The sequence below is a fragment of the Coffea arabica genome, chromosome 10c, assembly GCF_036785885.1.
Source record: "Coffea arabica cultivar ET-39 chromosome 10c, Coffea Arabica ET-39 HiFi, whole genome shotgun sequence".
Lineage (NCBI taxonomy): Eukaryota > Viridiplantae > Streptophyta > Magnoliopsida > Gentianales > Rubiaceae > Coffea > Coffea arabica.
The window spans coordinates 12011987-12155809 of NC_092329.1; the positions used below are offsets into that span (position 1 = coordinate 12011987).

A 143823-nucleotide genomic window follows, 5' to 3' on the forward strand; every position below is an offset into this window, starting at 1 on the left:
TGCCTTTAGTTTCTCCATTGCAGTTGAAAGAATAGGTGACAGTCTTCATACAGCTAGTAATCCAGTTGATCCATTTTGTACAAAAGCCCATCTTCTGCATCATTGCTTGCAAAAAATGCCACTCCACCCTATCATAAGCTTTGGCCATATCTAACTTGATTGCCATATATTCTTCTTTTCCTTGTCTTTTGTTTTTGAGGCAGTGCATGTACTCATGAGTTAAGATCACAATGTCTAAGATTTGCCTATCTAGGATGAAAGCAGATTGAGTTTTGCTTATGCATTTGTCCAAGACAGATTTTAGTTTGTTGGCCAGGATTTTGGAAATGATTTTGTACATCACACTACAAAGGCTGATAGGTCTATAGCTTTCCAAACAGGTTGGGTTCAGGATTTTAGGAACAAGTAATATGACAGTATGATTAACAAATTTAAGCATGAAACCAGAACTAAAGAAGGATTGAATTGTTGGGATTAGATCAACCTTGATAGTGCTCCAAAACCTCTGAAAGAACAAAGAAGACATACCATCCTGTTCTGGAGCTTTTTCAGGATGCATGGAGAAAAGTGCAGATTGAATTTCACTCTCTTCTACAGGCTTAAAGTAGCATTCATCTCCTGAGTGATGGAATAGGAAATACCTTCTAGAATTTCTGACATATCACTACTTCTTCCACTGTTAAACAGGTCCCTAAAGAAATATGAGATTTCAAACACTAAATCATCCTTATTTTCTGTCCAAGAACCATCCTCCCTTTGTAGTTTCCTAATCCTATTGTTCGTTCTTCTCCCCTCGACATAGGCGTGGAAGTATTTAGTATTCTTATCTCCATCTCTAAGCCAGCTAATCCTGGCTTTCTGACTCCAGAAATTTTCTTCCTCTTTGTAGGCCTCTTTCAACTGATCTTTGAGTTCTGCAATTCTACCTTTTTTGTTTTCTGCACCTGAGTCTCTTACACTCTCCAATTCATTCTTCAAATAAAAAATTTTACTTTTAGAGTTTGCCTGGAAGGTATTTCTCCATTTCAGAAGTTCAATTCTGCAATTTTTTATCTTCTTTATGATTTTGAACATTTTAAATCCTTGTTCCTCCTTCTGCCAGGCTCTCTCAACCACCTGTTGAACCCCTTCCCTTTGAAACCATCTTTTATCAAAATAAAATTTTTTTTTCCTTTTTTATTTATCTGGAACTGTATCTAGCAAGAGCCTACTATGGTCAGAAGCATAAGTATCTATGTGCTGGCATCTTGCCTTACCAAAAGTTTGAAACCACTCAAAACTACACAAACATCTATCTAATCTTTGCCTTACCTCTCCTTCATTATCCCAGTGATTGCTCCATGTCGAAGGGTGCCCTTCAAATCTTATGTCTATTAAACTATTCTGGTCCATGAAGTCTTTAAAATCCTTAAAACTCCTTTCCTCTCTGACTACTCCACCCCATATTTCTTCGTTAGACAAAATATCATTGAAGTCCCCAGCAATCATGTATCTAGCTCCCCACAATCTTTTCCTATCACTCAGGACCCTCCACTGCTCCTTCCTGGTCTGAGGCTCACAACTAGCATACACACCAACAAACCACCAGTCCATCTGAGTATCATTGTCTTCTATTTAGCTTCAATGGTAAACACTGTTTTGTTCACCTCCAAAATATATGCATCCTCCTTTCATAATAGAGCTATTCCTCCTGCCTTGTTCATTGCTTCTACTACTGCACCAGTGTCAAATCTAAAGCCTTTAACCACTCTATCTATGACTTGTTTCCTATTCTTAGTCTCACTTAAAAATATCAGATTTGGAGAGGAGAGATTATTCACCTACCTCAGATGGGGAACTGTCAAGGGACTCCCCACTCTTTGGCAGTTACACACCAAGACTCTCATTTCCTTTGGGGGGTCCCATTAAGGAAGGACCCCACCTCCTCTCCAATCATCTCAGTTGGATCAAGTTCATCAATTGGTTTGGCCTTTTTCCATATCATTGTAACCTGGCTTACTTCCTCCATTTCTTCATCTCTGATCAGTGCCTTCCTTTTGCCAATACTCAAATGGTTATTTTCATTTCCATTTATTTCCTTCAAAGGCCTTCTAGTTTTAGTTGGAGACTTCAACTTCTAAATGTTCTTTTGGTTTGCTTCTCAATAGCTTCCTGTACCATTACATTCCTTTGGGGCTCTTCCTGTATCACTTCCTCCCCCTGCAGCTTTCTCATTCATTCTATTTTCTTGATCCTTCGCTCGAATAGCTGTTTCTCTGTCCTCCTCCATGTCTTCTACCTCATCTATAATTTGTTTCTCTTCTTCCTCCTATGCTTGTTGTGGGAGGTCTTGTTTTCCCTTATCTAGGTACAAGGGGCCATTACTGTACTCTTGTGCAGGTTCTCTAGCTTCCAGTCCATATGGTGAACCTCTTAGACCATGCTCAATTCTCATATCCTCCAACTCCTTCATAAGATCCTGATTGCCTTTTCTTTCTTTTCCTGTGATCTTAAGAGTTTCCAAGAAGTTTTCCTTCAGCTGTGTCCTGGTTCTCTTTTGCTCAATCATTTCTCCATTCTGGAATTTCCAGTATCTTTTGTCATTTGGCATGTCAGTCCTCACTGGTTTTTTCTATGGTGAATTTTTGTTATTTCCTACTCTCAACTAGGGCCCATACTGGTTCTCTGAAATGCTTCTTGATATGACTCTCTTATCTTTGCATGACCGTTCACTATGACCTACTATTCCACAACTATAACAGCAAAAGTCTGGGCATCTTTCATACTTAAAGGCTACCCATTTGATAGACCCTGCCAATTTCACCATTATTCCTCGGAGAAGGGGCTTTGACAAATCAGTTAAGGCTAAGATTTTCAAATGTCTACCCTCTTTACCCCCTGTCTGAGGAATTAGGACCTCTTTTGCTTCTTTGAACATAGCCCCAATCTTTCTACCTACCTCTTTGGTTAGCCAGTGTACTGGCAGGTTCCAGATCTGCCCCCATAGAGGTGCAGTCACAAAGGCTCCATAATTCTCTTCAATTCCTTCTGACCACCTGTTCAGCACTAACATTTGACTATCTATCATCCAAGGGTCTCCTTCTACAATTTTGTCTTTGTCGTCTGGATTAGGGATGTTGAATTGAAACAAGTTAGGCCCCAGTTCCATCACTGTCATTTTTCTAGGATACCCCCATGCTGCAACCACAAAGTTCTTAACCCCTGTGAAGTTCGCTACTTTGTCTCCTCCCTATTAGGCTACCTTCACATTCCCTCACTCCACTATGTAGATCTTCAAGCTCCAGCGTAGCTCCTGAGAGCTCATTTCCAGCAAGAGAGAATTTTTGCATCAGCTCAGTCAGGTCACCCTCCATTGATAGTACCAGTCTTTCTAGGCGGTATTTCCTTCTCCACACTCAGGAGAGTTTGAAGTTACTACAGGAAAGGGAGCAAGACACTACTACAAGAAAACTAATATATTCCTGCTAAAGTCAGGGAAAAAACTACTACAAGAACAGAACTAGCTCTTGTATAAAACATAAAAGTTGTAGCCCTTTGAGTTAGCTTTCCAATGTATCAAGAATCATCCAATTTAGAGCTCTGTATACTGATAAATGACCAAAATACCTTTGACTAGTCAGCGCTCTATTTCAGCTTTCGACCATGAAATTGCACTTCTGTGTTTTGACTTTTTGATAATGAAAATGACTGAACTGGACTTTGATGTCTTCATACCAAATGTAGATCTATCTCTTAGCTTCAAAATGGTATTAAAATCACCTCCATTCAATACTTGTATCTCAAGATATAGCCAAAATACCACAAGGTATCAAAGATGTCTTCACTTGCATTTCATCCTTTGAGTATTTTGCACCTCATGTCTTCTTTTTATCACTTCAAATCATCATCAATTATCCAATTATCTTCGAAATCACTCCAATTGATGATTGAATAATTAAATTTACAAAAACATGAAGTTTTTACAATTAAAATCCATAAAAATGTAATTTTTATCACTTAAACCACAAAATACATATTTTCACTAGAAAATTAGTTAATTAACTATAAAAATAAATAAAACACACCAAAACTAAAGAATAAAACACACACAAAAAACACGTAAAATATATACTTATCAGCGAGCTCTACAAGAAGTTAAAGGTTATGTTCAGTCACCATAAAACGCAGCTTTTAATTTACGTATACATTCATAGAACATTGAAAAGCCAAGGGGAGATTAAGTAGACTTCAACCATTACCAAGTTATTAAAAAACATGACGACTTTGTTTCTAATTTCAAAAACCTTGTTATCAATTCATTTGTCAAATCACATATCTTACAACTAATAATTAGCCGCCGTAACAGTTGAGAGGTTCAATATTGATCACCTAATAGAGAAAAATTTAGCAAAGCTAGCTAACTGTTGCCCAATAATAATTGAAATTGGCAATCTTGACTGGCGCCCCATTATGCATTTCCCATTGGAATTAACATCCAAATAACTACATTTAATATCACCACCATAGTTGGAAAATCACCGAAAATTCAATCTTTTTCAGCAGAATTTAACAAAAAACTAGAGAACTTTGAACATTCAGTTTACCAACACTTGATTAAATAGCTGGATGCTTTATTAGCCCCATTCCTCCAATACAAGTCCTAAAATAAAAACCCACTATGTGATTGTCAGACATTTAATTAATTGAAGCAAATCAAGCAAAAAAAAGTTGATATGTAATAATAAATAAGAGGAATTGAACATAATTTCTATGCCAACATGCTCAAACATGATCTTCAGGGAGTCAAAACATATTCGTTCTCGAGTTTATGTTACATATTAGTTCGGGGCTTTGAACTAGAAATGATAGACGTGCTTATAATAAGCAGACTACATATAATATAGGGATAATTTCAGAAACCTCCCCAGAGATTTGTGACAATATCATTTAGCATTCTTGAAATTTGAAAGATATCACTTGTCTCTCTTATTTTAAACTTTTTATAACATTATAAATCCATTTTAAAATATATTATTAGAAAAACTCATTTTTGGATAGAGAATTTGTAGTCAATCCAATATTGCCCTTTTCTTCTGCACCATTTTGTTTTCATAACAAATGTAGTTAATCCTTTAAACTTTTAAAAACTTCACAGATATGGTTTTGTAGTTAAGAATTATAGGATATTAACAAGATTGAAAAACATTTTAATAGTGTTCATGCCATTAGTTGGCGCTAGGGGTGGCAATTTTCGACACGACCTGAAAACACGACACGAACCTAACACGAAATTAATGGGTTTGGGTTGAGATTTCGGGAATTCGGGTCAGAATCGGGTTGAACCCGATGAACCCGAAAAGAAAACAGGTCAATTTCGGGTCAACCGTGGTGACCTGATATAATCCGATATGATCCGTTTACGAATTAAAAATAATTTAATAAATATAAAAATAATTTTATCTAACTAAACTAAGTTATTCTTTTTTTCAAAGGCATTAATTACTTAATCTTAAATGAATTTATTTAATTTGTGTGAAGTTGAAATTATTATATTTGGACAAATAATATATTATATTATTTTTTACTTTTATACTGTTTTAATTTATTTTATATTTTGTTTGGGATAAAACACTTTTACAGTGTTTAATTTATTTTAGATTTAGTTTGGAATTATTTATTCAAATTTTTATTACTTGATTATGTAATTAGTTTTGTGAGAAATTAATTTTATTAGAAATTACAGTGATAAATTAATAAATTAAAATTAAATTTCGGGTCGACCCGCCAACCCGTCAACCTGAAATTTTTGGGTTCGGATCAGTATACCTGACCCGTCACGGGTTGGCGGGTCGGGTTCGGGTCAACAAATTTTCTGACGGGTCTGGTCAGACCCGACCCGCCAACCTGATTTGGAACCGAATTGCCACCCCTAGTTGGCGCAATAAATATTAAATTTATAAATTCAAAAGCACTTTTTAGTAAAATAATAACTTCTTTTGATCTTTGAAAACATATCAAATGAGTTTGTAAACATAATTTAAATTTTTTCCAATTTTTCTAAAATTATAATAATTTGAAAAACTCCTCAAGTAGACTATGAACACTTTATAGTTAATAATATTTTTTTGGCTTGAAAACACCTTAAATGTGCTCTTAAAATAAATTATTTATACCTTAAAGCAACCACTGTTATATTGTATCCTGTAAAATTGCACATTCACTCAATTTGTCTATTGATTTCAAGCTTTTGTTAATATACTTTTAATTTTGAAAAAAAAGTAGGACAACAAAGGGCACTTTTGGAATGAAAACATCTTCTCTCTTCAAAAATGAGTTTGTTAATAATTTATTTTGAAATGGGCCGATAATGTCACAAAAATTAGAAAACAGGGAAGACAAGTGATTTTTTTCAAAATTCAAAAGTGCTAAGTGAAATTATCAGAAACCTCAAGAGAAGTTTCTAAAATTATTCCTATATTATATGCCTTGCAGTTTTCCTGCCGGTGGTTGAGTGCCCATATTTTTCCACTTTACTTTTGGTTGATTCCAAATATTTTCCAATATAGTGGAAATAATTTTTCTTTTGCATCATCTTCATTCATTCAGGATATTAAAGAAGGCCATTATTCTCTTTCTTAGTTTAATTTCAAGTGTAAATATGCAACCATTATACAGTCACATTCTCTCTAAGTGCTTTCCAAACGGAGGTATCTCATCAGCATATATACGATAATAAGTTATATAGTACAAGAGAGCATGCAATACATGTCAACGTCTCTTAACGTTTATAGTCACCAATCACTCTCTAAACCATCACTAACGGTAGTGGCAGTGGTGTCACCATCAAAGTTTCATCACCAACGGCGATGGCTCTCGTGTCACCACAGGTTTGTAGCCCCTCACCACTCATTTATGCCTCTGTCGGATTTCAACTTTGGTAGGTAAGTCTGTCTTATAGCAATTGTATCATTAATACATGCCAAGAAAAATGTGTCTGCTTAGAGTCCCACAATTCGATAGGAGAAATGTGCATAGAGTAGGTGGAAACATTTACTAATTTTCAAAATTTTTCTGCACTATATAGTACTAAGTTAAAGCCTCAAGCCAACTAACCAATGATTGTAATAGTTTGTAATTATCCGGGGCATTCACCAACCAAATAGTTAACTTACATGTCCAGGCTTATAATGCTACAAGATAATTAATTTTAAGGGAGATTAGTATAATTTTTGAAATTTGGAGGAAATAGTCAGGAATTTGTGAAATAGTTAGAAATCTCAAAGGGAGTTTATGAAATTATCTCTTTGTAATAAGGGTGATTAAAAGCCCCAAACTTCATCGTTTATTTTAGTGGCAGTTATTTTTATAAATAATGGCTGTGTATTAAAGGCAAGGGATGTAACTGAAATTGGTATTTGATAACTTAATGAAAGATTCACCCTTCCTGCTCAATTATCGCTCTCTTCATATCTCTCTTTCTTTTCCTCTTTTTCTTTCCATTTTCTTTTCCTTTTCTCTTTGTGTCTTCATTTCTGCACTTATTCTTCTTTATCTTCAATTCTAAGCTACTAAAATCTTCCTATTGATTCTAGTTATGACAATTGATATCAGAGCCGTCGAATCCTTGCCACACTAAGACTAATTTCACGGTGGAAAACCTAGATATCAGTCTTGTTAGACCCAAATCAGAATGGCCGGTCTGACTGTGAATCAGCCTTCTTTTCAAATTGAGTTGTAATGCAAAATCATTGCGGTAAAAAATCAGTCAAAATCGACTAAACCAGTGATTCGGTTTGACTAATTGACTCGATTCTCAAACTTTTTTTCTTGTTTTCTCCAAACATAATTTAAGTTATTGATAAGTATATATTTTACGTGTTTTTAGTGTGTTTTATTAGTTAGTTTTGGTGTGTTTTAACTACTAATTAACTAGGTTTTTGGTGAAAATATGCATTTTATGGTTTAAAGTGGTAAAAATTGCATTTCTATGGATTTTAATAGTGAAAACTTCATATTTTTTTAGGTTTAATGATTCAATCATTAAATGGTGTGAATTGAGAAAATAATTGGATGATTGATGATGGTTTAAAGTGATGAAAAGAGAATATGAAGTGCAAGAGAGGAAATGCAATCAAGAACAAAAGAGGCAAGTGAAAACAGCTTTGACACCTTATAGTATTTTGGCTATATCTTGAGATACACGCATTGAATTGAGGTGATTCTTCAACCATTTTGAAGCTATGAGATATATCTACATTTGGTATGAAGACATCAAAGCCCAATTCAGCCGTTTTTGTTGTCAAAAAGTCGAAATACAGAAGTACAACTCTGTTGTGGAAAGCTGAAATAAAGCTCTGACCACTTGGTGGTATTTTGACCATATCTCGGTCCACAGACCTCCAAATGAGATGATTCTTAAGGCATTGGAAAACTAACACAAAGGATTACAACTCTTATGTTTTACACAAGAGTTAGTTCGGCCTCCATCATTGAGAAAATATCGGTTGTCCTGCTTTCACATAACTTTTCTAACTCAATTCTAGCTATCAATTCTGGCTATATCTGATCAAGAAAAGTGTGGAAAGTTGGAAAGACAACTCATAGAAGTTTCAAGAGTCAAAAATGACAACTAAAAACAACTCATTTGGCTCTTGAATCCTCTATAAATAGAGGCCTTTAGAGAACATTTTCACATCTTTGGAAGGCTAGAGAAACTCCACAAAAATGTAGTCTTTACTAGTTTTTCTTAGTTTATTAGTTAGGTTAGTATAGTATAGAATAGTTTAGGTAGTTATGTGTGTTATCCACTCTTGTGTATTAGTTAGGCAAAGATGAAGAAGGAGATGAAGATGGAGGAGATGAACTCATGTGACAAGGGTTACATTTCTTTCCAAACTCTTTATCTTTTGTATTTGATTCTAAGTTTAGTTAATATACAAGTTTTGGATTAAAATCTATTATGTGTTTCTAAAGTTTATGCCTTGGATTTGATTGAACTTTCTATGATTGTTAGTGTTTATTATTTGGCTATTTGAAGCTATTATTTTGAGCAAGTTATTTAGTACTTTAGCTCTCTAAATCATGATTAACTTGGTACCATTAATTGTGATTATCTAAAGGTATTATTTTTTCAATAAAAATTGAGATTTAACACTAGTTCAAGAAGAGCTAAACCTAGGGAGTATACTCATAACAGTAGAGGTGCACCTTTGTGGCTTTAGTGATTCATTTCATATAATTTCATAGAAGAAATGAACTTATAGCTAATTTCATAACCACGAGAGTAGGTATGGATTAGTTATAAGTATAGTTGATTCACTACGAGAGTAGGTTTCATATGCATAAGAAAATTACGCCATAACTAGCCAAGATAGTAGTACTCAATGATCCAAAAATAGCACTTGCATAAGTAGTTAGGAATACCATAACCTAAGGAGTTTTCGTTTGTTAGTATCTGATAGGTTGCAATTTTATCATTTATTTTATTATTATTCCTTCTATTGCCTGACTTTATGTGGATTAATTGCGGGATTCTACTCACTTTTAGTATTTTGCATTTATTTCAGGGAGTAGAACGAAAATATAATAATAGGTGCTAATTTGGCAGGAAAAGAGTCCAGATGATAGAACTTGTCCTAGGGGCATTTTTGGAACAACAAAACGTGAGCCCTTGTTGGGCAAATTGGGCCGAAGTCTTCTTTTCGGCAATGAGCCGCTGCACATCAAAAGGGAGGCAGAGGATAAAAACAAAAATAGCAGCAGAGGACTAGGGGGATCTGGCTTTCTTCTTAGTTTTTCGTCTTTAGCTTAGCCTGAATTTTATTGACTTTTCCCTTGGACTTACTTTTTGGTTTTGGGGACTTATGAATGTTAGGACCCCTAAGCCATTCTTGGTTTTTGACTTTTCTTCATCTTTGAACTTTTAGTATTTACGTTTCTTTCTTTGTATGTCATTCGAAGTGAAACAGAGGGCTACCTCTTGTAACTTTGCTATCTTTTCTTGATTGGAGCAAATTGCATTTCCCAATTTTTGTGACAATGGCCGCGACTCTTGTTTCAACTTCCTGTGGACTTAGTTCATCATACATGAACTAATTTCACCACTCTAGTCAAGGAGCAACGGAGGCTCTGGTTCACCTAAAATTGTGAGATCGATTTAATTTAATCTTTTCCTTTTATTTATTGGTATTCACATATTTCTTGATTGTTATGCTTATGGTTATTTAATTAATTGATTATTTTGGATCCAGATAATTAATTGATTTGGTAATCTATTGTCAATTAGGGCATTAAATCCGTAATTGTTTAATTGCCTTGAAATAGTGACAACTGGCATGATTGAATTTGTGTCAGGGGGATATGCGGGCTAATCTGAAATAACCCTGGTAGTGCGTTATTTGGTTAGAATAGCGCTCCTCTAATACGTAAGGCAATTGGGGAATTAAATCTTACGAGCGTACCTAGGATTGTTTTTCAATTAGAGAAGTGATTAACGGACGTACCTTGATCATCGACACGGTAAGGAGGGGTTGACTGTCATCGCTTGTTTGGTAGTTATAACCTATTTATTGATAAATAATTGGGATTGCCTTCGCTTTGATGATCAATTAGGTGAACCATTGCTGAAGTTATTTCTTGGCTAGATTTTTAATTAATATTACCTTAATTTTAGTGAATTGCCATTTGACTTTTAGTTGCCTACTTCATTTTATTTTTAATTGTTTCCTTGTTTTAATTGATTTAGGCCTTTAATTATTGTTATTCTAAGTTCAGTGAATCGTGGTTTAATTTCTAGTTAGTTATTTATTTTTATTTTCTTATTTGAATTTATTTGATTGTCGTCGTTCCTATAAAATCACCCCCCTGTGATACTTTGGATTTCTTAAGAAACAAATATACCCAATCCCTGTGAATACGACCCTACTTGTCCTATCTACAAATTCATAATTATTTGACAAAAGAAATAACCATTCCATTCGGGTATATCAGATCAAGCAAACTCTTCGGGAACATGGTGAATCAAGTAACCCATTGCACACCTAGAGTCCCTACTCCAGTACTTGGAATTGGGTTTTGGTCATTTTAACTGGCAATTAGGTTTAATTTTATTATTGTACAGGCTTCGACATCCTGTCAGTATCTTGCATAAGTTTAGCATATTTTTGTTTCTTTTAATTCATTGATTGTCTAAATAATAAAGATGTTTTAGTAGTGCCAATAATTGTCCAATCTTTTTCGTGGGATCGACCCGATATATGTCATAAACTATTAATTTGACCTGTATACTTGCAGTCAAAACGAATATATTTCGGAATTAAACTTGTACTTATACTAAAAACCCGTCAGTTACCGAAATTAAAACTTTCATTTATTAATATAAATAAGAAAATGCAACTCACTTGTGTAAACACCAAAATCACTTGCTTCCCCAAATGATCTAAATCAAGAAGTTTTCATTCCTATCATCTTATCAATTTAGTATCAGTGATTCCAACTTGTATTTATTTGTTTTAATTTAATTTTTCCATTAGTTTTGGAGAATGGACATATTTTAGCCATGAAATTACATTTTTATATATAATTTTTAGGTGTCTGTTTGATTGTAAGTCTAATATGTTTGGAATATTTTATATAGTTGGTCGGCATAAACAAGAACTTAATTTCAATATTTTTGAAACTCATATAAATATAAAATAATTATGACATCATTCTGATATCAACGAATTTTTTAGAACGGTCTGACCGATCCGACCAATTGACCATTGATCTAATATTTTAGCTGAGTCATTATTCAGTCCGAGTTTAACAACATTGCCAGATATTGCTCTCTTGAGGAACAAATCAAGCAACAAGAAACTCGTCTCAAGAAGGGTTGGACTCAATGGCTGCATTTCAAGTGAGCTGCCAGCAGACTTTACAGCAGAATTTGCAGCAACAATTCCACGAAGAGTTGGAAGGAAACAATAGGTAGTTAGAAGCCATGATTAGGAACTTAGATCAGAAGTTCAATGCTTCCGTTAAGCTAATGTTGAAGGAGAATCATGGAGCTTGGTGGTTGGGACATAATCCTAGGTGTTGATTGGATGTACCATTTCAATCCAATTACCTTTGATTTCCATGAGTTAAGCATTGCTCTCAGCAATGAGAGGGAACTGGTACATTTGGCTTTATTAATTAACCAGTGATGGAGTTGGTGAAAGGAAGGACCTCAGGACATTTACACTGGACAAAAAAAGATGTCGTGCTTCCATGCAATTGGACAAGATAAATGTACGAGTTAGTGAAACTCTTGGAGAAGTCAAAGCTGTGTTGCAACAATTTTCCAAAGTATTTGAGACTCCACAAGGCTTGCCACTAGAGAGATCATTGGATCACCAAATTACACTCAAACTAGGAGCTAAGCCTTTCAAATTAAAACCATGCAGGTATCCTTATGCCCATAAAACTGAAATTGAGCAGCAAGTTGCTGAAATGTTAACCAATGGAATTATAACACATAGTGGTAGCGCTTATGCATCTCCTGTTTTGTTGGTTAAAAAGAAGGACAACACTTGGAGGTTGTATGTAGACTACAGGAAATTGAATGAAATGACTGTCAAGGACAGATTTCCTATTCCCAATATTGATGAGCTATTACATGAACTGCATGGCACAAAGTATCACTCTAAACAAGAACTTACAGTTGGATATCATCAATTGAGGGTTAAAGCTATAGATGTTCCCAAAGCAGCTTTTCAGACTCATCATGGATGCTTTGAATTCCTGGTGATGCCTTTTAGATTGACAAGTGCTCCAACTACTTTTCAAACTCGATTGAACCAAATCTTTCAGCCATACTTGAGGAAATTTGTATTATTCTTCTTTGACGATATTCTTGTTTATAGTCCCACCTTAGAAATGCATGTGCAGCACCTACAGATTGTACAAGGATTATTAGCAGAAAATCAGCTTTATTGTAAGCAGTCTAAATACACTTTTGCTCAGACTTCTATGGAGTATTTAGGACATATTATATTTGAAAAAGATTGATGGTTTAAAAGTAGAGTGCATTCTTTCTTAGAAACGTTCCAAAGACTGCGAAGGAGTTAATGGAACCCCAGGCTACTATAGAAGGTTTATCAAGGGATATGGAATCATATGTAACCATTGACTCAATTAGTCAAAAAATATGGCTTTGTTTGGGATTCTGATCCTCAATCAGCATTTGAGGCATTAAACCAGGCAATGACTGCAACCTCAGTTTTAAGCATGCCTAACTTTGAAATTCCACTTATAATAGAAACTGATGCCTATCGATTGGAAATTGGGCAGTCTTGATGCAAAAATGACAACCAATAGCTTTTCTCAGTAAAGCTTCATCACCTCAAAGCTTCCGTATATTAGTTTATGGAAAAGAGCCGCTTGATTCAGTAATGGCATTAACTAAGTGGAAACATCACTTGGATGGCGATCATTTTGTAATCAGGACAGATCATCAAGCTCTCAAATACTTGTTGGAACAACGGCTCACTCACTCACTACAACAGTTTAAGTGCCTGACACAAAAATGTTGGGATTAGATTATGAAATCCAGACAAAAAGGGGACCGACAATAGGGCAGCAGATGCTCTCTCTAAAAGGAGGTCCTGGAGAATATAGAGTCTGGATCATAAATTGGAACCCTATATGCCTCATCTTCAGCTCAACAATATGGATGAATAAGTTATGACAAAGTTATGAGGGAGATGTGTTTGCTCAGGATATCATTGCTCAACTTATGTTGGATCCAAACTCCAATCCTAGGTATTGTTTGGAGAATGGACTGCTTAAGTTCAAAAGTAGACTATATGTATGGACTACCAATGAGACCAGAATCAAATTAATCAAAGCTTTACATATCTCAACTGTAGGAGGACACTCTGGGCAAAAAGGATGCCTACATAAAGTCAATACACTCAAGCTTGGTCCCATTTAAAGTCAATACATAAATTCAATACACTGAAGCTTGGTCCCAAAAAGGATGCCTACATAATGTCAATACATAAAGTCAATTTATTGGCCTCACATGAAAAATGATGTGTCACAGTTCGTGAGAACTTGTGATGCTTGCCAAAGAAGGAAAAGTGAAAACATGCCTTATCCATGTCTACTGCAACCAACTCCTGTACTTACTCAAGCTTGGTCCCATTTAACAATGGATTTTATTGAACAATTGCCACTATCTATGGGTTTTGACACCAGATTAGTGGTGGTGGACCGTTTGACAAAATTCAGTCACTTCATTGCACTCACTCATCCTTTTACTACCAAACAAGTGGCTCGGTTGTTCATTGACAATATTTATAGACTTCATGACTTACCAGAAACATTAGGGATATGGTGTTTACTAGCAGATTCTGGCAGGAATTGATTAAGATGATAGGCACAGACCTTCATTATAGCTCTTCTTACCATCCTCAATCAGTGCCTTGAAAACTACCTAAGGTGCAAGTGCAATGAGCATCCTAGGCAGTGGAGTAATTGGATCCCTTTGGCAGAATTCTGGTATAACACCAAGTTCCATACTAGTTTGCAGCTCACTCCTTTTGAAGTATTATGTGGCTATCAACCAAATCATCTTCCTTTGGGGCCATTCCATGATGCTACAATACCTACTGCAACTGCTTTAGTATAGGACAGACTTCAAGTATTATCCAACATCAAGGAGAACTTGGTTAAGGCACAGAATCGAATGAAGTACTGTGCTGAGTAGCATAGGACTGAAAGAGAGTTTTTGGTTGGAGATTGGGTATTTCTCAAATTGTAGCCTTACAAACAGCAAACAGTGGCCATTAGGAAAAATTTAAAACTGTGAACCAAATATTATGGCCCATACTAGATCTTGAGGTTGGAAATGTTGCTTATAAGCTCAAACTTCCACCAGGACCACATATTCATCGAGTGTTTTCATGTTTCGTTACTAAAAAAGAAAATTGGGACTGATCATAGTATCATTTCTACGTTGCCCGAAATGGATACTTTTTGACCATTGCCTTTTGGAACTAGAGAAAGTGTTACAGAGGAGGCTTATTTTGAGAAACTCAAAGCCAGTTATTTAGTACCTAATAAAATAGAAACATCAGCCACCAGCCTTTTGGCCTAGTGGTCACCGCAAAGCACTTAAGTTTTGGTGGCCAAATTGTCATTATATGTGGGTGCTTTTAGTGACCTTTTCCGATGGTGTTTCTACTTCTATCAGCTCCCCCTCCTCCTAAATTAGGATAGATTAGATAATAATAATGATGCAGATTGGGCTGGTTCTGCCTCAGATCGAAGATCGACCACAGGATATTGTGTGTTTGTTGGTGGTAATTTAGTGTCGTGGAAGAGTAAAAAGCAAACAGTTGTATCCAGATCAAGTGCAGAATCTGAATACCGCGCTATGGCTCACACTGTGTGTGAATTGGTTTGGTTGAAGAGCATGTTACTTGAACTTGGGTTTGAGCATAAACAGCCTATGAATTTAGTGTGTGATAATCAGGCAGCTGTCCATATTGCGTCTAACCCAGTGTTTCATGAAAGGACAAAACATATTGAAGTTGATTGTCACTTCATTCGAGAGAAATTGCTTGACGGAGTCATCAAGACATCTCATGTACCGTCTGTAGATCAATTGGCTGATTTGTTTACCAAGAGTTTAGGGGGTTTTAGGGTAAAATACATTTGTGACAAGTTGGATGCTTATGATATATATGATCCAACTTGAGGGGGAGTGTTAGGAGAATATCAGTATTCTTGTAGATAATAAGTTAGTAAGGGTATTTTTGTAAATAGCTGGTTAGGTTTGTACTCCTATAAATACTAGTTGGTCACTCATAATACGGTGACTAGATGTTTTCCTCCCAAGATACCTGTTAACAATACTGATATAACCAGTACATTGGGGATTCTGAGTTTGCCTTTCTAGGTAATAGTCAATCAGAAAGAGTTTTTACAGAAATCATTATACATTAACTTTTGCTGCCATATCTGAGATTTCCAAGTTTTCTTTTTTTGTTCTCATTTCTTTTATAGCTGCTGGATGATTGATCATATTCACATTGTATTAATCCCGAACCATCTGAAGTTATGTTTTATTATCTTTAATACTGGGAGTGTTTGGATACAAAACTTATCCCAAATAATATTTCGTTTGCATCATAAACACATTTTCTAACCCACCTTTTTATATTCCCAATCACCTTTTTATTTCACATACATCACATCACAAAAAGTGCTACAGTAATTATTCCAAATAATATTTCAAATAATACCCTATCCAAACAAACCCATGTTACCACAAAAAAAAAATTTTTTTTGAACCATCAAGGGGGAAGATAAAGCTTCATAGGAAGATAAGAGTTTTATCAACCATCAATTTCCTACTTTTCAAGCTTGAGAAGAAGCTGTGTTCTAAGGGGAAGGGAATGCCAAGAACTTAAAATTATTATAATTGTCATTTTACATAGAGTAACCTGCCTTTTGTAATAAGAGTGATTACGAACCCTAAACTAGGTCGTTTACTTTAGTGGCAGTTATTTTTTCAAATAATCTATATATCTATATGTATTGCAGGGATGGTTTTTAGGATGGTTAAATCAGAATGCTTATAACTCCTCATTTTTTTATAGACTTTTGAATTTGTTTAATTGTTATATGTCCTTTCATGTTTTTTGAATTTAAAAGTAAAAAGTGGACCACTTATATAGGAATTTGATTTGAAATATATTAATGTGAGGGTAAATAAAGAGGAAAAATCACCAACCCTACTAAGAGTAAAAAAGTAAATAACAATATTTTACCCTTCAACTTAGTAATCCTAACTAAAAGGGCAAATTATATAGAAAACAACAAGAAAATAATATTCATTGGTCATGGATTTAAAATATCAATAATGGTACCATTTGTGAATTCTAAATTATGAAATCACTGAATAAAAAACAAAGTATTACTAGCCTAAAAAAACAAATTATGGATTTAAAGGGTTTGGGAGAATGGTGAAGGGAAAATAATAGGAAATTGGGGGGAGGGGGGCAATGATAGAAAGCTAGAGGCTAGCTGTAGGCGAGGGAAAGACAATAACAAGGTAAAGAGTGGTGGGAAAAGTCGAAAAAGAAAGGTGGACTATTACAAGATTGGACGGAGAGAGGAGAGAAGAAAGGATGGGATTGTGAGAATATGATAGGAAGGATGGCACCGTGGTAAGAGGTTTGAAAGTCATAGAAGGTAGCAGATAGCCAGCTAGCAAGTAAAAGATAGGAGAATAATTTCTAAAATTGAGGAAAATGAATTAGTTATAATTTATATTTTTAATGTTAAAAAGTTTGATGTATAGGTATAACATGATATATTGATAAATAAGTTTACAATTGCTCTATCATATAAATCGTTATATATTAAATTATTTCATTCAAATTGTTATCATATATCGACAAACAATAGGTTAACTAAATTTGGTTTCAACTTATTTAAAATATTAAAATTAAGAAAGTCCATTTTGTATCTACGAAATAAACTTTTTTTAACATGGTAGGTACACACTTCTTTGAATTTTTTTTTGTCTCTTCATATACTTTATCTTATACTATAATATATAAGTGTTGTTTTGAATTGAAATATAAATCTGTGCATAGCACGAGTCAGAATACTAGTGGCTACGTATTAAAGGCAAGAGATACAACAGAAATTGGTATCGGAAAACTGAATGAAAGATTCTGGGAAAGTTGGGGTAGGAGGAGTAATTAGGGATGAAATGGGAATCTGGAAAAGGGATTTTGCACAAACTTAGGAATAATTAGCAATGTCACTGCTGAGCTATGGGGCATAACCAGGGGTTGGAACTAGCATGGGAGCAAGGCATGAGGAAGATTGAGGTAGAAATAGATTCACTAACCAGTATTATGCTGATAAAGGAGGAGAATAGGGAGGGACCATATGCAAACTTGGTGAAGATTATTCTAGAGGGGCTGAAAGGAGATTGGGAGTGCAAGATAATCCATACATGGAGAGACCGAAATAGAGTAGCTGATTGTCTAGCTAAGCGCAATCTGGAACAGGACATGGGATTGACAATTTTGCAAGAACCACCGGACAGTCTGAGGAGTCCTTTACTTGAAAATATTATAGGGGTTGCTATCCCAAAGCTTGTAAAAAGCTAGTGGGCCTTAAGCCCTCCAACGCACCAAACAAAAATATATATATATTCTTCCCCTTGCTCAATTCTCTCTCTCTTTCACTCTTCCTATCTTTCTTTGTTTTTCTCTTTCTCTTTCTGTCTTCGTTCTGCACTCCTGCCTCTATATTCTTCTTCATCTTTAATTCTAAGCTGCTAAAATCTTCCTACCGGTTCAATTGTGATAGCAACTTGAAGACTCTTAAAACCCTTTTTTGGCCACTCAGCTGAGCCTAGTGATTAAGATCTATGTTATCAAATTGAGTTCAAATTTATATACCATTTGGTTTGTTATGACTCAACAAGGCTTGAATAATTTTTAAATAGCTCTTAATTAACATATATTTTATAAAGTGATAAAATTACATTAAAAATTAATAATAAATAAACAAATTCAATTTTGAATAGATCTTGATTTTATGGGAGATAAGATCTAATAGGCCAGGCTCCTCTTCACTGCATTGAAGAGAATTTTTCTCCATTACACCCCAATAAAATTAATTTCAAAATTATATTCAAAATCCAACACCATTCATAATATATTTTTACTATTATTCATATAATAGTAGAATTTTTCAGTTATGCCCCTATTATGACCCATGCAATTTTGAAAATTTTTCAATTGTGCCCCCATTATGTTGCATAGAAAAGTGTGTGAGTGTGTGTGTGTATAATTAGTTTTGTAACTTAATGAAAATGAAATGTTACAAAATTCAAAACAATGGCCTTCCACATCAATAAAATGAATTTTGTGAATTTTTCAGTAAAAGTAAAAATATAGAGTAATTGTGTTGCTTAGTAAAAATAAAGTAAACCTAATTTTTTTTCAAGAAAGTAGAGGTGACTTTTTAATAAAACAAGAAATTTTATATCCTTCCACCTTAGAAAACTATAGGTCTGTGGTTACTTTAAAAGGTTTTTCATATATTTTTTAAAGAAAATTATTGTGCTATTATGTAATTTTGTGTTATATTACTCATTAAACAGAAATTTTTATATCTGTTCAAAGCGACTACTTGGCATGTCCAATTGTTGCTCCAAAACCAATAAAAGAGTTCCATGTGATGTAATATAGTTTATGTGAATAATGTTGTTATGTACTACTTTTAGGAAAGACAAGGAAGAAATTTTGATATTATTTTTGCCCCCACTAACAATTATTTCTGGCTCCGCCAATGTTGAAGCCCCACGTTTAGGCCACTGATCAAGCTTACATCTCATGTTGCAGATATTCTAGATAGTTATGTCTATGCAAAAGTCCTTTAAGATTTGATCGTGATGTACATGGCCTGTAATATAAAGGCTTAAAGATGTACCATAAAATTTTTCCTTTGGATTAATGCAGTAAAGTATGCTATTCATCACGTATAAACCGCAAACAATGTGGTTCCTTGTTTAAAGAAGTACAAACAATATTCCCGTTTTTATACACTTCCTTTAGGAGGATAAAAAAATATATATTTGACATGTTAGATCCTGATCAAATTTTTGCTGATAATAGTAGCAGAATTAGAAAATTTAATTTGAGGGTGTGAAATGCATACACATATAAACTTTGGAGTCAATATAAAAATTTTTGAAAAGTTTCGAGGGACAAATAGCTTAATGCATATAGGTAATTTTGAAATTCTCAAACTTTTAAAAGAAAAAGCATGATTTTCTAGAAACTTGGGAGCAAATGGCTAAATATATATAGAATATTTTAAAAATTCTTAAACTTTTATAGAAGACAAAACATGAATTTCTAGAATTTATGAGATGGTGGCCCCTCCCTGCCCTAAGTTCTGCCTTGACTAAGAACATGCTGAAGATTTTTCAAAATTGAGAATCCGGCCATGGATTATTGAGGAGCCGGGGTTGGATTCTATGGAAATTGAAATCGATTTAATGTCCGGATTCAATCCAGAGAATTGTGAAAATTTTGTCGAAATCTGTCAAACTGGATCCATAAATGGATCCATTAGGATCGCGGTCGAATTCTTAGTAGCAATAAAAAAGTTTCAATTTTTTGTTTTGGCACATTTTTGTATTTTGGTGGTTAATTAACCTCCAAATGATGTCTAAATCACTGAAGTATGACTGAACACTTGCATTAGTATTGAAGAACTTTTTGACCAACATAATTCAAAGAAAATTACAAATTGGTTGAACAAAAGTAGCACACTTGATCACTTTACAATCGCTCTTTTATAAAAGGTCAAATAGAGAGTGGTTAGCTACAGAAAATCATTTTTCTACTATCTAGAATTATGTGCAAAAAAAATGCATCATATTTCAAATTTGTGTTTGTCTCATTTAGTGCAAAAGTAGAAGACAAACAAATTTCAAATAATCCTAAATGATATTTGTTTAAATTCTTTTGTACACGAATTCTGGACAAATAAAATATAAAGGAAAGTGATTTAGAATTACTATTTGAAGCCATCTTTGTATCTTAAACTTTGTTTTTGTTCAGCCATTTTGTTTGTTATATCCATAAAAGAACATTAACCCGGTGCAAATTTTTTTGTTTAGCAAACAGAAGAGATAACTTTGGCGTTAAGCTAACTCTTCTAAGAGAATTTTGTAGCGAGTTATTTGAGGCCAATTAATTTACGTTTCTCAAATTTTAATAATTCAGTCCTCTACTCGACAACGTTGGAATGAAGTCTAATCAATAAAACTCACCAAGGTCATTATTTTCTAACGCTGTCACCTCCAATTTGTATACTAACCATTTTATTTTGAGCCACGTGACGTTGGGTAATTCAACATAACTCCTCTTTTCTTCCTTATTGACTTGTATATGCAAAATTTACTTGATCTAAAAGGACAGATTAAGTAATTAACAAAATATCACTTTATTCTCATACATTTAATGAAGTAGTATTACAAATCAATCATTGCAATGCCGTGTGCATATATAGCACAAGAGTCATGCTAGTAGAAATTTAGAACAAATCCATGGATCATTTCAAAAACTGTGCCTCAAGTAAGTCAATGACTTTCTTGTCGACTTGGAATGCCTTGGCCAGAACATCTGCAGAAATGAGAGGATCTGATCCAAAGACTGCATTTGCAATAGTAATGACTCCTGGATTTTGGCTGCCAAAACCAGCAAATGCAACAGCATTCGTCTTCCCAACATTAAATTGGAAGTGAATCAGACCTTCAGGGAACACGAAAACATCTCCTGGATTCAACGTTTTTGTAAAGAGTTGATTTTTCATGTTATTTGGTGGATTTGAAGTGACAAACCCAACATTAAGAACGCCCTCTAACACGAATAGGACCTCGGTTGCACGAGGATGAGTATGGGGTGGGTTTAGCCCATAAGGAGCGAAATCGAGACGAGCTAGGGAAACTCCCAAAGTGTTGAGCCCAGCTAGATTGTTGACGTTCACAGCAGTAACATTAGAACCTTGTCGATTTGCTGTATTTCTAGGTATGTTCAGTCCCTGAAAGAAAAAATCATTGGCGTTCACGACCTTTGGGTCCTTACAAATCTTTCCGTTCACAAACACTGCATTAAAAAAACTAGCTGTTAATAATGTAATAATGAGACTAAACAAACCCACATTGATTTTTGCATGTCTTGTTAGGTATCATGCACGATGTTGTGAAAATAATAATAATAATAATAATAATAATAATAATAATAATAATAAAGCGAGAACTTATAGGTCAAAGCAAACATGATAGGATACGAAAATTGTCCTTAGAAAAAGAAATATGTTTTGCAACATGTTCTGATGGGTATAAGTAATTACCAGCGGTTTTGGGATCATTGATTGCAACACAAAAATCCTGCAAAGGGCTAGGATCAGAAGCGATAGCAAGGGATGAAAGTAGTGCCATTGTGGCTATGGTTATCAGGAATGGAGTTCCCATGGTAGTTGTGGATGAGATCTAGTATTTCTTACACTAACTCTTTGGTTGATGGTCTGAGGGATTTGGGCAAAGATTTGAAGGTATATATATAGGCATGTTTCAATTGACTAAGTCACCAAGTTTTTCACTATTACATTAAGAAAATCAGATTCCTTGACAACCAGGCCATCAGGTTAGGTTGGTGACTTTTTAAAAATGCAAGTTAGTCAGCAAAAGCGAACTTTCCCCAACAACTAGGCACATGCATTTATCTGCCTAAGTCTCTTATCTGAACCCTTTTTTTTTTTTTTTTTGCCTTTTTCTTGAATCTTTTTGCTTTGGGTAAATTACTTATTAGCCCCTATGATTTTACCTAAAATCAGATGACATCTCTAAGGTTTTAAAATAACCACATAGCCCCTGTGGCTTTATATAAAGTGGAAAATTGGTGGAATACATAATTAGTTATGGCATTTGTATCAAACGTGCCTTAAAAATGCATGTGATAAAATCTTAATATCCACGCAACCCTCTTACAATTTGTATAAGTATCCATTTTACCTTCTTATGATTTTTATATTTATTCAAGTAATCTCCTTATACTTTTATACAAGGTGGTTAAACCGTCAATTGATTTAGCATTTAAATAAGGGCACTATTGGTATTTTAACTAACGATGTTATGTAGGTTATTTTCTATCAAATTCCACTTTACACAAAATCATGGGGGAGTGAAGTGGATATTTTGAAACGTTAAAAAGGTCATGTGGCAATGGACGAAACCACGAGGGAGTTATATGTGTAATTTAACCTTTTTCTTTTCTCAATGTCATGCACCAACCAATCCGATCATTTCTCCATTACTAGCGCTTTACTGGAAAATGTTTCGACTTTCATTGGGCACTTTAGTTTCTTTTAATGAAATTGGTTTGGGCAGATGGTGTACGATCTAACAAGCATGGAATGTCTGGATTTGTTGCCACTCGACTTGTATTGTATGAGAGCATGTTGCTCCAAATTTATAAGCCTATATCTTCTTATGGCCAATATTCTAAGTATTCAATATCAGTTTTTCCTTTCCTGCTCCTACAAGGCAAAAAAAAAAAAGAAAAAAAAAAAAGAAAGAAAGAGCAAGAAAGGTATATACCAATTGGAACGGTCTCCTATCAGTGTTAATTTCTTGATTGAACTTTTACTTTGATGGTAAAAAGTTTGAAAAGGTCATGAAGCTATTCTTGAAATCCTTGTAATTCTGGATATAATGATTTTTTTTCTGTTGACCATCCTCCAACAGGTTCTAATGATATGCTTTGTTTGAATGTTCAGAGTACAGCTAATACTTCGAAATTCGTCCTTAATGCAAAAGAGTTAGCATGAGAAGCAGTCAGAAATTCAATCTTAATTATCCTTTTTAGATTGGATCCTCTGACTAAATATACTTAGCTTTGTCTGGATTGCATTTTTCTGGACTTTTTGTAAAAAAATTACTATAGTGATTTGATATATGTGAGGTGAAAAAATGATTAAAAAATGTATCCACAAAAAAATGGTTTTGAAAAATTGCAATCCAAACACAGCCTTAGTTGTATATGCAATAATGAATTAGAGCATTAATCTGATCCAAACTCAGAAAGGCTTTGTGATAAAACGTACTATCCCACGCCAGTGTCAAACCTTATTAATTGTTTCTAGAAGTTAAGAAGTTAATATTCATGCACTTCTGCCCGCCGTAAATCCAGAGAAATTTCGTGCCACGACTAATCAGGTCTTTTTAATATTTAATATTCAGTTGGTGGTGTTAGTTGATTAAAAAAGATATATGACCTAAATACCAACCGTTTAGGTGATCATTTGTCCTGGCCTGGGTTTTAAAAATATAGAAAGTAGTTAATTCCAACCGCGTTATTATTAAAAAAGCATTCACTTCCAGGCGGGCCAGAAGAACATCTTTGCCTCTTTCTTGAAAATGATATGTGTACTTACGTTAAGGATAAGAGATGCCCGAGAGTCTTTGCTGCTGGTTCAATGCAAACATGCTCAAACATGGCCTTCAGGGATTCAAAACATATTTGTACTCCAGTAACTAGAAATGACAGAAGTGCTTATAATTAGAAGGCTGCCTTGCAGTTTTTCTGCCTGTAGTTGATTGCCCATATTTTTCCATTTTATTTTTTGTTGATTCCAAATATTTTCGAATAAAATATATTGGAAATAATTTTTTTCACATTATGCTAATTCAATTAGGATGTTAAAGAATCCCATTATCTTTCTTAGTTTCATTTCAAGCGTAGAAAATATGCAACCATTATACAGTCACATACTCTCGAATTGCTTTCAAAATAGAGGTATCTCACCAGTAAATATACGTTAATAAGTTATATACAAAAGAGCATGCAATACATGTTAACGTCTTAACGTTTATAGTCTTTATAATTTGCCAACCACTCTATATAGGTCATCAGTTATTAGTAAAAGTTGGAGAAACTCTTGGTTCCATTTGTGGTAAAAAAAAATTGAAAGTATGTTGTTTATTTTACTTTTATAACAGTAGTTAAACTTGCTCAACTTCTATAATAATTTATAATGCCTTTTAAAAGTATGTTGTTTTCCTCCTTTTTTTTTCTTTTTTTTTTGTGGTAAAAATGTCAATAGTTCATGAATTCTCCTCTCATTTATTTCTTAAAAAGTTTGGGATTTTCCTTAATAATTTTTTGGGAACCAATACTAGTACTTTTTACAAGTATATAATATTTTTTGCTTTATATTAGAACTGTGGTAATTCTAAAATATTAATATGACCATAGCATCATGTATGATCCTAGATGATTCTAATTAATAAGGTGATGAATTATTTAACTGTATCAAATCAATAAAAAATACCTTCTAATATATATTGTATGTATATAGATCATGATAATAACTTCGAATCAATATAGTTGGCTATCATTTGTTTAAGTATTTTTTAAAAAATTTTTTGTGGTAAAGGAAAAGTGGCTATGGGAAAGGGAAGGATCCAATGGAGACACAAGGGAACAAAAAGAGGGAGAATCCACTTCGAACCTAGATTACTACACTAGGTAAGCAAATTCCGACACAAAATCCTGTTTTCTAACAAGTGTGTGCACAAGTAACTAAACTTAATGGAAGAGGCAATTTCAACAAAATTAATTAAATCAATGGGTAAAGTTGGGACTCAACTTGCAGAATCAACGTCGAATCAAAATTTCAAAATTTATTATACAACAAATTAGATGTCTCTTACTTACATTTTCAAGTATAATATAATCTAGCATTCAATAATTTATATACATAGAATGTTACAATTTACAATAAAACATATATGAATAGTAAAAGTGTTAATAAGTTATGACAAAAATAAGTTTCAATCAATTAGTAATATTAAAAAAATACAAAGTAAACAATTTTTTTAGCTAATCTATTTAAATGTATAATTTATTATCTAAAATTCACAATACAAGCAATATAAAATATTATTCTATTTATGATATGTTTCCAAGGAACTTAAGAAGTGAGTGTGTGTTTGTGTGTGTGAAAATACATTTATGTATGTGAAAAAAAAAATTTTGTGTGTTAAAATGTATGTGAAAAAGTTTATGTATTAAAATGTATTAATTAATTTGTTGGGTCATATTTGGGTCATGAATTTGAGATAACCCAATATGACCTAACCCAAAATCAACCAAATCTAAAGTTGGGCGGGTTATGTATAACTCATTTAAGTGAAAATCCAATATTAATCCACCCAAAACCTGCCCCACCCGTCCAATTGCCAAGTATAGTGGCTATAATTGCCCCAGTCAAAACAAAGCAGAGTATTATTTCCACATTGATTTTTCCTATGATTTTCATTGCACCTTAAGTTATATTAATATTTATAATGAAATACTGTACTATCCAAAAAATGGATATAAAATTCACAAACATGCCAAAGCATCATCTGAGTTTTAAATGCCAAAGCATCATAAGCTAAATGCAGGGGATTCACGTCCTCCGATGCAGTCATTACAAACTTACGCGTGACGGAGTCAAAACTTCATAATTAGAGGGAGCGAAATAATCACCTAAGCTAATAACATACAACTTAAGTTTTAATTCTTGTTATACAAAAGAAAAATTAGGCAAAAGCTATTCTTTGTGCTTGTTGATGGGAGTCAATATCACCAAAAATAAAATATCTACTCTTAATATCTACTTTTGAGTGCAATGGCGAGTAAGGTCATATCCATAGGGATTGGCTAATTTATTTTTTTGCAAAAACTACAAGCAACATGAGAGGGGGGAGATTTTTAGAAATTTAACTAAATAACTTAATTAAAAGTAAATAAAAATGCAACATTATAATAATACTAAATTAATAACATACAAACTTCTAGTTAACTAAATATTGAAGCAAGGATAAAAATCATATATTCATAAATAAATTAGTTATAGTTGTCAACAAACTCTAATAACCAGTCTTTCCTTACTTTCTCAATATATAATTACAACAGGTTCTATAGTTACTTTTTAAATCAAAAACCAACCCTAAACAAGCTATTAGGATTTGATCTTTCAAAATCATTAAGAATTAGAAAAGCCAATTCTAGCCAACTAACTCGCAGATTCGATTCATTTAGATTGGATTATATATTTTCATGACATATATTCGAAAGTTTCTGCTACAATCAAATTATATCACTAACCACAAATACTAAAACTATTAAAAACTACGGAATTGATATTTTAGATGTTGATAGATTATTCTCACAATTAAATGTTGACCAGATATTTAATCATGCAAAATAATTATCTCAAGAAAGCACATAGAATTTATAAATACCCATGAACTAATGAAACATTAAAAAAAAATCAAATTAGATCTCATTGTAGAACCAAAAGCCTTTATTATCCATCAACTAGACATGAAAGTAACAAGAGAAAAACATAGAAAAATGGGATTCACAAGAGAGTGAAAGAGATAGAGAGAGCCGCCCTCTAAAAAGAATGTTCTTACATCTGTCGCCTCTCTCTTTATATAAGACTCTCTCCCCAAAATTAATCCCCTACTAAAAACGAATCACTCTTATTTTATAATATTATACCTAACTAAAACCTCTTCTAAAAAGGAATAAGTAATAAATGTACAAGACTATTTGGTTACTATCTAAAAATAAAAGTTTCCTAAACAAAGTTGGATTCAAAGTCCACTGCTGATAAGGAAAAGAGTCGGCTTCAAGATTTCTTATCTAGCAATAAATAGAGCTAAAAACGAATCAAGTCAAGTTGAATATCTCATGTTGAACTCTATTCATTAAACTAAATCTCAAGTTCGCTCGATAATATTTGAGTTCCAAATCTATGTTTGTATTCGGCTCGTAAGCAAAATTCTAGTTTGATTTCGAGCTCAAGCTCTACTCATTTAACATAAATGAGCTATTCACAAACAATTAGGCCCATGTTCGCAAGCAATTAAGCCTAGAATTAGGGATTAGGAATACAATATTAACCATAAATTTTGTGAAATGACAATTAAGTCCATTTTGTGAACACTCGTTTAAATTCGTGAACGAGTTCGTGTTTGTTCAATTCGTGTAATTACTTATTGAATCAAAATATTTGTTCGAACTCACCTTATATAAAATTTAGAATGAGCCTTTATCTAACACAAATGAGTCTAAATGAGCCAAGCTAACTAACAGCTTGGTTCATTTAAACTCGTTTAATAGCTCTAGCAATAAAAACATCTTCCCAAATCTTGCAAATTTTGGATTTCGCAAATAAGCAAGCGTGCCCATACCAGAATTCTAGTAGTTTTCTAGAAAATTCTCCTTTTTAAACTCCTTTTAACCTAAAATGTCTGTAAACAACACAAAGCACAAAATATAAGCATTATCTATCAATTAACACTATATTTTGCCAAATTTATGATGAAACATTCACAAATAAAATGCATAATTATCTCTCTATCACTTAGTTTCAAAAGTCTTCACAATCTTAATGATTCAAGTGCTATTTTTCATTTTGCAAATAGGATAGTGGAAAATTTTTATATTTTTAGGTGGGGCAATATGAGAATAAAAGAAAATGTTGCAAAATTCAGGGGTAGAGTGTGAGATAAATTAAAAATAATAGAAACTTCTAACGCTAATTAATATCTAATTTTTTGAAAGTTAGAGAGAGGGGAGACAATTGGCAACCCTTACAACCATTTGACTCTGCCCTTGAGTGTTATGATTTTTTGGAAGTTGGATGCTCATATAGGACTTGTTCTCAATAATTTGATTATAAAAAGTAATTACAAAAAAAATAATCACAATCAGCGAAAATTATCCTTTAGGTGATTATGGATTTTAGCATTTTTATTATTAAAAAAATTGATAATCTGAATATAAAAGCAAACAAGAATATAAAAACTAATTATTTATAATCAGAATCCATAATCATTCAAAATAATCAGCGAATAGCAAGCCCATATTATAATAAAGACCGATATTGTATACACTTGATCAGGACGAAATGTTTATCTTCTACAATTTATGTTCAAGATTACAGGTGCTCTTTAAATGTAATTATTTCTAATAACTATTAGAACAAATATATGGAAGAAGCCTATTTTATTTTATTTTTGTGGTTGTCCCTTTTGCAATCGAGAAAACTTCTATCTTCACTTTATTTATTTATTTATTTATTTTGTAGGCACATATTAATAATATGATATCAGGATCCTAAGGTGAAAGGAAGTTTTCCATGGTTCCCAAACTACGTGAGAACACACTCAAATCTCTTCTTCTCTTTTCTTTTCCCGAAACTTAAACTTTTATTTTTATTTCGTTATTTATTTATTTACTCTTTTTTCTTCCTCTTCTCTCCAAAACTCCCAAACTAGGAGTAAGGGGGTATTATAAACAAGTCCAAGTGAAATTTCCTGAATGGGAAATGATCAAGCACCCCGTCATAATTTACAACTAGGTTACAAATACCAAATTTAGAAACCAGCTGCTACTTCGACTACAACATAAAACAGTCACCTTTTCTGTTTTCTGAGTTGATTATCCACTTTGTTCTGTTTAGAGGAGACAATGACTGATGTACTCGTCCCTTAGTTCTCTTTTTCATAGGCAATTAGATCCGAAAATCACGTAAGCCATTAATCCAATCGGCCCTACGAACATAGCAGCAGAGACATTAAAAAGTAATACAGTAATTATTCTAAATAATAGTTCAAATAAACTCATATCCAATCCAGACAATTGTTTCCGCACGACATCATATATCAGATTTGAGGCAAACTTTTCTACACAATTCCACACAATTACTAACCTGATTACCTTGTCCTCTGACAAAGGCAAAACTACAGCTACTTACTCTATAGTGAATTGTGTGGGCCTTCGCTAGCGTCGGAAATGTTAGTATACCTGATTCAATTGTGAGTGAAACTTAGTGGGGAAAGGCTCAGCAGGACCAGACAGATCAATAGAGAGCGAATCACTATCGAATCGGATGAATACACTACGCATTCATATAAATTTAAAATAAATCATATATAGTAGAAGACAAGATTTAAACTCTTGATCTCTCACTCTACAAAGGCTTAAAAGTCTCTCTTATGAGTGATTAGGGATGAGCAACTCCAAAATTTACTAAATTTGAAATAAATTTCGAAACTTGAATTCGGTTATTTATAATTTGATTGATAATTTAGAAATCCCAAAGTATAGATAATCGAATTAAGATTAAATATGGCCGTGGATTTTTTCAATTCGAAGATACAAGTATAAATTAATATAGGTTCTAGGAATTAAAGATCTTGGATTCAATTATCCTTTTTCCATCCCCATTTCTTAAATCTTAAATCTCACCCCTCCCATCCGTTGAAACATATATATATATATAGATGTATATGTAGATGTATCTATGTATATATATGTGTAGATGTATGTATGTGTTCATGTATATGTGTCGCTCCTCTATATATTACTTAACTCTCTCTCTCTCTCTCTCTCTCTCTCTCAACCATATTAGTCAGTGGCCACTATCCTTTCACTCTCTCATACCTCAATCAGACCTCTATCTCCTTACTTTTCACTCATCAAACACTGGGAGCATCATTTCTTACAGCAATTAGCATGAGAGGAGCTTCTAATAAACGTTTTGCCATTTGTGGGATTTGATTGTAATTTGACCAAAGTATAGGGCACATTTTGTAATTTGGTTAAATCTCAAGGAAAGTAGATGTAATTAACCTGTTTCAAAAGTACATCCTTAACAAATCGTAGATTTGATATCCAAACACCTTTTTATCTTAACATGTGAATCCAAAAAATTCCTATTGTTGGAGGTAGGATCCGACTCGTTGGCGTAATTGTCAAGTTGCAAGTGTTTGACTTGTTAATGTAAATTTATTGTGAAAATCATATGGTTTGTTTTGTTACAATAATTTGCAAAAAAAAAAAAAGAAATGAATATTGTTCATCTTGCAACATAAATACAATCACCAACTACCTTTTTATATCACATTCATCACATCACAAAGATTGCTACACTATTCTTTCAAATAATTTTTTTAAAACTAATCTCCTATCCAAATACATCCTATAGTGTTTAAGCTCTAAAAAGTCGAAACCTTTCATTTTTTTTTCTTTTTTTTCACCATAAAATAGCATTCATGTTTAGTTTAGAATAGTTCCAAAACTTTTGTTAAAGGTAATTACTACAAAATTCTTCTATGGATATGAGAATTTTATAAAATGCAAAAAAGAAACGTAGACGATAGAGTGGAGTATGTAAAATTTGAATAGGGCAATGTGTAGTTAACAAAGAAAATTTACAATATTGCAAGGAAGCAAATATGTTGCATTAAAAATATTAGTAAGTTTTAAGTTTATTATGTAAATTTCTAAAACCCCTAAATTGTAGTTCTATAAACGGTTAAATCCAAAACACTCCTTGTGGTAGTAGGTCATATATATTTTATTTATTCATTCTTTATAATTTTTCCTTTTCTTTATTCTGAAATGCCATCCTTTTCCTTTTTTATATATTTCTTTATGAATTAATGTTCTAAATACTGACAATATATACACTTTCACCATTGAATGTATACTGCATAATCTGAATTTGAATTAAAAATCTAAAATTTACATATATGTCATGCATCCAATCATTGTGTATATATACTATCAGTGTATATAAGATTAAATCTTTCTTTATTTCCTTTTCATTCTCTTCTTCTTCTTCCTCATCACTCCCGCCATCCGAGTTGTCATCTTTGCTATTGCTACAAACTCTACCTCTCACCACTCTCACCACCACTGTTGCAAGTTCCAGCCACCTTCCTCCTCTTCCCCTTGTCACCCTTCCTTTCTCTCTCTCCTTCTTCTTTTTTCTCGCCCAGCCACGACCTCGATTTCTCCTCCTCTTTTTCTCTCCTCCTTCTACCATCTTTTTCTTGATCTGCCTTCTCCTCCCTTTTTTTTATGGAAATGATAGGAAATATATTGATTTCAAAAACAAACTATACAAACTTGAGCAAAGACCTATCACGAACTTTACAATTATGTCGTTTGACACAGGAGACTTAGATATTCCTCATCTTGCACTAATGTAGTAGCATACTTGCTAATTCTTCTCCCGAATCTATTATACTGGTTTTCAACCAAGCTGAAAGAGCAGTTCATAAACAAAGCTTTGAGCATGTGAATGTCTTCCAATTGAGCAAAAAGTCTGATGTCTTGTGACTTGTGAGTTCGCAGCATTCGTAACAACTGAGCGGATGAAACTAGCAGATTAACATCTGGCCAAGGCATTTGTCTGATTTTGCACAATGATAATTTGAGCGCAGCAGTATAATCCAGTAAAACGTCACTTGTACTTCTGTCTTGCATGGCCCATGCAGTGTGCACATTGTTGTCTTTTGTTGCCACTATGTCAATGCCAACAATTTTGCTTTCCTTCAGCTGGCTCACCTCCACTTCAATTGTCATCTTGTTGTTGTGTATAATGTGACACGGTCCCTCTTCATCACTAGCTGATGTTTCCTGGCTGCTCACCCGCTTCTCTCTACTTGTCACTTCAGTGTACTCTATCCATTCTAGATGAGCTTTCTGTACAATGTCATAAGGATTCCTGCACTTGTTGTTAAAGACCTTCTCATTTCTCGCTTTCCACAATTGCCAGAGAATGTTCACAATGAGAGCTTGGTGCTAGTGACCTTCATTTCTGCTTGTTGCTTCCATTAGTCCACTCCACCATTTGTTGAAATTGCCTCTACTGTCAGCAATGCCATCCCACTACACTGGTGCGAACTTCCATACCTCCTTTGCTGGATTGCAAAAGAAAAACAAGTGTTCTATATATGGTTTCCTCTCCTGCGCCACATACTTGGCAAATTGGTTCCCCTATTCTAGTTCTGTAGTATATGAGCTCGTTCACTGGTAGAGCTTGGTTCAGACATTTCCAAAGAAAGGTCTTGTGTTTACCCTTAATGTCCATTCTCCACATTTTGCTCCAATCTTTCTCGTTCTGTCCATTAAAGCTGGTTTCCCCTTGCCCTCTAGCTACTCCCCTTCCAATATTAGTAGTTTTCTCCTCCCCTTCCAACATCTTGTAAGCTGACTTCACAGTGTAGTTTCCATTGTTGCTTGCTATCCAGTAACTGCTATCTGCCCTTCCTGCCACACTTATTGGGATTTTGAGGATTTCTTCAGCATCTTTGCCATTGAAAGTACTGAAAATCAGTGGTCTATTCCACTTGAAGTTTGTTATCAGTTCTTTCACTTTTTTTAGGCAGCAGCTTTGGGGTTTAGGAGTAGTAGGTGTCCCTCCTTTGTTATTTGGGAGCCAACGATCTTTCCAAATGTTGGTACTGCTACCATCCCCAATTTTCCTCTAAATTCCTTTCCCTACTTCATCTCTAACACTGGCCATACTCTTCCAAACCCATGAAGCAGTTGGGCTCACCTTACACTGGAATAATGATCTGTCTGGAAAGTACTTCGCTTTCATAATTTTGCTTAGCAATAAATTTGGGCATGTTACCATTCTCCAGAGTTGCTTGCCAAGGAGAGCTTTATTAAAATTTTACAGGTCCCTGAATCCCATTCCCCCTCTGCCTTTGTTCTTTGTAAGTTTTGACCAGGAACACCAATGCATCTTCTTTTTTCCCTTGTCTTCTCCCCACCAGTACCTTGCCATCATAGCACTAATATCTTTACAGAGTTTTCCTGGAAGTTTGAAACAGGACATGGCGTATGTAGGCAAGGCCATTGTGATGGCTTTCAGTAGCACTTTCTTCCCTTCATTGCTGAGCATTTTGTTTTTCCAGCTTGCCATCCTTTGTTGGCAATTATTTCTGATAAAACCAAACAACTGCTTCTTTGTCCTTGTAATGACCATAGGTAGTCCAAGATATTTACCTTCGTTTACCATTTGGACATTTCCTAACTTTTTGCACACAGCAACATTCTCCCCCTCCGGTGTGTTCTTACTGAAGAACATGAATGATTTGTCATAGTTTACCATCTAACCAAAGCCTTTTTCATATTTGGCTAGAATGTTCATGAGCTCCTCAGCTTGATCTGGGCTTGCTTTGCAAAAACTAAAGTATCATCAGCAAAGAACAAATGTGATATTGATGGGCCTCTTCTACTGATACTAATACCTGACATCAGTTTGCTTACCTCGGCTCTTTGCAGCAGGTTTGATAAGAGCAGATTAAAAACAAATAGGGGGACAGAGGATCCCCTTGTCTTATATCTCTCTTGGGAGTGACATAGCCTTTCTGATCACCATTAATCTTGAACGAGTATGAGACAGTTGATACGTATTTCCATATCTAGTTTATCCATCTCTCTGAGAATCCCATTTTCTGCATAATTGCACCTAAGAATTTCCACTCAACCCTATCATAGGCTTTTGCCATGTCAAGTTTTAATGCCATACACCTTACTGAACCTTGTCTTTTGTTTTTCAGATAATGGAGATATTCATGGGACACAATGACATTATCTAATATTTGTCTCCCTAGAACAAAAGCTGCCTGGTTCTTGCTTATACAACAGTCCAGAACATGTTTAAGTCTGTTGGCAAGCACTTTGGAAATGATTTTATACAACACATTGCAAAGACTTATGGGTCTGTACTGTTTAAGATTGATTGGCATCTCAACTTTGGGAATCAAAGAGACAACCGTGTGATTAAGAGACTTTAGCATGAAACCTGAGTGGAAAAAACTCTGGATAGCTGGAACAACATCAGACCTGATAACCCTCCAGAATTTTTGGAAAAATAGAGGTGTCATCCCATCAGGCCCAGGGGCTTTGTTGGGATTCATAGAAAAAAGTGCAGGCTTAATCTCAATCTCAGTGACAGTTCTAGTCAAATTTGTATTCATTTGATCAGAAATTGTGTTTGGTATTCCCCTCAGGATATCCTCAACGCCTTCAGTGCCCTGACTATCAAAGAGTTGTTGGTAGTAGCTAGCCACTTCCTCTCCTAGTTCCTTCTCACTTGAAGTCCATGATCCATCATCTCTTTGTACATTAACCATCCTATTCCTTTTCATTCTACCTTTGAGACTAGCATGGAAAAACTGTGAATTTTTGTCCCCCTCCTTCAACCAAGTAACTCTAGATTTTTGAGACCAGTACATTTCCTCATTAGAGTAAGCTCTCTTAAGTTGCGTCTTAAGGTCATCCATAGCTCCTCTGTGAAACTCAGTTGACTCTCTAAGCCTCTCCATGTCTGCCTTGATTCTGTTAATCTCTTTCCTAGAGTTATGTTGAAAACTATTTTTCCACTTCAGAAGAGCCACTCTACAATTAGAAATCTTTCTAGTGACTTGGTACATTCTTGATCTTCCACTTCTAATTTCCAAGCTTCCTCAATCACTTGTGTAATCCCTTCTTGCTGTATCCATTTTTTGTCAAAAATGAACTTTTTCCTTCTTTTGGCCTGTTTAGGTTCAGTATCAACCATAATCATACTATGATCTGAGCTGTAATTGTCGACATGTTTGCACCTTGTTTTGTCAAAAATCTGGAACCAGGTATGAGTACAAAGCATTCTATCCAGCCTTTGTTTAATTTCTCCTTCATTTTCCCAGTTATTACACCAAGTCCAAGGATTTCCATCAAAACCTATATCGATCAGCTCATTATCAGCAATGAATTGCTTAAAATCTCTAAAGGTCCACTCCTCTCTTCTTCTTTCTCCCCATTTCTCTTCATTGGACACTATATCATTAAAATCTCCTGCAACTATCCACCTTCGTCCCCATAGTCTTTTCCTTTCATTCAACACTTTCCACTGATTCTTCTTAGTTGTCGCATCACAACTTGCATATATACCAATCAGCCACCAGTTGGTATGTTGACTGTGGTCCACTATATGAGCCTCAATGGTGAACACTATCTTATGTATTTCTGTAATTTTCACTTCCTGTTTCCACAAAAGGGCCATCCTCCCAAACCTATTCATAGACTCTACAACCGCACTATGATCAAAATTCAACCTTTTCCTAACAGTCTCCATATACTTGTCCCTATTCTTAGTTTCACACAAGAAAACAACACTTGGGGAGAGGAGGTTGCAAGCCTTCCTCAGCTGGGAAATTGTCAAGGGGCTCCCTGCACCTTGGCAATTCCACACCAGCACTCTCATTGTCCACTTGGGAATCCATTAAGGCTGGTCCCCTTCCCACCTTCAGCAATCTCTAACCGTATTTCCAAGGACTGATCCATCTTATTCCTTTTTAAATTCAAGCACTCACCTTCAGCTTCTTCCATTTCAGTATCCTCTTGATACGATTTCCTCTTTCCTCTAGTCTCTATTTTACTGACATTTCCATCTGTTTCACCTAAAGGAGTCCTCTTCCTGCTCAGAGGCTTAAGTTGTCTTCTAATCCTAGTGTTCATCTTCTAGATAGCCACCTGTTTCCTCTCCTGTATCTCACTTTCTACCTGCAGCATTTCTTCCATCCCTACATCCCCCTCATCCACAGTTACAACATTTGTTGCCCCGCTTCTCCTCTCTCTCTCAATGTTATATTGATCTCCTGACCTCATATCCTGTCCTTCAGTGATGCTATTTGTCTCCTTGTCTTGTACCTCAACAGGTGCTGAAACTCGCGGATTTCTGCTTGTCCCCTCTAAACTATCCTACTGGCTCATTATACTTGGAATTGCTTGGGCCTCCCTTTCTTGTACTTCTATCACCTTGGTTGGCACCTCTTTTCTCATAACCCTTTGTTCATAGCCTCTCTTCATGCCATTCTCCAAACCCTGAGGGTCCTCACTTCCTCCTTTTCGCACCAGTTCCCCAACCTTAAAACCCTACAGCACCTCATCTTGTTTTCCTCTACTTATGGTCTGTTCAGCCTGTGGAATTCCTTTATTCCAGTTACCTCTTAGCCAGGGTCCGTATTGGTTATCTGATAGTCCTCTCCCTGTGGTAGAAGAAGTTTTACAATTTCTCTCACTATGTCCAACTATACCACACCCATAACAGAAGTTCGGGCAGTAGTCATACTTGAAACTAATCCATTTCCCTACTCCACTAAGCTTTACTACTGATCCTCTCACCAGTGGACGAGAAATATCTACGATCACCAACATCTTTAAGTGCCTCCCTTCCTTTCCTCCCGTTTGGGATATTATAACCTCCTTCACTTCTGGAAAAATGGATCCAATTTTCCACCCAACCTCTTTCGAGATCCGATGTATAGGAAGATTCCACACCTATATCCACGAAGAAGCCAACTTAAAAGCACCATTGTCCCCCTCTATCCCATTATACCACCTTCTGAGGATCAATATTTGGCTATCTACTATCCAAGGTCCTCCATTCAGAATCCTCTCTCTATCAGTAGGACTCGGAATGATAAACTGAAACAAGTTAGGTCCTAACTCCATAACAGTCAACCCACGAGGACAGTCCCAAGCCAGGCTTACAAAATTTTTCAACCACACAAAGTTAATCATCTTCTCCCCTATCACTCTTCCTACCAGACTCAACTGGCACTCCTGAATACCCGTGTTAGCATCTCCCAGTTCAAGAGCTGTACCTCCTAACTCTTGCTCAGAGAGTGCGAATCTCTGCATTATAGAAGCTAGATCCTCTGCCATCGACACTTTACCTTCCAGGAAAATACCAAACACAACTTTTGATTTTGAAAGCAAAGCTAACCAAGAGCTGATCCCACCAAGCAAGAGAAAAGTCTGACCTTTACTGACCAAAAAGGACTACTACTCCTAAGACTTACACAAGCAGAAAATAAGACCTACAGCCACCAGAGGAAAAAAACGAAGAAGAAATAAAAGACAAAAACATGATCGAACAAAGTTCAGCAAGGAGATGTTAACCCTTTACCTGTCAAAGCTAATAAGACGGTCGAGTGGAAAGACTCAGTTTTTTGTTGCACCCATGCAGGTATGAGCTCTGTTTTCGTTACCAGTATGCTCTTCATTTGTCAGCCATAAATGATGTTGGTAGTTAAGTGGTTTTAGACAAAAAGTGCAGATTTGTCGCCGGTCCCTACATAATCTGATTTTGTTGGTAGCAAGGCATTTGGGAATTCAATGTCTCGAGTATGTGAGCTTTTGAAAACTTTTGAAACTGTTTGACCTTTCAGACATAAACTCCCACACCCAGGAAAAAGAAAGCACAACTCCCAAGAGAGAGAAAGGAGACTCCCAAGAGAGAGACCATCTGCCTTCTCCTCCCTCTTTCCATCTTTTCCCGTTGCACCCCCCTTCCTCACGACTAGATATGGTGATCTAAAAGCGAAGAAGAGGGGAACAATAAGCAAAGGAGGAGAGAGTAAGGGAAAGGGGGATCAGGGAAGAGGAGGAGGAAGGGTAGGTGGCACGGGGAAGAGGAAAGTGGTGGTAGAGCATGCAAAATCCATCGCTCTACATTTTATTTTCCTATCAAAAGTTTACTCAAATTAGGACTGGAACATGGTTATGACAAACGCACGATAGATTTTTATACAATTGGAGTTTTTTATGCTAATTGAGAAAATCTAATTTTAAAATCATGTTTGTATGTGGTGCTAGTGCTATTGATTAGTGATGGAGATGGTGATGAAAATGGTAGTGATAGGTGGTAGACATGATGGCTTGGTGTTTAGAAAACGTTACTACTATCCGGTGTTGATGCAAGATAGAAGGAGAAACAAAAAAAAAAGGGGGGGGAGGGGGGAGGGGATGAACAATCACAAGAGTGAATTAAAAAAAAGTGATGAAAAAATGAAAAAATTACAAAGGGATAAAAAATTTATTAATTTGGATAAAAGATTGTGTTTTTTAGTTGCGTGCACGTCACTTGCAAGCAACTTAACTAGTAATAGGTTAATTTTCAGATCAGTTTGAATCACGATGGGGTTTTATGGGTCTTTTTGAAAAATAGGGAGGTTTCCCAAATTTTGACGATATCATAACGGGTTTTCTGAATTTTACCCTTGTATAAATCATAAAACCTTCATCATAATAGTATTTTTTTTTAAAAGAAAACCCTCAAAAAAAATCCATTGACGCGTATGCAAATACATGAACTTAATACTTACCCAAAAAAAAAAAAGTACATGAACTTAATATTATTTTTTCTTTTGCATGCGTAGTACATTTTTATATTTCTTGCTCTTCCTAATAATCTTCGAGAGGTCGTACCCACTTGATTAATTTATTCATTTGACGTTCTCTTCGTAATAAATCCCCTCCTTGGTTGTTTTAGCGCATGCTATTGTTGTTTTCGGAAGATCTGCTTTTTATTATAATGGGTGGGTGAGTTATTCCTGCAGAATGACGAACAAAGCACGTGGCATGTGCTAAACAAATTTTTCCGACTGCATTTGTAAGAACAGAATGCCTGAAGCTAATTATGAAGTGCCAAAGCCACTTAATTGTTAGATTTTTTTTTTATTTTCTTTAAGTAGACAAGGAGTGGTTGATGCCCAAAACATAGAGGTTCTAGATTCTAATCCTCCAATCTTTTTCTCGTTTCTTAAATTCCATTCTTCTCTTATTAGGAAAAAAAAAGGTACAAAATGAGAGGAATTTTTAAAAATAAAGAGAAGAAAACTTAAATTCAAAACCTCTAATATTTGGAACTGGATTTTGACTACTAAACTAAAACTTGCTCGACCACCACTTAATTGTTGGATATCTAGCTATGAAAGCACAAAATCTAATCTGGCCATTCTAAGTCTCTAACATGTTTTACCCACAATATAGACATCCATTAAATCCCTTCTTTTTCTTTCTTCTTCTTTCACACAGTTTCCATGCACATTCTTTCTAACACACCTTTCCGAAGCTAGCGTCTGGTTCTTCGCGGCTTCAACTAAACCATGTTTGTTAACAAATGTTAACTTAGTTAATAAAGATGAGCCACTTTCTCACAAAAGATCATATGTTAAATTCTATTGTCATCGATATTTAATCTTCTGGGGGCACATCTTGCCTATGACAGTGGCTGACTGAAGTCGAAACCATCTAAACTTTTTTCTTATTTTCTATCAAAAAACAAAAAAAAAGAAAAAAAGAAAAAGAAGACACACGCTAGACCATATTTTCCATCACTAACGGCAGTGATTTTGGTGTCATCATCAAACTTTTAAATTAACCTGGTTTGTAAACCCTCACCACCCACTTACTCTTTTGTCGGACTTCAACTTGGTACGTAAGTCATTGTCTTGTAGCTATTGCATCCTCGTTACATGCCAACAAAAAAAATTGACTACTTACAGTCCTACACTTCGATAGGAGAAATGTCCATAGAATAGATGGAAGCATTATTAATTTTCAAATTTTTCTTTACTATACACTAAGTTAAAACCACTAGACTAACTAATAATCGACGAAATAACCATGGATGTGCTGATTAGTTAATTTAGTGGCTAATTTATGATGAATAATTGTTTGATGATCAAAAGTCAATGCAAACAATAGTTTAACACTATTTAGCCTTTTTGCCCCTCCAATTTTTATGAAATACAAGATGCTCATTGAAAGATAAGTTAAGTAACTAATTTCCTCGGCATGCAATAGTTTGGGGGGAGAAAAAAGTAGCATGCAAGAGGCCCACGTCCCCTTTCCTTACCTACGTCCCGACAAAGTTAAATTAAAAAGGATCTCATCTTGCTAACTCCAAGTCGCCCATTACGAATGGTAATCTACCCATATTTTGGAGGAAATTGGCACCTAGGCTTCCGTGGTCGACTCGCAAAACTTGAGGTACCTTTCATGCTGATTGACAAAAACAAAAATGGGAATCTTATATAAACAATTCAATGATATATACAAGTTCAAGCAAAAAGATTCCCCTTAAGGGGAAAGATGAAGTTTGCCCTAAACCATATTTAGAAATACGCCGCGGTTCAGGTTTCACCATGACCAGTCTCGACTTACCAAAGCATATCGTACCCTCATACAACCCTCATACAAGTTGGGGAAGCAGTGTATGCACCGTATGCAGTTTGCTCTCTTTACTGGAGGAAAAAGCTTATAATTGTCCGTTGCTCGTCGTGACGGGCTGCAGGCTCATCTATTGCTGTCATGATCAGCAGCTGCACAAACAGCTTGAGTTTAGCACAAGCTGCCACACAATTTGCCAGCGCTGTCTTAGAAAAATCTTACAATCTGTACTGTCATCCGCTATCTGTACACCTTTTTGCAAGGTAGACATGGTTAGGGCAACTTCAGGTATTACTTGCTTGATTATAAACATAGGATTTTGCAAAATATGCAAAAGCAGCTAATGCAATAGCACTAAGTCCAGCAAGCAGGAAGTAAAAGTAATCAAGGTGTGCCTTATTTAAGTTGTCAGAGAACCAACTCTCATGTCCATGCCTGCTTGTGGCTTTCTGAAGTACAGAAATGAGAATGCTGCTTAGAAAGCTTCCTATGCCCAAGATACTGAGGTATAGAGCGAAACCAGTACTTTTCAGTCCACTAGGCACTTGATCATAGAAAAATTCTTGCATACCAACTATAGCAAATACTTCAGAAACTCCCAGAACTAAATATTGAGGTGTCAACCAAAACACACTCATAGGAATCGTAGCCTTTGGTTTATCATCCAATCCATATTCCTGAGCAGTTTGAAGGCGCTTTGTCTCGACTAGAGCAGCTATAACCATAGAAAGTAATGAGAGAAATATTCCAGTTCCAATCCGTTGCAGCAATGTTATACCTGAAGGTCTAGTGGTTATAGATCTTGCAATAGGAACCAAAATACGGTCATAGATTGCGATAAACACAACTATAGAAAGGCTGATGAAAGATTCTAGTGAAGCAGCTGGTACTTCAAAGCTTGGACCAATAGATCTGTCCATTGTAACTCCTTGCTTGGTAAACAATGTGGATGACTGTGCATATACAATTCCATACACCAAACATGTGGCCCAAATCGGAAATAGCCTCAGAATTGCCTTTGCCTCTTCAACCTCACCAATGCTACAAAGGTTTCTCTCTTCCTCTGGACCATCAGGTACAAGCAGTGCTTTGTTCAGAAACCTATAACGATTGCATTAAACAAAAAAAAATAACTTAAACATTTAAAGGAAGAGAATTTGGTTTCAGATTTCTGATCATAAACATCAACAATACACTGCATGAGGTTTGACAAGCAAGAAGTCAATCAAGCAAGTTCTCACAACATTTAAATTTCAACTGATTCATTATTTTATTAAGTGGAAATTATCTTACCCATGTTGCCATTACTAATCTTTTGAAACCAGGAGAACTTAACAAAATACATTAAGCATATCGAAAAAGTCATTAGAACTCAATAGCACCAAACTTCCAAGAAGCGAAAGATCAAGAAACTTTATCTCATGTAGCAGCATAGGTAAAGAAAATTTCTCGGTATTCAAAAGTAAAGAACAAGAATTTCTCACTTAAATTCTTGAGAACCTTGGCAAGGCAGAAAGCCCTGAGACTTTTCTTGCATTGATGATGCTGAAGAGGTGGTTATCCAATTCCTAGCTGCTTTCAGAAATACACGACCAATGCTCACAAAGGGGCTCATCTCAGCACTGTTCACCTGAAACCTGTAGGTAGTAGTCCCAAGCAAGAACAGGATTAATGCGAAACACATGATGAAGCAGGGAATTCCAAATCCAAGGCCCCAACTAAGGTTATCTTGAATATAGGTCAAAATCACCAATGCAACAGTGATAGCCCCACAGCTAGCAGAAAACAACCAGTTGAAAAACGAACTTTTAGCTTTGCTCTCTTTGGGATCTCGTCCATCAAATTGGTCAGCTCCAAAAGCTTGTACACAAGGCTTATGCCCTCCTTGGGCTACTGCTATTAGATACAATGCAAAAATGAAGAAGATAACTTGGAACTCGGAAGGAGAACATGTCGTAACTTTTGCTGCATTTTGACACTCAGATGACTTGACAGAGGTAAAAAATGTTGAAAGAGTCAAGAAGCCAAGTCCCTGTTATTCACAGCAATGCAAGGCTTAACAAATTGTAATAATAATGTAAGCTTTTTGTTGCAGGATTATTGACCACTTTAGTTGTCTAAGTAAAAAGTCTGGAACCAGGAGTGTAAGTTCTCTCCTGAACTATTATCTACTTCCTTTAGTAATAATTAACCACTGAATCTAATCTCATTCTCATAATTTAAACATAGCTAGGTCTCACTGTTGTGAAACATAAACTATTGTACTACCAGATGCAGAGGATTATTGTATCCAAAATATATTAAATTTTTAACAACAACTAAAGGAACTATAGACGAGCTAAAGCAAAGCAGTAGTAATCTATAATGATTTCTTTGTTCTTTTAAGCTTCTTTCTGGTATAATGATAGCTTCCTAGAACAAAGAGTAACTGATCCAGTGTTCCTATTTACTACCAACATGTTTATATTCTTGTGTGACAGCTTTCCCCATAAACATCGGAGGAAAGCTTAGGCATAAACTCACGCACCTTCTCTTTTAAGAGATTTGACTTTTAGCTTAATCCACAAATTAGTGGTCATCAAGAATACCAGCTAATTGCTCGTATAATTGCCGTATTTTGCTCAAGGAGCAAAACAAGATACAAAAGGAAAAAAAGAATGCAAACAAAGCAACAAGTATTGGATGGAGGATTCCTTAAATTCCACAAGAATAATCACAATTTCATTTTCTTTTCAGCCCTAACACTGAGCTCATGATATGAACTACATAGCAAGTTCATCGATGATCAAATCAAGCTTGACCAGTGGCTAGTTAACTAACTAATCGCACGGAGCTAGGATGAGATTTAGCATTGATCAACTTGTCTAGCTCAACTCATGATATCAAAACCTTAACAAACCTTGTCCTTTTTCATGGACGCATCTTGCCAACTTAATTTAGTATAACTTTTTCCTTTGTAAATCATTATTTAACCCAAAAAAAAAATTTCAACGCCTACTTGTCACTTTCCGGGCCTCTTCTAGATGGAGCTTCATTCACATATGGATAATATCAAATTATCAACAGACTAGTAACTAGTAAACAAAGACACCCTTAATTTAATTCAATTACAACTCTAGTATCGAAGTAGTACCAAAGGTAAAGCACAAAGTACAAGTAGTAATTACTGACCAGGATATAGAGCAAGGAAGAGATTAAAATGGTGCGATATCGACCGAGAAATGAGTCGGCCACAAAAGCACCCAAGAGCGGCAACATCTGCGCCGTGCCGGACCAAGCATTCACGCTCTCCGCCGCCGTAGCTGTGGACTGGCCGAGTGGCCCCGTCAAGTAACTGATCAAATTCACGCTTATTCCATAATAAACAAACCTCTCTGCCATCTCCACACCTGCAATAAAGACAACAAATCAAATTTGGGTGATCGATTTTTATTTTGCTTCAAATTTTACCAGCTCTGAATTTGAAAGTATAACGATGGTTTTGGCTTCCTACATATGATGAAAGATGCCGATTTCCAACGACCGGATTTGGACCGCTTGATAGGGCGGCCTTTATAGTCGACGTTTCCATCCACGACGTCGTCCAGTAACGCAGTTTCAATGGCGTCGGAAATGTTGGCCTCCGTGGCGGGAGATCCAGCCATGTTCCTAGCACCGTCACTTGCGGGTTACGTGGGAGAGATTTTGTTTTTTTTTTTTTTGGTTTTTAATCTACTGTTGGTCTTAATTATTTTCCTAAGAGAATTGCAATTTTGGTCCCTAATTTTTGGTTTGTGTGCTAAACTGGTCTTTAAAGTTTTGATCAAAATAAATCTAGTCCCCAAAGTTTCTTGTTGTAAACAAATTTTAGACAACTAATGTCAAATTCAATTTAAAATTAGTCAAAAGTTTCTTCCAAAAAAAAAAGTTAGTCAACAATTTTGACTTTACATTTTTAGTCCCCTAAGTTTCTTGTTTTAAACAAATTTAAGACAACTAACGTCAAATTCAATTTAATGTTAGTCAAAAGTTTCTTCCAAAAAAAAAAAGTTAGTCAAAATTTTTGACTTTACATTTTTTGTCCCCAAGGGGTTTTAAGATGAATTGAAATATGTGGTTCCTTAAGTTTCTAGTAGTCATAATTAGGGGTTTTAAGATGAATTGAAATATGTATTCCTAAATCCCCACAAAATCTTATGAAAACATATTATATGAAAATAAGTGTTTAATCTATTTGATGAATAAGTTACAATTGAATGATAATATAAGGGTAATATATAAAATAAATTTACTCAAAGAAAAGAAGATTCTAATTTTAATGTGGGATCATTTCAAAATCCTCCTTTGAGGTTTCTAATAATTTCACTAAGTACTCTTAAGCTTTGAAAATTATCATTTACTTCCCTACTTTTGACTTTTTGTAACATTACCAACTCATGTCAATATAAAATATTATAAAACTCATTTTTGGATAGAGAACATGTTTTCAATCCAAAAGTGTCCTTTGTTGTCCTACTTTTTTTCTCAAAATTAAAAGTATAGTAAGAAAAGCTTGAGACAAATTGAGTGAATGCGCAATTTTAGTGGAATACAATATAATGGTAGGTGCTTTACGGTCTAAATAATTTATTTTATTAACTACAAAGTGTTTACAGTCAACTTGAGGAGCTTTTCAAATTGTTAGAGTTTCTACAAACTAGAAAAAAATTTTAAAATTGTGTTCATAAACTCATTTGTTATGTTTTCAAAGATTGAAAGAAGTTACTCTTTTATCGAAAAAGTGTTTTTGAATTTCTAAATTTAATACTTATTGTGCCAACTATTGGCATGAAAAGTGTTAAAATGTTTTTAAATCTTGTTAACACCTACAATTCTTAACTACAAAACCATATCGAAGAAGTTTTTAAAAGTTTAAAGAATTAACTAGATTTGTTATAAAAACAAAAAAGGTGCACAAGAAAAGGGCAATATTGGTGACTGGTGAGTACATATTCTCCATCCAAAAATGAGTTTTTAATAATATATTTAAAATAGGTTTATAATATTTGAAAAAGTTGAAAATATGGGAGGCAAGTGATACTTTTTAAAGTTCAACGGTGCTAATTGATATTGTCACAAATCTCAAGGGAGGTTTCTGAAATTATACCTTTTAATGTAAAAGTTTATTATCATCACTATTACACAAATTCTTGCATGACTTGTTAGACATTGGTCTCAAATTGTTGCAGTTAGGGGTTGTAATAATAAAATGTAGCCAAGGTAAGTACCAATATGAAACAGCTTTAGGAACTTTTGAATTTTTTTTGGTTTATTGTTGTCTTCCTACCTATTAAAAATCTAACATTTCAATACTAAAGTTTTAAAATTTATTTTTAATTTTCTGTACCTTGATAATTATGGCTAATTCATATAATTTTACAAAATACTGACTTCATTTCAAATTCAATTTACAACCTAGTGAATACAAAAATAAAAAGGATCAACATAATATATTTTTACAGAATATATTCTTCATATTCTAAAGATATATTTAATTAAGTTTTTTAATTATCACTAAAAGTGAAAAATGATAGAACTTATAATTAGCTAATTATTTAATATTATACCAAATGTAAAACTAAATATGCAAAAGAAAGGAAGTATATGACAAATTAGTTGCATAAATAAATGCAATAAAAATAAAAAAGAAAAAATGTTTAATTGGAATTCCTATTGCCCATTCAAATAATTTTAGTCTAATTGGCATCTCACTTCATTCTAAAAATCTCAATATAACTATTTAAATTTTATGAGACTATAGTGACTCAAATTCCGAACATTAGGGATTGAAAGTGCAAAATCAAAGTTGTTGACTAACGTAATTAGACTTTAAGTGTTAGTCAATGTTGAATTTTCGCCATTGTCCTAAATATGCCTAATATCAAAAACTTTGGGGGACTAGAATTGTTTTGTCTAAAACATTGATTATTAGATTGACACATAGACTAAATATTAAGGACTAAAACTACAGTTTTATTTTCCTAGTAGTTGACTCATTAGAGTTACTGCTACATGTGCAACGAGTCAAGTTGAGTCGATTTTTGATCCAATCAAATCGAGTCGAATCTCAATTTAGTTTTATCAAACTCGAACTCGAGTTCGACTCAAATTCGAATAGAGTTCAAGGTTAAAAAATAAAATAATAATTTTTTTAACAAATAATAAAATATTATGAATATATATATAATTTTATTAATTAAATTATATATATATATATATATATATATATATATATATATATATATATATATAATCAAGTCGACTCACGCACTAACGAGTTAAGTATTTTTGGCCTCGAGTTCAAGCTCGATTTGGTCGGCTCGAGTTCAACTCGAGCTTTGGCTGGAGTTGCTCGCGAGGACTTCGATTCATTTGCAACCTAAATAGTTACACATTAAACGCACAATATTGTAAGTGTTTTTTTTAATCATGATTTAGCGTGTACTAATCCTAGTTAGTAAAAACTCGTATTATGCTCATATAATACATATTTATGTGTATAATTCAAAAAAATTGTCTTTCATACCTTTTAAAAATACTCCAAAAAATATTTGTATTTTTCAACTAATCTTATAAAACACGTAATAAAGTTTTGACGTATTATACTACATGAACTATTTGAGCAAGGATAATGCCAACTTTCCAAATTATATACAAAATAAGAATGACATATATCTATATATATATATATATATATATATATACATCTTGATTTTTATAGACACATACATACGAAAATAATAAGGTGATAAAATCTTAATAAATTTAACGTCTCATATATAAAAAGAAGAGTTAAAATTGGTGTAAATGTAGCATAATTTCTAAACACTATGTTACTTTTACGTGTATCTTTAATTCCATAACTTTCACATATACATGCACGATTCAAAGTATGAATTTAGAAATGTAATTTTGCTGAATTCGTATTTTTTGTGAGAAACATTTAATTATACTTTTGGAAAAAAAATTCGTATAATATGCATATGTATAATATCCCATATCATACCCGTCCTTTATTTTACTAACTATGCTATAACTTAGGTTAATGCACAGTTTTTTTTATTAGTCTTTGAACTTGGTAATTATAAATGATCCATGAAAAAGATAATAAAAGTATTCTTACCTTTTAATTATGATTTATTTTTGAAAATTAGTATATTTTGTTTTATCACGGATGAATCTTCTGACTATAGCAATGTTAGTGATGATGTAACAATTAAAATTTACCGACTAAAGTCACTCCATATAAATGAAAAATAAATTATATTAAGATCTAATGGACTAGGCTCCTTTCCATTGCCTTGGAAAAGAATTTCTCTCCATTACTCCCTAATAAAATTATATTAAAAAAAGCACCTTTTGCAATAAATTTCATCACATTTTTTAGTTACATATAAAATTTTGTGTGAAATTAACTGAGTTTTGCCCTCTAATTAATCATTACAAAATTTGTTATAATTTTAATTTATTTTTAACCGTTCAAATGTTTCATGTAAATTGAATGTCATTTGCAAAAGAATATCATTTTTTAAGTTGCTGATCTAAGATCAAAAGAAAAGTGATGACACAATTAGATTAATTTATAGAGTTATAAAATTTTAGATATAAATAAATGGAGAAAAGAATGGAAAGAAAACTAATGGTGGGGATCCTAACCCAGATCTAATGGGGCTCCAACTCAATCTTAAATTTGTATTAGTGCTTTTGGCACGCCCTAGGCGTGTGCTTATTTCGTAAAAATATATGATTATTTTTTCACATTAAATTATTACATATCATGGTAAACATATACTTGTTTATTTAAAACTTTTATAAACACTACTTTTTCTTTGTAAGAAGTTACTATATTTAAAATTGGATTAATCTTTCCTACACTGGCAGTATTGGATAAATAATAACTCTGCAAATTTTGAATTTGAAATTCAACTATTACACACATATCATGAATCAAATGGTGATAGTGTATACACTATCAGTATATCTAAAATTTACTCTTTCAAATTAGGATAGTGAAAATTAGGGAATGTGAATAGTGTGAAAATTTACTTTAAAAAGGTATTTTTGACATATAAGGTGATACAAAAAGTTTGCACTAACATCCTTCTGTCCTTCTATATATAGTAATATGAATATTATTTGAACTCAAAATTTTGATTTGAGTTTTGACGGTTTTAAAGTTCGACTCGATTACATTCCAATCCTACTTCTCTTCTTCTCTTTCTTGTTGCCTTCTCTATCTAATTCTCCCCAAACCTGCCTCTCCTTCTCATCAAATAGCCTCGAAGTAGATTGTTCTGGAAGAATTTCCTCCAAGTTACGGTTTCGATTTGTTACTTGTTAGATGGAAACTTGAGAGTTAAATAAGGAATCTCACGGTTAGCTGATTAATGTTTAAATTTGTTGATTTGAATCTTAAGGCAACTTTATTCTGTCAAAGTTTTTTTCAAAGTAACTCAAAACTGTCGCATAAAATCAGTGATAGATGGCAAAGGGGAAAAGTCCCGTTTTCTTACCAATGTCCGTCCATCATTTTGCCATCATGGTTTATATAAACACTTTCCACATAAATGTCTTAGGTCCTGTACTGTCGTCTCCTTTCTACCAAACCATTGAGCAGGACAGACATGGCAGGCAACTTCATATATTACTTCCTCCTCTGTTATAAACATAGGATTTTGCAAAATATAGGTAAGCAGTTAGTGCAATAGCACTAAGTCCGGCAAGGAGCCAGTAAAAGTAATCCAGGTGTCCTTTGTTCAAGTTGTCCGAGAACCAACTCTGATGTCCATGCCTGCTTGTGGCTTTGTCAATTACAGAAATGAGAAAGCTGCTCAGAAAGCTTCCTATCCCAAAGATACTGAGGTATAGAGCCAGACCTGTACTTTTCAATTGATTAGGCACTTGATCATAGAAAAATTCTTGCAAACCAACCATGGCAAGTGATTCAGATACTCCCAGAATTAAGTATTGAGGTATCATCCAGATCACACTCATAGGAATTGTAGCCTCTGGTTTATCAACCAACCCATACTCTTGAGCAGTTTCAAGACGCTTCATCTCAACCGCAGCAGCTATACACATAGAAACAGTTGACAGAAGTATTCCAATTCCAATTCGCTGCAGCATTGTTATACCTGAAGGTCTTGAGGTTATAGCCCTTGCAACAGGGACTAAGATTCGGTCGTATATAGGTATAAACACAACTATCGAAAGAGTGATAAAAGACTGCAGCGATGCAGCTGGTAGTTCAAAGCTTGGACTAATAGATCTGTCCATTGTAGCACCTTGCTTTGTAAACACAGTGGATGATTGCGCAAACACAATTCCATAGACCAAACATGTGGTCCATATCGGAAATAACCTCAGAACTGCCTTTGCCTCTTCAACCTCCCTGATACTACAACCGTTGCCACCTTCCTTTGAACCCTCAGGTGCTAGCAATGCTTTGTTCAGAAACCTATGACAATTTAACAAAAAACAACCAAAATGTTTAAAGGAAGAGATGTTGGATTTCAGGGTACTGATGGTGAAGATCAAACAGTAGAAGTCTTAATTTAACCACATTCTAAACAAGATACTGGCGATGAGGCATGATTTCCCAAGATTCAACTTTGAAGTGAAAACACCAATTACATTCAAATAAGTCCCTTAATTTGTTAAGTGGAAACTGACTTTATCCATGCTATATTTACCAATCCATTCAAGCCAGAAGCCAATAATGACACCCTTCAAGTCATATGGACTAAGTCATCAGAAGTCATTAACACCCTACTTACAAGGACCTAAAGATCAAGCAACTTTAGAGCATGCTAATGAAGGAAAGAACTTAAAGTCTCGGTAACTAAGAGTTTAGAACAAGATTGTTTCTCACTTGAACTCTTGTGAACCTTGGCAAGGCAGAAAGCCCTGAGACTCCCCTTCCATGGATAATGAAAAAGAAGTGATTCTCCAATTCCTAGCTGCTTTCAGAAATACCCGCCCGATTCTCACAAAAGGGCTTATCTCCTCACGAGTGACGCAAAATCGGTAGGTAAAAGTCCCAAGCAAGAACAAGATGAGTGCAAAAACCATTACAAGGCAGGGAATTCCAAATCCAAGGCCCCAGCTAAGGTTTTCTTGAATATAGGTCAAAACCACTAATGTGACTGTTATAGCCCCACACATACCGAAATACCACCAGTTGAAAAACGAGCTTTTGGCTTTGCACTCTTCAGGATCTTGTCCATCAAATTGGTCAGCTCCAAAAGCTTGTACACAAGGCTTATGCCCTCCTTCAGCTACTGCTATGATGTACAATGCAAAAAAGAAGAAGATAACTTGGAACTCAGAAGGAGAACAATTCATAGCATTTGCTGCATGTTGACAGTCAGATGTCTTGGAAGCGGTAAAAACTGTTGAAACGGTCAAGAAGCCAAGTCCCTGTGATTCAAAGTAGTGCAAGGCTCAACAAATTGTTGCAAAAATTCTGGAAGTATCCATGAAGAAATCCCTAACTACTCTGTTCTTCCTATTTTTACTTCCGGAATGGAAACATCAAGTAACGAGGCCTCAAACATGTAGAACATAAGCAGTCAAACTATCAAATTTGGCACATAATGTGATCGAAAAGAAACTAGAGTTTCAACAGGCAACAACAAAGAGAACTGTGGACAAGGCTTAAATGATGCTGTATATTCAATTTTAAGAAAATACATCTACAAAACGATATCTTTTTCTTTGTAGCTTGCACATGAATCCTGCTTCTTAGAACGAAGAGTCACTGTTTTGGTATCACTATTAACTAACTTCCCTCTGAATCACCAAAATCAAGCTTAGGCAGACATACATCCACCTTAGATTATGTTGTACAAGCATTGTTTTGCAAATGGCTTTTAACATAATTAAAGGCACTGTATTTAAGTCCTAAAACATGTCAACGTAGCTAAGATTGCCAAGAAGTGATTTTTAGCATTCTTTGACTTTTCTGCAGAAGAGTTTTTAAATTTTCAATGGCTATAGCAGGTGCAGGTTTTCCAGTAGGTTTTATGGATACACATAGGTATATTTATCAGTTAGTGCAGAAGAAAAAGATAGTAAATGCCGATATGCAATTGGGGAGTGCCTTTAAAATTTCAAAAAACAAGAAGTTAGAGTTTATATTCCAATACCTCCATATATAAAAGTTCACCAATATTACCAATTTATTTTGATGTTTCAATTTGCCATATTTGCTTATAGAGCAAAGCTAGACAAATAGCAACGGAAAAAAATAAAAGAAAAAAAGGAAAAAATTAAAGAAAAGCAACAAGTACAGAAGGCCTTTTATGAGGGTCCTTTGAAATCACAATATAAACCACACTTTTTTTTTGAATCTTTTAAGGGCAAACTTTTTACAGTAACATTAAGGCTATATTATCCGCCGAGATTGTAGACAACCAAATCAAGCTCTTCACCAGTGTAAGAGTTGTAAAAGTAAGATTGGTTCTTGGTGAATTGTTAATTGAGCCAAGGTCGAACAAGATTGGTTTAGAGCCCTTCCCCCTCTCCCAACACTCGCCATCCACCATCGTTACCCATCTCCTCTACTAATGCCTTATTTATTTATTTATTTATGTTTTTCTGACAACTGTAGATGTTTTAAAGTGTGTGGATAGTATTTTAACAAAAGTTTGCCTTTATGAAACATCAGCAAAACAGGGTGCCAAATAGACCCTTATTTGAGTGAGTGTCAAAGTAAATTTTTTTCCTAAAATAACTCAAATTAAATTAATTTTTCCTATACTGACAGAGTATCACGGTCAATATTGGATGAATGACAACTATGCAAAATTTAAATTTAAAATCCAACTTTTACACGTGTCATGAATTCAATGATGATAGTGTATACACTGTTAGTGTATATAAGATTTACTCAAATAAATTTCCACTCTGCGTTAGTCAAAGACAGAGTTCATTTTGGATAGGGTAAAAATTTATTTGGATGGTTAACATGTGCTGCGACATTATTATGGCCTTATTTTGAAAAGGATAAATTTGTGAATTAAAAATTTACTTTGACATCTCACTATATATAAAGCAGGAAAGAGGGATTTGGTGTAACTAAATTATGTCATTCAGTGTATTACCTAATCTACCCTTATTTCTAAAGATAATTACATCATTTCAACTATCTCGCCCCTACAACCACCCCACATCCTATTGAATTAACTACTACTTCTCTAACAAAAAACTACAACTTCACTAAAATACTAAAATAGTTTAGCTCTTTTAAACTGCTACTTTCCCACAAAAAGATAATTTGAATCTTTTTAATAATGTTTTATTAGTTGCACACTCGCATTGTGTCTGCCCAAGCACTAGTTAAAATAAGTGTTGTGGTAACATTATCACGGCTTTGGATAACTAGGGATGATGGACCTCTACAATTACCAGTCCCAGTACTATCGTGTAGTATAGACATTAGTATAATAAATGTAGACACTAGAACAATAAAAGCAGATACTAAGACAAATTTTCTTTTTCATTAAAATTTGTTATGTTTTTACAATTCAGTTGTGTTTAGGGCTACAAACAAATCCAGCCGCTCAATCGAGTTCGAGCTGGCTCGAGTCGAAATCGAACTCGAACTCGAGTTCAAAATATTAAACTCGTTAGCTCACAAGCCGGCTCGCGAGTTCGAGTATATATATATATATATATTTTTTTTTATTTTTTTAAATGTTAAGTGCATATATTTTTTTATTTTTTTAAGTATATATATTTTTTTATTTTTTTTAATTTTAATAGTAAATTACATATATATTCTTAATATTTTATTATTTATTAACAAAATATTATTTTATTTATTTTTTTAAAAATAAAATAATTTTTTTTAATTTTTTTTCGAGCTCGAGCTTGAAATTGTCAGCTCGTCGAGTTCGTGCTCGAGTTCGAATTCAATAAAATTAAGTCATGGCTCGGCTCGATTAGGTCAAAACTCGACTCGACTCGCCTCGTTTGCAGCCCTAGTTGTGTTAGTGTATACTTTTATTGTTCTAGTATCTATATTTACTTTGCTAATGTCTACACTGCACAATACCGTAGGGGCAAATAAGTGTTGTGGTGGCGTTATCACAGCCATGGGTAACTAGGGATGAGGGGTCTTTATAATTACCAATCGCAATGGCATCGCACAGTGTAGACTCTAGTAGGACTGTAAACGAATCGAGTCGAATCGAATTTTATTCTAATTGACTTGAGTCTCGACTTAATTTTATAAAACTCAAATTTAAACTCGAGTTCGATGAACTCTCAATGTAACAGCTTGAGTTCGAGCTCGACTCGACGAGTTTAAAAAAATAAAAAATAATTATTTTATTTTATAAAAATGAATAAAATAATAATTTTTCTTAACAAATAATAAAATATTAAAAATATATATGTAATTTTACTATTAAAATAAAAATAAATAAATAAATAAATCTATATATATATATATATATAATTAAACTAACTCGCAAGCTAATGAGTTGAGTATTTTTGAGTTCGAGTTCGACTTGGTCAGCTCGAGCCTTGATTCGAATTGCTTGCGAGCTGGTCGATTTGTTTGCAGCCCTAAACTTTAGCACAATATATGTAGACACCAGAATAATAAAAGTAGGCACTAATACAACGACATGTAAAAACACAAAAAATTTTAAGACACAAATTTCAACAAAAGAGAAAACTTATTGTGTTTTTACTTATTGTTGTGTTAGTATCTATATTTATTAGGGTTAAAAATAAAAAAGCCCTATGTGGTATACCCAATACACAGGAAAGCTCCCCATAATTTCAAAATGTACAAAACAATACCTCATGTTTAGAACTAAATTGTAAAACTGACAGAATCCAATAAACTTAACGAAATCCGATAAATAAAACAAAAAACTTAACGAAATCCGATAAACTTAATAGTAAACTTAATGGAATTCGATAAGTTTATCAGCCGAAACCGTCATTTTCGTTAAGTTTATCAGATTCCGTCAATTTTACAATTTAGTTCAAAATATGAGGTGTCATTTTATACGTTTTGAAACCATAAGGGGCTTTCCTGTGTATTAAATATACCATTGGGTATTTTTTTGTTTTTAACCCTATTTATTATTGTAATAATGTCTACATTTTCTCTGCTAAGGACTGCACCATACTGTGCAGTTGTCACCGGTAATTGTAGAGGCCCTTGATCCGGGTAACTAGTGTTCCCTATAGACAAATTTGTCTATTTCTACTCAAAACTCCACAAGCAAAAGTCCATACGGACAAATTTGTCGAGTTTGGCTCGGTAATTAAACTTCTACAGATGACTTGGCGAGTTGAATTTTATTCATTTTTGTGTTGATTAGTGCACAAAATACTCTTTTTGACCAAGCGTCTTATCAAAAGCACACAAATAATTTAAAGAGGCATGAAATAGGAAGTACAGAACTGTGCACACTTGGTATTAACAAGGCACCAATGGGTAAGCACAAAGTACAACTACTAACCATGATATATAGCAGAGAGGAAAGTATGATGGTGCGGTAACGACCCAGAAACGAGTCGGCGACAAATGCACCCAAAAGCGGCAAGAGCTGCGACGTACCGGACAAAGCATTGACGTTCTCGGCCGCCGTGGCAGTGGATTGGCCGAGAGGGCCTGTCAAGTAACTTATCAAATTCGAATTTATTCCGCAATAAGCAAACCTCTCAGCCATCTCTACACCTGCAGTGCAGGAAAATTATAGTAAAATCAGAAAAAAAAAAAAATGGGCCGGGATATATGTTGTTTGACTAGTTTTCCGTCTTTATACAGATGGTTATTTTACCTATGATGAAAGATGCGGATTTCCAGCGGCCGGATTTGGAACGGTTGACGGGGCGGCCTTTGTAGTCGACGTTTCCTTGGACGCCGTCGTCCAGTAATGTTGGAGCTTCAATGGCATCGGAAATGTTAGCGGCCGTGGCTGTAGAGGACACCATTGTCTGGTACAGCTGTGCTGAGCTCACTTGACCTTGGCCTTTATTGTTTGGTCAGTGGGATCATATATAAACCTTGTACGAGCTATGATATTGTGTCAGTAATATACTCCACCACGAAAATGACGATTTTGGATTTTTTTTTAATGTTTTCAAACCCAAACAGATGGGTGAACTTGTTGGATGAGATTCGCGATTCAATTGATTCAACCATCAAAGTTTTTTTTTTTTTTTAAATTATTGTGGGATTGAATAATTTGGATAATATTGAGATATGAAAAAAGAAGTGAAAATCGATTTAATAGTTCAATTTTTATTGATTTAATATATTCTTGATCAGATTTTGCTAACTCTTTTAGATTTTTCAACTTGTATATAGAATTGGACCAACGTCATGTTCGAGTCACAGTTTAACCGGATTGAACCTGCCAATTCGCTCTGAATATTTAAATGATAATTTTTTTTTTCAAGCAACGCCATTACCTTGTTTAAGCATGATACTTGTCTTCATGAATGGGTTAAATTTAAATGAAGTTAATAAGTATAGGAAAATTGTTTGCAGAGATCTACTTCGAATAAGTGGAGACGTTACAATATTCTATTCTTTCAGGGATGTACCAAGATCAATCTCTCAAGCCAAATAGCCTCTAATTGGACCTATCTGTCATTAGCATTCACCAACCAAACACGTGACTTGCATGTCTTGGGGTTTAATCATCCATAGATTTCTTTATTGTACAATAAGCTAGCAGTATATTAGTTTGGACATCTTTATCATACAATTGGAATCACTCCTATAAATAATTCGTTTTGAGCCAATGGAAGTATAATGAATTTTTTTTCTGACATGCACTGTTTGAATGGGATTGGGGGCAAGAACGATTGTTCATTTTTGAATGGTTAACACTGTTTAAATAACTTTTATAATAGAAGTGTGCTATCTTGTTACTGTTTATGTGGGATTAATGCATAATAATTACCTGTTTGTTGTGAGGTTTAACAAATAATTTGTAGAGTTATAAGTTGTTCATGAACCGTTGTATTGACAACCATTCTAAGTACAACCAGTTTGATCGTCATCTGGATAGTAATTTCTAGATGCACTTCTCACCCCATAAAAAAAGGAAAAATGAAAACTTTATAGAGGAGTTTCTAGATGCCTTTACTTAATTTTCTGGGCAGTGGACTGGGGACTATTGTCTGATTTTATTTTTTTTTTCGACACAGGGACATTCGGATCAATTCTTACGGGGTTCGACTAATCCCCTGCGGTCCGGGCCCGGCGTCCCAACCCGACCTTTACGGGACTATCGTCTGATTGTATAACATGCTTTCTCTAATTTGTACGTGCATCATCTTTCGTGGAAATTTTCCCTTACGGCCAGTTCACTGTGTCTAGAATTAATTACAGGTGGCAAGGGGCCCAAGTGCTAGCTCCTTACCCATGTTCGCAGGCCCAAGTATGAACATGGGCAATGCTTTTGTTAGAGTCAGCTTCTTTTCCATTTTAATTTTACATAAGCAGCCTACAGCTTCCATTTTTTTTTTTTTTACAAAAAAAAGAAAAAAAAGAGTAGCTAAAAAATAATTCAAATTTTTGGTTAGAGAAATTAAAAGCAATTAGATTATCCGGTCATATAAATGAACTCTTGTCTTTAAAAGTTTAAACCAACCACATAGGTCAATTGACAATCCCATCATATTAGTTACTAATTAGTTCCAAAGAGCACAAAAGTGTTGTTAATTAACTCTAGAGAGCAAGTCCGATACAGGACAGATGAATAGCAATGTTTTTAAACTCGGACCGATCAGCGAACCGGAGAGGGGTCCGGTTCGCAGTCTGACCAGTCCGACCGGCCGGTTCACCGGTTTTCTGGTTTTTTTTTTTTTTTTTTTCATTCTACACTTGAACTTGACACCTAATGTACAATTTAACATGGTTAGTGATAACTTAAGTTTTTAAAATACATTCACCAACATAACTAAATTTAAGTTGAGATAATAACAAATTTCCTAAAAGTTACACATAAAACTTGGAATGATAAACATAATTAAAATATCATAATTCACCACAAGTTTTCATAAATTCATTACAAATATGAATAGATACAATCCAAATATTCACCAATTATCACAAATAAAAACACAAAAATAAATAAAATAAATATTGAAATTCTTTTACAATTCTTAAAAAAGTCCATAAAAGAGTCTAACTCGTATTCAAAACAAATCATTTGAATAACAAATTTCCATCAATGGCATGATAAGCAACAACACCACCTTCACAATTTCATCAACTTAACTTGAAAAAATTAAAATTTTATTATAAAAATATAAATCTAATTGCTCAAACTAAAAAGAAATCAAAAAATTTTAAAAAACAAAGATACAACTAAACATATAAAAAATTAATTGGTACTAAACATGTGGTCCTGAGGTTACCATTTAGGAATTTTCCAAGACATACAAACATGCGGTCCATTTGGCACTTTTTTTTAAGCTTTTGTTTGACAACTTTCCCAAATCAACTTTAACATGTCTTTAATTTTGTTGCTTTAGTGAAACCTATAAAATTCAAGATGAATGAGCATTCAGTAGACTAATTAGTTTAGCATAGAAAAAGCAATAAAAACACAATAAATGGCATAGAAAAAATAGAACAATCATTGATACAAAATTTATTAATTTGATACTTCATCCATGTCTAATTTCTTTAATTTGATACTTCATCCAAAAAAATAGCTTCTCCAAATATGATTGGAAATTAATTAATGATTCATAATTTCATCCTTAATTAATCAAATAAAAATAAAACAAAAATTAGGGGAAACAGATGAAAATTGGAGAAAAAAAAGAAGAAAATGCAAAAAAAAAAATCGGCTAAAGATAATAATATAGAAAACAAAAACCTTGAAAAAGGAAAAATTAAACTTACCAAGATGATGGAAAACAGGAAAAACTCTTGAGTCTCAAATATCCTGTGAAAGTTGAAATTTCCAACTTGTCTACAATCTGCAAAAGATGATAGTGATAAAGGTGAAGGCTTGAGAAAATTTTGTTGTGGATATTTGGGTTTGAAAGGGTTAAGAAGAAAAAATTGAAAAAAAAAATTCAAGAGGAGAACTGGAGCTGTTGGCCGCCTAAAGCTGAGAAAGTGATAGATTGAGACTTGAAAGAAAAGTGTGTTGACTGTTTCTTTTTTAATGTTAGGGTTTGATTTTTTTAATTTATATTTTAGTCAAGTTAAGTAGAACTCTCAACAAACTAAGCTGTGGTCTAGTGGTGAAGAGTGCCTTATGGGAACAAAAAGACTGAGGTTCAAACTTCCGTAGCTACATTCTTGACATTTTGTTTGAAAATTAGAAAACCACGGGGTTACGGTTCGTGCGGTTTTTAGCAGTTCATACGATTCGACTGATTTCTAGTAGTTTTTCATTAACTTCCAGATTTAATACTGGACCGGACCGGTGATATGTCCGGTTCGCGATCCAACCGATTGAACCGGCCGATCCGGTCTAGTTCTGAAAACATTGATGAATAGATGAATATACAAGGTTGCCCAGGACATTCCCACGAGGACTTTCTTTATTTGGGTCGACCTTTTGCACATGCAAGTTTTCCTCTCCTATGTGAGAGTTGTATATGTTTGTGTCTATGTATATAGACAAACACACATACATATACATATATATATATATATTAAAATTTATAAAATAATCCAATATTCTATGTCATTGTAATCGATACAAACTTTTTTAGGGAAAGGAAAACCGCCGGGTTACGATTCATGCGGTTTTTAGCGCTTCATACGGTTCGACCGGTTTCTAGTGATTTTTCATTAACTTCCGGATTTAATACTGGATTGGACCGGTGGTATGTCCGATTCACAGTCCAACCGGTCGAACCGACCGATCCGGTCTGGTTCTAAAAACTTTGATGAATAGATGAATATACAAGGTTGCCCAAGACATTCTCATGAGGGCTTTCTTTATTTGGGTCGACCTTTTGCACATGCAAGTTTTCCTCTGCTATGTGAGAGTTGTATATGTTTGTGTCTATATCTCCTATGTGAGAGTTGTATATGTTTGTGTCTATATATATATATATATATATAAACACACACATATACATATACATGTACATATATATATATATTAAAATTTATAAAATAATCCAATATTCTATGTCATTGTAATTGATACAAACTTTTTTAGGGAAAGGAAAAAATGAAAAGCAAACAAATGAAAGATTGAATGTACATGTAGATAAAACTTTGAAAATAAGTAATTTTAGTTGATAATAGTTCTTTTTTTGAGTTTATAATATTGCATTCAAAATCTTGAATGTTAATTTTACCATTTAAAAATAAAAAATAGATGGTATTTATGCTATTTTTGAATTCTACTAGTTTTTCAGGCCCTGACGCCATGCGTTAGATAGCCTGGATTGGTCTTTTTGCTGCTGTGGTATATTTTTTTGTTAGTGTTGTGTGCGTGCGTGTGTGTGTGTTTGTGTTTTTTTTTTTTTTTTTCACATAGTTAACAGATGATTGGTTGGGTTGTACAATGTGAAGTATGACTGGGTATATATATATATATATATTTTTTTTTTTTTTTGGGAGGGGGGCTTTAGCTATCACTTCTTGCCTTCTTGGTACAAGCGTACGATGCGTGCGAAGGTAATATGAATTTACCTAACCCAATGATATAATGTGGAACGTATTAAGAAAAATATCATTTAAGAAAAATATCATTTAAATATATTATATAGTGTGCACCGAAATTTGCTTAAACCTGTGATATAATGTAAACTTTCTACACCAAAATTTAGCCCAGGAGACTGAGAGATTTGCATGTTTATGTTTAAAACTAAACCATAAATATCACATAGCAATAAAATGGGAACAATTTATAACAGCTATAGTGAGCTTTTGTTTCAAAAATGCTCATTCTGCTCAGATAGGGAAAGTGATAGCTTGGTTAAAAATGTAAGTAGATATGCTCTAGGCACATATGGTGATGAGGAATGGAACAATCCTTGGTGATCTAACACTTTTGTATAGCCTTTTAGGAGCCTTTGCTCACCAAATGTAAAGCTTTAAATCATTAATACAATTCCTACCGTTTCTGAAAAAAATATATATACATAACAGCTGTAGTGGGCTAGCATATACTATATTAATCTTGTACACAAAACTAAAGCAAAAGCAAACGGCAATTATAATAGTATAGCCAACCAATTCATTTAGGTTCAAAATAAACGCTAATGACTCCTGAGAATTTTTCTCAATCCATCCAGCGTAATTACACGAGCCTTTGGTGACGTTGAGTATGTAATCCAACTGAACTTTTGCATTCTCTCTGTATTCACAAACAAAAACATAAAATATCATTGACCAAATAATCTTTTGTTACAGTTTACAAAAAAAAAAAAAAAATTATCAGGAAGCATAAGTTAACAAGATTGGCTGTGAATCAATCAGTTGACCACAGAACAAGATGGAGGAAGTTAAGAATGTAGCAACTACTTAATGTCTCATAGCACAAGAATGTAGCAAACATGGACAGGGGGGGTGTCAAAGCAATTTCTTATGAGGGACATGTGGACTACTCTGGCATCCACTACAGACGAAAAAAGCTTTGAAAGAGCAAAGCATGCACATAATCCTGTAGAATTGAAAGAGCTGTGAGATGAACAGACATTCAAGCTGAATGTAGTACCTTGTCAAAATATGGCTGAAACTTGCCTCTGCAGAAATTAGATAGTGTCCACGTGGCATTTCGCAACAATGATAGTTTGCATGCTCATTTAGCTAAGCCAGCAAAGGACCTAGAGCTCCATGACCAGGAACAAGATCACGGCATTTTGGGGAATCACCAACCACATTTCACGGAGCCCATACAGCCTAATGTAGTTAAAAGAAAATTAAGGAATAAGAGATAAATAACAATTATATCATGCAACATTCAAAATCCAGAAAGCAATGCAAGGCATTGAACATGATTCCAAACACCAGAAGAGGAAATTTCTTTATCATCCGTCAAAGATGTACCTGTTCACGGGCATCATCGCTGGGAGAACTAAGAAGCTGTGCGAATATGGGAACATCACCATTGTCTATTACAACCTTAGCGTGCATAGATGTCCCGGAAGCAATGTTTGTGAGAGCCCAAGCTGCCTCAAACTACAAATTTGCAAAGGATGGAAAAAGATATTTATACGTAACACCAAACAAATATAATCTTCATTTTGTACGCAGGATGGGGAATAATGAGCTTGAAGCTAAAGTTGAGGAAATCCTCCGTAATAAGATAATGAACAAAACGAGGGACAACACCAGCTTGGATCACTTCCTGAATCGGCGGACTTTGTTCAGGTATCAGGATTAACAGCAATACCTATATATGCTATATCCCCTTTTGTATTGAGAAAGATTTTTCCATGAAGACCTGAGTGTACAAAGTGAAACCAACAGAGAAGTAATTAGGAAGTTCAGCTAGTTATCTATCAAAATTTGAACAAAGGAAAATGCCCTATAATAAATGTTCCGTATGGTCTCCCAGCAACACTATAGATACATTCCCATATTTCAATAGACAGACTTCCCACAAATATCAATAGCTAGATAGAGACAAAAAAGCATTCCAGAAAGGATGATACTATGAATGTAACTTGTACCTCATCTGAGGAGTTTGAGCGAAGCCACTATTGAGCTGAATAACACCCCACTTGGAAGTATCGAAGATACTGGAGATGAGTTTTACTTAAATTCTTAGATAATACAAGAAATTTGTTAGGAACCTTAAAACTAAGTAAACCGTAATTCTAGTGATCAAAATTGAAAAAAATTAGGCCAAACCCATGACTGAAGCTTTCTATTAAATCATATTGAAAAGAATAAAAAAAAACTGGAAATAAAATAAATAATCCAGACATAACAAAGGTCACGGTACAAATCAATTTCATCCCTAAACAATAAGACGGCTATTAAGTTTAATCAACTGTAGCTATGGTTGGGTTTCAAACTTGGCAAAATTTTTAGGACAAAAAACAGGCTAGGAAGGAAATAAGCTAAAGCCTCAAAAATTAACTTCACCTAGTGCCAGAAAAATATTTTTACCCACCTTCAAGCAGCTCTCATAAGAGAGGATTGGCAGAGGGTTTGGAAAAGTGTGTAGAGCAACTTAGAGAGAGCAGCAAGAAAAAGCAAAGCTATCCGGTTGATTCTTTCATGCGCGCCTTGAGAGTGTTCAACTGGAATGCGTCATCTCTCAGTAGGTGATTGAAAGGGCGGCGATGTGTAGGATGAAGCAGAGACGGAGAGATGGAGAAAACCGAGCAATTGTATCAGTGAACTTCGATGGTGAGAGAACAGGGCACAACTCAGTATAACGAAAAGAGAAAATTGCTGACCGAGAATGAGAGAAAATTGCTGACCGCCACTGGCCAGAGAAAGCTAAGAAGAAGAATGAGGAATTGAAGCGGTGCTCCCAAAACCAAGAACAGGCCAAGAATGAGAAAAAAAGCATGAGAGCCACGCGGATGAGAAGAAAGGAATGAGAGCCACGCAGACACACGGGAAATTCCAGCGCAGCCACTACCACCGAATGACAAAGGACCAAAACGCTCCTCAAAGCCACAAAAATATGACCAAAACACCCCTCAAAGCCACGAGAATCACGCGATAACCGGCTCATCCTGCACTATTCATTAGGCTTTGCACGCTTTATATACGTAAGATAAGATATATTTTCAAAATATTTTTATTTTAGTTCTTCATTTTATGTTTAGAAAAAAAAATATGTTCAAAATACTTTTGTTTTGGTTCTTCATTGTATGTTCAAAATATATTTGTACGCCCTATACTCATAAGGTGTGCCTCTTCCACTAATAAGAAATAGGTATGTCAATTGGTCGACTTTTACAATATACTTTGGTAGGATTTTATTTTAATTTGTCAAATCTAAATCCAGACCCTATAAGAGAGTGATGAGTCTAGGTAAGATTTGATTTTCTATAATTTAAACCAAAATTTAGATCCAGATCAGACTCTATTCAGATTCATGTATAAATAAATTATGTGTGTGTATATATATATATTAGTAAATTCATAAAATAATCTAATATTCTATATCATTTAGATGAAACTTTGAGAATAAATAGTTTTAGTTTATAATAGTTCTTTTTTGAGTCTATAATATTGCATTCAACATCTTGAATGTTAATTTTACTATTTGAAAATAAAATTTAAATGGCATTTATGTTATTTTTTAACTCTATATATTTTCAAAATATTTTTATTTTAGTTCTTATTGTATGTTCAAAAAAATATTCACAGGTACCAATTGGATACTCAAATTCATAAGGGTCTGAGTTTTAATTTACTTTTTCAAACCCACAAAGATCTGAGTATAAATCAGGATCTAGATCTGAGTTTGACTAAATTTAATGGGTCTAAATTTCGGTCAAAGATATCCAATTCAAACCTTATCCATTGATATATCTTATAAGCAGTGTTTTCAAACTCAAATCGGACTAATTGGTTCAACCGATTGAACCGAGAATTGGGAAGGATTCTGGTCCGAAAGTATATGAAAAACCGGCTATCCAAAGATTCGATAAAAAATGAGGTTTAACCGGTAGAAGCTGAAAAAACTGGTTCTTAAAAATCCTTTATCTTGTGTTTCTCCCAAAAAAAAAGAAACCTTCTTTTCTCCAAAATTTCAAGCCATTCAACATCTGGTAGGGAAGAGGCCAAGGTGGTGAAGTTGCTATCATTTTCAAATCTGAGCACCTAAACAATGCTTAAAAAGAAAAATAGAAGGAGAAGACGAAGAAAAAGAGAACATCCAGTGACATGGATCCAAACTAAATTAATAAAAAGAGCACATTCAGCGACATGGCACAGCTAGGCATGGCGAATCTGTACTTGATCTCATCTCATATTGAGTCAGCTAGTTGTTTTGACTTTTGCCTCCATGATTGTAGGTTGAGGCAATGGACGCTTGCGTTGTTGGTGATTCTGGATCATGCCCTTGCTCAACTGACAGAGTATGACAGCTTGAAGAAGTCCACAACTTGAGAATTAGAGATGAACGCTCAAAGTTTCATAGTACTTCACTTTTACCCCAAATGTTTTGGATAGTCATAATTTTTGCCATAACGTTCTCTATTATTTGTTTGCAACCTTAATTCGGTATCTGACTTCAAGTAAGTTATAAGGATTTAATTTGTGCGGCTTTATTATTTGTATTATTTGTAAACTCACCAAGTATATCAAGTCTAGAGATATTTATTTTGTACTATTTTATTTTTATATATCATTAAATACATTTATGGCATCATTATAATTTATGATATCAAAAACATATTTTTAATCCACCTTTTTATATTTCGAATCAATTTTTTATGTCATGTATATCATATCACAAAAAAATATTAATATAATATTCCCTTCATTCCATTAAAAGTGTCGTACTTTTCATTTTGAGATGTCCTAAAATATTTGTCATGTTGAAAAAGTTAATGCACATTTTAGTCTCTCTTTCTAATAGAGTTTTTCTTTCTAATCATATGCATGTTATTATTCAATTTGAATTTTAAATTTTGAGGATAAAATTAAAAAAAGAAATATAAATATTACAATCAAATTACTATTTTTAAAAGATTAAATGTTCTAAATATGACTAATTAATTAGAACGAAGAGAATAGTAATTATTTTAAATAATATTCTATCGAACTATTCACGTAGCAAATAAGTAATAACCATAATCACTAAAAAAAAAAAAAAATACGGATGTACTTTTAATTGACCAGAAACAAAAGCACGAAATGCAGAGCAGAGAGGAGGGGGTTGACCAAAAAGAGCGAAGTTGGGCCATTAGATGATGAATAATGCATTAATGATGGGGGCTGGAGCTTCTTCCGCCGCCGCCGCCCCTGCTGCTGCTGCTGCTATTTACTACAGTGAAGACATTAGGTATTCGTTCAACACCCTTGAGCCATTGAATCTCTTCAGCGGAAACAGCAAACAGGTGCTCTTTCTTTTTGCCCTTTATTGCTTTAGGAAATTAGTTTTTAGCTGAAATCTCTTTAGCAAATTAGATCGTCTTGTTCCAGATCATCTTCCATTTGGTGTGATAACATTATTATTAAATACTGGAGAAGGCTGTTGAAACCACCCCAGATGATCATGATGATGGTGATGGTGATGGTGATGATAGTCAAGTTAATAGAATCAGTGCCATTCCGGACGAACTTCTTTCCCACATCTTATCATTTCTACCAACAAGAGAATCAGCGGTTACCTCACTTTTGTCCACTCGATGGAGACACCTTTTTGCTTCACGCCCTGAGATCGATCTCGAATTCCATCCCGAACGTAACCATTCTGACCCTGAGATCGATCTCGAATTCCATCCTGAACCTGAACGTACCCATTCTGACGCTGATATCGATCTCGGATTCCATCCTGAACGTAACCGTAACCAAGCTGATAAGCTGTTTTCTGAGTTCGTAAATTTTGGCAATAGACTAATTTTGCTACGAAACAGGGCTCCATTAAGGAAATTTAAGCTCTCCCTTATGAGGGTTGTGGAAAGCTATCGTGGGGCACTCGATTCACTGATATCTGCTGCACTTTTGTGTCAACTTCAAGAACTCGAAATTTCTGTGGACAACCGGAGTAGTTATAGGGAACGATTATCACCGGAGGGAATATTCACCTGCAAAACACTGACTTCCTTGAGACTAGTGTGGCGCCGTGTGGATTTCAAAGTCCCCAGTCCAGTTTGTTTGCCTAATGTTAAGCTCTTGTGCTTGATAGGACCGATGTTTCAATTAGGAGATCATGATGATTCCCTGCAGAGGCTTATCCAGGGTTGTCCTTTGCTTCAAGAACTAGAGCTGCATTGTGCACTGGGGGATTTGGATCAAATTTTTGCTGAGGATGCATGTATGCAAATTGAAATTCGTGATATTTCTAGTCCTTTCCTGAAGAAAGTAGTGCTGCATTTAGATGGAGGTCTGGATACTAAGGTTGTAGTGGAGTCGAACAATCTTGAGAGTTTGGAATACCATTTCGTAGGTGCGGAGTATAAGATAAGCATAAATGCTCCAAATCTTAAATACCTTGGTTGTGGAGGCGACATAAATGGAGTAAGCTTTATTCAAGACCTGAATTCTCTTGTTAGTGCCAAAATTGGCTCCCTCCTTGAAATCCCTAATTCTGAGATTTTTTACAATCTTGTCAACCAGGTGAAAAGTGTGGAATCACTTACTCTAATACAGCCCAAGGTTCTAACGGTATGATTTTTGTTTTGAACTTTAATATTTCTCTCCGACTTTGAAAGCTTTTCCTTCCTTTTGAGTTGTCTTAAGAGTAATTGGACGATCATACTTCCAAGTTCGTACGTGAGTTTTGATTATTTTTCTCATGCACATGAAGGTCGATATTTCCAATTATGTGATGCCAACTTTCAGCAATTTGATCAGCCTGGAGTTCATTCTCCTCAATTACCATGCTGTTGAATCCTGGAAACTCATGCCAATCTTAATTAAAAGTGCCCCTCACCTCGAAAAGCTAGTCTTCGGTCGAAAGATGTTTCGCGCTGAGCGTGTGGAAAAAGAATTTGAGCTTCTATTTCCAGAATTCATGCCGAAATACTCCATTGAACATCTCAAGGAAATAGAATTCACAAAATTTGACGAGAAGCGCTATGAATTCAAGCTAGTTGAGTATCTTTTGCAAAATGGAAAAGCTTTGAAGAAGATGGTGCTACGTGGATCTTTGCAACCCTCTAGCTATGATAGAATAATGTCATACATGAGATGCTCAGAGGATTGTCAAATTGTGGTAGAAGAACGTGGTTCAGAGGAAATCTGGTGGATGCTAACAGTTGACTTATAAATGATATCTGTTTCAGTCATGCAGGGAAGTCGTGGGAAAATGAAGTAACAAAATCATCTGCTATGTACATTTGCTTTTTGATGTATGCATAAAGGATCAGAATTCCCTGTTGTTCATGTCTTTTGTTGCTTGAATTGATTTGTTCTTTTTACTACGAAGGAGTGGATTTGGGATGGGAATTTGCAGGAGTGGAGGTGTTCAGCTGATGCTTTTCATGCAAAAGTTAGATATGCATGCATATTATGATGATGTAGAAGTTGTCAGGTAAGTCAATGGAAGGGCTTCTACACCTCTCAAAAGATCACTGCGTGAATCGTACAATGAAGGAAAACAGATATGAAACTGCTAATCTTGCTAATTGACTAAAATGAACATCAAAAATTATATGGAAAACATTTCAATGATGGAAAGCAGCACGAGTAAAAACCATTATACCTATGCAATATTCAGAAACATGCCGCTACTAATATTGCAGCATGAACCAGTTTCAACCAGTGAATGTACATACAATACCCATATATCGATGCCTGAGTTCGTACTTACCGCTGTTTATTGGATGAAAAAGCACAGCTGAGAATAGACCTAAGAGATTAGCACGCTGCAACACAGATTACCAGCAATGTCTTGGACAAACCTACACAATGTAACAGCCTTTTAATTTCTATATATGCACCCATCTAGCAAACTAGGTGTGGTTTAGGCAAACTTCAGATACTACTTCCTCGATTATAAGCATAGGACCTTGCAAAATATACATAAGCAGCTAATGCAATAGCGCTAAGTCCGGCAAGCAGCCAGTAAAAGTAATCCAGGTGTGCCTTGTTCAAGTTGTCTGAGAACCAGCTCTCGTGTCCATGCCTGCTTGTGGCTTTCTCAATAACAGAGATGAGAAAGCTGCTTAGAAAACTTCCTATCCCTAAGATACTGAGGTATAGAGCCAGACCTGTGCTTTTCAATTGATTCGGCATTTGATCGTAGAAAAGTTCTTGCAAACCAACCATGGAAAGTGCTTCAGAAACTCCATAAATCAAATACTGAGGTATCAACCAGACCACACTCATGGGAATCGTAGCCTTTGGCTTATCAACCAAACCGTACTCTTGAGCAGTTTCAAGACGCTTCATCTCTACTAGAGCAGCTATGACCATTGAAAGAATCGAGGTAAATATCCCAGCTCCAATCCGTTGGAGCATAGTTATACCTGAAGGTTTTGTGGTTATAGCTCTTGCAGTAGGAACCAAAATACGATCATATATAGGGATAAACAGAATTATCGAAAGAGTGATAAATGATCGTAGTGAAGCGGCTGGTACTTCAAAGCTTGGACTGATAGATCTGTCCATTGTACCTCCTTGCTTGATAAACAAAGTGGATGACTGTGAAAATACAATCCCATATGTCAAACATGTTGCCCATATCGGAAATAGCCTGAGAATTGCCTTTGCATCCTCAACCTCGCTGATGCTACAAATGTTCCCATCTTCCTCTGAACCATCAGGTACTAGCAATGCTTTGTTCAGAAACCTACGTCGATTGCAATAAAAAAAAAAACTAAAACATTTAAAGGAAGAAAATTTGGTTTGAGATTTGTTATCATAAAGATCAAGGATACAGTTCAAGAAGTCAGTGAAGCATGATCTAGCAACATTATCCCATTCAAACAAGTTCATTAATTTGCAAAGTGGAAACAACCTTACACATTTTTCTATTTGCCAATCTTTGGAAAACACAAGAAATTAGCAACCAGATCGCAGGGGAGAGGAGGAAGGGAGGGGATGGGAGAGGAGGAAGGAGGAGGAGGGAGGAAGAAGAAGGAGGAGGGGGGAGGGTGGTGGCAACGGTGAAGGAGGGAGGGGTCGTGGCGGCAACGGATGGTGATGGATGAGGTGGTGAGTGGTTGTGATAAAAAAATTTTTAATAAAATTTTTAAAAATATTCCAATTAAATTTTAAATTTTAAAAACACCCCAAATACATTTACATTTACAGTGTCAAGTTTTTATATACATCGTTACAGAAAAAGTTTTTAACAATACTCCCCAAAAACACCAAACTCGTACGGCCAAGGACATGAAATTAAAGTCTTAGTTACTAAAAGCTTAGAATAGGTTGGTTTCTCACTTGAATTCTTGAGGACCTTGGTAAGGCACACAGCCCTGAGACTCCAGTTGCATGGATAATGTTGAAGAGGTGGCTCTCCAATTTCTAGCTGCATTCACAAATACTCGACCAATTCTCATAAAAGGGCTCTTCTCCTCACTATTGACGCTAAACCGGTAGGTGACAGTTCCGAGCAAGAACAAGATAAGTCCAAAACCCATTACAAGGCAGGGAATCGCAAATCCAAGGCTCCAACTTAAATTATCTTGAATGTAGGTTAAAATCACTAATGCGACCAAAATAGCCGAGCACATACCAAAATACCACCAGTTGAAAAACGAGCTTTTGGCTTTGCATTCTTCTGGATCTTGTCCATCAAATTGGTCGGCTCCAAAAGCTTGTACGCAAGGCTTATGCCCTCCTTGGGCCACAGCTATTAGATACAATGAAAAGAAGCAGAAAATGATTGGGAATTCAGAAGGTGAACATGTCACAGCGTTTTCTGCATTTTGACACCCAGATGAGTTGAAAGAGGGAAGAACTGTTGAAAGGGTCAAGAAGCCAAGTCCCTGTGATTCACAGCAATGCATGGCTTAAGAAATTGTTATCAAAAGAAAGTAAGGCATTGTTTGGACAGCAATTTTTCAATACGTTTTCCGTGAACACATTTTTCAATCATCTCTTTACCTCGCATATATCAAATTGCTACAGTAATTTTTCTACAAAAATTCAGAAAAATGAAATTCAAACAAGGCCTAAGTTTTTGTTTGAGTAATGGCCATTTCTCTTGATTAAGTCAAATATTTGAAACTGTAGCATGAAGTTCACTTCATAATTTTTCTGTTCTTCAGTTAGTTCTCCTTTCAATTGTTATCTTTTTTATCTTGAGATTTGAAGGATCATCGTCTTACATCAGAATTAAGCTCGTTTATTAATTCTACCACTAATATGGAATTATGTGGCTATATTTAACCCATGGACTTATTCTTATTCATAGTTGAAACATCAGCTAGGCTGAAAGATCTAGAGCATTATAACATCAAAACAAAATCAGAAGTTAAGGAACAGCATAAGGATCGTCAAAGAGGCTAAAACCATCGAATAGTTTCCGGTAGGAAAAATCTATTTATCCAAACTCTTCACTTTATCTTGTCATACTCGTGTTCTACTCTTCATTTTGCACTAGAATAATAGTATAGATAGCACTCCCATAGATGAGTGCGAGAAATAAAGGAGGAAATATGTTCACTTCTCCGAAAATGCTACAAATGGCTCCAATTGTTTAGCTTCTTTTGTTAGCTATTCTGTTTATGTTCATAATTGTTCAACAGATTACCCTTCTTTTTTCCCCTTTTTGAGCAAAAATCAACCTTTTATAAAATAGAGCAAGAAAGCTTACACATTGCAGCAATGAGCAGCCTTTACATCCTACTGTCACCCATACCTATATATACAAAGAACTACAAAAATCTACAAAACACCTATGTACTCGTGAGCAAAATACTTGTGTGTAATCCCCCAATCCTTGATGAAGCTCCAATTTACTCTTGACCTCGGAATTCCGCGCCAAGTAGCACCAACATATCTCACTTCAGTAACTATACTCCTTATAATACGTAATACCAAGGGGAGTAACGTAGGCTTGCTGGAACATCACCTTATTTAGTTATTTCTACTATAAGCATGGTAGTCAACAAGCTTATGCTTGACTACATTCACCTCCCCTTCTTGGATGTGCTTACTATTATCTAATTCAAACAAACCCTCTCCCTCATCTACCTCCTCTCCTCTCCACACACACACACACACACAACCCCCCCCCCCCAAAAAAAGAAAGAAAATACATCTGAGTTTTTAAAGAAATAGATGTCATAAAACCAAGCTTGAACCCCTCCAGTCCATTTGGCCCACATACCCATCAAACTAATGGTTAAAAAAAAAAAAAAAAAAACCGTAGTGGTGCCGAAAGACTTATTTTAACTCTAGCTTTGTCCTTCTCAAAATGCAGTGTACAAAATGCAAAAATGTCTAATTCTTTTATATAATATGTAATGTATTATATTATTAATTGATAGTTAGCATAAAGTGACTAATCTTAAGAAATCTAGTGTGGCCAATAAAATTTGTCAAACTAACCAAAGTTAGCTAGTGAATTCACTTATATATGTTTCCTTGAAAAGCAAAAATTAGAATTAGCATTTTCACTTATTTTATTGGCTAGCTGAATAACTAATGTTAGTGTTTCACGAAATCATATGCATAATTTGTGAGTATTAAATTGCAGTGTACGTATTTAATATCCAAAATAAGCTACATAATTACAAATCATCCAAGAGTGAGTTGATAAATCAATCAAATAAAAGAGTAGTAGTACAAGATAAATCAAATTTAGTAAAGAAAGAAATATTCTAAGTTTATTTTTCTTTATTCTTCTTTTCTCATAATTAGCTCTTTTCACTCTTAAACACATTCAACTAATTGGCTATCCCTTCCGTATTAGTCTCAATCTAATATGGTATTAGATGTCGTTTTAAGCAAGTATTATCTTCTTTCTTATTTTTTTCGATTTTGCTTCAATTGTTTCTCATTATACATGGATTTTGGTTAATTTAAAGTTTAGCGAGTACCCCTAATTATTTTATTTGAGGGGATGCAATACGTAAGTTTTGTCGTTTGAGGGGCACAAACTATTAAACTATAATTAAAGTAAGATACAATTAGTAATAATTTTAAACTACAAAAGAGGATTTTAAATATTTGCGGAGAACAATTGTCCACCGTAAAATGTTTATAGCTCCACGATTATAATTGGGAAAACTTTGCTGTGGCACGATATGACAGGTGCTGTCATGCTGTGACAACATATCAATTGACACGACGTACAGCATAGAAAATCCGAGCATCTTTTCAAGCTCATTAAGAGTTGAAAAATCGCATCCCAAATAAGAGTAAAGTAAAGAAGGCGCCTTCCAAAGATAGAGCACAAAGTATAACTATAGAGTTACTGTTAAACAGCAGTAGAAAGTTCAAGTTCAACTAACCATGATATACAGCAATGAAGAGATTATGACGGTCCAATATTGACCCAGAAACGACTCGGCGACGAATGCACCCAAGAGCGGCAGAAGCAGCGCTGTACCGGACAAAGCATTCACGTTCTCCGCTGCCGTAGCAGTGGACTGGCCGAGTGGCCCGGTCAAGTAACTGATCAAATTCGCACTTATTCCGTGATGAGCAAACCTCTCTGCCATCTCCACACCTGCATTAAAAACAAATAATTAACCTGCAGTATTTCATTTTATCATAGTACGGTGAGGATGTTAATCCTTTATGTTATGATGGTTACTTCACCTATGATGAAAGCTGCGGATTTCCAGCGGCCGGATTGGGACCGGTTGGCAGGGCGGCCTTTGTAGTCGACATTTCCTTCGACGACGACAATGTTGTTTGGTAACGTCGGAGTGTCGCTGGCGTCGGAAAGGTTGGCCTGCGGGGCTGTATAGATTGCCATGCGTGGAGTGGAGTAACTGTGCCGAACTCACCGAACTTTGGCTTCAGTTTCTACGTTGAAGCTTGTCAGGAACACTAGGTAAAGCGACGTAGCTTTGGGGAATGCGGAGTCGTTTTGAAGGCAGCTCAGACTTCTGGCACATACGGTGTCGTTGCACTTAAGAAGTTAGTTGGGAATTCTGTTGCAGTTTGTTATAGTTAGTTGCATGGTTAGTTGTCAGCTTCAGTCACGTTGCATGGAGGTGTAGGAAATTTCTATAAATAGCCAAGTATAGGAAAGGCTTGGCAGACAAGATTCATTACAGAAATATTCTCAATAAGATTTCCCTTACTTCCCTCATTTTCTCTCAATTCATGTTCTTCCCTTCCTATTTCCCTCTTATTATTTCTTCTTCTGAGAAATTATCAGGTTAAATCCTGACAAGTGGTAATCAGAGCCTTCAATCCTCGGTGCAACTTAACTGCAAATTCAAATGGCAGACGGTACCAGACTCAAGAATCTAGATGAACAGCTCCGGAAACTTGAGACTAGGGTTCAGATTCAAGTAGATTCCCTGCAAACGGAGTTACAAGACGCTCGAACGCACGTAGATACCAAAATGGACGAGCTCGACAAGAAAATTGACGCGTTAATGGCAGGAATGGAGACGAAGTTGACTTCATTTCTGCAGGCTCTCAACAGAGACAGAACAACAGCAACTGGTGATTCGCCTCCCCCAGAGAAGAATCCTCTACTGACCAATCCACATGCCAGATGCAGAGACTGGGGAGATCAGTCAGCAGCAGGCAAGGAGCGTAAGGTTACGATCCCAAGCTTACCTAAAGTAGAACTTCCTTTTTTTGAAGGGGACAGACCTCAGGAATGGATCAGGAAATGTGAGAAGTATTTTCTGGTTCATCAACTTCCTGAGGATCAGAAATTGGAAGTAGTGGAGATGTATTTGGTAGGGAAAGCCGAAATATGGTTTCAAGGAATTAAAAGGAGCAAGGGACGAACCTCTTGGGAAGGATTCTGTCAACTAGTCAACAGGAGATTTGGAGACAGAGAGAGGAGAGACGAAGTGGAGGAATTCAACAAGCTTCACCAAACCACTAGTGTCAAGGACTACCAAGAGAAATTTGAGGAACTGAGTTCCTTGATGTTAATCAGAGATCCTCACCTATCTGAATCCTACTTTGTTTCCAGCTTCATCAGCGGTATTAAGGAAGAGATCAAGCCTATGGTTAAAATGTTGAAACCTGCTACCTTACTTGAGGCCTTCGAGATTGCAGAATGGCAGGAACAGTTATTGGCATTCAATGGGAGGAATACCAGAAACTTTAGGACTTGGGAGCCTGGGGAAAGCTCCAAGTCCCACAGTGCTACCGTTGTAACCAAACCAGGGGGGAAAATTTCAGAACAAGTTGGCCAAAGGAAGTGGACTCCAGAGAGTACAAACCAGGAACATAGGAAGATCTCCCCTCAGGAGATCTTACGCAGGAAAAACAATCACCTGTGCTTCAAGTGTGGGGAGAGATTCAGCCCAGGTCACCAGTGCAAATACAGACACTTAAATTTCATTCTAGAAGAGGATGAGGAAACTGAATTTTTGGATGCCATTGGGGAGCAGGATGAGCAGACTGGCCATCCAGGGCAATCCGTGGATATATCTCTACATGCATTAACAGCCTCTATCAAGAGAAAAACCCTCAAATTGCAAGGGGTGTTGAAGGGACAAACGGTATCTATTCTGGTGGATACTGGTAGCACTAACAGTTTTCTGAATGCAGCTTTACTGGAGACCATGGAGCTAAGGACAGCTAGTATGACACCCTTAAAGGCAACCATTGCTGATGGAACCACTATTTCCAGTGAATTGTTCTGTCCACATGTAACCTGGAGTATCCAGGGGTACAACTTTAATTTTCCTTTGATAGTCATGGGACTGGGAACGTGGGATCTCATACTTGGAGTGGATTGGATGGTGCAGTACAGCCCTATCACTTTTGATTTCCAACAGCTGTTGATCAAGCTATCAGAAGAAGGGGGCGAGATGGTATTGGAAGGGGTAGCTGAGCAACCTTCAATGAAGCTTATCAGAGGTAAAGCAGTAAGGAAATTCATGCAGCAGAAGCACAGGACCAGGCCAACCGTCTGCTCTGTGTCTGAGGGAGGTAACTTGAATGGCGTAAGTCCACTTCCCAGTGAGATTTCTGAATTATTGCATGAGTTCTCAGATGTGTTTGTTGAGCCTACACAGTTACCACCAGAACGAGCACATGACCACACCATCCCACTGAAACCAGATGCCCAGCCTTTTAAACTCAGACCCTATAGGTACCCACATTCCCAGAAAACAGAGATCGAAAACCAAGTCTCAAACATGCTTCAAACTGGCATCATTAAGCCTAGTACCAGTCCATTCTCTTCCCCTGTCTTACTGGTCAAGAAGAAGGAAGGCACCTGGCGTTTCTGTGTAGACTATAGGTACCTAAATGACCTTACCATTAAAGACAGATATCCCATTCCAAACATTGAGGAGCTCTTAGATGAATTGTTTGGCTCCAAGTTTTTCAGTAAAATCGACCTCAGGTCAGGATATCACCAAATCAGAGTCAAAGCCTGTGACATTCATAAAACAGCTTTCCAAACACACCAAGGCCACTATGAATTCCTAGTGATGCCCTTTGGCCTGACTAATGCGCCTGCATCTTTCCAAGCTCTCATGAATGAAATTTTTCAGCCATATCTTAGAAAATTTATCCTTGTCTTCTTTGATGATATACTAGTCTATAGCCCGGATTTACAATCCCATGCTAACCATTTGAGAACCGTGTTAAGAATTTTGAAATCTCACCAGCTGTATGCCAAGATGTCTAAGTGTATGTTTGCTCAGCTGAGAGTGGAATACTTGGGCCATGTCATATCCTACAATGGGGTTGAGATGGATGCTGCGAAGGTGGAGTGCATTAGAGCATGGCCAGTACCTGCAACTGTGAAAGCCTTGAGAGGTTTTTTAGGCCTTACAGGTTATTACAGGAGGTTTGTACAAGGCTATGGGCAAATCTGCAAGCCTTTGACTGAGTTGTTGAGGAAAGACTCTTTTTGTTGGACTGAATCAGCTGCTGAAGCTTTCCAGAACCTTAAGGATATCATGAGCACTACTCCTGTGCTCAGGATGCCTGATTTTACTAAACCGTTCGTAGTAGAGACTGATGCCTGTAGTCGAGGCATTGGTGCCGTGTTAATGCAGGAGGGACAGCCTATAGCATATCTCAGTAAGGCTTTAAGTCCTAAGAATTTAGGACTGTCCATATACGAAAAGGAGCTGCTAGCAGTTGTGATGGCAGTGACGAAATGGAAACATTACTTGCTGGGGTACCACTTTGTTATTAAGACTGACCATCAGAGTCTGAGGTTTCTGCTAGAGCAAAGGTTGAACACTCCATTACAGCACAAGTGTTTGACAAAGCTCCTAGGCTTGGATTACGAAATTCAGTACAAAAAGGGGGCTGAAAACAAAGCTGCTGATGCATTGTCTAGGAAGGGGTTTCCAGAGGAAGACTCTTCAGGTGAAATTTGCGCCATCACTTGTGTCAAACCCCAATGGCTGACAGATGTATCTGAAAGTTATGAAGGTGACTCAGCATGTCAGGACAGAATTGCCCAATTACTGGTCGACCCCACTTCGGTTACTGATTATGAGTACGCAGATGGAGTTCTGAGGTTCAGGAAAAAGATTTATGTGGGGAGTCATGGTGATCTGAGGCATCAAGTCATTCAACAGCTACACTGTTCTGCAGTAGGGGGTCATTCTGGACAGTTGGGATGTTTTAAGAGGCTAGGTGCAGTTTTCTATTGGCCTCGGATGCGGAAGGATGTAGCTGACTTTGTCAAACAGTGCGATGTTTGCCAAAGGAACAAACATGAGAATGTTCCCTATCCTGGGTTGTTGCAGCCCCTACCAGTGCCTAACCAAGCGTGGTCTCAGATTAGTATGGATTTCATAGAGAGTTTACCTCTCTCTGAAGGTACCGACACTATACTGGTGGTGGTAGACAGGTTGACAAAATTGTCCCATTTCATTCCTCTTAAACACCCTTTCTCAGCAGTAGAGGTTGCCAAACTGTTCCTCACACACGTCTTCAGATTGCATGGGCTACCAGAGGTTATAGTTTCAGACCGAGACAAGCTTTTTACCAGCCTTTTCTGGCAGGAATTATTTCGACTAGTTGGTACTCGATTGAACTTCAGCTCAGCTTACCATCCACAAACAGATGGTCAGAGTGAGCGTGTCAACCAGTGTTTGGAAACATATCTGAGATGTATGACTAGTGACAGGCCTCAGAAGTGGAAATCCTGGCTACCTTTGGCTGAGTGGTGGTACAACACAAATTACCACACTAGCCTTCAAACGACCCCCTTTGAGGCCCTTTATGGTTATAAGCCTAATCATCTACCCTTGGGCTTCATTTCTGATACCATTGTCCCTGCAGCTAGTGACCTTGTCAGGGATAGGCAGGCTGTCTTACAGATTCTTCGCCAGAATTTGACGCAGGCGCAGCAACGCATGAAGTATTTTGCGGATAGAAAGAGGAGTGAACGAGCTCTGGAGGTTGGTGATATGGTCTACCTGAAGCTTCAACCTTATCGACAGCAGTCAGTAGAAGTGAGGCGTTCCTTGAAACTTGCCTCCAAGTACTATGGTCCCTTCCCTGTCATTGCTCGCATTGGGGAAGTAGCTTACCGACTGGAATTGCCACAGGGATCCCGAATTCATCCAGTGTTCCACATTTCGATGCTTAAAAAGAAGGTAGGAGGTTCTCAGGAGGTCATGCCTGCACTACCACTGGTTGGTCCTGATGATCAAATTCAGGTTGCTCCGGAAATGGTTCTCAAACGAAGGGCTATTCTGCGAAATCAATTACCTGTGTCACAGGTTCTGATCAAGTGGATTAACCTGGGGTTCGAGGAAGCCACCTGGGAGGATCTCGACTTCATCAAGAACCAGTTTCCAGAATTCCATCCTTGAGGACAAGAATGCGCTAAAGGGAAGGGTATTGTCAGGAACACTAGGTAAAGCGACGTAGCTTTGGGGAATGCGGAGTCGTTTTGAAGGCAGCTCAGACTTCTGGCACATACGGTGTCGTTGCACTTAAGAAGTTAGTTGGGAATTCTGTTGCAGTTTGTTATAGTTAGTTGCATGGTTAGTTGTCAGCTTCAGTCACGTTGCATGGAGGTGTAGGAAATTTCTATAAATAGCCAAGTATAGGAAAGGCTTGGCAGACAAGATTCATTACAGAAATATTCTCAATAAGATTTCCCTTACTTCCCTCATTTTCTCTCAATTCATGTTCTTCCCTTCCTATTTCCCTCTTATTATTTCTTCTTCTGAGAAATTATCAGGTTAAATCCTGACAAAGCTCTAATTGTTGGCTCGGACTGGGTTTATTATTGAGTAGGCTAAGATACACCTGCACGTTAACGAACAACGGTCAAATCTATCGGTATTTTGGTGGCAGTGGCACTAATTATTGGTTGGACTAATAACAGGAGATTGTTGTTTTTTTTTTCCTTGTCAAAATAATAACAGGAGATTCCACCGATGCTGTGGTGTTATACAGTAAGATTAAAATCATCGTTGAACGATGAAATAAGTGTTTTACACCCTTGAATTTTAATAATTTCAAATATTTAAAATGTAAACTGCTATCATCATCGTTGAGGGAATGGTTTCTCTAAAGAAATTATAGAATTTTCTTAATTTTTTTTTATACTAGTGATGGATCACGTTCTTCGGACGTGAACATGATGCTTTTAGATTTTTTTTAAAAAAAAAATTTAAAAATCAATTGTTTTGAAATAATAAATGTAATTGAGACAAAAACATGTGATATTTAATATTTCTATTTTTTTTTTCTAAACTCGGTTTGCCATAACCAACATAATTGCAGAAGCAATAAAAGCATTCTCTGTCCCAAAAGCACTTTTATTTTGTAATAGTATCAATATTTTTAATCTTTTATTTTTAACCCTCCTACATTTAAAAATTATATATAATCCTCTCATGGTTTGGGTTAATGTATTACCATTAGTTTTTTGTTAAAATTAATGGTCAATAGTAAAAAATCAAAATCAAATTAATAAATTGACAAATTTATCCTTTCATTACTTCTTTTTTCCTCCAAATATAAAAAAAAAAAGAAATTAAAAAAATAGATAACTAAGAACTAGAAAATACCATTAAAGATTTGGTTTAAAAACCTATAGTAATATTTGCAGTCAAAAAAATTTTCTATTTTTATTTATTTATTTTATATTTCCCTTCCATCTTTTTTGTTTCTTATTTCCTCTCCATCTTTTTGGCATTTGGAGAAAATTAAGATTTATAGGCCATAGTATAGATTTTCAAAATCATCTTTTTTCTTATAATAACAACAGAGAAAGGGAGGGAAAGAAGGAAAAGGAAAAAAGAAAAAAAGAAAGAAAGTAGTACAAGAGTGAATTTGTCAATTTATTAGTTTGATTTTGACTTTTTACTATTAATCGCTAGTTTTAACGGAAAAACTAATGATGATATTTGACCTAAGGAAGTTATCTAAGATTTTTAATTCATAGGAAGATTATCTAGTAGAGCACCAAATCACAGGGGATAAAAGATAATTTATCCAAAAGTAAATAACTAACTTGTTTTTGATATTATTGTACTATGGTTAGGATTTCAATCTTTTATGATGGTCACTTCACCTGTAATGAAATAAGCGGATTTCCAACGGCCAGATTTGGATCGGTTAACAGGGAGGCCTTTGTAGTCAACATTTGCTTGGGCGACGTCGTCTGGTAATGCTGGAGCTTCGATCGCGTCGGAAAGGTTGCCCTCTGTGGCTGTGGAGGCCCATATGTGAAGTAGAGCAACCGTGCTCAGCTAGCTAAGATCACTAGACTTGGGAACTTGGGTTTAGTTTCAAACGCGCAAGCTATTATTGTTGACGGTTGAAAATATTTAGGGATTATTTGAGAAACCTCCCTTGAGGTTTCTAACAGTCTCACTCCCTTCCCTTAAGATTTCAAAAATATCAGAGACCTCCCCTAATAGAATATTGGGTCTCAATTCTTACATCATCATGAGTGAAATGACTCAAATACCCACATAACTTAGCAAATAGTTTGCAATTATTTGGACAAATTTACTTAAGTTAATTATAAATATGATTAATGTAGTTGACGACAATTTAGAAGTGCAATATGGACCTATTCTTCCCTTTGCATTGCTAAATGTCTTCCTTCTCTTTGGTTACTCACATCTTCCTCTTCAGAACCTTCATATTATTCAAAAAATCTATAATTTGTGCAGCAAAAGTACCGCTTGTGTAGATTCCATTCACTCTCAAAAATTTTAATTCTCGCTTGGCGATTACATCAACAATACCTGTTTCTAATTGTAAATGATGTAGGTGAATTCCAAAATTCACCTCTATTGCTTCAACTGGCAATTTATGTGTGTGTTTGTTGCTACTACAATTGCATACTTCATTTGCTGCTATTACTTTTAACTCATCCAACACCAAGCACTTTAATTGCATAGAGGCTGATACACAGAGTCCTATCTTGCTGCTTCATTTTGCTCTTATAAATAGTTTGTCGAAATGGCCATTGCACGTAGATGTTAAAAATGACAAGCAGAAACAACCGTTGGTTTCCACGTGTCAAACTGAAGTTCAAACCTTCCTTGAGCCATTAGTTCCACTTACAATCCTGAACCTTCATTCTTGTTAAATTGTCCAAGTACTGTTCATAAGAAATTATCTCACTAATGCAAGACTTGAGGGCATTTGTGGTATCAGGCCATGTTCTCTCTCCAAACCTCAATTTTTTATTGTTTCTCTTTTTGAATTGGGTTGGATTTGATACTACCTATTCACTTTTAGGGGAAGTCTTTGATATTTAGAAAACCTTAGGAGAGGACAGTGAGACTGTTAGAAACCTTAAGGGAAGTTTTTGAAATTTTCCCAAATATTTATTGAGTAGGTAAGATACTCAGACATGGTAACGAGCAACGCTAAAATTTAGGGTAAAATACCCAAAAAAAAAAAACTCTTTGTGGGTTGTTGAATGTTCAATTTAATTCTTTCTGATTTGGAAACCTACACATAGTTCATTGTGATTTCGACTAAATTGAAAATTGGACGGAAGACATCCAATTTGATGATTGTGCATGAAATGTCAATATTGCCCCTACAATACATGAAATGCTTTCCGTTCAATTTTCAATTTAGTCAAAACTACCCGGAGCTATAGTGTAAATCTTCAAATCGTAAGGAATTAAATTGAACATTCGGCAAATCACAGTGAGTTCATTTAGATAGGGGCAATATTGAAATTTCATATACAACCATTAGATTGAATGCTTTTTGTCTAATTTTCAATTTAGTTGAAACCATAGAAAGTTATAGCGCAGATTTTTAAACCAGAGAGAGTTAAATTGAATAGTTGACAAATTACAGGGAGTATTTTGGTGGCAGCATTTCTAGTTTGGGAGCATCACGGAAGTTACAGACAATTTCTAGCCACTCATTCTAATTTGGGTGCCCGGACTAGTAGCTTGTCCGGGAGCAATCGTCTTGGTTATTTCACATTGTCTTCTCTTTGCCCTTTTCTTTTACATTTTACATGTTCCCAACTCTATAATTCTTTGCCCTGCCCATCTCTACTCTGCTCCAATTCCATTCTCCTTAATTAAGAGAAACTGGGAGTCAGGCAACAAAAAGGAGCAGATAGGTAGAATCTAGTGGAGGAAAAAAAAAAATTCTAGATCTTTGAATAATTAAGTATAATTAACCAACTACTCTTATCCAACTACTTTAAGAGTAGTTGGCTAGCAAGAAGAGTTTCAAGACTGTCCATAGGTGTAGGTCAATTGGTCAAATCTTTTGACCTGCATTCTTGTTAAGGATTTTCTGAAAATTTCACAAGTAGGTACAAAGATACTCGTTTGGTCCGGTAGCGGTTTAGTTTCTTCCGAATTCTCCATCGATCCCTTTGAAAAACTCTCTTTGGATATAGGTCAATGAATCGAATCTCTTGATCTGCATTCTTATCCAAGATTTTCTGAAGATTTCACTAGCAGGTGCAAAGACATTCGTTTGGTACGATAAAGGTTCAATCCCCTCTGAATTCTTCATTGACTCCCTTGGATCCATCACTTCCTCTTAATGTAAAGTAGAAATAGGTGTCAAATAAAATTTCTCATGTTTGGAAAAAATGAATAATTAAGTATAATCAAGGAGCTAAATTTGCTAAATTAATAAAACTGTCTTGATAAGCGTATGTGAGTGTGAAACTCACAGCATGTGGCATCCTATTGCTGTTCCTCAGGATAATGGTTAGCCTTAACAAACTAACACTTGACATCAATGAAAATTCTACAAAATGGTAAGAGATTTCCGCCATTTGATGGTAAAAGTCACGTCGATTGATATATTGAGGACTTGTAATTGAACACGGAACTCAATGACATCGATGGCATAGATTTTGAGGTGACACTGCCCCAATTGCACAATGGTACCGGTACAAGTTGCAATATTGCAGATCCTAAAGTAGAAGAAATGGAAAACAAAATATTAAGGAATAGCTTTGACTGAAAAAGGTAATTAACAGGCCTAATGATTAGACAACTTGTCAAGTTCAGTAGGAATGCATCGCAACTTAATGCATGACAACTTAATTGGGCCGAATCCATCCCACAAAGATTGTGGAGTGGTTCTGGTTTGAGGTTCTCACCCGTATTTCTAGTCACCAATTAACTGGATAATGTTGATTTGTAGACTCCACCTTAAATTGTACTTTGTATCAGAATTTCGATTACCTTTGAGTGTTAGTGATGGGATGAAGTTTTTTATCTTTTTTCTTTTGATAAAAACTATTGGGATGAATTTTCTAAAGCAATTGAGAGGAAATTAAGTTGATTTATCATGTAGTTAGTGATCGCATTAGAGGATGATTAAGAAAAGGTACAATTAGTTATCAGCAGAAAAGGAATGCAAAATTTTGTTATTTTGCAGAAGATAATTAGTGGTAGATATGCCTTGAAAAAAATCCAAGTTAACAAATACTGAAAAGAGATTATTAATTAGAAGAGAAACTTATTGAAACTGTTTCCACATTGTTATGCTTAATTTGTAACAAATGAAAGTGAGTAATCGGGATAATTTGAGTTTGTGGTCAATAGGATCTATTGTTTAATATGTTACGTTACTTGTTGCATTTATCTATTATATGGTAATTTGCGCTCATAATTCTGATTTGGAAAATAAAAGTAAATGGAGAACAAAATATGCCATTGAATGAGTAAGAACTTCTAAATTCTGTGACCTTGAAATGTGCAAAACACTTTATTCTTACAAAGTAACCCACAGAGTAATTTTTCTAAGTGAAATTTCAATAGACATATTGGTAAATTTAGTAATGTTGGAAGAAGTTCAATATCCCCACCATCCTGTGATACTAAGTAGGCTTTGACACAAGATTTGACGTCAGCCTCGTATAATACGCCAACAATCTCTCAGGGTCAGGAAGATTTTCTTTGATGATGGGCTCTTCCTTGAAATTCTTGACCCATGCGTGCAAGCTTGGTAAACGACTTGGTTCCAAAACCTTGATCCCCACCAACTGTTCCATGGGTTGAATCCAACAGGCAAACCAGGCAAATATCAAGTCCACCATATTGATCGAGTTGCCACCAAAAAACTTCTTGTCCCCAAGAGCTTGCTCTTCAATAATTTTCAGAAGGTCAAACATTTGTTCTGCTGCCTCTTTCTTGCCATCTCCTCCTCCCCAGAAGAGGGATCTAACAGCACTACGTCCCTAAATCATGATAATTTTTTCAAATCATCAGAAGTTAGTTAAGCTAATATTATTTTAAGTAAAAGATTAACATGATCCTTTTTTTTTTTAAATAAGAGCTTGCCCCAAAGCTATCCAATTCAATGTTTTCTACAATGTAATCCTATTCAAACCTGCTTGCTTGAAAAGCCAGAAGATAAAAGGCTATCTAGGAGTTTTGCGAGGATGAGATTACCTTGTCCGTTGCAAAATTTATCCAAAACCGAGCTACAGATCTCTCATAGGGATCTTTTGGCAGCAGTGGGTTATGGGGCCACACCTCTTCAATATATTCAAGGATTACAAGGGACTCAGAAATGGGTTTTCCAGCATGAACCAGCACGGGAACTTTCTCGTAAACTGGATTGTAACGTAACAGCAACTCACTCTTGTTAGCCAGGTCTTCTTCTATGTAATCATACTCGATGCCCTTCAATTTCAGTGCCCATATCACCCGATAAACAAAGGGGCTTGGCCAAAATCCATGAAGCTTCACTTCGTTGTCCATTTGATCTTCTAGGGGAATGGAGTGCCAGGCTTAATTTTTCTTTATAGGAGCAGTGATAGACTAATAATAATGCATTTCAATGTCAAGTTGTTTTTAATATTATAATAAATGATTGCTTTTCTTGCAATATTTCTAGTTTAGTCAGCAATGGCGGCCTAACATAGTCAACAAAGATGAGGGTAACGAAAAAGCCAAAAGATAATCTTTGTTTATACAGTCATTGGAAGGTTCCAAAGACCAATGTGTAAAGATGATTTGATTCCTTAGAGGGGCAATTCAAACAGTACTTTGAGGCAGACATGTAAAGCCATGTTTGTTCAATTGTCACAACTAGCAATGCCAAAATTGATTTCCACAGGTGAATGAGTCAATAAAGATGGTAAGATTGAGCTGCAAAAAGACAAAACAAGGTTCAATGACGAATCACGGACCAACAAAACCAAGGAAAAGGAAGGAAATTCAAACAATGCCCCTTTTGGGGCTCTTTAACCGCTATCAGACTCGCTGGTTATTGAGCATTAAAAATTTCAGCACAGTTTCAACTACCCCTCAAAAGTCTAACTCCATCCTGCAATCAAAGGGCAATTAGCAGCTCATCTTTGCCCTCTCCATTGTGAAGCCCAAACAACTGATAAAAGATTGCGAAAATCAATGAACCCTTAGAACAAGAAATGCTTCCGTGAAATTGCAAACATGTAGTACACCAACTCAAGTCAGTTAAAATTATATAGATTGGCAACCGCAGAGTGATGTGGTGCAGCAAAACAACCAGCCAGACCTTTCCTTCAGTTGCACTTGAAGTTTCACAGAGAAGAATTTCAATTCCAAACCAAAACTATTTTAACAACCTCAGAGGCGAGCTGCACTGCATTTGGGATGACAACTTAATTTTGACTGTAGCAATTCAACCTCTCAGATTTTTTGTCTACAAGTAACTTACCATTGATCCTGCTGGAGAGATTGACTCCCAATTTTTCCTGCAGTGTTCCTAATTTGTATCCCTTTTAGAAAACGCTAGCGAGAGTTCCTCAACTATAGACAAAGGATTGAGCAAAATACATGCAGGCAGTGAATGCTAACATGCAAAGTGCAGCAAGAAACCAATAAGAGTAATCCAAATGTGCGCGATTCAAGAAGTCTGCAAACCAACCGTCTTGATCCCCTCCACTTGTGGCTTTCTGAATGACAGAGATTAGAAAACTACTTAGGAAACTCCCTACTCCAAAGATACTGAGGTATAGAGACATACCTATACTTCTCAAGTCACCAGGAACCTGATCATAGAAAAACTCTCGTAAACCAACCATTGTAAATACTTCTACAATCCCAAACAACATATATTGAGGAGTCAACCAGAATACGCTCATTGGAACTGTAGCATCTGGCAAATGAACCAGCCCATATTCAAGAGCAGTTTCAAGACGTTACCTCTCAACTAAAGCAGCAATCACCATGTATACCACAGATAATAATAGGCCAAGCCCAATTCTTTGACTTGAAGCGCTTCTATACCCGAAGGTTTCGCAGTAATAACTCTGGCAACAAGGACCAAAACCCGGTCATAGATGGGAATGAAGATGACAACTGAAACGTTGATGAAAGATTGTAGTGCAGCAGACGGTGCTTCAAAACCTGAGCCAAGTGATCTGAATCCTTTCTTGGTGAGGTGAATGCTTGAACAAATATTACAGCATAAGACAAACATGTAAACCATATCAGAATCAGCCTGAAAATTGCTTTTGCATCTTCAAGCTCACTTGTCATGCAAACTTCCCCCTCATCCTTGGAACCATCAGGTGTGCAAGCAGTGCTTCGTTAAGAAACCTATACCAGAACTCAGATTCAGTGACCGTGCAAATGAAAATTTTAGTACTTTGCAGACAAAGAGCATCTCAACACTAGGATATTTAAGGAAAATTACTACTTCCCTTAGTGAACATTTAAGGAAAATTTCTCTCTCTCTCTCTCAACAAGACAACATCACCACGCTTCAGCAGAAAGGTCAATTTGAAACAAGAAAAAAGTCAAGTATGACTACAACTCAAAATAGACATATTGCTAGAGGGTCTTCCTCTATGTTTCAACTTCCAGATGTTCTCCTTCTGAGTTCTTGTTGTATGAGATCAAACAACTTTATCGAGAAAATTAACTGTAACATAATCAGGTGAAAAGTACTCATTGCAACTGCATAAATGGTAGGTAATAACCAGACATTTTAGCCTGCTTACTTGAATTGTTGAGAACCTTGATGAGACTGTGTTTCCCAAATTTGCTCTTCACTCGGAACTGAACTTCGCCAGTTCCTAGCAGCTTTAACAACCCCAGAACCAATTCCCACGAATGGGTTTTTCTCATCACTTTTGCTGCTAAATCTGTAGGTCGTAGTTTGCAGCAAGAAAATGGCTAGTGCAAATCCCATAACATGGATTTTGATAAATTTAAAGTTTAGCAAGTACCCCTAATTATTTTATTTGAGGGGATGCAATACGTAAGTTTTGTCGTTTGAGGGGCACAAACTATTAAACTATAATTAAAGTAAGATACAATTAGTAATAATTTTAAACTACAAAAGAGGATTTTAAATATTTGCGGAGAACAACTGTCCACCGTGAAATGTTTATAGCTCCACGATTATAATTGGAAAAACTTTGCTGTGGCACAATATGACAGGTGCTGTCAAGCTGTGATAACATATCAATTGACAAAACATACAGCATTGTAAATTCGAGTATCTTTTCAAGCACATTAAAAGTTAAAAAATCGCATCCCAAATAAAAGAAAAGTAAAGAAGGCGCCTTGCAAAGATAGAGCACAAAGTACAACTACGGAGTTACTGTTAAACGGCAGTAGAAAGTTCAAGTTCAACTAACCATGATATACAGCAATGAAGAGATTATGACGGTCCAATATCGACCCAGAAACGACTCGGCGACGAATGCACCCAAGAGCGGCAAAAGCAACGCTGTACCGAACCAAGCATTCACGTTCTCCTCTGCTGTAGCAGCGGACTGGCCGAGTGGGCCGGTCAAGTAACTGATCAAATTCGAACTTATTCCGTGATGAGCAAACCTCTCTGCCATCTCCATACCTGCATTAAAAACAAATAATTAACCTGCAGTATTTCATTTTATCATAGTACGGTGAGGATGTTAATACTTTATGATGGTTACTTCACCTATGATGAAAGCTTCAGATTTCCAGCCCCCGGATTTGGACCGGTTGGCAGGGCGGCCTTTGTAGTCAACATTTCCTTCGGCGACGACAATGTTGTTTGGTAACGTCGGAGTGTCGCTGGCGTCGGAAAGGTTGGCCTGCGGGGCTGTAGAGATTGCCATGCGTGGAGTGGAGTAGCTGTGCCGAACTCACTTGTCAAGTTCAGTAGGACTGCAATGTCAACTTAATTGGGCCGAGCGTTGTTGGGATGAAGTTTTTTCTTTTTTCTTTTGGTAAAAACTATTGGGATGAATTTCTAAAGCAATTGGGAGGAAATTAAGTTGATTTATCATGTAGTTAGTGAACACTTTAGAGGATGATTAAGAAAAGGTGCAATTAGTTATCAGCCGAAAGGGAATGTAAAATGTAGTAAATTTGCAGAAGATAATTAGTGGTAGATATGCCTTGAAATAAATCCAAGTTAACAAATATTGAAAAGAGATTATTAATTAGAAGAGAAGCTTTATGGAAACTGTTTCCACATTGTTATGCTTAATTTGTAACAAATGGCAGTGAGTAATTGGGATAATTTGAGTTTGTGGTCAATAGGATCTATTGTTTAATATGTTAGGTTACTTGTTGCATTTATCTATTATATGGTAATTTGCGCTCATAATTCTGATTTGGAAAATAAAAGTAAATGGAGAACAAAATATGCCATTGAATGAGTAAGATCGGTGAAGATTGTGATGCATAATTAAAAAGGTATTTGCTAATATATTAGCAAAATCCATTTAACATGGATTTAATTTATATGTGTTTCTAAATTATCCAGTGCCAATTTGTAAAAATCTAACCACTCTCATCTCTTTAGAATGAAGAAAAATATTCTGTAGTTCCCTAAAAACACCTAAAATTAAAATTTAAACATAAATTCGAGTAATTTTTTTTTCCTTACAGGGTAGGATTTAAAAAGTAGAGAACAAGAAGGGGGATTTGAATCCAAGACTTCTAAATTCTGCAACCTAAAGATGTGCAAAACACTTTATTCTTACAAAGTAACTCTGTGAACCACATAGAGTAATTTTTCTAAGTGAAATTTCAATAGACATATCGGTAAATTTAGTAATGTTGGAAGAAGTTCAACATCCCCACCAGCTAATAAGGTTACCATCCTGTGATACTAATTAGGATTTGACCTTATCCTCGTATAATGCTCCACCATTCTCTCAGAGTCAGGAAGATTTTCTTTGATGATGGGCTCTTCCTTGAAATTGTTGACCCATGCATGCAACCGTGGTAAACGACTCGGTTCCAAAACCTTGATCCCCACCACCTGTTCCGTCGTTTGAATCCAACAGGTAAACAAGGCAAATATCAAGTCCACCATATTGATCGAGTTGCCACCAAAAAACTTCTTGTCGCCGAGAGCTTGCTCTTCACTAATTTTCAGAAGGTCAAACATTTGTTCTGCTGCCTCTTTCTTGCCATCTTCCCCTTCCCAGAAGAAGGATAGAAGAGCACTACGTACCTAAACCATGATAATTTTTTTCTAATCATCAGTAGTTAGTTAAACTAATAGTATTATTTTAAGTAAAAGATTAACATGATCCTTTTTTTTTTGAAATAAGAGCTTACCCCAAAGCTATCCAATTCAATGTTTTCTACAATGTAATCCTATTAAAACCTGCTTGCTTGAAAAGCCAGAAGATAAAAGGCTATCTAGGAGTTTTGCGAAGATGAGATTACCTTGTCTGTTGCAAAATTTATCCAAAACCGTGCCACAGATCTCTCATAGGGATCTTTTGGCAGCAGTGGGTTATGGGGCCACACCTCCTCAATATATTCAAGGATTACAGGGGACTCAGAAATGGGTTTTCCAGCATGAACCAGCACGGGAACTTTCTTGTAAACTGGATTGTAACGTAACAGCAATTCACTCTTGTTAGGCAGGTCTTCTTCTATGTAATCATACTCGATGCCCTTCAATTTCAGTGCCCATATCACCCAATAAACATAGGGGCTTGACCAAAAGCCATGAAGCTTCACTTCTTTATCCATTTGATCTTCTAGGGGAATGGGGTGCCAGGCTTAGTTTTTCTTCTTTATAGGAGCAGTGATAGACTAATACTAATGCATTTAAAGGTCAAGCTGTTTCTAATATTATAATAAATGATTGCTTTTCTTGCAATATTTCTAATCCTGCCAGCCTTTTAATAGCTCAGTCAGCAATGGCGTCCTAACGCAGTCAACAAAGACGAGGGTAAAGAAAAAGCTCCTGCAAGCCCTCTTTTACGTCTTCACAGCCAAAAGATAATCTTTGTTTATACAGTCATTGAAAAGTTCTAAAGACAAATGTGTAAAGATGATTTGATTAAGCAGGTGAGGGGCAATTCAAACAGGACTTTGAAGCAGATATGTAAAGCCATATTTCTTCAATTATCACAATTAGCATGCCAAAATTGATTTCCACAGGTGAATGAGTCGATAAAAATGGTAAGATTGAGTTGCAAAAAGACAACAAGGCTGGTGGCCACCACCAATGTATTAAGACTTGGTGGGATGGGTGACAAGAGTTCAAACCTTGCCTTCCATCAATTTGCCACAATTAAATGTGACCTTACTTAAAAAAATATGCACTCGTCTAGTCCGGTGGTGGTTCAGTTCTCTCCGAGTTATTTCAGGACTTTTTCAGGCCCTCCCCTCCCCATAGTGTAGAAAACTATCGCATCGATAAAAAAAAAAAAAAGAGTTGCAAAAAGACAAAACAGGTCAATGACAAATCACGGACCAACAAAACCAAGAAAAAGGAAGGAAATTCAAACAATGCCCCTGCATTGGCCCACGTTTGGCCCATCTGTTTGCCTGATTCAATGATGTCTTAAAAGCAGATTTCAAGACAATGGATTTGAATTACAGGAAAACAATCTCTAACCTATAACTGTAACAGAGTGGAGAGGTCATCTTTGCCCTCTCCATTGTGAAGGCCAAACAACTGATAAAAGATTGCGAAAATCAATGAACCCGTAACACAAGAAATGCTTCTGTGAAATTGCAAACATGTAGTACACCAACTCAAGTCAGTTAAAATAAGATAGATTGGCAACCGCAGAGGAAAAGAAAGTCAAGAGAGGAAAACATTTAATGACACTAGCAGGACTTTTACAGTCAGAATGGAGCACAGCCAAAAGGGACAAGAAACCAAGTCCCTGTTATCAGTCCAAAGTAGTAACATCATTTACTATCATATACACAAGACAGAATGCTAAAAACACATAAACAAATCAAACAGCCATTGCAATTAGACAAAATACCTCAAAGAAAGTCAAGGGAGCTATCTTATCTATCAAAACTTTCTGGGTTCCGGACCAAAGCTCATTCCAGTAAAATGTGACAACATTTGACATAACGTCTATAAAACCAAAAAAATTCGAGAACGAAGGTTGATCTGCCCAGGCCAATTAAACTATGCTCTCAAAAATTAGATAGTAACAACAACATTAATCACAGTAAAACATAGTCAAATCTAGGAAGGAAAGGGGGTGGTGGGTATGCTATTTAGTAACCAAAATGTAGAGCAATGAAGCAAGAATGATAGTACGATATCAGCCCGGAAACGAGTCAGCAAGAAAGGCACCCAAAAGGGGCAAAAGCGACCCCATTCCAAACCAGGCGTTGACATTCTCGGCCGCGGTGGCGGTGGACTGGCCCAAGTGTCCGGTCAGGTAATTTTTTAAATCCGAATTTATCCAGTAATACGTAAATCTCCCAGACATCTCAACGCCTGTATTAAATTGATGAAATTAACATCAAATTTGCTAGTAGTAAAAGAATTGGGATTTGGGAGTTGAAACTTACATATGATAAATGAAGCGGGTTTCCATCCACCGGATTGGGATCGGTAGACTGGAGGACCCTTATAGTCGACTGAGCCATCAGCGACGTCGTTGAGCAGCAGAGTCGGCGTCGGCATCGGCAATATCTGTTCCGGTTGACATAGGCGATAGAGTTCAGTCATGTGGGGCTCTGACTCAGCCGGTCAGCTCAGCACACTTAGCTTGAAGTGCGGCGGCGCTCGTCCTCTGTGAGAGCATTAGGACGTAGTTATTAATAGTATTATTTTTTATTTATTTATTTATTTATTTTTTGTCAATACAGGAGTGTTCGGATCAATTCTTACGAAGTCCGACTAATCTCCTGTGACCCGACTAATAGTATTATTTTTTAAGTGAGATAAAATTTGCCTTATTATGGATCGTTGCATAAATTGAGTTTTAGCATTCAAATCCAACTTGAAATATTAATTTTGGCATATCAAGGATGCAGTCCAAATAATTTGATTTGACTTAACAAAAAAAATATAATTGAAAAATGTATCGAGGCAAACTTTTTTTTTTTTGGGGAAAACTAGCATTTCAATTTTTCTGCGACAAGCAACAATCCAAACAAGTCCTTAATTTTTTTGATAAGGTCAATAGTTGATATTTGAATTTGTGATATCTGTACTATTTTGAGAAAACATGCCTGTGGGCTGTGGAGAACCTAAGTGGAGTGGAAACTAATTGAGCTTTAATCCTGGTCAGAGTTTACTTGGTCAAACCTCTAAAAAGTAGCTGGAATGACTTAATGAGTTTGACCTTGAGTTATCGCTTACATCGGAGTAGTTAGAAAACTGGCAAACATATATAATTGGGTTTTTGAATGTATATCTTTTATTTTTTTATATTTATTGTTATGAAATGTTTTTTGTATCTCTTGTTTATAATTATTACATTAACCTCTGTTGAACCCGATATAGGTACAGACTTGATGGAGTTCATCTAAGCTGTCTCAAGATTAAGTTTCAAAATACAATTAGCTCAACCTCTAGAATTCGGCTCACACTTGAATGGATCCGATTTTCAAATGTCCAATGCCCAAATTATAGAGCTCAAAATTCAAGTAGTTTAGCCGGTGTCTAGCCCGAGCTATTTATGTCCATGTTTTGTGTCTTTTTATCTTCACTTTTGGACACAAATTATATGGCCTTGGAAAACTGCCTCCGAAAGAGGGGTACACAAAAAGGCCTTGGAAAGCTTTTGTGTGTGGAATATTTGGTTAAATTCATTTTGAAGCAGAATTCCTTGGAATTTGAGTAAAATTTAGAAATGAGTAATAGTTTATCTTTAGTAAGTACAGAAGTATGCAGTACCAAGTATCTCTGATGCTCCCTCCTAAACACAAAATCTCAACAGTAGTGACTCGCAATCAGTTATCTAGAACTAGTTAACTTATAAAATTCTCTCCTAAATTTGATGAAGATACTAAGAGGAGCCACAGAAGTCTAGATGCCTTATAACCTAGTACAGAAAATACCCCTCCTCTGTTGATAATTAAAAAAAAAATCCAAATTAGGGTATAATGTGATATCATGAAATCTGATTTAAAATTTAAAATTCTAATTCCCAATTTGACACCAAAGTTAGTAAACTATGGGATGAATATAATATAAAATATTATACATACATATATTATATGAATTTTTTCTCAAAAGTACGATAAAAGGTTCGGTATAAAAATAAGTATTTGATAGAATTAAGTATATAAGTTCGTGTATGAATAGTATGAACATATTTGAAAGTTATGGAACTAAAAATACGGATAAATTTGCCATAGTTTTCAAAGACAATGCTACATTTGTACCAATTTTAAATTTATCTTTATGTATGAGACATTAAATTTTTCTCATTAAATTTATGAAAATTTTATCACATTATTATCTAAAATATGCATGTATCTACATTTATTATGCTATACATCACTCTTATTTTGTACATAATTCAAAAGTATGTCATTATCCTTGCTCAAATTTTAAAATCTTTTGAAAAATTAAAGTATAATTGGTGAAGTACATATCATGAAATCACCTTTAAATTTTAAAGTGCCATTCTCAATTTGGCAACACATCTAACCGACCAACCACCCTTCCCATCCTGATCCCTGACTTCCAGCCTTCCACATGCCTCAACAACACACAGTCACACACCAGAATGGCTGTCACCTCAACCTGACTCATTCCAACATTCCGCACTGTAAAACAAAAGTCGCCACTGTCAGTCAATTCAACACATTTCATCTCTGTTCGCCCAAACAAAAAAGGGAATACAGGAAACAGAGACACGTTAACTATCAATGATGCCCTACTAATTAAGCACAGCTCCACAAGTCATCATCTATCATGTGGGGCTTGTGCAAGGCATTCTGTTCCTATTTCAACCTCAACGGCAACCTTAAGTGCCAGAACCACAAGAAACAGAGCAATCAAGAGAATCTGCTACCCATTCGAATCCCAGATGAATACGAAGACGTCCCACCACTTTCTTGTTGCAAGATGTTTTTAGCATCTTGGCTATTTGGTTCTAGTAATAACGCTAGTGCTTTTGTTAAGTATTTAATTCTAGCCCTTTTCTCCCCGTTGCTTCTTCCTTTGATTTGTGCCACGTTTCCGTTTCTTTGTGCTTTGGAGCTGTTCTTCCACCTCAGCCGCTGGAGGTGTTGGAGGAGGAGGAGGAAGAGCAGCCCGGCTGCTGAGGAGGGTTGCGCCGGAGATGGGAAGATCCGGGGGGAAGATGGAGGAAACGGAGAGAGGCTGTTGGAGCGGTATCTTGAAGATCAGCTGATGCTTGTTGCCAGATCTTTGTACGGGGACGATGATGATGACGAAGAGGAAGAGATTTTAGAGGCCGATGTAGAATATTTTGGTAGTAAAAGCCCTTCTACGTAATTTTTTCGGGGTGGGGGGGGGGGGAATTGGAATTAGTAAAAGTCTAAAACAGGTGATGGCATTTGTTCTGTTTTGCAGGACCATTTGGTTTCTTGACATGTAGTTTAACTTTACGTGTATATAAAGGTCAACATTACTTGACTTTTTTGCGTGGGACTGGATTCCTTAAAGGCATTTATGAAAGCAAATTTGAGGCTTTTTCATGCTTTTGAGTTGAGATGAAGTTTTCTACTTTGGGTTGTTTGTAATGTATATGAATGTAACTGAAGTTATAGAACATATATGGCAAGCTTTATTAAGTTACAATTGTGTTTGGGTTGTAAATTATTTGAAATATTTTTACTGTAACACTTTTTTGTGATGTAATGTATGTGAGATAAAAAGATAATTAAGAAAATAAAAAGATGTATTGAAAATTGTAATGGTGATATAAACAAATATACTTGGACAAATAATTTCCCGTCCAAACGCATAATTTTTCCTTTTGTGATTCTTAATTTTTGATTTTTTTTTGGTTTAAGAATCCACTAACTCGTGACGGTAATATCTTATTATATAATAAAATGTACGTAGGAGTTTGATGTTAATAAAAAGTGTTAACATTTTTCCTTTCCAAAAAACCCTTATAACATTTACTATTATTTATTTAAAAAATTTTCTATTGTTATATAATTATCACTACATAACTATCATTACACTTGTCAATTAGCTGATTAATTAATCTATTAATGAACATTGTATTCCTTCAAAAAATCTCTCTAACTAATTTTTTATTATTTATTTTTTAAAAATATACACACACAGTGTGTGTCCCACCCGTACCATAGCTGTCATAATTGTTATCATGGATTCATCCACCAACTTTTTCATTTTCACTTCACATATTATTCTTTTAGCTTAGCCTTTATCTAACCCCTGCTTTCTTCTTTGTATGGCTGTGTTTTTGACCTCCTCCAATTCTCCTACAACATGACCCTGAGCGTTACCCAGTGGAAACTACCTAGTTTGTGTGTCTCTCTGCTATTTCTCCACTTCTTTCATTATTCTTCACCCCAGAAAACCTGCCCAAGCTGTGGCTCTCTACAAATTCCATATCCATTAAGCACCAATCCTACCTGTGGTGATTCAGATTATCATGTACGTTGTGACCCAAACTCTCAGAAACTCTATTTTGATTCCCTCAACGGGAGCTCTTACCTTGTCCTCAGAGTTATGCCTTCTTTGCAACGCATGGTTTTGCAACCATCACCCTGGGTGCCTGGCACTTGCATCACTCAAGACATGCCAAGGAGTGAGGGATTCTGGTTGAACCAGACACTCCCTTTTAACCTAACTTCTTCTAATACTATATTCCTATTCAATTGTTCACCTCGTCTCATGGTCTCTCCTCTCAATTGCACTCCATCTAGTCTTTGCCACAGGTACCTGGAGAGCTCTGGACATGTTGATGAAGAACGTGCACCAAAGTGTGCAAGTGGTCCTAAACCATGCTGCACCTTTATTGCTGGTGGCATGCCATCAGCATACAAGATAAGGCTGCATAGTTCGGGCTGCCAAGCATTTAGAAGCATCCTTCACTTGGATGCTGAAAAACCTGCAAGTGAGTGGGAGGAGGGACTGGAACTACAATGGGCTCCCCCAGCTGAACCCCTCTGCAAATCCCAAGTTGACTGCACTGGGCCTTCGACATGTTCAACAGCTGGTAAATCTGGCAATCTTCGTTGTGTTTGCAATAAAGGATATTATTGGAATCATGGCTCAGCAACTTGCTTGACGAAGAACAAGAAGACCTCAAACTCTAGTCTCGCTCTGAAAGTTTCTCTTGGGATTTCTGCATTTTTAACTTTTGTTGTGGCACTAACTACGTTTACTTTGAGAAAGTCAGTCAGATTTTCTGGCCAGACGAAGCTTGCTAAAGCAAGAGAAGACATGTTGAAGCTTGAGAATGATGGAAAATCTGCAAGGATGTTCAGTTTCGAAGAGGTAATAAAAGCTACAAATGGTTTCTCTAAAAACAGGATTTTGGGGAGTGGTGGATTTGGAGAAGTTTATAAAGGTGAGCTTCAAGATGGAACTGTTGTTGCGATAAAATCAGCAAAGGTGGGCAACGTAAAAAGCACAGAGCAAGTCCTCAATGAACTACGCATACTTTCTCAAGTCAATCACAAGAACTTAGTAAAACTTTTAGGGTGTTGTGTTGAAGCTGAACAACCACTGATTATTTATGAGTACATTTCCAATGGAACCCTCCATGACCATCTGCATGGCAAATACTCCCATTCTCTGGACTGGAAAACAAGATTAAAAATTGCTTTAGGAACTGCTGAAGCATTGGCTTATCTGCACTCAGCAGCATATACTCCAATCTACCACAGAGACGTCAAGTCGACAAACATACTCTTAGATGATGACTTCAATTCTAAAGTGTCAGACTTTGGGCTATCAAGATTGGCTTGCCCAGGATTGAGTCACATATCCACTTGTGCCCAAGGAACATTAGGGTATTTAGATCCTGAGTATTACCGCAACTACCAGCTGACTGACAAAAGTGATGTTTATAGCTTTGGGGTTGTGCTCCTAGAAATTTTGACTTCAGCGAAAGCAATTGATTTTTCACGAGATGATGATGATGTAAATTTAGCCATTTATGTGAGTCAGAAAGCTAATAGTGGCCTCATCATGGAAGTTGTGGACAAAAAGTTGCTAGTAGAGAAACCTTCAGTAGAAATGATGTCTAGTATTAGGGCCTTCTCTGAGCTTGCTCTTGCCTGTTTAAAGGAAAAGAAGGTGGACAGACCAAGCATGACTCACATCGTTCAGGAACTTAAATACATCACTGAAATGGTAAATCAGGAAGAGGTTTGTACTAACATGAGTGTGTGAATATATCTTAGTATCTTTCGAAAGGAATGCAATAAAGTGCGAATATCCAGATAATCTGTGGATATGAGGAGAATAAAAAGGTATATGTATAGCTAGAAGACCATTTCAGTTTTCATGATTCAAGAAGTCTGTAAAGGGATTCTGCATATGGATACTAGTGGGATGCAAAGACATGAAAAAGATATGCTTTGGGATCAGATGCTTACTTTGAGTGGAAAGTAAGTATTGAATTGAAGGTCTTAGGTATGGAATAGTGGCTTGAGAGGTCTCAAATTTGCGGTTTTAGATCTGGTCCAAGGATCCGTCTTGGATCAATCAGATACAGCACCAGATCCTTGAACCCTTAATGTGTAGAATCAGATTCAGTCCCAAATTCTCCAAAATTCTCCTACCAATTGTAGAACCATTGGCAAATATCATGTGTAATTGTTGGTATTAATTGGATAAATCGAGTATGGAAATGTGGCCTAAAGAAGAATATATTTTGCTAGGCCATTAAGTTTATACAGGTGGTTTCCTTGGAGTCTTAAATTGGATAAAAGTACCATACCAAAAAACAAGCCATTTTGTAATCTTGAGTAATTTTTAAAATTTTATCTAGTAGTAGCTGACTTTTTCTTCACTTAATTCCTTCAGAGACCATTCAACTCTTTTAATGGACTCAGTCTCTAAAAGAACTTGTTCATAGAATTTGCGGGTCTTGAATAGGCATTCAGATGTATAATAATAGTCATTGTGAAAGTAGGTTTGGATCAATTTTGCAAAAATTTTTTGAAAAATAATCTAGTTTAGTTTTGGTAATAGAAGCCTTCCTTTCTTTAAGAAAATAATTTTGTAAATAGGAAGAGGTATTGGCTTGAATAGGGGTAGAAATATTTGTCTAATCACGTGTTTGTGGAGGTGTTTCTGATTAGAAAAACAAGAATTAATCTTCTATATATTGACAATGTATACACTTTCACCATTAAATATATAACACATAATTCAAATTTGAGTTTGATATCTAAATTTTACATATATATCGTGCATCCAACTGTGATAATATATGCACCTGTCAGTATATATAAGATTTACTAAAAATAAAAAGGTCGTAAAATGGGTAAGCTTAGGCTATTTGAGTGAGTGCTTGGACAAATATCTTTAGAGTAAAAGGCGTTGGGCTCGATGAGGGTGTAGTTCTTGGTGTAGTAGGCCTTGGACTTGCGGAGTTAGGATAGCTTAGCAATGGTCTGTTAGGCCTGCAATCAAGCTATCTTGCCATTACGTTTCTAAAATTCTTGAGTTGAGAAATTTGGCAAAGAATGCTCTTCTCCTTTGATGTATTCAATATCAAACTCAAAGCTGGATAATATAGCTTGCCATCTTGTAAAAATTTGTTTAGAAATTAAAATTTTAACATATTTTGTTGTCTTGCAATCAACTTGTTACAGAAAATTTTTATTTATTAAATCATCTTGAAATTTAGAAATGCATCAATTGATAAAATCTCTTCTTTAACAACAAAGTAAGTTTTCTGAACTCTAACCTAGACACCTGAGTGGCATCAAAGTAGTTGCCCTATTTGTTTGGAGTCGATTCTAGAATTATGCATATACTTATGATGATACCAAGTTAACATCAAATTAACACCAACTGAACTACACACATTTTATTCTTGTAAAGTATTAAACAGTGGGCTGAAACTTTGGACTATTTTTCATGGCAATTTCAAGCCACTAGAAAGGCTTCAGTCCAAAGTCCAGCCCATGCCAAACAAATAGCTACTTCAACCCAGACAAAAGCAAACCATTAATGATTAATCATTAGTTTCAATTGCACCATCTTTGTCAAACACTCCGCCTAGCCATTATATCAAAACAGCAACATACATGATAGTTACCCAATTGAACCAAATTTTTGGCGCAATGACCCTATTTTGTTAACCAACTACCTCTCTTGTAGTTGGCCACACATGTCTTCTTGAAATAGGAGTTTAAGAGTTCAAAACTTATCTTCTATTAAAAGTTGTCACTTAATGTGACTTCTTTTAGATTCATATGGATGCTTCTTGCACCCATATGATCCGATGGTGATTCAATTCTCGTCAATTCTTCGTAATTCTGTTAAGTCACTCCCTTAATATGTGTTAGAATAAAAATAAGAGTAGATGTAGACGATAGACAAAATAAAGAAAAAGGACCTATTTTGTTGGCCAGGACAATCTTACCTCCAAATTGTAACTTCGTCCCTTCCACCTTTAACTAAACACAAGAATATTACAAACAAGTTTTGATAGATCCCCAATCAGTCTCCTTTAGATCATTCACTAGTAACCTAAAGGATAGCAATGAGGAATGTGCCACCCACCCATTCACGTGCCCGTGCCCGAAATCTTAAGGTCATTAAACCTTGTAAATGAGAAACCAATCTCAATTGACTCCGAGCATTTCAAATCCTTTTGATCCCCCAGGCTACACCTACAAGACAGTTTGGTTCCAAACTATTTCATTTCAGAGCCACATAAACTAATACAGTATTCATATTTATTCTGTTTCAAGAAAACAAACAAGCATGACTTTCCAACCTGGTGGAACCCCCATTTGGCTCTGATACCAAAACCACTCTTGTATATTACTTTGCTTGATGGAAAAGGGCTTGCTGCAAAATTTGTAACATGTAATAGTAAGTCCTATAGTTCTTACTAATACATATTACAACTTTTGTATAATTCTATGAAATTTGCAAAAAATCCCATAACAGTCATCTTCTTTTTATTGAACTCCGTCGTAACTGTCTATAGAGTCCAAGGATTGGTCTAGTTGCTGTAGAATCTGTTTACGTTATCTGACAGATTCTTCTTTGTTGGTGATAGATGCCAATTTTGGTGCTGATAAAGTCTTTTGTTGCAGAAACTAGGATACTTGGTGATCTGCCTTTTTAATAGTTTTGGGGTTCCTTTCGAACCATGCTTGAATATGCTGCGATTGAATATAAGTTGTGGTGAAAGGTGACCACCATTTTGTGTAGCCTTATCTGACTAACAGAGGTGGTAAGGACTGGGTCTATATATTTGATGAACTCGAACTTCCATTAGAAGACCCAAACTACAGAGAAGACTGAGAACTAGCGTAAGGAGATTGGGATGTAAAGGTGATGCATGAGAAGACAGATTTTGCAAAGGACCAAACTCCTTCTAAACTCCTCCTATTAAATCTTATTTTGTTCTTTTTTCATTATTTTAAAATCTATTTCCTAAATCCATCTTTAAAGTTTCTCGCCTACAACCTTCACAAATTTCTTTTCTAGTGAAATAGTTCTTGATTTAATAAAAAGTAGAGGCATGTTCTTGATTGATAATATGTTTATTTTTTCTTATATTAAAATTATTTCTTAATGAATTCATCAGACGTGTTCCAATACAAAAAAGTCCTTTATCTTCGTAATGCTTGATTAAAGAGTTCCATCTTTTGTATACGTGACTTCATGAGATTCACTACCCTGTCACTAGTGTATATGAAAGTTTTTATCTTCTTCAACAGGCAATGGTTTCTTTTATAGCATCCATATTAAATCAAATGTCTTATAACTAGGAGTGGCAATTTTTGACACGACCTGAAAACACGACACGAACCTAACACGAAATTAATGGGTTTGGGTTGAGGTTTCGGGAATTCGGGTCAGAATCGGGTTGGACCCGATGAACCCGAAAAAAAAACAGGTCGATTTCGGGTCAACCCGTGGTGACCTGATATGACCTGTTTACTAATTAAAAAATAATTTAATAAACATAAAAATAATTCTATCTAACTAAACTAAGTTATTCTTTTTTTCAAAGGCATTAATTACTTAATCCTAAATGAATTTATTTAATTTGTGTGAAGTTGAAATTATTATATTTGGACAAATAATATATTATATTATTTTTTACTTTTATATTGTTTTAATTTATTTTATATTTTGTTTGGGATAAAACACTTTTATGGTGTTTAATTTATTTTAGATTTGGTTTGGAATTATTTATTTAAATTTTTATTACTTGATTATGTAATTAGTTTTGTGAGAAATTGATTTTATTAGAAATTACAGTGATAAATTAATAAATTAAAATTAAGTTTCGGGTCATTTCGAGTCGACCCGCCAACCTGAAATTTTCGGATTCGGGTCAGCATACCTGACCCGTCACGGGTTGGCGGGTCGGGTTCGGGTCAACAGATTTTCTGACGGGGGTGACCCGAACCCGACCCGCCGACCTGATTTGAACCCGAATTGCCACCCCTACTTATAACAATTTACCAATGTCTTATAACATTAAACCAGTACAATAAACAGCACAAGTTGACCAAAACAGGTATTTTTCCTTTTCCTTAACAGCTTCTCAGCTGCTTTCATTCTAGACTCGTTTATTCACAACACCATGTAGAACATTCAAAAGTTGAGGAACCTTATACATCCAAAAGTTGGCAATTTATTATAATTACCTTATACATAGTTCTCAAGTTCTTCTACTTCCTCATTCAATTCATCCCTAACGTGGTAACTTGAGGAACCTTTAATACTATGATCAACTTTAGCAATCTAATCAATAACTGATTGTAGTATTGGTCAATATCAGCTGCATAAAACGGTATAGCATCCAAATTTAAAAAAAAAAAAAAATTAAACTTGCCTTACTGACTCTCTTTATATTTTCCTCCACAAATGAGATTTTATCGATTTTGTTTGCAATGAAACATACTTGGGTGCGGTTAGCACTCAAAATGAAAATTCAACACCTTGTTTGATAGTACAACTGTGTGATGGTCTTCTTTTACTTCCAGAAGTTGTTAATTTTGAGGTAGCAGAATAAACATATCCTAAAGTTGCAATTTTCAAATAAAAAAATATTTTTAAAATTTTTTTCTTGCAGAGAAGAAATAAGACTTAAGAAGCGAAAAAGGGATAAGTGAATTAAAACTCAAGACCTCTACTTTGTGAACACTTTTGTAACAACTTACTTTACAAGTAATATCTGGCATAGGCATAGAAGATTGACTTTTTTTTATAATGAATGCCTTTGTTGCTTTTCTAAACATTGCAAGTAATGACTCTTTTAGATAGATTGCATGAAATGCGCACCTCTTTTTTTTCCCCTCGGATGCCACCATATTTTATTTGTCAATTCCGTAGATGTCATCATCATCCTCATCATCGATGACGTTAATATTCTGGTTTTTCATCATGTAAAGAGTTTAATGTTGCTTCCTTTTTTTTTATTGCTGCTCTTTCAGTCTTGTAAGCTCTTAAATGTACTTTTCTTATTTATATACTCACTCTGTCCCATTTTAATAGTCATGATTTATTTTCATATAATTTAAGAAAAATTAGTTAACTCTATTGAAAAAGTATGTAACCTATTATTTTTCTAAAATATTCTTACATTAATATTGAGTGGATGACTAATTACTATACCTTTACATTAATTACAACAACTATTGCATAGAAAGTAGCATCACTCAAGCCATGAATCCAAAAAATTAGTAGGCGTTTGGTTAGCACATTTGAATCAAATTCGAATTTGGGATCACTCATCTTGGGTTTGGAATAGAGTCAGCCATTTCAATACATCTGTTTGATTCAGTACTAGGAATGTATATCATTACTATAATCGATGTTTGGTTCGTTGGCTCTTTCGAAATGGGATATAAAAAATTTTCACTAATTAAATGTATTAGTATAATGTATTAATAAATTTAGTATAACTAATTAATAATTTCAATTAGTAAACATGTATAATTATTAGTATAATTGATAATATTAATTGTATTACATATACTAATATACATTGTATAACACATATAACTAATAATATCATTACTATAAGTTTGTAACTAATTAAATTAAATAATATATATAAATAAATATAATTATACTAATATAATATATAAATATAAATATATAATATATATAAATATTAATTATACTAACATATTATATAATTATAATATATATAAATAAATATAATTATACTAATATTATAATATAAATATGAATATAATTATATAATATTATACTAATATATTATATAATTATAATAGGGCTAATCCCTCATTCCGTCTGGTATCAGAGCCAGAAGGGGAAGTGGGGTGATGGCTATCTTTCTCTACTTATTATGATATTGCTAGTATAAGATCTACAAGTTTAGATCTAACTAATGAGATTGGTTAATTTGGTAATTACTATATTTGGAAATATATATTGTAATATTCTTAGCATTAATCTAAAAATATAGATCTGCGATGATGAGCATGGAACCTGTAATTACCAACCACCGATCTAGGCAGTAAAGCCATAGGATTTGGCAGTAAGTTCTGCAGAGATAATTCTTGTAGTCCGAGATTCAAGATGGTGAAGTGTTCAAAAGTACAGATTTATTTTTCTAGATCTATATACTAATTTCATTATAATTTGTTTGAAAGTATAGTCATTATTTTTAGTTAACTTGTCTCAAAAGTCTAGATCTAATCTTGCAAGATCCATATTGTCTTTGTTATAATTAGTTTATAAATATGGTTATCTTCCATAGATCCCAAAGGATTCTGTAGCAAAGGGAAGAGGATTATTTTATTTTATGGCTTCTTTTTATAGAACAAAGTCTAACCTTCTCAAATCCTCCCTAAATACCAAACTAATAGATGATCTACAAATCCGAATTGTTCGGATCGAGCAATCATTCAAAAGAAACTAGAAAACAAACCTCCTGAATTCCAAATCGACAAGTAAAAACTTAGATTTGAATTCTTTGCTAACTACAACCAATTTAAAAGAAAACAATTTATTGAGAAATATCAGGGAGAAGTCTGAAAAACATATAAGAAGACTTCTATGACTTCTTAAGGAAAACAAAGCAACATATCCAATTTTTTTGACCGGTATAAGTCCCAAACAGCCTAGATTTTCACACCAGAACTCATAGATCACAACGGATCTTCTGTCCCACACTCTGTGCCACTTTTTATTATATTGTTATTTCTCTTACATTACATCACATTTTAGTTCTTTTTTGTTTTCTTAAGATCCAATAACTATTAATTGAGTAAAATATAAATGCAGTAGCTTCAAGAAAGCAATATATAATAGAAAATTAAAAAATACAGCAGAAAATTCATAAAAAATCTCATTTTTTATGCATTTTAGTTTTTTGAGTTCGTTAAATCTTGAAGCTACTGCATTTATATTTTACTCAATTAATAGTTATTGGATCTTAAAAAAATAAAAAAGAACTAAAACGTGATGTTTATGTAGGAGAAATAGCAATATAATAAAAAGTGGAACAGAGAGTGGCACAGGATGTGAGACAAAAGATCCGTTGCGCTCATAGATCCACTCCAAACTAAGCCAAAACCCATAAATCTATCCATAGATCTATCTCAATCAACTCATCTACTAGAATCCTTTTATAAATTTTCAGTAGAATCCATAAATCTAACAAAATCAATCGATGTATCCATACCAGAATTTATAAACATACCAAATCCCCAAGAATCCTTGAAACACAAACTTATAAATCTACCAGATTCTCTAGTAGATCTATCAAACCTAGTAGAACTACCAAATCAAGAGTCTATCGATACTTCAAAACTTTTGGTATCCAGTCAACCAATAAACAATTTTGATAATACCACAAGTCTTGAAACAGAGAAAGATATAGAAGATTTCACAGTAAATGTCTTGCCAAAAACTCAACCTCTTGTCAAACCTGTAACTGTTAAAGATTTTAAAGCATAAATTGCTTCTATCAAACGGGAAGCTAAGATAATTGAGACTACAGCTTAGTCTGCCACTGAAGATCCCTAGGATTGATAGGTTGCGATTTTATCATTTATTTTATTATTAATTTCTCCTATTACCTGAGCCAATCTGGATTAATTGTGGGATTCTACTCACTTTTAGTATTTTACATATATTTCAGGGAGTAGAACGAAAATATAATAACAGGTGCTAATTTGGCAGAAAAAGAGTCCAGATGATAGAGCTTGTCCTAGGGGCATTTTTGGAACAACAAAACATGAGCCCTTGTTGGGCAAATTGGGCCGAAGTCTTCTTCTTCCTCTCCGGAAGGGGAGCCGCCGCACAGCAGGGAGCTGCTTCCTTTCCCTTGGGGGAGCCGCCGCACAAGGCAAGAGCAGCAGAGGACTGAAGACGGCTGGCTTTGTTTTGAGCTTTTCGTCCTGTAGCTAGTTTCAATTTTGACTTGGCTTAGCCTGGAATAGCCATTCTCACGTATGTGAGGAAAAAGTAGGATCAGCCTTGACTTTTCCCTTTGTAGCTTCTAGGTGCTTTCTTTTTCTTCTTTCCGTCGGATGAGCCAACAAGCAAGGACAGTCCATTGTACTCTGCAACTTTGCTGTGCTTTATTGTTTTGACCGGATTGAAGTTGGGCATTTCCTGAATTGATGGCCGCAGCTCTCTTTACAATTTCTGGTGGGTTTAGCTCATCAATTATGAACTAATTTTTCAACTCTAGTCAAGGAGCAACGAAGGCTCTGATTCGCCTAAGAATTGTGAGATCGTTTTAATTTAATCTTTTTCTTTTATTTATTAGTATCCGCATATTTCTTGGTTGCTATGTTTATGGTTATTTAATTAATTGATTGTCTTGGATCCAGATAATTAGTTGATTGGATAATCTATTGTCAATTAGGGCATTAAATCCGTAATTGTTTAATTGCTCTAAAATAGTGGCAACTGGCATGATTAGGTTTGTGTCAGGGGAATACGCGGGCTAATCTAAAATAACCCTGGTAGTGTGTTATTTGGTTAGAATAGGGCTCCTCTAATACGTAAGGCAATTGGGGAATTAAATTTTACGGGCGTACCTAGGATTATTTCTCAATTAGAGCAGTGATTAACGGGCGTACCTTAATCATCGACACAGTAAGGAGGGGTTGACTGTCTTCGCTTGTTTGGCAGTTATAACCTATTTATTGATAAATAATTGGAATTGCCTTTGCTTATCGATGATCAATTAGGTGAACCATTGCTGAAGTTATTCCTTGGCTAGATTCTTTGATTTTAGTAAATTGTTATTTAATTTCTAGTTGGCTATTTTATTTTTATTATTTTACTTTTAGTTGGATTGCTTAAATTGTCACCCCTGAGATAAAAACACCCCCTTTGTCACTGTGAATTTGAAAAGGAACAATTGCTCCCAGTCCCTGTGGATTCGACCCTGCTCACCACTATCTACAGAAATTAATTTTAGTTTGAGCAGGTATTTATTATTGCACAGGCTTCGACACCCTGACAATTTTTGGCGCCGCTGCCGGGGACTGGCGCTAGTTATTTGTTTCTTTTTAAGTTCATCTTGTTTTCATTTTTTTTTATATAGTTCATGGCTGCTAGCATTCCATATTTTGATGATAGACCGGACTTTGTTCCTGAATGGGGTTATGAGACTCATGTTTTTCCTAATGATCAATGGGCTGTTGCAAATTGTGGAACTTATTTTGACTCAGGTTATTCAACTGACACATGCCCCGCATTTCAAGACAATCTAAGTGCTCCAATTGATACTTTCGGAGATTTTCCACCCCAATATCAAATGCAGTATGACCCTTATTCAAACGGGTATGATCAAGGATGGTGGGATAATTCCAGTTTTGATTATGCGACCGGGCCAATGGATTTTCAACAGCAAGAGTCTCAACAACCATCGTCCCTGTCAGGGTACCAGCAGCAATACCAACCCCGACCACCTCGGCCCCCTCAATCTGGTTCATCTACGGAGGAGATGCTGAAACAAATGATGACAACCATGGCGCAAAATCAGCAAAGGACGGAGGCAGCTATTATGCAAAATCAGCAAAAGACGGACTCCGAAATGCAGGACATAAGGAATCAGATAGGTCAATTGGCCACCAGAATGAACCGTTTGGAGTCCCAGAACCAAGGAAAGCTGCCATCTCAACCGGAGTTGAATCCGAAGAACGGGAGCGCAATGATCCTAAGGAGTGGGAAAGAGGTTCAAGGGCCTGAGCCTGTGATCCCTAAGGACAAGGATGAGGAGATGCGAGAATGTCAAAATGAGAAATCTACAGATGCAGTTGAAAAAGAAGCCGAAAAGGAAGAAATAGAACCCCAACCGCAACCCATTGAAGTGAAAGAATCCAGTGAAGAATCATCAAATGTGGTGACACCACCTCCATTCCCTAACCCGCATTTTCTTAACTCTTATTCCATGATTTCTGTTAATGAGATTGATTTTGTTATACCGGAAGTTTTTGAGTCTCATGGCAGAAATAAGTTAAGAGTAGCTATGGTCAAATATCTTGAACCGTTGAGTGCTCTTGATGGAGGGGTGGAGGAAAAATTGAGATCACTGCTTGATTATTTGGCACCATCAACTAATCCATGGAAGACCGTAGCTCGTGTGCTCAAGGATTACTCCATCTATGAGGGTTACCAGGATCATATAGAGGATGAAACATTAAGACGAGCTACACGATTTTATCCTCCATGAACAAAACATGATAATGTCTAGCCAAAGACATTAAAGAAAGGCGCTCATTGGGAGGCAACCCAATTGTTTCTTTAAATTGATTGTTTTGATTTCGTGTGATAGTTTAAATATGTTTTCCTTGAATTTGACTGATTTTGGGTGTTAATTTTCGTTTTTACTGATTTGTAGGTGACCTCCAGGCATGACGCGCCCACGTGATGACGAGCAGGAAGCTTACGATCAGCAACTTCTGGGAGCTCTCTTGCTCTCTTGACGTGCCCGCGTCACGTTCGCGGGAAAGGTAAGGATTCAAAAAAAAAAAAAATTCTTTTAACCGTAGCTACCTCTTTTCTTTTTTGTTACAAAAGAAAAAAAATAAAAAAAACAAAATAAAAAAAATAAAAATAAAAAAAATTTTGAAAAAAATAAAAAAAAAAAAGAAAAAAAGAGGAAGTAATACGGAATCAAAAGGAAAAAATTTTTCTTTCTCCTTAACCGTAGCTAGTTCTTGACTTGTCAACGTAAAAACAAAAAAAAAAAATCCTTTCTTTTTCTTTCTTCTTTCTTTCTTTTCTTTCTTTCTTTCTTCTTCTTTCTTTCTTTCTTTCTTTCTTCTACTCTGTTCTCCTGCTGGTCCGTCGCTCCTGCTACACGCGCACCTCCAGCTCAGTGCCGCCCTCAGCCCTCTCTCCACCACCAGATCTGCCCCCACCGCTTGTCACTGCCGACGCGAGAGTGACGCTGCCGCACGCTGCCGGCTCCAACTGCACGGCTCTCCTCCATCTCCCTCCAGCTCCTCTGAGCTCTGTTGCTCACCCGGCGTCGACCACCACCACAAGCCGTCCCTCGCAGCAGCTTCCTCTTTCTGTCCGCTGCTTCTTCCTCTCGCTTGATTGGACCCATCGAGCGCCGCCGCTGCTGAAGCTTGCCAGCCGCCCCCTTCGCTGTCCGCGCGCCAAATTCCGTCACGCGACGCAGGCCACGGACAAGGCCCGCACGCCACTTCGCGAAGGCCCCGCTCATCTGAGTTCTGCCGCCCGCAGCTCCACCTCCGACCGCTGCTGTCCCCTTTCATTTGGTTGTCATCCAAGGTGGAGGTAATTGGAACTTGTCCCCCATTCTCTTAATAACTAATTGGTGCTGCCTGGGTTGCTCAATAGTTAATGTTGTTGACGATTGAAGTTTATTTTCTCAATTGGTGAATTCCACCAGTGGTACTGGTCGGACTATTTTCGTTTGGAATTGCTATTTCTTTTGGGTTGGGTGAAATTGTGCAATTAATTGGCCAACTGGAGCCATTTGTTGGGACTTTGGGTGAGCTGAAATATTGCACTTGTTTGTTAAATTGGGAGGCCTCTATACCATTTACATTGCTTATTCCAGTTCAGTGCATCTAGTTGAAATGCTGGGGTTCATTATTAGATTTGACTGAGAATCCTGTGGATACATTGTTTGTTGTGTGAATTGAGCTACATTATTTGGGGGATCTCACTAGTGTGGGTTAGTAGCCGTTGAACTTGTTTCATCCATTGTTTGGGTATTTTGGCTTCACTGGGTCACTTCTACTCTTTTGGCTGACTGTTGGAGGCTGGGCACTTGGAGTTACTCTGCTACTGTCGAATTTATGAGTTATTATTGATTGCATTGTTATTTCTTGGGGCTGTTGCTACAATTTCAGTTGATTGAGTTGTGCCAGTGGTACTAGTTGGAGTGTTTTCCCCCGAATGTGTTTACTCTAGCTGGTTAGATATTCGATCAAACTGCCAGGATCTTGTGGCTGTGTTGCTCTTGATAAACTTTAGGGTTGCTATTGCTAGATTTAGCATATTATTGGGGTATTCGTTAAAATTTTAGAGTGCATTTGTTGAGATTATGAATGGCCAAGTTTGCTTGTTGACTGACTGAATTAGGTAGTCCCTGTGCTTATTGACGTGACTTTGCTAGTTCCCAGTTATTGATAATAGTTTCTGGTTGTTGATTTTGGAGTGCAACTGTTGCTTTATTGACCATATTTGGGCTTGAGTGGCCCGTGTTTGCTTTTGCATTTGACTATTGAGTTGGGGAACACCAGTGACTATGGATTTGCATTTGTTGGTTGCTATCTTTGTTGGATATTCTGTCTTTTGTTATTTGGGGTGATAATTGGCGTCAATGGTGAGTGGCGCCACTTACAAGTACAGGTTCACAACGGAGATGAGCGAATGACGAATATCACCCGCCAAGTGGCAAGGATGTCTCAGAACTCGGCTTCCCTCCACTGTTCCCTCCTATCCCTTAGCTGTTCAACAGGGAAGTTTCATTGTTCTCTTCGTTTTCATTACTTTATTACCTCCATTGAGGACAATGTAGGATTTAGGTGGGGGGGAGCAGTTATGGTGCTAGTGTCTTTCATTCATTTTTTTTTTCTTTTTAGTGATTGGCTCGTAAGTGCATGCCAAGGTTTGATGTTGGATTATTACCTCTATTTCTACTATTGCCAATTTTAATAATAAAAGGGTATCAAGTTAATGTGGTTGAATCCAAAAACATCTCTTTGGTGAATATCGATGATTGTTTTACTCTTATAATTTTTGGTTAACTTTCCTAGGCATAGGGAATGATTATTGGCATTTTCATGTGAATTGGTCCGGTTATTAACTTTAGTTCTCCATGTTTGAAAATGAGGCTAGCTGATGCAAGTTTTCTTTTGGTTCTTGTGTTATATTGAGTTTTTGTGATTTTTAGCTATGAATAAACTTGACTGTACTCCGCTATTAGTTACTACTGAGTAACCGGGGATCTGCACCTAAAAGTGTTGATTCTCGCGTCAAAAGGTAGTAATTGCTATGAGTACGTGGTCACGTGGCGATAGAAGCTGAGTAACCGGGCTCCTTCATATGGCCAATGTTGGAGTTCGCGTCAAAAGGCTCAAATGGCTAGCGACTAAGTCTTTTGTTACTATTGAAAAAAAAAAAAAGAATCAAAAAAAAAAATAGAAAAACATGAAAAAAAAAGTGAAGGTTGTGTTAGTGTGTAATAAAAGTCAACTTGCCGAATTATGGATTTAATGTTGAGATTTTGGTTAATAGTTGGACCATTTGCTAATAAATGTTATGTGTTATTCCTTTTTCTTAGATTAGTTAACCTGAAATTGGAGAAATTTGTGGTTTAGAAGCTAACCGGAGTGATGTTTCTTGGATCTTGATCACCCATGCTTGATATATATTTTTCTTGGTATCTTGGCAATTTGTTGGATAGAGCAATAGCCATTGTCAAATATTAGTACTTGTTTGCTGTTCTCATGCTTGAGGACAAGCATGGTTTAGGTGTGGGGGAAATTGATAGGTTGCGATTTTATCATTTATTTTATTATTAATTTCTCCTATTACCTGAGCCAATCTGGATTAATTGTGGGATTCTACTCACTTTTAGTATTTTACATATATTTCAGGGAGTAGAACGAAAATATAATAACAGGTGCTAATTTGGCAGAAAAAGAGTCCAGATGATAGAGCTTGTCCTAGGGGCATTTTTGGAACAACAAAACATGAGCCCTTGTTGGGCAAATTGGGCCGAAGTCTTCTTCTTCCTCTCCGGAAGGGGAGCCGCCGCACAGCAGGGAGCTGCTTCCTTTCCCTTGGGGGAGCCGCCGCACAAGGCAAGAGCAGCAGAGGACTGAAGACGGCTGGCTTTGTTTTGAGCTTTTCGTCCTGTAGCTAGTTTCAATTTTGACTTGGCTTAGCCTGGAATAGCCATTCTCACGTATGTGAGGAAAAAGTAGGATCAGCCTTGACTTTTCCCTTTGTAGCTTCTAGGTGCTTTCTTTTTCTTCTTTCCGTCGGATGAGCCAACAAGCAAGGACAGTCCATTGTACTCTGCAACTTTGCTGTGCTTTATTGTTTTGACCGGATTGAAGTTGGGCATTTCCTGAATTGATGGCCGCAGCTCTCTTTACAATTTCTGGTGGGTTTAGCTCATCAATTATGAACTAATTTTTCAACTCTAGTCAAGGAGCAACGAAGGCTCTGATTCGCCTAAGAATTGTGAGATCGTTTTAATTTAATCTTTTTCTTTTATTTATTAGTATCCGCATATTTCTTGGTTGCTATGTTTATGGTTATTTAATTAATTGATTGTCTTGGATCCAGATAATTAGTTGATTGGATAATCTATTGTCAATTAGGGCATTAAATCCGTAATTGTTTAATTGCTCTAAAATAGTGGCAACTGGCATGATTAGGTTTGTGTCAGGGGAATACGCGGGCTAATCTAAAATAACCCTGGTAGTGTGTTATTTGGTTAGAATAGGGCTCCTCTAATACGTAAGGCAATTGGGGAATTAAATTCTACGGGCGTACCTAGGATTATTTCTCAATTAGAGCAGTGATTAACGGGCGTACCTTAATCATCGACACAGTAAGGAGGGGTTGACTGTTTTCGCTTGTTTGGCAGTTATAACCTATTTATTGATAAATAATTGGAATTGCCTTTGCTTATCGATGATCAATTAGGTGAACCATTGCTGAAGTTATTCCTTGGCTAGATTCTTTGATTTTAGTAAATTGTTATTTAATTTCTAGTTGGCTATTTTATTTTTATTATTTTACTTTTAGTTGGATTGCTTAAATTGTCACCCCTGAGATAAAAACACCCCCTTTGTCACTGTGAATTTGAAAAGGAACAATTGCTCCCAGTCCCTGTGGATTCGACCCTGCTCACCACTATCTACAGAAATTAATTTTAGTTTGAGCAGGTATTTATTATTGCACAGGCTTCTAACCAAATTCTTGAAAAACAACAACTTCAGAGATTCTTGGGATGCCTAAACTATGTCTCAGATTTCATTCCAAATCTCAGCAACATAGCAAAACTTTTATATGACAGACTAAAACTACTCCACCCTTGTGGACGAATATTCATATAGAAACAGTTAGAAAAATTAAAACCTAAGTCAAATCTATTTCTTGTCTAACTCTTCCAAAAATCATAGAAAAAAATGTTTCTGATTTAGGTTATGGTGTTATTTTTAAACAAATAAAAAATAATAAGGAACAAATAATTGTTCTTGCTTCTAAATATTGGAACAATTTTCAACAAAACTATTTGACTATTAAAAAAAAAGTCTTAGCAATAGTTTTATGCATTAAAAAATTTTAGACTGAATTACTAAATCAGAAGTTTTTACTTCGACTTGGTTGTAAGTTAGCCAAAGATGTTTTACAAAGAGATGTTAAAAATCTTGCTTCTAAATAAATTTTTGCAAGATGACAAGTAATTTTATTAATTTTTTATTTTGACATCAAATATATTAAAGGATCTTCAAACTCTATTCCTGATTATCTAACTAGTGAATTCTTGCAGGGAATATAAGATGCATAGAAAGAAAAAATAACAAGAAAAATCTTTAGACAAACCAGGGCCATCTTCTCAAACAACTAAACAAGGCTCTTCAAGGTCATCCAATTCATCCCAAACAGAAAAGAAATTCTCTTCAAACTTACCTTCAAATAGATTTCAAATCCTCTCCTCACCCCAACCTATATCCATAACTACCCCTAAAACATGGATTGATATAGCCAAAGAGGAAAATGAAAAAAAAGCATACTTTGATCGTCTCAAACAATGGGTTGAATCACTAGAATGTCAGTCTGAACCAATAGGATACCCTGTTTGATGTACACAAAGTCATGTCAAAACAATCCTAATCCAAAGCACTAAACCCAAACCACTCACTATCCGTGAGTCCAAAATTCTAACTAATTCTGAACTAAAATCAAACAAAATCTCTAGTCAATATGTCAAATCTAGCACCTATGGTCCAAATAGAGCTCGATTATTGGCATGATGATCCAAATATATTAGTCCGGACCATTCTCTCAAATACCCACAACTTCATATCTCAAACTCTTACTAAAACATTAGAATATTACAAACTTATTCTTACAGATTCAAAATCTTTGATTCTCAAACCCCACGAAATAGAAGTAAAAGACATAAATGAAAAGCCAATCGAAAAATTCATCAACACCCATTCGAGTGCCCAGATATTAAAAGTAATCAAATCATCAAAATGGAAATAAACTTAAGTAAACCTAAACTTTTTACCACCATTTTTAATCCTTTAGAATATACTTATTGGGACTACAAGGTAGTATGGTTCCATATCTTCTCCTTCCAAAATGAACATTTTTATCTCTTCTATTTTTTTGAAAATAAAAAGTATAATTTTTCATCTTGGTTTGTAACATGGTGGAAGGCACTTGGACCCAACTTGAAAAAAGCTTTCTCCAGATATGAAACAAAGTTACAAACTATTTAAAGAAAGGTTTGAACCTCCAAACAATTATATCTTAAATATCCTATATTTCTTCTCCATATTCTCGGTAGCATGGGTCTACCAATGAAAGTATGAATACATATAACAAACTCAACTTCTACCATTACTAGTTCGGCAACGATATTCAAAATGGCGGATTGCATTCAATAGAGATTATATTCAACCTTCAAACATCCAGACCTGGTTCCAAAAGAATTCTTGAACAATAAAACCTGGAGACAGTTAAACAAGTCAATTTCTGTAACAAAAGTCCATATATGTAGCCAAATTGGCATTAATCACCGACAAAAAAAGGAATATGTTAAACAATTCAAAGAAATACTTTACAACTAGATCAATTTGAAAAAAAAATTTAAAAGCAGAAAGGACCTCAAGCCCTGAAGGAAATTTCGACGAATATGAAGGACAACAAAATGAGAATGATTGCTATGAAATCTTTTTACAAATTTCATAAAATCACAACTAAATTGGTTCAACAAGGATAAAATCCAAAAAAGATCAGCAAAAACTTATTCTCACTGTAGCACTGGAAGTCACTGTACGAAGACACACTGTACACTGTAGCGTGCACTATAGTGGTACTGTACACTATAACAAATAGTAAAAATCACTATAATGGGTACTGTAGCAACTTGAAAAATTTGCTATAAATACTCCTCAATTCCAACACAAACACACACCACTCCTAGTACGATTTCTTCAGCTCAACTTTTCTCTCTAAATTGAAGAATTCTCTCTTCCTTCTCTCTATAATATAAACTAGTTTTTTAAGATACAACTTTAGGAGCAAACTTTGATCAAGAATCAAGTAAATTTCTCAAATTTTGTAAGTCTTCTTACAAACTTTATATTCAATAATATTCTATTGAATGGTCGACTAAACCGCCTTATATTCATATTTATTTTATTTATTCTATTTATACTAACAATGCACGGTTGTTTATATTGCCTAAATTAACATACTAACTTGTTTTTACATATTTTGTTTATATATTCTTCTTATGTCTGGTTCTACCGCCTAATCTAATAAACTAACTAGTGGCGGTTCGACTGTGACCCACTTACTAATCTTTATTGTTTATGTTGTTTACTTTTCTGTGGAATTCCATTTGGAATAATATTGGTCTTGTATATTCTTCCCCTCTCACGTTCTTGAGATATGTTTGGAATCCTATCAGAACATTTGGAGGTAGAATGTTTTTTTGAAGACCAAACCATTGCTACCAATGATTGAACCAAATTGAAAATTCTCTACTACAACTTTCTTTAAATGTAAAAAATTATGAATGATTGAATAGTCTATACAAAAAAAGCATGATACCATGCAATTTTATAATCTTGATAAGTGAATCCATCTGGAATGAATCTGATTGAGAAGGATTTTCTTGAATAAAGAGAAACCAGAACCAACCCAAGTATAAAGCAAACATATAAAACTTACAGAAAATCAGAGTAATCTTTGAAGCGGAAGCTTCTTGAAGCCAAATCAACTTTGAATCTTTATTGATCTCGTTGAATAGAAGTACATACAAGGAAATTTAAAAACTGAGAAAGAAGGGGTTTACAAAGAGATTTTTAAGATGACTTAAAACTTGATGCCCTCCTTCTATTTTTGAATCATATTTTTAGAGTCTTCTATCTTTGAATTTCATCTTCATATGATTGCGGACTCTTTCATTTGAATTTCATTTGCCGACACCTTATTTTCTTCTTATTGGTGGCCTTTGAGATTCTTATTCTTATGTTGAATTTGACATCTTGAAATTGGCCGACATCTTTATCAAAAGTCTATCGGGTCTTGAGAACAAGGACCACCGAAAAGACCAAAAGTAGATTCCGATGATGACCCAGCTGACTCATCTTTTTTGTCTTCTTCTTTTTTGTCTTGATTTTGCAAATAATTCAAATATTCTTAGAGCATCTCCGGATTTTGTATCATCTTCTTCATTAAGAAATCATTACCAATTGTTTCTGATGCTGAGCTGCTTGTTTTTTTTACTTTATTTTGTGGAGTTGTTGGGGTATTAACTTCTTTGTAGTCTGCTGATTTGGATTTATCCACTTGAGCTTTTCTCCCGTTTCTAAAAATTTTAAAACATTCTTTTGATCGCAGAACTCTTGATTGAATCCTATCCACCATTTGATCTTGAATTCTATGACTAATGACATTGGAAGTGGTTTTTCTAGTTCTTGATAAACTGTGAAACTCCAGCAAAAAATCCATGGTACTTTGAATTTCATGTAGAATAATATTGGTTTTGTATATTTTTTCCCCCTTGCTTTTTTCAGATTTGTTTGAAATCCTATCAGAACATTTGAAGGTAGAATTTCTTTTTGAGGACCAAACCATTGCCACCAATGATTGAACCAATTGGAAATTTTCTACTACAGCTTTCATTAAATGTAAAAAATCATGAATGATTGAATGGTCTATACAAAAAAGCATGATACCATGCCATTTTGTAATCCTGATAAGTAAATCTATCTGGAATGAATCTGACTGAGAAGGATTTTCTTGAATAAAGAAAAGCCAGAACCAACCTAGGTATAAAGCAAGCACATAAAACTTACAAAAAATCAGAGTAATCTTTGAAGTGGAAGCTTCTTAAAGCCAAATCAACTTTGAATCTTTATTAATCACGTTGAATAGAAGTGCGTACAAGAAAATTTAAAAACTGAGAAAGAAGGGGTTTACAAAGAGATTTTTAAGATGACTTAAAACTCGATGCCCTCCTTCTATTTTTGAATCATATTTATAGAGTCTTCTATCTTTGAATTTCATCTTCATTTGATTGTCGACTCTTTCATTTGAATTTCATTTGCCGACACCTTATCTTCTTCTGATTGGTAGCTTTTGAGATTCTTATACTTATGTTGAATTTGACATCTTGAAATTGGCCGACATATTTATCAAAAGTCTGTCATGTCTTGAGTACAAGGACCACCGAAAGGATCAAAAGTAGATCCGATGATGACTCAGCAGACTTATTTTTTTTGTCTTCTTCTTTTTTGTCTTGATTTTACAAATAAATCAAATATTTTTCGAGCATCTCCGGATTTTGCATCATTTTCTTCATTAAGAAATCATTTGCAATTGTTTCTGATGCTGAGCTGCTTGTTTTTTCTTTTTCTTTATTCTGTAGAGTTGTTGGGGTAATAACTTCTTTTATAGTCTGCTGATTTGGATTTATCCATTTGAGATTTTCTCCCGTTTCTAGAAATTTTAAAACATTCTTTTGATCGCAGAACTCTTGATTGAATCCTATCCACCATTTGATTTTGAATTCTCTGACTAATGACATTGGAAGTGGTTTTCCTAATTCTTGATGAATTTTGAAACTCCAACAAAAAATTCATGGTACTTTGAATTCCATGTGGAATAATATTGGTCTTGTATATTTTTTCCCCCTCACTTTTTTGAAATATGTTTGGAATCCCATCAGAACATTTGGAGGTAGAATTTCTTTTTGAGAACCAAACCATTGCCACCAATGATTGAACCAAATTGGGAATTCTCTACTACAGCTTTCTTTAAATGTAAAAAATCATGAATGATTGAATGGTCTATACAAAAAAACACAATATCATGCCATTTTGTAATCTTGATAAGTGAATGCATGTGGAATGAATCTGATTGAGAAGGATTTTCTTGAATAAAGAGAAACCAGAACCAACCCAAGTATAAAGTAAGCATATAAAATTTACAGAAAATCAAAGTAATCTTTGAAGCGGAAGCTTCTTGAAGCCAAATCAACTTTGAATCTTTATTGATCTCGTTGAATAGAAGTGCAGGCAAGGAAATTTAAAAACTGAGAAAGAAGGGTTTTACAAAGAGATTTTTAAGATGACTTAAAACTCGATGCCCTCCTTCTATTTTTGAATCATATTTTTAGAGTCTTCTATCTTTGAATTTCGTCTTCATTTGATTGCGGACTCTTGCATTTGAATTTCATTTGCCGACACCTTATTTTCTTCTAATTGGTGGCCTTTGAGATTCTTATTCTTATGTTGAATTTGACATCTTTAAATTGGCCGACATCTTTATCAAAAGTCTATCGGGTCTTGAGCACAAAGACCACCGAAAAGATCAAAAGTAGATCCGATGAAGACCCAGCTGACTTATCTTTTTTGTTTTCTTCTTTTTTATTTTGATTTTGCCAATAATTCAAATATTCTTTGAGCATCTCCGGATTTTGCATCATCTTCTTCATTAAGAAATCATTAGCAATTGTTTCTGATGCTGAGCTGCTTGTTTTTTTTTTCTTTATTTTGTGGAGTTGTTGGGGTATTAACTTCTTTGTAGTCTGCTGATTTGGATTTATCCACTTGAACTTTTCTCCCGTTTCTAAAAATTTTAAAACATTCTTTTGATCGTAGAACTCTTGATTGAATCCTATCCACCATTTGATCTTGAATTCTCTGACTAATGATATTGGAAGTGGTTTTTCTAATTCTTGATAAACTTTGAAGCTCCAGTAAAAAATCCATTGTACTTTGAATTTCGTTTGAAATAATATTGGTCCTGTATATTTTTTCCCCCTCGCTTTTTTCAGATTTGTTTGAAATCCCATCAGAACATTTGAAGGTAGATTTTCTTTTTGAGAACCATACCATTGCCACCAATGATTGAACTAATTGGAAATTTTCTACTACAATTTTCATTAAATGTAAAATATCATGAATGATTGAATGGTCTATACAAAAAAACATGATACCATACCATTTTGTAATCCTGATAAGTGAATCTATCTGGAATAAATCTGACGGAGAAGGATTTTCTTGAATAAAGAGAAACCAGAACCAACGTAGGTATAAAGCAAGCACATAAAACTTACAAAAAATCAGAGTAATCTTTGAAGTGGAAGCTTCTTAAAGCCAAATCAACTTTGAATCTTTATTAATCGCGTTGAATAGAAGAGCGTATAAGAAAATTTAAAAACTGAGAAAGAAGGGGTTTACAAAGAGATTTTTAAGATGATTTAAAACTCGATGCCCTCCTTCTATTTTTGAATCATATTTATAGAGTTTTCTATCTTTGAATTTCATCTTCATTTGATTGTCGACTCTTTCATTTGAATTTCATTTGCCGACACCTTATCTTCTTCTGATTGGTAGCTTTTGAGATTCTTATGCTTATGTTGAATTTGACATCTTGAAATTGGCCGACATCTTTATCAAAAGTCTGTCAGGTTTTGAGTACAAGGACCACCAAAAAGATCAAAAGTAGATCCGATGATGACTCAGCAGACTCATTTTTTGTCTTCTTCTTTTTTGTCTTGATTTTACAAATAAATCAAATATTTTTTGAGCATCTCCGGATTTTGCATCATTTTCTTCATTAAGAAATCATTTGCAATTGTTTCTGATGCTGAGCTGCTTGTTTTTTCTTTTTCTTTATTCTGTAGAGTTGTTGGGGTATTAACTCCTTTTATAGTCTGCTGATTTGGATTTATCCATTTGAGATTTTTTCCCGTTTCTAAAAATCTTAAAATATTCTTTTGATCGCAGAACTCTTGATTGAATTCTATCCACCATTTGATCTTGAATTTTTTGACTAATGACATTGGAAGTGGTTTTCCTAGTTCTTGATGAACTTTGAAACTCCAACAAAAAATTCATGGTACTTTGATTTTCATGTGGAATAATATTGGTCTTGTATATTTTTCCCCCCTCGCTTTTTTGAGATATGTTTGGAATCCCATCAGAACATTTGGAGGTAGAATTTCTTTTTGAGAACCAAACCATTGCTACCAATGATTGAACCAAATTGGGAGTTCTCTACTGCAGTTTTCTTTAAATGTAAAAAATCATGAATGATTGAATAATCTATACAAAAAAGCACGATATCATGCCATTTAGTAATCTTGATAAGTGAATCCATGTGGAATGAATATGATTGAGAAGGATTTTCTTGAATAAAGAGAAACCAGAACCAACCCAAATTTAAAGAAAGCATATAAAACTTACAAAAAATCAGAATAATCTTTGAAGCAGAAGCTTCTCGAAGCCAAATCAACTTTGAATCCTTATTGATCTCGTTGAATAGAAGTGCATACAAAAAAATTTAAAAACTGAGAAAAAAGAGGTCCTCAAAAAGAAGTGCATACAAGGAAATCATTGGTGGCAATGGTTTGGTTCTCAAAAAGAAATTTTACCTCCAAATATTTTGATGGGATTCCAAAATATCTGAAAAAAGTGTGAGGGGAAGAATATACAAGACCAATATTATTTCACATGGAATTCAAAGTACCATGAATTTTTTGCTAGAGTTTCAAAGTTCATAAAAAATTAGAAAAACCACTTTCAATGTCATTACTCAGATAATTCAAGATCAAATAGTGGATAGGATTCAATCAAGAGTTCTGCGATCAAAAGAATGTTTTAAGATTTTTAGAAACGGAAGAAAAGTTCAAATGGATAAATTCAAATCAGCAGACTACAAAAAGAGTTAATACCCCAACAACTCCACAGAATAAAGAAAAAGAAAAAACAAGCAGCTCAGCATCAGAAACAATTGCAAATGATTTCTTAATGAAGAAAATGATGCAAAATCCGGAGATGCTCAAAGAATATTTGAATTATTTGCAAATTCAAGACAAAAAAGATGAGTCAGTTGGGTCATCATCGGAATCTACTTTTGATATTTTTGGTGGTTTTTATGCTCAAGACCCGACAGCCTTTTGATAAATGTTGGGGTATCAGACCAATTATTTGAAAAGGAAACGACCAACAATTTAATAGAAAACAATATCTAGCATGAACGATGAACAACACACAAGAATTAACGTGATTCGACTTAATCACCAAGCCTACATCCACGAAGAGAAAAACTTGTTCTTACTATGAGAAAAACATCACAAGATTACAACTTGATTCCCAAGCCCCAACTCTTGTATAACCCTCTCACCCACTAAGAACTCTCTCACTCCTTTCTTGTGTATATTTGAAGTATGTCAATCTACCTATTTATAGAGAACATTACTGCCAAAAAATCAAATAACAATTGGAAACCAATACTATTTCCTAAACTCATATAGAGTAGAAAATAGTATCTAGCTAAATAGGAATTTACTTGACTACTACTTCAAGTAACTAAATCCAATTAGGAAACTAGTTACTTCTGTGAGAACCCGTAAAACCCTAATCATTTTCCTAGGATTTTAGTTCCCTTAATTGCATAATTTTTGCATTTCTGGCTTAGAAATATTATCTGGGTGGATTTTATGAGCAGTTATAGTTTTTAGATGATTTTTCTAGCATTGGTGAGTTTTTAGAAAATTAAGAATATATATTGAACGTGGGACCCACTAGTGCGAAAAGTTCGAAAAAATTCGGCCAATTAGGTTAAATTCCGGATACTGTGTAAAATTTATCGGTTGTTAATAGATAAGTAGAGTGTGTGAAATGATTGATGTGAGAGAAGAAAGAAAGGATAGGAATGCATTTAATGAGGTGACAAGTGTCACATTCTCATTGGTTGGACTTTAAGAATTACTATTCACTTTCTTGACTTTTTTGACCAAAGGATTAAATATCTCAAAAATTCACAAAATTCACCATTTTCATCTCCTTGGTGGCCGGCTCTCTAAGCTCAAGAAGGAAGGAAATTTCTTCAACTTTCAAGCTTCCATATGCTTCAATCTTCCACAAACAAAAGGTTAGATTAGATTTCACTCCATAAAAACCTTTCTTCTAGTGCTAATAAGTGTATTAGTGAAGTTGATTTGAAGAGCTAAGGTGTCCATAATCCCTATCTCTCTTGATTTCTTGGTAAGTGATGCTTGAACACCCTACTACATCTAATGATGCTTATGTTTGGCTTAGAAGTGGCTAAAGTGGTGGATTATATGATTTATTTCTTGGTTTGGCTTGATTTGGTGAAGTTTTTAATTTTATGATGAATTTTCTGGATTAATATGAAATGGATGTTGTAGCCATCTTTGATGATTGGCAATGGACTATAATGACTCTAGTAGGTGTGAATTGTGGATAAATGCAACCAATTTTGGATTTGAAGTGAATTGTGAAAAGTTAGGGTTCATAATCCCCTAATTCTGTCCGGTTTTAGATCATAGGGTTAGATGCCGAATTGGACTTTGTTTAAAACATGAAAGTTGTATGTATTGATGTGTTTGAGGTGCCTGCAAAATTTCAGGTCATTTGGATTAGTGTAGAGTGAGTTATGTCGGAATTACTGTAGCTGTTCTGCTTTGGTCAGAATGCGAAAACTGCGTTGGTATTTGGCTATTTTGACTGGAATTGGTTTGGATTTTGAAGTTGGTGTCTTCTGATGAAATGTAGCTGGATGTCTTAGCTAACATATACCTTTGGAATTTCAGCATTTGGACTTGTATAGACTGAGTTATAGTAATTACAGTTTTGTGTGATTTGCAAACTTGTTTTGGGAATTCTGGTATAGTATTTTGCATATTTGACCTAGTTGTGTTAGGAACTGGATTGAGTGACCTTCTACATTGTTGTAGCTCTGTTTCTTGGCTTCCAAATGGTGGGTCTTACACCCCCATCCGATAATTGTAGTGAGAGTTGTGCCATTACCGCATAATAAGGGCAAAACAGTTTTTCTATTCGGCGCCAAGACTAATGCTATTTCTAATTTCTGGTTTGCTATCATGCTTATTTATGCATATGAAACCCTATTGGGGTTGTGTTCAGCATTATTTTGTGACTCGCTATCGAGTCTCATTGCATTTGTTTACGTGTTCTAGGGCGTGACGGTGGTTCACGACAGTCTCCTGACGGAAGTGCATGAAATAGCACTTAATTGATTAGTGAGTATACTACTCACTTATATGTTATTATGTGGCTTTGCTAAATGTATATGTGATGCTTTGAAGGCTTACTTGGATATTGGAATTGATTAAGGTGAGGGTGTACTTGACCGCCCTCACCCCTTTTGATAGTATCACTGATTGTCCACTGTTTCACTGTCTTACTGAACTTGATATATGAGTTATTGCATTCCATTTTATGGAAACTGATTTGGTGTTGTTTGGATGATGTCCAACGACCTTACTGTATTACTGAGCTCAACCCCGTTTGGTAGTCAATTGGATCGAGCCGGCGAGGGCTTGGTCGTGAAGATTGAATTGCCACGGGGACTGTACTGGGGAACCTTGTGGTATTGAGACCCTTGGTTCCGGTATACTAGAGTATTACCAAAATGACTGAATGGAGTGCGGGCCCGGTTGGGGTATGATGGGTGGAAGGATTTGGAAGTAAAGGGTGGTCTACGGTTTGGTACTTTTAACATTGACGGAGAGTCAATGAGGTTGGATCAAGATTGCAAGCATGGAAATGGGCTCTTGAGAGCCGACCGTATCCTTTTACCGTTTTGCTTCATTGCTTATTTGTGTACTTTAAGTGATTGGATATGCTATATGCTATTGGTTGCTCATGTAGTAGTATACCACTGGGCTTTAGCTCATTCCGTGATATTTGTTTTCCTTACAGGGATATAACTACTTTTGAGAATGGATTGGATAGTCAATTGCCAAGTTGAGCATGTAAATGTCTTTTGTATAGCTCACGAAATGAAACCCTATTGTGTATCGGGTTCATTTCCTTTTGATAGGCAAACCGAATATGTATTCCCATGATGAATGGTTTTGGCATGCCGTTTTGGCTTGTAAATGTTGAATTGATGTATATATATATATATGTTTGGTTGATGTTTGGATGAATTTCGGAGTGACACGACTTTCAAAAGGAAAAAGAAAAAAAATTGGCGAGGATGAACAGTGTTGAATCCGGCCAGGAATCCGGCCAGAAACTGGCCGGATTGAAGGCCGGATTGCTTGGAAAAAAAAAAAGAAATCCGGCCAGTTGCTCTCTGGCCGGAATCTTGGCCGGATTGACGGCCGGATTGAGTGGAAGTTTGAAAAAAAAATTGGATTGCTCTCGGCCTTGTATCCGGCCGGAAATCCGGCCAGATTCCGGCCGGATTCTGACGTGTCTGCTACTGTTCATTTCGGCTTCGATTTTCATTTTTTTTTTATTTTGTGATTCTGACTTGTTTGTGCGCAATGGTATGTACCGGAACGTAATAGATCGACGTGAACTAATCCGTAGTCCTGGCGAGAGTTGGGCAGGCAGTCCGCTAACCCCTTTGGTTCGCCTTTGGGGAAAGTGGGGCTGTTACAACTTCCACACAAAACAGGAATTTTACCTAAAAGAAATTAAACCAATTTCCTAACAAATCTCCACCTTGGCGAAAATTTCTTTTAGCAAACACAACAAACCATCCAAAAAAATAACAATTTTGTCTTTTCTCACCAAGTACCTTGGTGCCTAACTACACACCCGAATCAATACGGTCTTGTTTTCAATTGATTCAATCGGCAAATGAATGTGTGTAGCTAACCGAGTCCAACATCTAGTTGACTCGCGAGAGGGGCCTCAATTCACCCTCTCCCATAATAGGATTTTTCCTCTCACTACCATTTGTAATTTGAGAGCACTCTTGGATCCCCTTCCGCTCCCAATCCATTGAGGTATTCAAATGGTACAGATTACCATATTTCTTCCCCATCAACAAGACCGTCTCGCCATGTGTGATTTTCATGACCCCACCTGCAGCTGAAAAATGGTAACCCTCGGAGTCTAATTGGCTCAAAGAAATTAGATTCCTACGTAGTTTTGGGACATAAGCCACACCACCCAAAGAACGAATCTCTCCATTCAACATTTTGATTTTCACCACTCCAACACCTTTGACTTGACAAGTAGATCCATCACCCAATAACATAAAATCTGCCTTCTTTCTTTGGAGAGTATCAAAATAATCTAACTTGGAGCAAACATGTGAAACACATCCAAAATCTAAAATCCAAGCATCACGAGAAGAAGTATTATTACCTTTGAAAATTGTGAGAATATCTCCACCCGATGCATATCCAACAACATTATCATAGTCATTCTCATCATTTTTCTTTCGATGAGGGCAATATCTTTTGATATGGCCAAATTCATGACAACCAAAACACTGAATTCCACCCTTTCTCTTGACCTTTGACCCACCTGCCTTAGATTCACCGTCAAATTGTTTTCCTCTTTTATTCTCACATCGAGCAATTAAAGCAGCTTCTTGTGTCACATCTTGGTTTGCCTTTTTTTGTTTTTCATGATCCAACAAAGAAGATTGCACATTCTCGAATTTTAAAGTGTCCTTCCCATACAACAGGGTAGTCACGACACTTTCGTAAGAATCAGAGACTGAGGTAAGAAGTAAAAGGGCCTTATCTTCTTTCTCAATATCTACGCCAACCTTTTGGAGTTGATCCAAAATTCCGTTGAACGTATTCATGTGATCCATGAGACTGCCACCCTCCACCATCTTTAGTGCATAGAGTTGCCGCTTTAGATGCAACTTATTGGATAAGTTTTTAGCCAGATAAAGCTTTTCCAATTTTTTCCAGAGGTCTGCTGCAGAATCTTCCTCATCTATCACATTATTTATGATGTTGTCCGTCACATAGAGTCGAATCGTGCTCGCACACCTTGCGTCCAACTCCTCAAACTCATCATCATTCATCCTCTCTGGCTTCTTGTTCTTTCCATTCAACGCTTTTGCCAAACCTTGTTGAACTAGAACATCCTTCACTCTTCTTTGCCAAAGAGTGAAACTTGTAGTTCCATTAAACGGTTGAATTGGAAACTGTATAGTTCCAAACCCCATGGTATACCACCACCCACTCAATTTTAAATAATTAACCAAAACCCCAACGGATCTTTGATACCACTTGTTGGGGTATCAGGCCAATTATTTGAAAAGGAAAAGACCAACAATTTAATAGAAAACAATATCTAGCATGAACGATGAACAACACATAAGAATTAACGTGGTTCAGTTTAATCACCAAGCCTACATCCACGGAGAGAAAAACTTGTTCTTACTACGAGAAAAATACCACAAGATTACAACTTGATTCCCAAGCCCCAACTCTTGTATAACCCTCTCACCCACTAAGAATTCTCTCACTCATTTCTTGTGTATCTTTGTAGTATGTCAATCTATCTATTTATAGAGAATATTACTGCTAAAAAACCAAATAACAATTGGAAATCAACACTATTTCCTAAACTCATATAGAGTAGAAAATAGTATCTAACTAAATAGGAATTTATTTGACTACTACTTTAAGTAACTAAATTCAATTAGAAAACTAGTTACTTCCACACAAAACAGGAATTTTACCTAAAAGAAATTAAGTCAATTTCCTAACAATAAAGATGTCGGCCAATTTCAAGATATCAAATTCAACGTAAGGATAAGAATCTCAAAAGCCACTAATCAGAAGAAGATAATGTGTCGGCAAATGAAATTCAAATGAAAGAGTCGACAATCAAATGAAGATGAAATTCAAAAATAGAAGACTCTATAAATATGATTCAAAAATAGAAGGAGGGCATCGAGTTTTAAGTCATCTTAAAAATCTCTTTGTAAACCCCTTATTTCTCAGTTTTTAAATTTCCTTGTACGCACTTCTATTCAACGAGATCAATAAAGATTCAAAGTTGATTTGGCTTCAAGAAGCTTCCACTTCAAAGATTACTCTGATTTTCTGTAAGTTTTATATGCTTGCTTTATACCTGGTTTGGTTCCGGTTTCTCTTTATTCAAGAAAATCCTTCTCAGTTAGATTCATTCCAGATGGATTCACTTATCAAGATTACAAAATGACATGGTATCGTGTTTTTTTGCATAGACCATTCAATCATTCATGATTTTTTACATTTAAAGAAAGCTGTAGTCTAGAATTCCCAATTTGGTTCAATCATTGGTGGCAATGGTTTGGTTTTTAAAAAGAAATTCTACCTCCAAATGTTCTGATGGGATTTCAAACATATCTCAAAAAAGTGAGGGGGAAAAAATAGACAAAACCAATATTATTTCACATGAAATTCAAAGTACCATGAATTTTTCTATTGGAGTATCAAAGTTCATCAAGAACTAGAAAAATCATTTCCACTGTCATTAGTCAGAGAATTCAAGATCAAATGGTGGATAGGATTCAATCAAGAGTTCTGCGATCAAAAAAATGTTTTAAGATTTTTAGAAACGGGAGAAAAACTCAATTTGATAAATCCAAATCAGCATACTACAAAAGGAGTTAATACCCCAACAATTCCACAGAATAAAAAAAAAAAGAAAAAACAAGCAGCTCAGCATCAGAAACAATTGCAAATAATTTCTTTATGAAGAAGATGATGCAAAATCCGGAGTTGCTCAAAGAATATTTGAATTATTTGCAAAATCAAGACAAAAAAGAAGATGACAAAAAAGATGAGTCAGTTGGGTCATCATCGAAATTTACTTTTGATTCTATCGGTGGTCCTTGTGCTCAAGACCCGACAGACTTTTGATAAAGATGTCGGTCAATTTCAAGATGTCAAATTCAACATAAGGATAAGAATCTCAAAAGCCAACAATCAGAAGAAGATAAGATGTCGACAAATGAAATTCAAATGAAAGAGTCGACAATCAAATGGAGATGAAATTCAAAGATAAAAGACTCTATAAATATGATTTAAAAATAGAAGGAGGGCATCGAGTTTTAAATCATCTTAAAAATCTCTTTGTAAACCCCTTCTTTCTCAGTTTTAAAATTTCCTTGTATGCACTTCTATTCTATGAAATCAATAAAGATTTAAAGTTGATTTGGCTTCAAGAAGCTTCCACTTCAAAGATTACTCTGATTTTCTATAAGTTTTATATGCTTGCTTTATACTTGGGTTGGTTCTGGTTTCTCTTTATTCAAGAAAATCCTTCTCAGTCAGATTCATTCCAAATGGATTCACTTATCAAGATTACAAAATGGCATGGTATCATTTTTTTTTGTATAGATCATTCAATTATTCATAGTTTTTTACATTTAAAGAAAGCTGTAGTAGAGAATTTCCAATTTAGTTCAATCATTAGTGGCAATGGTTTGGTCTTCTAAAAGAAATTCTACCTCCAAATATTCTGATGGGATTCCAAACATACCTCAAAAAAGCGAGGGGGGAAGAATATACAAGACCAATATTATTCCATATGAAATTCAAAGTACCATGGATTTTTTGCTGGAGTTTCAAAGTTCATCAAAAACTAGAAAAACCACTTCCAATGTCATTAGTTAGAGAATTCAAGATCAAATGGTGAATAGGATTCAATCAAGAGTTCTGCGATCAAAAGAATATTTTAAAATTTTTAGAAACGGGAGAAAAACTCAAATGGATAAATTAAAATCAGCAGACTACAAAAGGAGTTAATACCCCAACAACTCCACAGAATAAAGAAAAAGAAAAAACAAGTAGCTCAGCATCAGAAACAATTGCAAATAATTTCTTAATGAAGAAGATGATGCAAAATCCGGAGATACTCAAAGAATATTTGAATTATTTGCAAAATCTAGACAAAAAGAAGAAGACAAAAAAGATGAGTCAGTTGGGTCATCATCGGAATCTACTTTTGATCATTTCGATGGTCCTTGTGTTCAAAATCCGACAGATTTTTGATAAAGATGTCGTCCAATTTCAAGATGTCAAATTCAACGTAAGGATAAGAATCTCAAAAGCCACTAATCAGAAGAAGATAAGGTGTCGGCAAATGAAATTCAAATGAAAGAGTTCGCAATCAAATGAAGATGAAATTCAAAAATAGAAGACTCTATAAATATGATTCAAAAATAGAAGGAGGGTATCGAGTTTTAAGTTATCTTAAAAATCTCTTTGTAAACCCCTTCTTTCTCAGTTTTTAAATTTCTTTGTACGCATTTCTATTCAATGAGATCAATAAAGATTTAAAATTGATTTCGCTTCAAGAAGCTTCCACTTCAAAGATTACTCTGATTTTGGATTTAATTGTGAAGACAAAGGCCTGTAATATATTCTATAGATTATAGCAAAATTCTTTGTATATTTCTCAAATTCATCACCTTGTAAATGAATATCTAATATGACTGAATTCAAAACATGTGGATCTGTTAAATCTACTGAAAAGTTTGGAGCACAATTAGAGTAAATTAGTCCATTACATACATTTGTTTGAATCATAGATAAAAGTGAAGTTTTATATATTTTGAGTCTCGTATCTCTTAAAGCTAAGTATATAGGCACATCAACTCCTGAATGGAATAAAGGTTTTACTGCAACTTGAATTAATCCAATATGAATATATATATATATCCTTTACTAAGATATTTTTGAATTGTATTATGATTCAGTAATGGAATTGATTGAAATTCTTCTTGGATAGATATTGTCTCTTCATGAGTTTTAACTGATAAAGCTGTTTCGAAATCTAAAGGGCCTATTCTATAAATATGTTCTATTTTTTCTTCTGGAATAGTCCAATCTGAATTATTTACGGGCATATGATATTCATGACTTTATACTATATTAGCTTGTTTTGAACTAGATCCTATTTTTAACTGTCTAAGGAATGCTAAGGAATGCGGCCATGTTTTAATATCTTGCTTAATTTTTTATCTTATGAGGAACAATCGAGTCTAAGCGTGGAACATCCTTTCCCGGACTTACCAACCGTCTTACAAAACTGCAAAGTCTTACCAATGCTAAGATAAAATCTTAAAGGAGATATTTAAACATGAATGCATGACATTAAACTCCTTTTGAGAATGTTGAAGTTAATCTTGATTCATTTGTATAGGTCTTACCTTTGTTGAAATACTCTTTTCCTCAAAATTAGGTTCATAAGGAAGGTGGACAGTGTGATATTTTCTTACCCAAAATGAATTTGAAATTTCTACACAAACCATTTCTTGAATTCTTGCTTGTAGATTCTGAATTTTTTGTTGAATTCTGACTTCTGGAGTTGTTTATCTATTCTTTTGTAAACAATTCTTTTTTCAAGAAATTGATTTGGCTGTATTTAAGGGATAAATAATTCAGTATTTTTTGGACTGTTAGTCTGGAGAAGGATAAAAGAGCATTTTGACCATATTTTTGGGGTATGATCCCCTCATCAGTGATTAAGTATGGAATAAGTTTGATGACAAAGGTTGTACCAAATATGATGTTGTTGGTTAGGTCTTTTGCTAGAGGAATGTCTCTTTAATCGATACATATGAAAACTGGATTTGGACATTTGAACTAGATATTTAGTTGGGAACCATTGGGTCCTCTAAGACTTTCTTTTATTTTTCAAGAAATATTGTTGGAATAAACCCTTTTTTAATATAACTAAAATCAGCTCCTGTATCAAATAAAATTTCTATTTCTGCAATGTAATTATTACTGATAACCAGTAATAAGATAGACTTCAGTGGCAGACTGAGCTGTAGTCTCAATTGTCTTAGCTTGCTGTTTGAGAGAAATAATTTTTGCTTGAAGATCTTTAACAGTTATAAGTTTGACAAGGGGTTGAATTTTTGCCAAAACATTTACTGTGGGATCTTCTATGTCCTTTTCTGTTTCAAGACTAGTGTTATTGTCAGAATTGTTTATTAGTTGACTAGATACCGGAAGTTTTGAAGTATTGATAGACTTTTGATTTGGTAGTTCTACCAGGTTTGATAGATCTACTGGAGAATATAGTAGCTCTATAAAATTGTATTTCAGGAATTCTTGTAAATCTGGAAGGTTAATAAATTCTGGTGTGGATACATAGATTGATTTTGTTGGATCTATGGATTCTACTGAGTATTCTAACAAATGAGTTGATTGAGATATATCTATAGATAGATTTATGGATTTTGACTTAGTTTGGACTGGATCTATGAGTTTTGGTGTGAAAACTTAGGTTGTTTGAGACTCATACCAGTCAAAGAATTGCACATGTTGCCTTATTTTTCTTACGAAATCATAGAAGTCTTCTTATATGTTTTTCCGAGTTTCTCCCTGATATTTCTCAAAAAATTATTTTCTTTTATACTGATTGTAGTTTGCAAAGAATTCATATCTAAGTTTTTGCATGTCGATTTGGAATTCATGAGGTTTGTTTTTAAGTTTCTTTTGAATGAAAATTGATTACTCGATCCAAACAATTCCGGTTTCCAGATCATTTACTGGTTGGGTGTTTAGAGAGGATTTGAGAAGGTTAGACTTTGTTCTATAAAAAGAAATCATAAAATAAAATAAAATAAAGCAGATTAAACCTGTTAAATGACAGTAATCCTCTTTCCTTTGGTACAAAATCCTTCGAGATCTATGGAGGATAACTATATTTCTAGACTGATTATAACAAAGATAGTACGAATCTTAAAATGTTAGATCTGGACTTTTGAAACAAGTTAACTATAAATAACGACTATATTTTCAAACAAATTATAATAAAGTTAGTATATGGATCTAGAAAAATAAATTATTCTTTTGAACAGTTCACCGTTTTGGATTTATAATCACAGAAATCTCAACATTCCTACACGACTTACTGCCAAATCTCATGGTTTTACTACTTGGACCGAAGGTTGGCAATCACAGGTTCTATACTCATCATCACAGATCTATATTTTTAGATTAGTACTAACAACATTATAATAAATGCATTTGAAAATATACCAAGTTAGCCAGTTCAATTAGTTAGATCCAAACTCGTAGATCTTGTACTAACAATATCATAATAAGTAAAGAAAGATAGCCATCAACCTATTTCCTCCTCTGACTGTGATAATATAGTTATATAATACACATATATATAAATATCAATTATACTAATATATTATATAATTATAATATATATAATACATAAAATATAATTATAAATATATTTTAATTATAATTGTAATATATTAGCATATACACAAAATATAATTATAATTGTGAGACCCCGGTTAGTCCTTAATTTTGATATTATGTGAATTAAAGAACATTAGCGTCATTTTTGCTGCAAAATGTGGTTTTAGGGTTAGTGGTAATCCTTTAACTGTTATTTTGTTCTAAATATTTAGAAACTCCTAATTTGGGTTATTGCTAAAACCCTAGTTTTCGTATTAATCACAAGTTCATGCTGGAGTTAGTATTAGGCATACTAATGTATGTTTTTGTATAGGTAAGTATAGGATTTGATTTATTTTACAAAGGTTAAGTAGGTTTAAAAAGCTAAAAATCCTAAACTAGTAAAACCTCTAGTGCTCTAATAAATTAGAAACCCTAAGTTGGGTTTAAAACCTCTAATTTTGCTAATATAAAAAAGGTTGTTGTTTAGTTGCTTATATGTAGGATAGGTATGATTAAGAAGGGACGGTTAAAATAGGAGGGTGATTAGTGAAGCGATTAAGCGGAATTAAGCGTTTTAAACTAGATTAAGTATGTATCCTATGGAGTTAATTGAAAGACTTCTATATGTTTGTGGGCAAGAGAGTAAGAAAGATAAAGTGAAGTTGTAAGGGCTAAGAAGCAAAATGCAAGCTTTTGTGTGATTGGTTGAGGTGAAAATATCTTTCATGGGCTTTGACTTATATTGTATCATAGGAAATACAAGATAAACATAAGTCATTAAGCAAACAAACATCAAAGGGAGAGAGAGAGAGAGAGGGCCGAGAGCCTTGAGCAAGAAAGGAGAGAGATTTCTTCCAAATTCATCTACTTCTAGCCATTCATCTTGATCTTGGAACTTAGGGAAACAGCCTTGGCACTTGATTGTTGTGATTCCATCGCTTGCAAAGCTTGGTTGGAGGTAAAACATCTCACTTGAAAGTTAAATTTTGGTGATTGAAGTCTTGAACCCATGAAAGTGATGTTCTTGTTGTGGTTGTGAACTCTTATGGTATACATGGTAATGGTAATTGTAGAGTAGTTTAATGGTTTATTTTGGTGGTATTTTGTTGCAAGAATTTTGGCTAAAGCTAGGAGAAGTTAGGGTTCCTTGCTTCATGATTCCTTAAGTTGGTTTGGTTGGTTATTTGGCTTGCCAATGGAATTTTGGTGTGATAATTTCACTTGTATGGTTGATTCTTAGTAAAATCCAATTTGGTCATGAAACCCTAGTTTAAAGAGAGTTAGGTTGGCTTAGCTAGGGCTTAAATAGTTAGGGCTTGATTGGTATATGGATAGACAAAGTTAGTTAGGGCTTGTAAGGTTAGAGCATAGAATATGGTTAGTATTGGCTAGGTTTTGAGGTTAAGTTGAGAAAGGAATTTCGGGTTTCTTATAAAACAATTGGGAGATGGTATATGTGTGTTGTATTGGTGTGGAAATGGTTAGAAAACTTGCATGCGATGCTTGCATTTGGACCACGCATTTGCGCCACGGAAATTAACTACCCAGAAAAGAACAAAAAAAAAAAAACAGGACAGTGCGATCCTGCAGCTTTGGTTCCATTTTTCATTGGGATTCGTGTTGACTCAGCTTTTGGCCAAAACACAAAAGTTATAGCCTTATAACTGAGCTTTCTAACACCTTTAGAATTTCTTGATTTGGATCTACGAGTCCTGAATTATGGTCGTTCAAACAGGGGCTATCCGACAACCTGAATATAAACTGCTGGGACTGTTTCGTGCATTTTTGTTCTAGTTCCATTGAGATCAGAGTTGAAGGGCCTTCATGAAAGTTGTAGAGCTTTGGGTGATCTGTCTAACTGCTAAATTTCAAAGCGTTTGGACCTTGGAAGCATACAAAACGATCCAAACACTCTAAATTGTTTGAATTGCCTAAGATAGTTTTTGGTGGCTATAGTTTTTGTCTATTTTGATTACGAAGAGGTCTATTTTAGCTCTTAATGTCTTCATGAAAGTTGTGACTCGTTCTCTTAGCTTTCGAAATGGTGTCTTATACACCTTAATCCGATATTTATAGCCTAACTTATGGTCAAAACGGTTTGGGGTGGCAAATCTGCTGTTTATATTTTCGACGGCCGTTTCCGTTTCCATTCGGCATTTCCGCGCGCATGTGTGTCCGTTTTGCCAATTTGCTTGATGTATACATTTTAGTAGCCGTTTGTGAAATAATGTACAACCTTTTATTACAGACGGTAGTAGGCTAGGCGAAGCCAGTGGGACCTACTAGCTGTCGCACGCGACGTGATTTTCGCACTTTTGCTATACTTGTTCTTTACATAAGTATCCGGGCTGTTTCTATGTATAATTCGCTTATGTACTTTGATGTGGATGAAAGGGTACTTAGGCGAAAGTGTACTTTATTACACTCGAGTTAAACCCTAATTTGCATCTGTATTTGTACATAACATGTGTATATGAATTGTTTTGGGACCGAACCCTTTGAGCTTGTAGCTCGGGGTGACTTTTGTGAATTATGAAATATGATGAGTTTGGGGTCCGATCTCAAGACCTAGACGGACTATTCGAGCCGGCCGGGGTTTAGTCGAAGTCAGTCCAACCTAGCCTTGAGGTCATCACGTTTGTGAACCAAGTTCGATTTCGTTTTGATTGCTCGAGCCATTTTGTGCGGTTGACTGGCCAGTGAGGGTGATAAGGGGTACGGTAAGAGTACAAGTGGAGTTCTACGGACCCTTGTTTGTGATCGATGGAGTGTCGACAGGAGGTCACATATAGCAAATAACTTGGTTTTGAAGCTAACATGTATCCTTAATTTGTACTGTTATTTCTTTTGCTTTTGACTTGGCATCTTTATCACGTAATTGTTCGTCTTGAGGTGCCATTTACGTTTTTACCCCTGTTTACTTACTAAACTTATAACTTACCCATTTCCCTTTATTTTCCTTAACAGGGGCCGACGCGGGAGACTCTCTGGCACTGTCACTAGTATAACTAGGTTTAGTTTATAATAGCCAGATAATTAAGATGGTTCTTCTTGTTATAGTGATCCGTGTAAGGATCCTTCTTCGAGTCTACTTTCTGATTTTGTTTATTATCATAAGATGAAGTAGTGGTCTAGATATCTACTTTTGAGGGTGTAACTAGAACTCTTTTGCTAATGTATATATTGTGAATAGCACTCTTTCGATTCATATAGCTTATATTGTTTTGTGTTTTCGAGTCCTGGCCCGAGCTAGACAGACGGTCCACTAAGCCCTTTGGTATGCCTTTGGGTGCCGTGGGGTCGTCACAGGTGGTATCAAAGCGCTTAAATTAGAGGATTTGAACAATTGGGACATACGTGATAAGCAGTAGGAATATGTGTATCTATTTAAGTTGAATGGTATGTTTTAAGCTGAAATGCCGACGAACTGACCAAATAATGTTTTGTAGGTATGGAGACCGTGGAACCTAGTGGATCAGGACCAGGGCCGAGACCTCCTAGTGCAGGAGGCCCGGTGAATCAGGTGCTACGCCGGCGTGTGCTCCGATTTCAGAGGAGGCCTGGGGGTCGTATTCGCTGTATTCCCCTTTTGGTCGGCTGAACCGGCCATATGAGTGCCGACAGACGTTCGGCTACCTAGATGAGGTCGTATGGCGGTGGACGACGAGCGACGTCGCCTGGAGAAGGCGTACGATCGCTTGATTAGACAGCTGGAAGAGACCAGAGAGGTGCCCCACGGGCAGGCTATGCACATTAGGGATTGGAGCAGGGCCTCAGAGATGAGAAAGAGAGGACAGACGCTTTTCGTTGTCAGCTCCACGACACACCAGCACCTCTTCACTATGAAGGGGCAGCTGATGGAACGGGCCCGGGGGATCATTGTGGCGACCCCACTTCCCCCTGAGGCGAACCAAAGGGTTGGCGGGCCGTCTGCCCAGCTCTCGCCAGGACTCACGCAAGCATTCTAACCCAAATCTTTTCGAAAAATATCCTAATCTATTACAAAACAATTTTTCCCGAATAAGATCTTCCTTAAATCCACATTAACTTCAGAGATAGCAGTGATAAATTAGCCAGTCGAGGCTCTTAAACGTCTCACGTGCTATGTACCAAAGTATAAAGTCGTACCAAACCGGATAGATAAACACATAAATCCATAATACAAACTTACAAGCCAAGCAATCGAATTAGGGTTTACACATTTTCCAGCTTCAAGTGGCAATCCAAAAGAAAAGTACATTATCTCCAAATAACGCATTACAGCCCACAAAATAAGTTATAGTATTCAAATACAATCCAAAAGGAAAACATAAGTAAGCATCCAGCTTTCAGTTTCCAGAACCTGTTAAGGAAAACAATAAACGTGGGGTGAGCTAAAGTTCAGTGGTGCCCCAAAACATGCAATCACGTAATAACAAACAGCGGTTAATGACATAGCAAATTCAAACAGTTAGGAAAGCGGATAACAGCACAAGGTAGGATACATGGGCTCTCAGGAGCCATTTTCCTCGCTTGATCACCATTTATCGTAGTTGACCCTCCGTCAACTCTCACTACTTATAATCCATGTAGATCCACTCATTTTAATCCTAACCCGTCACCGTTCATACCCTTGTCCCGGGCCCGCTCGCCGACTAAGGACGCAGTATACTCGAGATATACCCGTAGATGATTGGTCGAGGGATTCACCCAACGACATTATTGTAGTTAGATTCATGCGTCGAGAGATTCACCCAACAACGTAACTACATTTAGATTCATGGTAGTTGGATTCAGAAGTCGAGAGATTCACCCAATGACGCAACTACATTTAGATTCATGGTAGTTGGATTCAGAAGTCGAGGGATTCACCCAACGACGCAACTACATTTAGAATCAAAGATTCAGGAGAAAAATATTTTTGCACAAGTCACCACTCGAACGGCTAGTGCGATAAAGTACACACAGCTCATTTCGATGGATCAAAAACCAGTTTTGCAAATTATCACATATCGAGTCAAGAAAGTACTTTAAACAGGTAAGCATAGAACAGGCAGGGACACTCACCAAGAGTGGAGTTCAGATATCAAGTTGGAAATCGAATTCCGCGTCCTCGCAATATCCTAAAAACCAAAATTTGAAACTATAAGTTTCTACTCAGTTTTTAAGCTTATAGACATCGAGGTATATCTAATATACTACTAATCTACTTTTCCTTAGAAGAATCAAGAGTCCCTTAGGTTAAAACTTGACAAAAGTAGAAGAAATGTTTCTTATAGATTTCCTTAAAATACTTTTCCTTATAAAAGGGTAACTACTATTATTTTCTCGAAATAAGTCGACAAACCTCTTAATATCCACGTTAGGAAGTTACTTTGAACATTTCTTTAAAGCTATGGTTTTTGCAAAAATTATTACTAAAACTATTTTACCTAAAAATAAGATTTCTTGCCGAGCAAGTTCCTATGCTTTTAACTAAAATTATTAAAACTCGTATTTTGGCCCTTTTCCTATAGTTAACTAGCCAAGGACAATTCTTAGAGAAAAGAAAAGGAGTAAAACAAGGCTAGAGTTTTAGAAACTAGGAAAATCATTTTCCAAAGGTAATAAGGCTAGTTTGAGCTAAAGGAAATTATCGGGTTGGAAAGTTTTAGGCAAAACACTAGATATTGAATTTTTATAATTTAATACTAGTTGGAAAATATTTTTGATTAATTTGATCACAGTTACTCGAGTTCGCAAGGTAGAAACGACTTTCACAGCTCTGCTTCCGTTTTGAAATCATATTATGGATCAAATATAGCAAAATCACATAGCAAATCACTAGGGTTTTGTCAATCATTAGCCCTAGATTTCAACAAATGCATTTCTGATAAAAATAAAATGAATGACCAAGGCTTCATCAATCATTAGCACTTGGTTTCAGCAAGCTCAGCTTAAACAAATAAAAATAACAGCAAGGCCTCCAAGAAATTCTAGCAATTAAATTTCATCACCCAGTAATACTTATAAAATCATTCAAATGGCCAAGGAATTCATCAATCATTAGCCTTTGACAACACCAATTACTTCCAACCACAATTCAATTAAGAATTTAAACCACAAGTAAGCTAAAAGTTCGATCCAAACCCAATTTCAGTTTCACGAAGAAACAGGACATTCATACATTTCTTATAAAACTCCAAAACAACATATTCCAGGCATTTTCATCCATCATGTTTCAACGAAAAAAAAATTTAAAAGCCAAGCTAAGATTCCAACTCACCCCTCGGCTACCACAAAAGAAATTCCAGCATGTATAAACCAGCATTTTCTGGTTCCATCTTCAATTTATCAAATATTTCATTGCTAAACAACTTACACAACTTAATACTTACAACTCCTCTGTATTTCGAAATCATTATATTCCAAGGAAAAATAAAATAAATTTCCAGAAACCAATTAAACTTCCAAAACAAACTGAAATCTCTGGTTCCAACTTGCGGCTTCCAAAGTTTTCCAGCAACTAATATACTTTAGATTAAATTTTTCCTTGGTTTAAACATGGTGTTAGATACTCAAATTCAGCATTTAACACTTAGCTAGCTAGTAAAAATTTCCACTTCAAAACTAGATTCATTCAGCAACTAAAATTATCCAGAAAAATCTAGAAATTTTGTCCATCAGCCACGGATGAACATGCATGAAGAGATGTTCTGTTTTCATTTTATTTTCTAGGTTAAAACATGCTTTTAAACTCTCAACTCTCTCATGCAATTACTTAGTTAGAAAATAAACATTTTCAGTTCAGAAATCGAGTTCAAACAACAACCATGAACATCAAAATTTTTTAAAATTTTCCTGCTTGACTCGGATGAACATGCTTGGCAGATTACACTTTGATTTCATTTTCTTTTCTTTTCTGGTTTAAAGTAACTAATTAGCTGCATGCAGAGCTTAATTAACTTGTGATCAGCTATATAATTATGGTTGTAAACTCAAACAATAAAATTGAACCAAGTCAGGCTGCAATAAACAAGTTAAGCTCTCGGCAGCTCCAAAACATGCACATAACCGAACTTCTTTTCTTAAAACTCCCATCCGGCTGCCTATCATCGACATGCAAGTTCTTAGATAATTTAAATTTCTTGTTTTTGATTAGTTAAACACCTAATCAAACTCAAATTGTCGCAGGAAGTCAGAAATAAAACTACAATTTCAAGCCAGCTCCTCGGCAGCAACATTTTAACCGAACAGAAATTTTTCTAATGGTTTGATTTCAACATCCGTCTGCACAATCCTTACATGCAAGCTCAGATATAGCTTCCTCTACTAGAATTCAACCTAATTAGTCCAGAAATTACCTCAGATATCAGCTAGGCATACACACGAAAATTTTCAGAAATTTCTTCCCTTGCTCTCGGCTTCAAGTGCAGTCGGTTGGTCCTGGTTCCTAAGTTGCGGCTGGAATTGGTTGCAGCTGGTGGATTTGAATTCGGTTGGTTGGAGTTGGTGGAGATGAAGGTGCAGAATGGTGAAGTTTCACTGAAAATCTTCTCCCTGGTTTCACTCCAGCTCACTGCAGAACCAAAAAAATTCTGGCAGCTCACGTTCCCTCCTCCCTTGCTCTCGGATGCTCTCGGTCTAAGGCAGAGGAAGAGGTGAGATGTGGTTGAGTAGAGGAATTGCAGTGGTTTCGGTGGAGTTGTGCAGAGAAGGAAATGAGATTTGTGAAGGCGATATCTTGGTATTAAGAAAGAAATGGTTTGCGGTTTTGTTTGTGCAGAGAAGGAATCGGAATTGCGGTTTGTGTTTGTGATATGAAATGTGAAATAGAGCAAATGGTATTGTGGTGCCGTGGTTTACGAGAAAGGATTGCGTATAAGAATTGATTGCGTATCGAATTGGTAATAGCTGCGGTGATTAGACTTGTGGTCAGAAGTTTCGTTTGGTTTGCATGGAAATGTAAGGGCGTTTTGGTCTTTTCACTTTGCTCCCTAACCTCAACTTAATTTCTCAATTCCAACTTAATTCTAAAAATTATCCCCAAGTGTGATTTGAACGCCTAATTATACCCTAATATACCTAAACCATATTTATCGAATAATTCTCGATTAAACTTGAATATTAAGGTTCCTAGTAATTCTTATATTATTTAGCGATTAAATTAGTTCTTATAATTTCCAATTATTATTTCTCAAGGAATAGAGTTAGTCTAACTCGAAATTTATCGATTTAATAATATAAAGTCAAGTGAAATAATAATCAAATCCAAGGGTGTCAATTTGCACATAAAAATTATTTTTACGCACTTATTGTGAAAACAAAGAAAGCTAAGGATATATTTATCGAATTTTCACGCCTTAAGTATGTTTAGTATATTAGAATCATATTTATCTAAAATTCATTGATTTTCATCTTAACGCGAAAATTCTTATTAACATTTAACATTAGCAACTAATTGGAATTAAACATAGGAATTTAAATAATTTATTTAAGAATAGTAAGTCTATCGACTCGAGTATCATTAATTTAGCATAAAGGAATTTAAGTATTCTAAGTTTTTATGTTAAGGCAAAAATTAATCTAACCCTAAAGATTTTAATTTAGTCTAATCAAACCAAGAAATTTCACAACTGGCACTACTCCGCCCTTCAAGGGTTTAATTCTTAGGAAGACCTTGTATCCTACTTCGAATTCCAAATCTTTCCTCCTTGTGTCGGCGTAGCTCTTTTGTCTACTCTGAGCGGTTTGAAGCCTTTCCCTAATAAGTTTCACTTTTCTCCTGGGCTTCTTCTATCCAAGGTATATCGGACCTTTCGAAATTTTAAAGCGAGTTGGGAATGTAGCATATCAGCTGAAGTTACCCGCAAGCATGGCTAAGGTTCACGATGTATTTCACTTTTCCATGCTTAAGAAATATTATTCCGACCCAAGTCATGTGCTGCCCCTGGAGGGAATTGAGGTGGATGAGACGTTAACGTATGAAGAAGGACCAGTCAAGATTTTGGAAAGAGAAGTAAAGGAACTGAGAAATAAGAAAATTCCTCTGGTGAAGGTTCTATGGAGAAATCATGGACTTGAGGAAGCAATTTGGGAATTAGAAGAGGAAATGCAGAAAAAGTACCCTGATTTATTTCCTTAGAAAGTGTGAATTTTGAGGATAAAATTCTTGTAAGGAGGAGAGGATGTGAGAACCCTAAAAATGGATATATAAGCTAGTGCATATTTCATTTGCATTTCTTTTATTCTTTAATAATTTCCAGCATTACTTTTACCTGTTCGCAATTAAGTACGTAAAAATAGGTTTATGTGAAAAATAATATAATTTTCTTAAGTTGTGAAATTTCTTGGTTTGATTAGACTAAATTAAAATCTTTAGGGTTAGATTAATTTTTGCCTTAACATAAAAACTTAGAATACTTAAATTCCTTTATGCTAAATTAATGATACTCGAGTCGATAGACTTACTATTCTTAAATAAATTATTTAAATTCCTATGTTTAATTCCAATTAGTTGCTAATGTTAAATGTTAATAAGAATTTTCGCGTTAAGATGAAAACCAATGAATTTTAGATAAATATGATTCTAATATACTAAACATACTTAAGGCGTGAAAATTCGATAAATATATCCTTATCTTTCTTTGTTTTCACAATAAGTGCGTAAAAATAATTTTTATGTGCAAATTGACACCCTTGGATTTGATTATTATTTCACTTGACTTTATATTATTAAATCGATAAATTTCGAGTTAGACTAACTCTATTCCTTGAGAAATAATAATTGAAAATTATAAGAACTAATTTAATCGCTAAATAATATAAGAATTACTAGGAACCTTAATATTCAAATTTAATCGAGAATTATTCGATAAATATGGTTTAGGTATATTAGGGTATAATTAGGCGTTCAAATCACACTTGGGGATAATTTTTAGAATTAAGTTGGAATTGAGAAATTAAGTTGAGGTTAGGGAGCAAAGTGAAAAGACCAAAACGCCCTTACATTTCCATGCAAACCAAACGAAACTTCTGACCACAAGTCTAATCACCGCAGCTATTACCAATTCGATACGCAACCAATTCTTATATGCAATCCTTTCTCGTAAACCACGGCACCACAATACCATTTGCTCTATTTCACATTTCATATCACAAACACAAACCGCAATTCCAATTCCTTCTCTGCACAAACAAAACCGCAAACCATTTCTTTCTTAATACCAAGATACCGCCTTCACAAATTTCATTTCCTTCTCTGCACAACTCCACCGAAATCACTGCAATTCCTCTACTCAACCACATCTCACCTCTTCCTCTGCCTTAGACCGAGAGCATCCGAGAGCAAGGGAGGAGGGAACGTGAGCTGCCAGAATTTTTTTGGTTCTGCCGTGAGTTGGAGTGAAACCAGGGAGAAGATTTTCAGTGAAACTTCACCATTCTGCACCTTCATCTCCACCAACTCCAACCAACCAAACTCAAATCCACCAGCTGCAACCAATTCCAGGCGCAACTTAGGAATCAGGACCAACCGACTGCACTTGAAGCCGAGAGCAAGGGAAGAAATTTCTGGAAATTTTCGTGTGTAAGCCTAGCTGATATCTGAGGTAATTTCTGGACTAATTAGGTTGAATTCTAGTAGAGGAAGCTATATCTGAGATTGCATGTAAGGATTGTGCAGACGGATGTTGAAATCAAATCATTAGAAAAATTTCTGTTCGGTTAAAATGTTGCTGCCGAGGAGCTGGCTTGAAATTGTAGTTTTATTTCTGACTTCCTGCGACAATCTGAGTTTGATTAAGTGTTTAACTAATCAAAAACAAGAAGTTTAAGTTATCTAAGAACTTGCATGTGGATGATAGGCAGCCGGATGGGAGTTTTAAGAAAAGAAGTTCGGTTATGTGCATGTTTTGGAGCTGCCGAGAGCTTAGCTTGTTTATTGCAGCCTGATTTGTTCAATTTTATTGTTTGAGCTTACAACCATAATTATATAGTTGATCACAAGTTAATTAGACTCTGCATGCAACTAATTAGTTAGTTTAAACCAGAAAAGAAAAAAAAAATGAAATCAAAGTGTAATCTGCCAAGCATGTTCATCCGAGTCAAGCAGGAAAATTTTAGAAAATTTTGATGTTCATGGTTGTTGTTTGAACTCGATTTCTGAACTGGAAATGTTTATTTTCTAGCTAAGTAATTGCATGAGGGAGTTGGTTCTCACAATCATGTTGACCTGTAAGGTCTTGTTAGATGTGGCCACGGAGGCACCACCCCGAACTACCGGTCCAGAGCCGATGGATGAGGTGGGCACTTTAGACTCTATTGGGGATTGGAGCCCTAGGGGAGGTGCATAGGGTCGCCGCTTAGACTTTCTTTTGATCATCTGATAGACTGCTTTTGTTATAACTAATATGGCTGATTTTTTTTATTATTTGGCTGGCTAACTAGATTTTGGAGTCGGAGTGCTTATGTATTTAATGGGTTTTGTACCGACCGGATGTCAGATAACTTGTATATCTTTTGGTGTGACCTTGTAAATACATGTATATAGTTGAGTACAATCTTTTAGGTTATCTTCTGTGTGTCTTTTGTGTATATACATTTATATTTTGTATTCTTTATTTGTTCATGTCTCGAATAATAAGTACACCTTATGTTTCGATTTATACACTTTTCACGCGCGCGTGTATCCGTTTTGCCAATTTACTTGATTTATACATTTTAGTAGCCGTTTATGGAATAATTTGATACAACCTTTTATTACAAATGGTAGCAGGTTAAGCGGAGCCAGTGGGACCTACTAGCTGTTGCACGCGATGTGATTTTCGTACTTTTGCTATACTTGTTCTTTACGTAAGTAGCCGGACCGTTTCTATGTATAACTCGCTTATGTGCTTTCATGTGGATGAAAGGGTACTTAGGCGAGGGTGTACTTTATCACACTCGACCTAAACCCTATTTGTACCTGTATTTGTACATGACATGTGTATATGAATTGTTTTGGGATTGAATCCCTTGAGCTTGTAGCTTGGATGACTTTTGTGAATTATGAAATATGATGAGTTTGGAGCCCGATCTCAAGACCTAGACGGACCATTTGAGTCGGTCAGGGATTGGTGGAAATCAGTCCAACCTAGCCTTGAAGTCACCACATTTGTGAACCAAGTTCGATTTCATTTGGATTGCTCGAGCCATTTTGTGCGGTTGACTGGCCAGTGAGGGTGATAAGGGGTACGGTGGAAGTACAAGTGGAGTTCTATGGACCCTTATTTGTGGTTGACGGAGTGTCGACAGGAGGTCACACATAGCAAATAACTTGGCTTTGGAGCCAACCTGTATCCTTAATT

General features: G+C 35.5%; 10 protein-coding genes, 2 long non-coding RNA genes and 1 pseudogene across 16 annotated transcripts; 2 read left to right on the forward strand and 11 right to left on the reverse strand.

The window, feature by feature from the left end:
* Nucleotides 1-2644: 2644 nt before the first annotated feature.
* LOC113713907 (uncharacterized) lies at nucleotides 2645-3353 on the reverse strand. The gene is made up of 2 exons (XM_072068600.1): nucleotides 3242-3353; nucleotides 2645-3150 (listed from the first exon to the last, which is right to left on the reverse strand). The coding sequence occupies exons 1-2, from the start codon at nucleotides 3351-3353 to the stop codon at nucleotides 2645-2647; spliced, it is 618 nt and encodes a 205-aa protein (XP_071924701.1).
* A 17619-nt stretch (nucleotides 3354-20972) lies between these two features.
* On the reverse strand, nucleotides 20973-22062 carry LOC113713665 (putative germin-like protein 2-1). The gene is made up of 2 exons (XM_027237445.2): nucleotides 21898-22062; nucleotides 20973-21650 (listed from the first exon to the last, which is right to left on the reverse strand). The coding sequence occupies exons 1-2, from the start codon at nucleotides 22016-22018 to the stop codon at nucleotides 21097-21099; spliced, it is 675 nt and encodes a 224-aa protein (XP_027093246.1). The 5' UTR covers nucleotides 22019-22062; the 3' UTR covers nucleotides 20973-21096.
* A 12732-nt stretch (nucleotides 22063-34794) lies between these two features.
* On the reverse strand, nucleotides 34795-35655 carry LOC140015783 (uncharacterized). The gene has a single exon (XM_072068601.1). It carries the CDS (start codon nucleotides 35653-35655, stop codon nucleotides 34795-34797), a length of 861 nt encoding a protein of 286 aa, XP_071924702.1.
* A 4590-nt stretch (nucleotides 35656-40245) lies between these two features.
* Nucleotides 40246-44091, reverse strand: LOC113713403 (protein NRT1/ PTR FAMILY 5.10). 2 transcript variants are annotated; one of them, XM_027237123.2, is made up of 4 exons: nucleotides 43903-44091; nucleotides 43581-43798; nucleotides 41894-42441; nucleotides 40246-41510 (listed from the first exon to the last, which is right to left on the reverse strand). In XM_027237123.2, exons 1-4 carry the CDS (start codon nucleotides 44051-44053, stop codon nucleotides 40694-40696), a joined length of 1734 nt encoding a protein of 577 aa, XP_027092924.1. In that variant the 5' UTR covers nucleotides 44054-44091; the 3' UTR covers nucleotides 40246-40693. The 2 variants fall into 2 exon arrangements, with proteins under 2 accessions (XP_027092924.1, XP_027092925.1); XM_027237124.2 differs by having other exon boundaries at nucleotides 41894-42302; nucleotides 43903-44041.
* Nucleotides 44092-48906: 4815 nt separating this feature from the next.
* LOC113713908 (protein NRT1/ PTR FAMILY 5.10) lies at nucleotides 48907-55523 on the reverse strand. Its single transcript, XM_072068969.1, has 4 exons — nucleotides 55232-55523; nucleotides 54911-55128; nucleotides 50299-50846; nucleotides 48907-49884 (listed from the first exon to the last, which is right to left on the reverse strand). The coding sequence occupies exons 1-4, from the start codon at nucleotides 55383-55385 to the stop codon at nucleotides 49065-49067; spliced, it is 1740 nt and encodes a 579-aa protein (XP_071925070.1). The 5' UTR covers nucleotides 55386-55523; the 3' UTR covers nucleotides 48907-49064.
* A 4900-nt stretch (nucleotides 55524-60423) lies between these two features.
* Nucleotides 60424-62905, reverse strand: LOC113732180 (uncharacterized). Of its 2 annotated transcripts, XR_003458694.2 has the most exons (5): nucleotides 62507-62905; nucleotides 62061-62129; nucleotides 61435-61831; nucleotides 61103-61287; nucleotides 60424-60742 (listed from the first exon to the last, which is right to left on the reverse strand). It is a non-coding gene; the product is annotated as an uncharacterized lncRNA (long non-coding RNA). The 2 variants fall into 2 exon arrangements; XR_011822431.1 differs by having other exon boundaries at nucleotides 62061-62904.
* Nucleotides 62906-65013: 2108 nt separating this feature from the next.
* Nucleotides 65014-67462, forward strand: LOC113713784 (putative F-box/FBD/LRR-repeat protein At5g22670). Of its 3 annotated transcripts, XM_072068383.1 has the most exons (4): nucleotides 65094-65417; nucleotides 65503-66540; nucleotides 66640-66687; nucleotides 66830-67462. In XM_072068383.1, the coding sequence occupies exons 2-4, from the start codon at nucleotides 65968-65970 to the stop codon at nucleotides 67289-67291; spliced, it is 1083 nt and encodes a 360-aa protein (XP_071924484.1). In that variant the 5' UTR covers nucleotides 65094-65417; nucleotides 65503-65967; the 3' UTR covers nucleotides 67292-67462. The 3 variants fall into 3 exon arrangements, with proteins under 3 accessions (XP_071924485.1, XP_071924483.1, XP_071924484.1); XM_072068384.1 differs by having other exon boundaries at nucleotides 65014-65417; nucleotides 66209-66687; XM_072068382.1 differs by having other exon boundaries at nucleotides 65091-65417; nucleotides 65503-66687.
* Nucleotides 67463-67709: 247 nt separating this feature from the next.
* Nucleotides 67710-72958, reverse strand: LOC113714511 (protein NRT1/ PTR FAMILY 5.10-like). Its single transcript, XM_072068968.1, has 4 exons — nucleotides 72742-72958; nucleotides 72432-72649; nucleotides 69412-69959; nucleotides 67710-68815 (listed from the first exon to the last, which is right to left on the reverse strand). Exons 1-4 carry the CDS (start codon nucleotides 72899-72901, stop codon nucleotides 67999-68001), a joined length of 1743 nt encoding a protein of 580 aa, XP_071925069.1. The 5' UTR covers nucleotides 72902-72958; the 3' UTR covers nucleotides 67710-67998.
* Nucleotides 72959-83214: 10256 nt separating this feature from the next.
* LOC113714513 (glutathione transferase GST 23-like) lies at nucleotides 83215-84381 on the reverse strand. Its single transcript, XM_027238397.2, has 2 exons — nucleotides 83958-84381; nucleotides 83215-83743 (listed from the first exon to the last, which is right to left on the reverse strand). The coding sequence occupies exons 1-2, from the start codon at nucleotides 84267-84269 to the stop codon at nucleotides 83384-83386; spliced, it is 672 nt and encodes a 223-aa protein (XP_027094198.2). The 5' UTR covers nucleotides 84270-84381; the 3' UTR covers nucleotides 83215-83383.
* Nucleotides 84382-84494: 113 nt separating this feature from the next.
* On the reverse strand, nucleotides 84495-87604 carry LOC140004465 (protein NRT1/ PTR FAMILY 5.10-like; annotated as a pseudogene).
* Nucleotides 87605-88417: 813 nt separating this feature from the next.
* Nucleotides 88418-91513, reverse strand: LOC113714514 (glutathione transferase GST 23-like). The gene is made up of 3 exons (XM_072068970.1): nucleotides 91281-91513; nucleotides 89172-91206; nucleotides 88418-88953 (listed from the first exon to the last, which is right to left on the reverse strand). Exons 2-3 carry the CDS (start codon nucleotides 89481-89483, stop codon nucleotides 88606-88608), a joined length of 660 nt encoding a protein of 219 aa, XP_071925071.1. The 5' UTR covers nucleotides 89484-91206; nucleotides 91281-91513; the 3' UTR covers nucleotides 88418-88605.
* Nucleotides 91514-94977: 3464 nt separating this feature from the next.
* Nucleotides 94978-97572, forward strand: LOC113714512 (wall-associated receptor kinase-like 20). The gene has a single exon (XM_027238396.2). The coding sequence runs from the start codon at nucleotides 95155-95157 to the stop codon at nucleotides 97066-97068; it is 1914 nt and encodes a 637-aa protein (XP_027094197.2). The 5' UTR covers nucleotides 94978-95154; the 3' UTR covers nucleotides 97069-97572.
* A 38063-nt stretch (nucleotides 97573-135635) lies between these two features.
* On the reverse strand, nucleotides 135636-136672 carry LOC140016272 (uncharacterized). The gene is made up of 2 exons (XR_011822628.1): nucleotides 136565-136672; nucleotides 135636-135860 (listed from the first exon to the last, which is right to left on the reverse strand). It is a non-coding gene; the product is annotated as an uncharacterized lncRNA (long non-coding RNA).
* Nucleotides 136673-143823: the final 7151 nt, after the last annotated feature.

What these genes read in the sequence shown, in the direction of transcription:
- LOC113713784 (XM_072068382.1), top strand. Translation starts at nt 65,968, where the DNA reads ATGAGGGTTGTGGAAAGCTATCGTGGGGCACTCGATTCACTGATATCT. An exon ending in TACAGCCCAAGGTTCTAACG is followed by an intron (nt 66,688 to 66,829) that starts GTATGATTTTTG and finishes ATGCACATGAAG; the next exon opens with GTCGATATTTCCAATTATGT.
- LOC113713907 (XM_072068600.1), bottom strand. Translation starts at nt 3,353, where the DNA reads ATGGAGGGTGACCTGACTGAGCTGATGCAAAAATTCTCTCTTGCTGGA. An exon ending in TGGAGTGAGGGAATGTGAAG is followed by an intron (nt 3,151 to 3,241) that starts GTAGCCTAATAG and finishes GAAAAATGACAG; the next exon opens with TGATGGAACTGGGGCCTAAC.
- LOC113714514 (XM_072068970.1), bottom strand. Translation starts at nt 89,483, where the DNA reads ATGGATAAAGAAGTGAAGCTTCATGGCTTTTGGTCAAGCCCCTATGTT. An exon ending in TAAATTTTGCAACAGACAAG is followed by an intron (nt 88,954 to 89,171) that starts GTAATCTCATCT and finishes ATCATGGTTTAG; the next exon opens with GTACGTAGTGCTCTTCTATC.
- LOC113714513 (XM_027238397.2), bottom strand. Translation starts at nt 84,269, where the DNA reads ATGGACAACGAAGTGAAGCTTCATGGATTTTGGCCAAGCCCCTTTGTT. An exon ending in TAAATTTTGCAACGGACAAG is followed by an intron (nt 83,744 to 83,957) that starts GTAATCTCATCC and finishes ATCATGATTTAG; the next exon opens with GGACGTAGTGCTGTTAGATC.
- LOC113713665 (XM_027237445.2), bottom strand. Translation starts at nt 22,018, where the DNA reads ATGGGAACTCCATTCCTGATAACCATAGCCACAATGGCACTACTTTCA. An exon ending in CAATGATCCCAAAACCGCTG is followed by an intron (nt 21,651 to 21,897) that starts GTAATTACTTAT and finishes TTTTTAATGCAG; the next exon opens with TGTTTGTGAACGGAAAGATT.
- LOC113713403 (XM_027237123.2), bottom strand. Translation starts at nt 44,053, where the DNA reads ATGGCTGGATCTCCCGCCACGGAGGCCAACATTTCCGACGCCATTGAA. An exon ending in ATCGGCATCTTTCATCATAT is followed by an intron (nt 43,799 to 43,902) that starts GTAGGAAGCCAA and finishes TCTTTATTGCAG; the next exon opens with GTGTGGAGATGGCAGAGAGG. An exon ending in CAAGGTTCTCAAGAATTTAA is followed by an intron (nt 41,511 to 41,893) that starts GTGAGAAATTCT and finishes CAATCGTTATAG; the next exon opens with GTTTCTGAACAAAGCACTGC.
- LOC113713908 (XM_072068969.1), bottom strand. Translation starts at nt 55,385, where the DNA reads ATGGTGTCCTCTACAGCCACGGCCGCTAACATTTCCGATGCCATTGAA. An exon ending in CCTCTCTGCTATATATCATG is followed by an intron (nt 50,847 to 54,910) that starts GTTAGTAGTTGT and finishes TTTGAATCACAG; the next exon opens with GGACTTGGCTTCTTGACCGT. An exon ending in CAAGGTTCACAAGAGTTCAA is followed by an intron (nt 49,885 to 50,298) that starts GTGAGAAACAAT and finishes AAATTGTCATAG; the next exon opens with GTTTCTGAACAAAGCATTGC.
- LOC140015783 (XM_072068601.1), bottom strand. Translation starts at nt 35,655, where the DNA reads ATGAGAGTGCTGGTGTGGAATTGCCAAGGTGCAGGGAGCCCCTTGACA.
- LOC113714512 (XM_027238396.2), top strand. Translation starts at nt 95,155, where the DNA reads ATGACCCTGAGCGTTACCCAGTGGAAACTACCTAGTTTGTGTGTCTCT.
- LOC113714511 (XM_072068968.1), bottom strand. Translation starts at nt 72,901, where the DNA reads ATGGCAATCTATACAGCCCCGCAGGCCAACCTTTCCGACGCCAGCGAC. An exon ending in CTTCATTGCTGTATATCATG is followed by an intron (nt 69,960 to 72,431) that starts GTTAGTTGAACT and finishes TGTGAATCACAG; the next exon opens with GGACTTGGCTTCTTGACCCT. An exon ending in CAAGGTCCTCAAGAATTCAA is followed by an intron (nt 68,816 to 69,411) that starts GTGAGAAACCAA and finishes CAATCGACGTAG; the next exon opens with GTTTCTGAACAAAGCATTGC.